This window comes from Haliotis cracherodii, unplaced genomic scaffold (genome assembly GCF_022045235.1).
Source record: "Haliotis cracherodii isolate W230 unplaced genomic scaffold, xgHalCrac1.p SCAF_26, whole genome shotgun sequence".
Classification (NCBI taxonomy): Eukaryota; Metazoa; Mollusca; class Gastropoda; order Lepetellida; family Haliotidae; genus Haliotis; species Haliotis cracherodii.
Window position 1 is genome coordinate 4849971 of NW_027266282.1, and position 110719 is coordinate 4960689.

A 110719-nucleotide genomic window follows, 5' to 3' on the forward strand; every position below is an offset into this window, starting at 1 on the left:
ACAGACGAAATATGACCCTTAGTCACCTGGTTCTCTGTGGGCGATTGGTTCGGGTGATTGAACTGGATTGAAAAGCCCACCAGTTGATGAAGATTACTAAGCAGCATACGCAAGGTATCCATACCATAAATTACAAACGTGAGTGAGTTGGGTTTAAAGTCGCTTTTAACAGTATTCCAGTCATATCACGGAGTGTCAGCTTAATGTGGGAGGAAAGCCCGAAGTGATGCAGGTCTTAGACGTTTACCACTTCGGTGAAACCCACGAGTACGGGTATGGTGCTGACAAACCTAGAAACAAAATCGGGGCGAACCGGGATTCGAACCCACAATCATAGGTTTCTGGCGTGTCCAAGAGACGCAACTCTGCACAGCGAATCGTGGCGCCTTAGACGACTGGGCCACCCGTGCCCCCAAATTACAAACGATGTTAACTTGCAGTAGGTTTATAGTCGAAACAAATTTAAGCTCATATTTCGAGGGGTTAGTGCCAGAACACATTATCTTGTAAAATACTAAAATTGACTTTCAAAACATTGTATGACCATAATATTCCTTCACCAAAATGTCAGTGTAATACATTGTATATTTTAAAAGATATTCAACAAGACATAAACATCTTAACACCTAACTCTGTTCTCGTGTTGCGCAAGGATGTTCTGTTCTAAAATACTACATGCTGGTATACACAACATTAAAGTTTTCACTCAATTCTATTAAGCCAGAAAAATGTATCGAGAATTGACACATTCTAGCGCTCTAATATAGGCTTCAGACTCCTTGGCTTACTGTAAAACCTGGGTTGGGTGTGGTCTGGGGTTTTGGGGTGGGGTCTTGGGTCTTGGGTCTTGGGTCTTGGTTTGGGGTCTAGGGTCTGGAGCCTGGGGTCTTTTGCTGGGGTCTCACAGGGGATAAATATTATCATTCATCTTCTTTAAAGGATCTTTTTAATAATGTCAGTACTCCTTTAATTCTTGTTTTTTAAGAGAAGTAGACCTAATAGATAAATTATGAATAGATGATATTCATTTTAAATAAGTTAAATACTAACATCAACTGAGATTATTGATGGTGGTGCCACTCGGGTGGTTAAAGTAGCGTAAAAATATTGTCCTCCCGCTATCGACGCGTAAATCCATTCTCGATCAAGGTAAGTAATATTGACTTATGTTTGAGAACTTAGATTGTGTTGTCTTTTTTAATATTGGCTAGCATACGGTACAGCCACTGGTAGCCAAAGTGATGGCATAAATCCTGCTAGGGAGTCATGCAGGAAGCATAGGTACTGTAAGTCCCCATGATCTCCAGTAAGGTGGTCTAACTTTGGTTATTAGTGGTCTATAGCCTTGTTTTAATTGATAAGACTTAATCTATTTTAGCTATATGGTTTTTCAAAAAAATATGATCTGGTTTGTTTTATTAAAAAATGTGATATACCTTACTATTTTACTGTCCTTTGTCGACAGATATTTTAAATCTAATACCTAGTTCCCATCGCTATATGGCTGAAATATTTAACTCACTCACTCATTTTGTCAGGTGAACTATTGACTTGCCTTTGCATGTGTGTGTGATGGGTACAACGCATGCTTGTCGTAATAGGCGATTAAAGTGATCAGGTTGTCAGGCTTCCTGACTTGGTTGATACATACCATCTAATAACAATTGCGTGGACCGATGCTCATGGTATCAATCACTGGATGGTGTGGTCCAGAGTAGATTGTTTTACAGACCGCCGTCATATAGCTTGAATACTGCTGAGTGTGGCGTTAAACAAACAAACAGACATTTTATTGTAGTATATTAATGAATGAAAAGTATATTGATCCTTTAGACAATGTAAAAAGTCATTTTTAGAATATTTTTTGTTAATTTTCAACATGTTTTAAGACATATTATTCTATTAAATCATAATGTTATAAAGTAATAAGTAAACATGCTTACTCACTTCCAAAAGAAACGCACACCCTAAAGTCCGAAATGTCCGAAAAAGGAAAGGGTAATATTATACCTTTTCGATTTCGAACGTTTGACATTTTAGTGTGCGCATTTCTTTTAGAAGTGAGTATGACTTGGTTGATACATGTCATCTTATCACAACAGCGTGGACCGATGCTCATGGTATCAATACAACAAAATTACGCAATTATTCAACATTACGAAATGCCACGCTTGTCCGAAAATGAGCGTCTACGAGCCATTGGTATGCTTGAAGCAGGATCGAGTGAACGTGATGTTGCAAGACAATTTAACGTCCACAGAAACACCATTTGGTGTTTATGGCAACGTTGGCAACAGACGAATGCAGTCAGAGATCATCCTCGGTGTGGCAGGCCACGCTTAACCAATAATCGACAAGACAACTGGATTCGAACAACACACCTACGAAATCGATTACAGCCAGCAACAGTGACTGCAAGTAGCATCCCTGGCCTTCGACGAATATCTTCAAAAACCGTACGTCGTCGCCTCAGATGTGCAGGGATTGTCGCCAGAAGACCCGCCAGATGTCCCATTTTGACAGGAAACCACCGTCAAGCACGTCTACAGTGGTGCAGACAGCGTCTTCGCTGAACGTCCATGCAGTGGGGACAAGTTCTATTCACTGACGAGTCTCGTTTTTACCTCAGCTACAGTGATGGACGGATTCGAGTGTACCGACGTCGAGGTGATCGTGACGTCAATCATTGTGTCATGGAGGAAGATCGGTTCGGGGTCGGCAGTGTTATGGTATGGGGTGGGATTACATCAAGACAGAGGACCCGTTTGATAGTGGTAGAGGGAAATCTCAATGGACAGCGCTACCGCGACGAGATCATCGGCCCTGTCATCCCCTGGCCGGCTCACTCCCCTAATCTCTCACCAATCGAGCACATCTGGGATGAGATTGATCGGCGCCTTCGACGTCAACCACGTGTTCCACAGACACTCCGGGAACTTCGAAACATGCTCCAGCAGATATGGACAGATATCCCATGGGACTTTGTGCGACGCCTGGTCCATTCCATGAGACGAAGATGTGTTGCTTGCATCGCAACAAGAGGTGGACACACACGCTATTGATTTGTAAATTGGCATTTTGGCATGTTCATGTTTTTTATGAAATCACGCATTTTCTGATGACAGTATGTCAACTTAAACCATTTGAACACTTACAGGAGTCTTTTATCTGTTGCAAACCGAAATTGTTTCAGATTTGGTAAAAAACATAACTTTGCATTAAATCTTATTCAATGTCACTGGAACTTTTATTGTTAAGTATATCCAGCTGTATCCTACACAGCTATGTTTATATGTGCGTCACTAAGTCACGTCTTCATTCTCAGCTTCAGACAGTAAACATATGATGTGAACCCAAACAAGTTCAAGACCCCAGCCCATCACCCCAGCCCAAGACCCCAACCCAAGACCCAAGACCCCAGACCCCAGACCCCAGACCCCAGACCCAACCCCAGGTTTTACAGTATGTCCCTGTGTTTGGGGTTATTTGACGCAGGCAGAAATGTTATCATTTATCAGGGCCACAATGTATAACTTCTATTTACAAGGATCTGGGCCTCACATTTCCGCTTTCCTGTATAATGTTTATGCTGCCAGATGGAGTTGCCTTTATTTACTTCGCTTTGGCTGAAAGTCTAGCTGAATTTCTTTTGGGAACAGATGTGCCAGAACATTGCATATATTTCAGGTTGTCTTTATTACATGTTAATATCTATGTTATGTTGAAAACCAATCCACATACTTAATGACAATGGATGGAAACAATATTGCTATTAAAACTTCAAGTGGTGCTTTTTATCACCATTTCAAACTTTTGAAGTGGAATTTCTCACATCTAGGGAAAATGGAGATAAGTGGTTCTGACACTAACCCCTCGATTTGTCATCAGTAGATGGAGCCATATTTTGGTGAAATCAATTTTTAAGGACAGTTAATGTGCTTGATTTGATAACAAAAGGCGAGACAGGCCCGGGTATTCATCTGAGCAGGTTAATTCTTGGTAGAGCTAACCCGTGAGTTTCATCACCTCAGCTTGAGGTTATTTCCTGAAAGACGCTACTTGCAAAAAGTTATGGTTAAGATCTTAGGACTTACGATCATATGGTTGTTTGATGAAACAGGAACAACTTCAAAGTTTTTGTTTCTTAGCTGTGAGAATCCACATAGAACTACGTTGTCCTACTGAAAATAACTGATAGCTTTATATTTTACGATGCCAGTAAATATTATTTGTTTTCAGATTTGCCGTTGGAAATGAAAGTTACAGGCCTCAAACGTCCATCAATACATAATGTTTTTCTCCAAAAGGAAGGAATTAAGATACAAAGAAGAAGTGCGTCAAACAGCACACTGTTTATGACACATACAAGACATATATGACACATGTTGTGCTCACGGCAGACGGCATGCACGTCATCGACACACGTCATAGATGACGAAAGTAAAAGACAGATAAAAAGTCAGATAAATAATACTATCAACTCATTTCTATCGGTGACTCACAGTAGAAAAGAAGATTCGTTTCTTGGGAAACGGAGATATTCATCACAAAGGTATACCCTTCATTACTTAAGTTATGTTAAACCGTTACTGTGTGTCGGTTGAGGAGGATGTTTCGAAGCTGTTGTATACATGTTTGAATATTATTTTGGACGAATGGTAGAACTACTTTTGTCAAGGTCAGAAAAGGATTATCAAAGCAATAGAAAAATGGGGATCGATAGCTTATCAAATCATCCCTTACTTGAGTTGGTTAGTTGTGTAACATCTGCACTATATTATGTAACTGCAATCTGGCAATCCGATACAAAAAATACCGGATATAATCCTTCAAGTCAAAGTCATGTTTATGTTAATTGCTTGTGATGGCTAACTACCTCTTGCTGACTAAATGGTTGCGTACTTGTATATATGAAGAGTGCATCCAGCATGTCACAGACAGTCTTAATGGAATAACATTATCCCAATACAACGTGCCGACACCGAGGAAGAAACAAAGCGCTTGAATGCATTCCAATTCATTGATTATTTTTATTATTAATGTTATTGCTATTATTGTCATTATTATTTCCAATCACCATTATCATTTTTTTCACCAGGGTCTCCATCAGTTGACATCCAAGAAATGTGTGCCGTGACTTCATCCACTCTCATTCTTCTACTTGGATCTCTTCTGACTTCCGCCAATGATATAGGTATTATTCTATATGCTTTGTGTTTCACAACCCCTTTTAGCATAATTGGTTGGTTGGTTGGGTTTTTTACGCCGCACTCAGCAATATACCAGCTATATGACGGCGGTCTGTAAATAATCGAGTCTGGACCAGACAATCCAGTGATTGATATCATGAGCATGGATTCATGCGACTGGGATCGATGACATGTTTCAAGCAAGTCAGTGAGCCTGACCACCCGATCCCGTTAGTCGCCTCTTGCAAGCATAGTCGCCTTTAACGGCAAGCAAGGTTGCTGAAAACCTATTCTACCCCGGATCTTCACAGGTCTTGAGCATGGAAAATACTCTTACAACACATGCATTTCCACGTGATATCGGAAGTGTAGTTGGATTCTAAAACTCACTCACTCACTCACTAAATATGTCTCCTTAAGCTCGAATTCTGGTTCGTGTTCATGACTAAAACATACATTTTCACAGAAGAAAGAAAAAACAACACATGTTCTATTTGAATACCGACACCTTTAACTCTCAAACGCACGTTTCATGTTTTGTTGTTCCATTAAGTGTTCTGACTCTTCTGACTTTTACCTTGCAGGTGCTGACTCGCCGACTTTGAATGATTTATCCCCGTGGCCGCTGTTGTCTCAATATGCTGTGCTGCAACAAGGAGACGCATCCTCCTCTCACACCAACGGGCAAGTGCGAGGTGATTACATGTTGTCAGATGACCACCGTCTCAAGCGACTGTTCGGCAGTGACTCCCTCAGTGCAGACTCCAGCCAGCCTGATACACAGAATACAGTTGTAAATCTACTGCAGAAAATTCAACAACTGGTTCGACGGGAACAGAAAGGACTATCGTGGAACAGGGAATCACATGCCCCTTTGATTGGTCACACATTATCCGCGCCTTTATTTGTAGGAAAGAAATCAGCTCCTACGTATGTTGGCAAAGTGGCTGCTCCGGTGTTCGTTGACAATCGGGTTGAACGGTCACTCCAGGTGACTTGGAACATACTGGAATTGTGGTTGAAAAGTTTGCGTGGCGTATTTCACCACCACGAAGCTCCTAGGCAGTATCGCCGAATAGTTCAAAGAGAAAAGCATTTTGAAGCCCCTTCTTTTGTGGGTCGGAAACGTTCCCAAATGTGAGTGGTCCTATTTTGATTGGGAGGCTCTCCGCTTTACCAATGATGTTTTAATCTGTTCTTACTATCGAAACAAAACAAATAACAGAGTATGCTGCAATGCAATCAAGGGAGGATGCACTATAATGTTTTATATGTTATATGAAGAATACGATATATAGTAACGTAGTATAAAACAGCAATGTTCGCAAACAAACGGTTTGAACGGTCACTCCAGGTGACTGGGAACATACTGGATTGGTTGTTGAAAGGTTTGCATGGGGCATTTCACCATTACCAAGCTCCTTCGTGTAATCCTTTGGGAGATTTTTTTATGACTTTGATCATAAAGCAGTGAGCAAAAGATATTTTCTTTTTCTAACAAAAGTTGGTAAACATTTGTTTGGAAAATGGCCATTATCATACCTCGTCATTCCCCCAGTATATTGGAATTGGGTCATGCTCTCATCCATCTTCCTTGAGTTCATTGGAAGTGCACAACTGGTCTTATCAAAGTGTTACTTCCTATATTACCAATGAGTGTATGGGAAAAGGTAACGAGGTCAATAGAAAGCCTCTTTTATATGATTTGTCAGTGATAGTCAAATAAGACAAAACATTTTTATTGTGTATTTATAGATACCATTGTGAAATAAATAAAGACAAAAAAACAATTTAGTTGTTTGTATTTCGTCTCTTCTCATTAACTGCAGCTGATGACCCTCGTGCATGACATAATGATTCTCAACACGGAACCACTTTGGCCGCTGGGACCTTAATAACGATGAGGAAATATACTTGGGTGCTATAAATTATAATTGACAGTGTGTGTGATGGAATAAGTCGGTTTGTTTTGTAAATTATCAAAAATGGATATGAGCAATATCATTTCCATGATTCTAACAAATACAATTTCTGGCGTGCCTAAGGGATTGAAGTCACTAGGTGACAGGTGTTGTCAAGAGAAACTGACAAGGCGAGCATTGAGTCAATCCTGCATGGGATTTCTTCAGATTTCTTCAACACTAAATATAACGGGGCTATGCGCCATCTCTGGTGCTCGATCAATGCAAACTTCTGAAACTTAAGTACACAAATGACATCTCCTTTTCTGATGCCCAAAAATTGGTTGATCAATTCTGCAGTCTCCTCTTCTCCACTCAAAGTTGATGCAAAACGGCTATCTCTAATGAGCAGACCATATTTTATGAAATTCATACTAACAAATCCAACACTTCATCAGCAGCTTCACAAACTGAACTGTTCAATGAACCTCTGCCAGAATCTATTCCTGAACCTGAAATTCATTGTGAACCTGTCTCCGAAATGAAAACAACAAAAGAAAAAAGGAATCGAAAGCCATGAAACATATTAAGGTGTCTTTCCCTAGCTCACGATTTCCAATTGAAGCCCCATGAGTTGCTCTCCCACTTTAATCCAATATAATTGTAGAGGACTTTGGAACAATTTCAATGATCTTCAGCTATTATTTCAAGATTTCAAACCATCGACATTTTGTTTACAAGAAATTTTCCTTAAAACTACTGACAAATTGTATTTGAGACAGTACAATTCTTACCATTGCTTTTCCCCTCCAGGGGATAAAGCAACTCGAGGATCTTCTGTTATGGTGGGGCAGGGTGTCATTCACAGTCCTGTTCCTCTCAATACCCCTCTTCAGGCTGTTGCAGTACATGTAACATTAAATATTGTTTCTACTTTATGTTCTTTGCATGTACCACCATCGTACTCTCTCCAACAATCTGATCTTAAGGCACTATATGACCAAAGCCCTAAACTCTGAGTTATCAGGGGATATTTGAATGGCCACAACCTACTGTTGAGTTGTAGTGTCACCAATTACAAAGGGTTTGGTTTTGTTTGTTTCGTTGTTTAACCCCGCACTCAGCAATATTCAAGCTATATGACGGCGGTCTGTAAATAGTCGAGTCTGGACCAGATAATCCAGTGATTAATATCATGAGCATCGATCCACGCAATTAGTGAATGAGTGAGTTGGGTTTAACGCCGCTTTAAACAGTATTCCAATTATATCGCGGCGTGTCAGCTTAATGTTGGAGGAAAGCCCGAAGTGATGCAGGTCTCAGACGTTTACAACTTCGGTGAAACCCACGAGTATCGCGGGTATGGCGCTGACAAACCTAGAAACATAATCGGGGCGAACCGGGATTCGAACCCACAATCATAGGTTTCTGGCGTGCCCAAGGGACGCAACTTTGCACAGCGAATCGCGGCGCCTTAGACGACTGGGCCACCCGTGCCCCCTTCCACGCATTTAGGATCGATGACACGCATCAACTAAGTCAGCGAGCCTGACCACCCGATCCCGTTTGTCGCCTTTTACGACAAGCATAGTCACCTTTTACGGCAAGCATGGGTCGCTGAAGACCTATTCTACCCCGGAATCTTCACGGGTCCAATTACAAAGGGAATTGCTGAACACCATTTCCGTCGCCATTCAACAATGGTCAACGATTTGAATAAATTTAGAATATTAAACGCTAAAGCATGGCATACATTTAAACAAAATAAACGTCATTCTTGGCAAAATTATGTCTCCTATGTCTCTAAGATAGCCTTTGTCTAAGGTATGGGACATGATACAGAAAATTAAAGATAAGGGTTCTAAATCTCTAGTATCCACCAACTTAAGAATGGGAATGAGTTATTTACCGATACTTCTGATATTGCTAATAAACTTGGTGAATGCTGCTCTTGGGCAAGCTCGTGATACTGCTCTTGGGCAAGCTCGTGATACTGCTATAAAACATTTACTGCAATCCTATTCAGAAACCCTTTTGATAATATGTGATAAAATCTGGACGTTAGCTATTATTGTTCCCATACCTAAACCTGGACGTGATCATTCTGATCCTTTCAATTATCTACCGATTTCATTGACCAGCTGTGTTTGCCAAACCATGGAACGCATGGTCAAAAATAGATTAACGTAGTACTTCGAATCAGATTATTTAATAACCAATATACAATGTTTTTTTCTTACAAATCGCAGTACCATTGACCATTTAATTCGATTGGAGTCATTCGTAAAGAATGCCATTATAAACAAACAATACGCAGTGTCTATATTTTTCGATTAAGAAAAAGCATGTGACACTATATGGAAACTGATCTTTTACTTTTGGTTTGACCTGAAAAGGCAGTATTTTGTCTGTCACTTTGTTTAGCATCACCATTGATAGTTTATCAAAGGTTTTCAAATGATTCAGTTGATGGGTCGTTGTTTGTGGATGACTTTAATGTCTTTTGTCGTGGTAAAAACATGCACACGATTGAGTGGCAACTGCGATTGTGTTTAAATAAAATCCATAAATGGTGTCTTGAAAATGGCTTTAAATTTTCAAAATCGAAAACAAACTGAATTAATTTTTTAGAAAATACAAACCTCACAATGACCCAGAACTAATATTAGATAACACCCCTATTGACGTTGTAAAGGAAGCCAAATTGGTAGATATAATTTTCGACCATCATTTAACCTCTTTACCCCACATTAAATACTTTAAGAATAAAGGCCCTAGATTTATTAAAAGTTGTCTCTTATTCTAAATGGGGAGGGGATCAGTAAACCCTCCTCCAACTATACAGATCTCCTGTCCGTTCTAAACTTGATTACGAATCCATCATTTATGGTGGAGCTTGTGAAAGCAATGTTAAAATACTAGATTCTATTCATCGTCAAGGACGACTGATGCTTTGCCTTGGAACCTTCCGAACTTCTCCGATACCAAGTCTGTGTGTGGAGGCTGATAAGCCGTCCCTTAAACAACGTCTCATTAAATTATCTTTGCAATATATTTTTAAATTTCGTTCTTTTAAATCTAATACAGTCTAAGATAGTGTTTTTTTAGTCCTCTTTTTGAAGACCTCTACAACAAAAAATCATCACTTAGTCCGCCGCTTGGCATAAGACTACAATCTTCTATTTCTGAAGCTAACATTAATCTTGAAAATATAGCCCCCACCCAACTTTTGACTTCCCTTGACTGTTAGTACAGGTGAATCTTAGGTGGATCTAATCTTAACGAAATTAAAGAATTCTGAAACCAATAAACTTATTTATCAATAGGATTATAATCAATTACGAAACAAATTTGATACTTACAAATCTACATTTAAAGATGGATCCAAGGATGGTGATGCAAGTGCCGCCATCACTGGATCCAGGACTACATCATCCAGAATACCAGATAACTGTTCCATTTTTACAGCAAAGGCCATATTAACAGCACTAGAATACATTAGTAAACAATCAAAGCAAAAACAATTTATTATCTTTTCCGACTATCTTTCCTGTCTTCGGGCAATTATAAATCAGTCCACCCAACATCCACTTTTAATCAAAATTCTTGAAATATATAATGAACTTGCTACTGGTCAATACGACACCGTTTTCTGTCGGTTACCCAGCCCTGGTGGAATCACAATGGAATACAATGGCTGATGCTGCTACTAAAACAGCACTCAACAAATCTTTGACACCACTTCGGATTCCATACACCGATTATAAACAATGATTGTATCATATATCCGAAATCTGATGCAAAAGACGTCGGACACCCAAGTAGGGTATGTTAATAAACATGAAATTAAACAAAATATCGGTTACACCTACTTTGGTTGTTAGTCAAGATTTGAAGAGTTCATAATAATACGTGTATTCGCCACAGCAGGTACACACAATGCGTCATGAATATTTATTGGACGGTGACGACCCCCCGATGTGTATTCCTTGTGATGAAAAAATCACAGTCAAGCATGTCCCACTTGACTGTATTGATTTTTCCATCGCAAGGGATAAATATTTCAAAGCATCAAGTATGAAGGACCATTTTAATAGTGGAAGTTCTCATTTAATATTTTGCTTTTTAAATGAAATATCTTTGTTACAACATTTTTGAAGATCATGTTTTGTAATTAATTACGTCTTATTTTAAAATTGGTATGAGTAAATTTGATATCTGCGATTGTAAGTGGCTGTACTCTCAAGGGGGTTGAAGTAGCATGAAGTTATTGTCCCCCTGTGGGAGTATGTAAGACCTCACCCTTCAAAGTACGTTTATTTCTACCATAGTTTTGATTTAAGAATACTTGTACATTTAAATTGTTGGCTTAACTTTCCAGCAATCGCCAGTAGCCAGAAGCATGGTGTTAATCTTGCGGGGGGTACCATGTAGGTAGCAGAAGTCCCCATGGTCCCTAGTATGGTGGGCTAACTTTGGTTGCTTGTAATCTCTAGTATTGTTATCAATACATGTAGTTCAATTTTTATGGCGACATGGTAGTTTTAATTCTACGTCTGTGATAATCTAGTTCTTATCCTGTCCGACGACATGTTTGGTAGTACAGTTGTGTGTATCATTATTATATGACTTGATTTATAATTAATAACGATATGGCTGAAATATTGCCAATGTGACTTTAAACCTTAACTTACTCAGTCACTCACTAACTCATATAAATATATTGACATCATCGAGTGAGTGCGTTAGTGTGGTTTAATGCTGCTTTTAGCAATATTCCAGAAATATCAGGGCGAGGAACAACAGAAATGGGTTTTTCACATTGTACGCATGTGGGTAATAGAACTTGGCTTCACAATGTTCAGCAAAAGTTTTAACCACAAGGCTACCCCACAGCTCCATTTGCCAGAAACCAACCAACACGTTTCAAGTGTAAAATGTGACAGATATAAGTTTTGTCGCCCCTTGTGGCTCTAATTGCCTCCTCAAACAGGACCTGCTGAAACAACCATGGCATGAAGTTTGACCCTTGATTGACTGAACTACATCATGTAAGCCAACCATGGTGATTAACTTGATCGAAGTAAGAACGCAATCTCATTAAAATCAGATCTATGTTCTCGCTGCCGCTAAACAAAGATCTGAGGACATCCCATTTTGGGTCAAGTCAGGATGACCGTTCGCCAACTTTTACCGACGACTGAAATGACACCAGCCAAGTTGGCATCAGCCAATTAGAAAGCAGCACTAGTTTCAACCTAGCAAATTCCATTTCTGTCTAGGCTTAAAAAGTATATTGACACAGTTCTCGATCAATAGTTTGAAAACTAAACAAACGAACATTCCGGAATGTCTAATATATGGCTGAGAGTGTATGGCAGGGCTCCCTACAAACTGTGCAACGCGTCCTCCGTTCAAAACTTTATCCCACGGAACCGAGAGATAGACGATAATTTTGACGGAATCAGTCGTACGGGCCGTAACTGTCGTTCGGGATACCCCATGTTAACGTTTTCGAGGTTGAATGTTTCGAAAATACATTCCGACTGTCACTTTCATGATCTGGTAAGCGACGCTTTGATTGGTCGGATGAAAGGTTTTCTGACATGACCTGTAATGGCATGTCCTCAGATCTTTGTTCAGCGATAGCGAGAACCAAGATCTGATTTTAATGAGATAGAGTAAGAACGATAACTGACACAGTAATTATTCTCAATCGAATGGCTTTTGGGAAGCACACATAATTTTCAACAATCCATTTCCTCACCCAAACACCATCTTTGTAATAGAAGTAATCAGGTACCCTTGATGAGGTATTCTATCCCAGATTGGACATGGGTCCATTTGTACAACAATGTGCGTCAACACCATCGTCAGTTATAACTGAAATATGTCACACAGAAAATACTCTTTATATTTATAAAAAGGTCTCTTAGCAACATAATTGACTCATCCCTTATGGAAAAAGTGACTAAATGCAACCCCAGCTCCGATCCCTAGCTTCATTATACATTTCTTTTCTATCAGGGAGAAGCGATACTCACAAAGGTATGCTCTTTATTCTCTTCATCAACTGCTACATGTAGAGGTTTTGTAATTAGGCAATAAACGTCATGTGCTTACAGATTTGCATGTGTACATACGTATTTGATGCCCAACAATTTCAAATGTGAACATATTTGCGAATGTCACATTTTCTAAAATTTGGGATATAGACAATGAAGACACTTATCAAGAAATGTTTTCATACCAGTCAAGGTAAGTCAAGAAGATTCCAGGGTTAAACCTATAAAAATTATTGCTTCATGCAAGCATTACTCCTTTCATTTTCAGTGATCCGTATTCATCATGTTACTTAGCAAAGTTGCTCTGTTTCTTTGTTTGTTTGTTGTTTAATGCCGCACTCGGCAATATCCCAGCTGTATGAAGACAGTCTGAAAATGATCGAGTCTGGACCAGACAATCCAGGGATTGACATCATGAACATCGATCTATACAATGGGCTACGGTTACCTGCATCATCCACCCGATCCATAAAGTCGCATCTTACGGCAAGAATGGGTTGCTGGGGACCTATATTCTATCACGTAATCCCAGTCGAGAAACACACATGAATTGCTGGGGATCTATATTCTATCATGGAATCCCAATGTGGAGACACGCATGGGCTGCTGGAGACCTATGTTCTATACCCGTTAGTGTACTGTGATTGTTTTGAAGCTGTGGTTTCATGGTGGAATAAAAGTAAAATACCGAATATTTTAAAAATCAAGACAAAGTCATGTTCACGTGCAAAATTAGAAGTGGATAATTAACTCTGCTCAAAATGGTTTAAAATGTCTCTCAAGTTATTTTAATACAATACGATGTGGCCACACTGAGAAATAGACGTATGGTTTTTGCATGATATTATTATCATCATTTTCATCATCATCATTTTTTTCCAGGGTCTCCATCACCTGCCTTGAAACGCATCTTTGCCATGATATCATTCCATCTCATTCTTTTGCTTGGATCTCTTCGGACTTTCGCCAATGATATAGGTATTATTCTACATGCTTTGTTTTTCACAACCCTTTTCAGCATGTAAAGCACTCTTACAACACATGCATTTCCACGTGATATCGATTTTAAAGGTGTACTTGGATTCTAAAACACACTACAAATCACACTAAATATGTCTCCTTAAGCTCGAATACTGGTTTGTGTTCATGACTTAAAATACATTTTCACAGAGTAAAGAAAAAACACATGTTCTATTTGAATACCGACACCTTTAACTCTCAAACGCACATTTCATGTTTTTTTGTTCCATTAAGTGTTCTGACTTTTCTGACTTTTTACCTTGCAGGTGCTGACTCGCCGACTGTGAATGATTTATCCCCGCGGCCGCTGTTGTCTCAATATGCTGTGCTGCAACAAGGGGACGCATCCGTCTCTCAAACCAACGGGCAAGTGCGAGGTGATTACATGTTGTCAGATGACCACCGTCTCAAGCGACTGTTCGGCAGTGACTCCTCCAGTGCAGACTCCAGCCGGCCCGATACACAGAATACAGTTGTAAATCTACTGCAGAGAATTCAACAACTGGTTCGACGGGAACAGAAAGGACTAACGTGGAACAGAGAATCTCGTGCCCCTTTGATTGGTCACACATTATCCGCGCCTTTATTTGTAGGAAAGAAATCAGCTCCTATGTATGTTGGCAAAGTGGCTGCTCCGGTGTTCGAAAACAAACTGTTTGAACGGTCACTCCAGGTGACTTGGAACATACTGGAATTGTGGTTGATAGGTTTGCGTGTCGCATTTCACCATCACGAAGCTCCTAGACAGTATCGCCGAATAGTTCAGACAGAAAAGCATTTTGAAGCCCCTTTTTTTGTGGGTCGGAAACGTTCCCAAATGTGAGTGGGAAAGAGGGGTCCTATTTTGACTGGGGGGCTCTGCGCTTTACCAGTGATGTTTTAATGTGTTCTTACTATCGAAACAAATAACATAGAGTATGCTGCAACGCAATCAAGGGAGGATGCACTATAATGCTTGTTTTATATGTTATATGAAGAATAAGATATATAGTAACGTAGTATAAAACAGCAATGTTCGCAAACAAACGGTTTGAACGGTCACTCCAGGTGACTGGGAACATACTGGAATGGTTGTTGAAAGGTTTGCATGGCGTATTTCACCATTACCAAGCTCCTTCGTGTATGCTTTTGGAGATTTTTTTATGACTTTGATCATGAAGCAGTGAGCAAAAGATATTTTCTTTTTCTAACAAAAGTTGGTAAACATTCGTTTGGAAAATGGCCATTATCATACCTCGTCATTTCCCCAGTATATTGGAATTGGGTCATGCTCTCATCCATCTGTCTTCCTTGAGTTCATTGGATGTACACAACTGGTCTTATCAAAGTGTTACTTCCTATATTACCAATGAGTGTATGGGAAAAGGTAACGAGGTCAATAGAAAGCCTGTTTTATATGATTTGTCAATAATAGTCAAATAAGACAAAACATTTTTATTTTGTATTTATAGATACCTTTGTGAAATAAATAAAGACAAAAAAACCAATTTAGTTGTTCGTATTTCGTCTCTTCTCATTAACTGCAGCTGATGACCCTCATGCATGACATAATGATTCTCAACACGGGACAACTTTGGCCGCTGGGACCTTAATAACAATGAGGAAATATACTTGGGTGCTATAAATTATAATTGACAGTGTGTGTGATGAAATAAGTCTGTTTGTGTTGTAAATTATCAAAAATGGATATGAGCAATATCATCTCCATGATTCTAACAAATACAATTTCTGGCGTGCCTAAGGGATTGAAGTCACTAGGTGACAGGTGTTGTCAAGAGAAACTGACAAGGCGCCCATCGAGTCAATCCTGCATGGGAAACAAATAGGTGAAAACCCAACTTGTGTATGCAGCTCATGCATTGTATTCAGGTAACAGCTTTTCATTTTCGAAAATGTGTACATAGATATTCATCTTTTTTAAGTATTTAAAAATGCCTAAATTGAATAAAACAATTCCTAGATAACAGGATTCAGCGAGATTTGCGAGAGATTTTTTAGCACTTGATGTCCAGAAATTTTATTTCGAATTTGTAATACAAGTGTAAAGATCAATTGTTTCAGTAATTCATTATCAGTTTTCTTCAGCACTAAATTTATTAATACAACAGGGCAACGCACCATCTCTGGTGCTCGGTCAATGAGTGAAAACCAGAACCTCTATTTCCAGAAAGCAGTTTTAGCGCTGTGACATACTTTAACATAGAACCAAACAATTTTTGAAATGGGGCACAGGAATCAAACCCATTGTCCTACGTTAATTTGAAACGTTCAAGCCAGAACATAATCTCAATTATCTCCTGAAACAGAAACCATAGGGCTTAAAAGGCAAAATAATGATGGAAATAAAATGAATCGATGACTGAAAATCAGTTATGATATCAAGTGCAAGAACAGACAACTGATGACAGAGACTTCCAACTTTAAAGGAATAAAAGAACAAGAGGACCTGTCACTTGCGACAAAATATGTTGTGCAGTCACCTCTTTAAAGTATGCATTATTTCAAAACAGCCAGTATCTTTTGTGGACGATTTAGTTAAATCTCATTAAAATCATATCTTAGTTCTCACCACCGCTTAACAATGATGTGAGGACATCCCATTACGGGTCACGTCAGAACGAGACTATTATCAACAGAGGGTATTCCGAACGACAATTACGGGTTTTATGATTATATCCATACAATCTAGACCATCTATAAGCCATTCCAGAATGATCTTTCGATAAATTTAAAAAGAAATAATCGAGGTTACGTCAAAATATGTTTCAAAGCATAGTGGCCAGTTTTTTAACTAGTGTCGTAAAGCACGAGAAAGCTGCCTTCTGATTGACTTATGTTGATTTCTTGTCAGTCATTTCATTGATCGGTCAAAGTTCGCGAAAGGTCTTTCCGACGTGACCTGTAAAGGAATATCCTCAGATTTTTGTTTAGCGGTAGCGAAAAGTAAGATCTGATTTTAATTAGATTGGATTTAGTCTTTTTTGTAAATCTGACATTTCTTTGTTTAAAGCATTTACATTTTACGAGCTTCCATTATGATACCCATTATACAGGGGTTGAATTACTACTTTCTGAGAGCGCTCTTCCTGTATTGTTTATTTGACCTCAAGTACCAATTCCAATCATCAACAGATTAGATGAACAGTTTCTGTCACGTCAAAGATCAGAGTGTAGAGATCAATTTCTTAATCCCATATGTTCTCAAACATACACATTGTCATCCTATCCTCTTAAGCTGACACAAGCTCGCCACCCTATCCTATTGTCAACCCGAATGACACACTCGCCCTTACAACCCTGCAATGGATTGAAATAATAATCTCTTTTAGCCAATGACATATAATAATATAGTAACTTTTTATTGAGTATTACGATTATGGTCGACACAGGTGGTTTTGTTGTCATAGGCGCCGCAATTTCCTCTGCAGAGATTCGTCCCTGGGGCACACCGTGATATAACCGGAATGTGGTTAAAAGCAGCGTTAAACCCAAATCACTCACTTTAATAATAATAACCTGAGAGCCCTTTGCTACATGTTTGATTTAATTCAAAATATTAATTTAAAGGGCTAAAATATCTTACCTTAATTATGCTCCAGGATCTCGGGTGAAATCACATTTCCACTGTCCAGCTAGAAAATGGTAGTTTGACATCCTTCGTATAAATATTCTTCAGTGGGGACTCGGGGTAGATAAGAATGTGTCGTCACCACCCCATTGCCGGTCGTAAAAGGTGACCAAATTGGGCAACCCTTTTGTCGTGGGTTGTACCCGTGTCTCGGTGGAGGAGTTGATGGAGAGCCTCTCAAAATCAACCCTTTCATTGTTTCAAAGTCAATTTAAGGTATATGTGGAGCGGTTAAAAATGTTACTCCTCTCCAATCCGCTTCCCTGCTTGTGGAATGTGCTAAGAGACAACAATCCCAAAATCTTCTCAAAGCACATCATTTTGCAAATACTGAGATTCTCCCAGTGCACAAAAAACTAAATTCATGTAGAGGCATTGTATGAGATTGTACAAAGTGCGTCTCTGATATGTCTGAAGATTGTAGCAGAAATACAGCACCTAGGTGTATCATCTGTCAAACGGTTTACCAGGAAAGACGGCGATGCCATCATCAAAATCCACATGTACTTATTTACATTTGCCCTTACTAAGAATTTCTCACATCTAGGGAAAATGGAGATAAGTGGTTTTGGCACTAACCCCTCGATTTGTCATCAATAGATTGGAGCCATATTTAGGTGAAATCAATTTTTGAGGACATTTAATGTGCCTGACTTTGATACCAACAGTCGAGACAGGCCCTGGATAATTCAACCAAAAAGTTATAGTTAAGATCTTAGGACTTACGATCACCTCAGTCATATGGTTGTTTTTGGAAGGGGAACAACTTGAAAGTTTGTGTTTCTAAGCTGTGAGAATACACATAGATCTACGTTGTCCTACGGAAAATAACTGATAGCTTTTTATTTTACAATGCCAGTAAATATTTATTTGTTTTCAGATATGCCGTCGGAAATGAAAGTTACAGGCCTAAAACGTCCATCAATACATGATGTTTTTCTCCAAAAGAAAGGAATTAAGATACAAAGAAGAAGTGCGTCAAACAGCACACTGTTTATGACACATACAAGACATATATAACACATGTTGTGCTCATGGCAGACGGCAGACGGCAGGCACGTTGATAGGCATCGACACACGTCATAGGTGACGACAGTAAAAGACAGATAAAGAGTCAGATGAATAATACTATCAACTCATTTCTATCGGTGACTCTTGGAAACACACAGCAGAAAAGAAGATTCCTTTCTTGGGAAACGGAGATATTCATCACAAAGGTATACTCTTCATTACTTAAGTTATGTTAAACCTTTAATGTGTGTCGGTTGAGGCGGTTGTTTCGAAGCTGTTGTATACGTGTTTGAATATAATTTTGGACGAATCTGACAAATACTTTTGTCAAGGTCAGAAAAGAATTATCAAAGCAATAGAACAATGGAGATCGATGGCTTATCAAATCATCCCTTGCTTGAGTTGGTCATTTGTGTAACATCTGCACTATATTATGTAACTGCAATCTGGCCATCCGATACAAAAAAAACCGGATATAATCCTTCAAGTCAAAGTCATGTTTATGTTAATTGCTTGTGATGGCTAACTACCTCTTGCTGACTAAATGGTTGCGTACTTGTATATATGAAGAGTGCATCCAGCATGTCACAGACAGTCTTAATGTAATAACATTATCCCAATACAACGTGCCGACACCGAGGAAGAAACAAAGCGCTTGAATGCATTCCAGTTTATTGATTATTTTTATAATTAATGTTATTGCTATTGTCATTATTATTTCCAATAACCATTATCATTTTTTTCCCAGGGTCTCCATCAGTTGACATCCAAGAAATGTGTGCCGTGATTTTATCCACTCTCATTCTTCTACTTGGATCTCTTCTGACTTCCGCCAATGATATAGGTATTATTCTATATGCTGTGTATTTCACAACCCTTTTGATCATAGGTTGTTTGTTTGTTTGTTTGTTGTTTTACCCCGCACTCAGCAACATTCCAGCTATATGACGACGGTCTGTAAATAATCGAGTCTGGACCAGACAATCCAGTGATTGATATCATGAGCATGGATCCACGCAATTGGGATCGATGACATGTTTCAAGCAAGTCAGCGAGCCTGACCGCCCGATCCAGTAAGTCGCGTCTTACGACAAGCATAGTCGCCTTTAACGGCAAGCAAGGGTTGCTGAAGACCTATTCTACCCCGGATCTTCACAGGTCTTGAACATGGAAAATACTCTTACAACACATGCATTTCCACGTGATATCGGTTTTAAAAAAGTACTTGGATTCTAAAACACACTACACATCTCACTAAATATGTCTCCTTAAGCTAGAATTCTGGTTTGTGTTCATGACTAAAAATACATTTTCACTGAAGAAAGAAAAAACAACACATGTTCCATTTGGATACCGACACCTTTAACTCTCAAACGCACGTTTCATGTTTTGTTGTTCCATTAAGTGTTCTGACTCTTCTGACTTTTACCTTGCAGGTGCTGACTCGCCGACTTTGAATGATTTATCCCCGTGGCCGCTGTTGTCTCAATATGCTGTGCTGCAACAAGGGGACGCATCCGCCTCTCAAACCGACGGGCAAGTGCGAGGTGATTACATGTTGTCAGATGACCACCGTCTCAAGCGACTGTTCGGCAGTGACTCCTCCAGTGCAGACTCCAGCCAGCCTGATACACAGAATACAGTTGTAAATCTACTGCAGAGAATTCAAGAACTGGTTCGACGGGAACAGGAAGGACAATCTGGGAACAGGGAATCTCATGCCCCTTTGATTCGTCGCACATTATCCGCGCCTTTATTTGTAGGAAAGAAATCAGCTCCTATGTATGTTGGCAAAGTGGCTGCTCCGGTGTTCGTTGACAAACGGTTTGAACGGTCACTCCAGGTGACTGGGAACATACTGGAATTGTGGTTGAAAGGTTTGCGTGGCCATCACGAAACTCCTAGGCAGTATCGCCAAATAGTTCAAACAGAAAAGCATTTTGAAGCCCCTTTTTTTGTGGGTCGGAAACGTTCCCAAATGTGAGTGGGAAAGAGGGGTCCTATTTTGACTGGAGGGCTCTGCGCTTTACCAATGATGTTTAAATGTGTTCTTACTATCGGAACAAATAATGTAGAGTATGCTGCAACGCAATCAAGGGAGGATGCATTATAATGCTTGTTTTATATGTTATATGAAGAATACGACATATATTGACGAAGTATAAACCAGCAATCTAGATGTTTAGATGTTCCTGACTCAATTACCACTGTCTCAGACTTCCTCCTGAACAGACTTACCAAATATATATTTGTGTCATTTCATGCCAGCAGGTGTTTGAAGAATGTTTAGTTTCTTTAGAAGAAGGTGTAAAGCTCTGTCATAGATGTCAAATTCACTGTTATATAATGTCATATAATGGTTTCACTGTTAAATGATGTTATATAATGGTAAAGCAACTCGATATAATCGGTAGGAGCACTGGGTGTCTGCAGTTAGGAATTTTCATTTAATGTGTGGATATTCTTACGTGTTAATTTGAGAGACTGGTAATGAAACGTTTATATTCTTAATGACATGTATTGCCAAAATTGGCATCAGCAGGTAGCGTCTTCATATCTCTGTTTTAATCATGCTTGTATCGAATATTATCTTCAAACTGGAAAAAAATTAATTATTTTACAACGTAACGCATAAAAGGAGATCTATTGAATCAAAACATTTTTAACATGTTTAAAAGTCTTACAAAGTATATATTTACACATACAAAAAGTCATATATGATTTTATTTTTATGCACATATTCAGTTCATGGTCTTGCATACATGAGACTCTTATTCTGCGAGAGGCCTCTCTTATTCTATTCACCAAACATGCGGGAGCACGGGGGGGGGGGGCAGTTGTCTAAGGTGCCGCAATTTGCTGTGCAGAGGTGGGTCCCTTGGGCGCGCCAGAAACCTCTGATTGTGGTTTCGAATCCCGGTTTGCCCCTATTATGTTTCTAGATTTGTCAGCACCATACCCGCGCTCTGGGGTTTCACCGAAGTGGTAAACGTCTGAGACCTGCATCTCTTTTGGCTTTCCTCCCACATTAAGCTGACACGCCGTGATGTAACTGGCCTACTTTTAAAAGCGGCGTTAAACCCAACTCACTCACCCACTCACTCACTCTCAAAACATGCAGGATGAACCCTTCTACATTTTAGGACGTCTTTGGTAGACAAAGATTTTTCACAAGAAGTTGAGAATCTTCTGTATGCATAATATCTGTAAGCCGTAAAATTAATTGAGTTTTCATTTTAAAACTACTATAAAACAGGCTAATATCCACCATCACGTACTTTATGCACATCTTTTTTATCTAAAAACTGTCACAAATGGTGATGTGTTAGCCATTGATTTAAAAATATATATCACGGAATGATTGTCCAATAAACGTTAATGTGAAAAAAAGAGTTTGATAGAACAATGTTTTGTCATGAAATATAAGATAGCTACGCGATAAAATGCAAAGAACAACAAAGAACGAAGTGTGGTTTATGTCACGATAAAATATTTATGAGATTGTGTTTGTAAATTTGTTGTAGTCCCACTGTTAAGTTAATGCGAGGTTTCAAATGTATAAATAAGAGGTATAGGAGGTGTGAAAGCAATGTGACAGTTGTAGCCTAGAAATAGAGGTTCGTGTATGATTTTCTTGATTGTGTGTGTTCTGAAACGAATTTCATCAAGTTTGATAAGCTGTTATTTCAGTGATGTCCGGACATTGTTTTCGTGGCCTTTCGAAAGAACGAGTGTTTTCTGATGGTTTTTCAAACCCCCTCCTGCCAAATCATGACGGTGGTGGTCGCCGATGGCAATGAATATCGAATACAAAAATGTTTGTAAACAACATGTTGTCATGAATAAAGTTTCTTCAAACACATTTTATAATGTTTTACTTTCATTGTCGGTTGTTTTTTAATGACGACATTGCCTGTTCCGAGTCCATTTGCTTCGAAATGTCCCTATCAGTTTCATAACCATGATAAACATTTCATTTTTATGCAGGAAATATGCCTTCGTAAAAACATGTAATCTCATCATGGAAGCAGTCAGGGTTACAGCCTAGAACTTCATATCATCGCCAAAAACATCCGATAGAGAGAGAGAGAGCTCTATTTCAGTAAAGGGGCCACCGGCCCATTATACAATATATGATATCAGAATTAGACAATTTCAGTGCCAATAAGAAAATTATTATGCTTTTTAAAAGCAAGAAATAAAAATTTAGCTAAAACATTAATTATGCATTGGGTTTTAGATGTACAGAGTGTTACACATTTAGCGAAAGTTTGTGTAAAAATAATAAGGTAGAACATTACGTCTCAAACTGTCATAATATGGACATTGTAAACAAAAATGATATTCAGATTCCACTTCAGGTCTTACACAAAATGGACATAGTCTCTTAGCTCTAGGTATATTGTACTTCCTTCCATTTTTAATTTAGCAAAGTATGACCAGAATATCTTAATTTACTCAAAGCCATATGATAGGCACTACTTGAAATACAATCTAGATAATTTTAAATACATTAATTTACGATAATTTACAAAATACATTATATTGTTAAATACAAGAATAAAAAGAAAGTTTTGAGTAAGTTCTTAAACTACTAGACCACTGTTTGTTATCTTTATCAATACATCTGATTATCAATAAAACCAATATGATTTACTCCTTGACTATCCCAAACATGGCCAAAACCATATGAATAAAGGAGTTGGTTTACTTTTGGTGCCCAGAAATTTATTTAGGAGATAAATCAATTCTACCATGACGTCAACAACGCTTTGAAAACGGCGCTCTCTTGCAACGCGTACGTCACAGGCACACAGGTCCGCAATCTTGGAACATTCCTAAAAGTGATCACAGGTAGTTATAAATGTAACAATTATTACTAAAGTTCAAGATTAAAAACACCATAGTCGTGAGTAGTTCAAAATAAGTGTTCAAAACACATAGTATTGCAAAAGGAGTTGACAAAAAACACTCCAAACTTAGTCCAAAGACGGATGTTTTAATTTCTACCAACTTGTTGTACACTGTGGACTGACTGTCAATTTTTGGAAGTTGCGAGAAAGGTTATTTCTTGGAAATCGAACAAGCCATCATTCCTATTGTAGGGGTGACAGGTTGTAGAAAAAGGTTTTGAAATGCTAAACGAATATATTTCTACGACAAACATTTTTAATAACGTTCTACTATACATTTAATATGTGTAAGTGTTTTTAGTTAGTTAGCAATTACCCCCAGTAAACAATAATAACATCAAAATAAATGGCTCTCCACCCCGAACTTGGCTGTGGCAGAACTTGTAGTGCTAGTGTCTTTTGTGTTGAGTACCAACTACCGGATGATGAAAGATAAGCACCTAAATATTTAGGAACAATTTATCTAATGTCTGTGCCAAACCAAAACTTTTCATATCTTCGAAGACGAGCACTACGTCTAAATACAATAACTTTACTTTTGCTTATATTAATAGACAATTTCCATTAATGACAGTAAATCTTTATTTTGTCAAGGCGTCTATGCAACCCCACTACTGTACTGTCAAAATAGACCATATCATCTGCAAACATTAAAATAAAAAGTTCAATCATTCCTAATTGGATATTACGTTGCCCGTCTGAATTAAGAAAATCAACAATATCATTTACAAAGAATGAAAACAGAAAGTGAGATAAGCCTCATCCCTGTCGTACACCTGACTGGCAATGGAAAAAGTCTGTATAGCCACCGTTAACAAATATACAAGATTTAACATATTCATACATATCTTTAAGTATTCTAAATATTTTACCATTAACATTACCTATCCAGAGTTTGTAAACTAAACTTGTCCTACGCGCTGAATCGAACGCTGACTTAAGATCTATGAATGAACAATAGAATCTACTTTTATTATCAACAAGTATTTTTCAATCAAAGCATTGATAACATACACAGATGCTCTAAATCCTTTTCTAAACCCAGCCTGCTCAGGTACGAAAAAACTATCTTGATCTGCCCAATCGTTTAAATGTTTACACATTATCTTAGCAAATATTTTGTAAAGAGAAGGGTCTATAATCAGAAGTGTTGTTTCTACTGCCTTGTTTGATTAGAGGCATAATTACACCTTGTGACCAGGCTTTAGGGTAAACACCAGTATTTAAAATGAGATTAAATAGTGAAAGTAACATTTCAATACATATGGTAGGGGCGTTTATGAAAAATTCTATCGGTAATCTACTATAACCAGGTGATTAACCATTTTTCTTATCATTTATAACATCAATCTCATTAAAATCAGATCTTAGTTCTCGCTATCGCTAAACAAAGATCTGAGGACATCCCATTACGGGTCATGTCAGAACGACCTTTCATCCGACCAATCAAAGCGTCGCTTACCAGATCATGAAAGTGACAGTCGGAATGAGTTTTTTAATAATGCAACCTCGAAAACGTTAACACGGGGTATTCCTAACGACAGTTACGGCCCGTTCGGCTGATTCCGTCAACATTATCGTCTATCTCTCACTTCCGTAGGATAAACATTTGAACGGAGGAGGCGTTGAACAGTACGTGGGAAGCACTGACATACCTTCTCAACCATAAATTAGACATTCCGGAATGTTCGTTTGTTCAGTTTTCCAAATTTTAATCGAGAACTGTATCAACATAAGTTTCAAGCGCTGTCTAAAATGGAAGTCGCCAGCTTGAAACGAGTGCCGTAAAGCTCGAGAAAGCTGCTTTCTAATTGGCTGATGTCGACTTCTTGTTAGACATTGTTGTCAGTCATTTGATTGGTCGGTCAAAGTTCGCGAAAGGTCGTCCTGACGTGACCCGTAATGGGATGTCCTCAGATCTTTATGTAGCGGCAGCGAGAACTAAGATCTGATTTTGATGAGATTGTTATAGCATCAACTATTTCACTGTGAGTTATATCCATATCAAGTTCACTGTTTGTATCGATATTATCTTCAATAATAGAATCAGACAAGGATAACACAAAACGGTTCATGTAATTATAAAATTCTTGCTGTTCTTCGTATAGGAAGTTGTTATGAAACACAGTCTTAAAATGATTCACAAAGTCAGATGGTTTTATGTTATCAAAACAAAGGGTTTTTCGTCGTTTCAATAATTTCCTAAAGTCCGCATTTTTAGTTTTTAATGCTGTTTTTAAACTGTCACAATATGTATTAAAATCGTGTTTTGACTTCTGGTTGCAGAGGTGTTTACAATAGTTCCATGACTCGATGTATTCATGCCGTGCACGAGCGTTGTTGGCAGCATGAAATGCACACAGCTTGTATCTTGCATGTGACCAAGCGTCTCGGCATTTGTCGTCATAACAGTTGCTTCCCTTTGCAGAATTTGATGTTTTCGATGTTTTCTTACAGTCATTTGCACAAGTTAATAACTTATTTTGAAATTCTTCATATACACTGTCTACATCACCAGAAAGTTCAGTTTAGTTGTTTCCAGCATTCCAGCATTTTTCATTAAAGTTCTGTGGCCAGGTATATGTAACTCTTGGTAATACATTTTCGGGTCCATCAGCGGGATGGTTATCTGATGTAAATAATGAAAAACAAAGCGGCATATGGTGAGATCCTACTTCTGTCATTACCTTAAAGTCACTTATAATATATCTTTTGGGTTATCATCATATATCAAATAGTTAATAGTCAAAAACATCCGATATCAAACTACCGTATTTCCTCTATTAGACGCCAGGGCGTCTATGAATTTCGCAAGAGCTGTTGACCCAGCATGTATCAGAGACCAATCGTCTATTGGAAGAAATATCGATATGTTTTACAGTTCCTATGGGTTATCGATCGGCAGCCATTTTTTATGAATCGATAGGTAGGCTATCGATGTACTAGTATTCATGCGCACGTTTTTTGTCTCCAAAATCGGGAGAGATATGACAATCGGTATTGGGAGAAAAGGTACAGATAATCGGCGTGAGGATTGTGAGAATATGAGGTTATTATCCACCGGTGCATGAAATAGACTTGTCCGTCATTGTTATTAAAAATACGGGTAAATATGTTTAAAGCTTGTACATTTTATCATTATCCTTGAAGTGGCTGTAAATAATGTTGATATCTCATATAAGAAATAAACTAAACATCGTTCTCCATTTTCTTTGCGATATATCCCGTAGCTATCTTATATACAAATATATGCTGCACGTGTTTTTTTCTCTCTTCACTTTGATCGCATTCCTTTTATACCGCGACATCCGGCAGCGGTTCACTATAAGATATCTCGATATCCCAATTGCGTGGATCGATACTCATGATGTCAATCACTGGATTGTCTGGTCCAGATTCGATTATTTTACAGACCGCCATCATATAGCTGGCATATTGCTGAGTGCGCCGTTAAACAACAAACAAACAAACATAACGCCGTGATATAACTGAAACACTCTTTAAAGCCGAGTGAACCTCACACGCCATGCGGGCTTCGGTTCGATGATGTATGGTTAAATGCCAGCTGTTTTATATAACTACAATACAACCCACAAGTTGTTTCACGCGTCTACGGATTTGATCAATGCAACCCAATCAATGTACAGTTCTATTGTCGTACAATCCAGGTTGTTTTGGGTGAGGCTGTAAGCATGACGCTACAACGTCGCTATCGTTGCCTACTTCGGGTTACGCGGGGTAAGTCTTCAGATTATTATTAATAATGTTGTTGTTGTTGTCGTCGTCGAAATGCAAAGAAGCATTTTTCACCCCAAAAGATGGATTGTCTGATTGACGAATACTCTGGAATAGATGTACAGTCGTTGCATAGTAATCTTGTTCTTACTGGCACTAAACTCCGACATGCATTGGGAGTTGGAATATCTACTGGCAGTGTAAACCGGGATTTAATGAAAAACATTATCTGGATTCGCCTTCCCAAGATACCAGGATGTGCATGAGTGTAACGCCGCACTCAGCAATATTCCAGCTATATGACTTCGGTCTGTAAATAACCGTCTCTGAACCAGGCAATCCAGTGATTGACATCATGAGCAATGATCAGCGCCGTCTGCATGGGTCACGGGGACTGACCATCCAACCCTTCTGGCGATTTGTGGCGAAAACAGGATTTCCTGCATTTGAACCAGGATTCGAAATAAACATGTTGAGATTTATACCAAGCCTACCAATACCTGGGTGTGTATAAAATATGTCAATACTCTACCAACCATACCGGGTTTCGTACCGAGCCTACCGGGTTTCATACTGAGCATAGTGGGTTTCGTACCGAGCCTACCGGGTTTCGTACCGAGCATAGTTTATTTCGTACCGAGCCTACCGGGTTTCATACCGAGCATAGTGGGTTTCGTACCGAGCCTACCGGGTTTCATACCGAGCATAATGGGTTTCATACCGAGCATAGTGATTTCGTACCGAGAATACCATGATTTCATTCTGAGCATAGTTGGTTTCGTACCGAGAATACCATGATTTCATACTGAGCATAGTGGGTTTCGTACCGAGCCTACCGGGTTTCATACTGAGCATAGTGGGTTTCGTACCGAGCATAGCCGGTTTCGTACCGAGCATACCGGGTTTCATACTGAGCATAGATGGTTTTTTACCGAGAATACCGTGATTTCATACTGAGCTTAGTGGGTTTCGAACCGAGCCTACCGGGTTTCATACTGAGCATAGTGGGTTTCGTACCGAGCCTACCGGGTTTCATACCTAGCTTAGTTTGTTTCGTACCGAGCCTACAGGGTTTCATACCGAGCAAAGTGGGTTTCGTACCGAGCATAGTGGGTTTCGTACCGAGCCTACCGGGTTTCATACCAAGCATAATGGGTTTCATACCGAGCATAGTGGGTTTCGTACCGAGCCTACCGGGTTTCATACCGAGCATAGTGGGATCCGTACCGAGCCTACCGGGTTTCGTACCGAGAATACCATGATTTCATGCTGAGCTTCGCGTCGAGCATACCAGGATACGTACCAAGTATAACAGGATTCATGACAATCATACCGGGGCACACCGGAATTCGTACCAAACATACCAGGATTCGAAACGAGCATACCAGGATTCGAACCGAGCATACCGGGATTCGTACCGACCAGACCAAGATTCGTACCGCGCATACCAGGATTCGTACCGAGCATACTAAGAATCGTTACGAGCATACTACGTGTCGTATCAGTTGGAGTCGATCTATTTTCATTTTTGACTCAATGTAACCAATGTTAAGCGCGCTATTTCGAACGTGCTACTTAATTTCACAAATGAATTCATTTTTCTAGCCGTGCACCCATGGGTTTTTAAATGTACACTCTTCAAAAAAAGAAACGCACAGGTAGAATTTTAGTAAATCTATTGTAAATAATAAAGTCGATATATTTAATTTAATATCATAGATAGATAGATAGATAGATAGATAAATAGATAGGCGTTGGCCATTTGTGGGAGTGTCTGCGGCGTCTTCTGACGTTGACGTACACGTCGATCGAGTTCATCCAAGAGGTGTTCGATTGGGTTGAGACCTGGAGATCCCGACGGCCAGGGCAAATCGTTGATGTTGGCATTATGAAGGTAGTCTACCGTGACACGATGTCTACCGCGGTCAATGATTGGAAGAAGGTGAGGTTAAATAATTTGATTCATGTAGCGATTTGCAGTCAAATGTCCCTGAACCACGACCATGTCAGATCTCGTGGTGAAGGATTTGGCCCCCACACCATGACACTACCGCCACCGAATTTGTCGAATTCACGTACACAATGTGGGGTAAAACGCTTATTTTGACGACGATAAACACGTTGTCTTCCATCTCGCCGGTGAAGAAAAAATCGTGGTTCATCGTACGCTTCTCCAGTTTCACTAATTCCAAGGCTGTAAGATATGGCACCAACGCAAGCGTCGCTGTCGATGGATCTGTTGCAAAACAGGGACGATAACTGGTCTTCTGGGTCGGGTTCCAGGCTCGCGAAGATGGTTCCTGACAGTCTGGTCCGATATCCTCCTCAAACCAGGGTGGCGTCCTGTAGTCTCCATAGCTGTGGCATTGCGATGACGTAGGTGGAACAGTCGAATGTAGCGATCCTGTGAAGGAGTAGTAACTCTTGGTCGGTCGGTTCTCGGTCGGTCTGCAGTGGAATTGAACTGTGTGTATCGGTCCCAAAGGCGGCAAAAGGCTCTGTTGTTGGCGTTGAAGTGGCGTGCAACAGAAGACTGCGATTCCCCTCTTTGGATACGTCCTATTGCGATGTTCCGATCGGCAGCGCTGAGTCTCGGCATTTTCGATCTTGAAAAATGTTGACAATTGAATGACAAATTATTGGCTTATGGTGGCCTTTTTATAGCCACTACCACGAGTTACGAATGCCATAACTTGTACTTGCATTTTGCTTTACTGTTTTCCTCCATGCAATTTTTGAGCAAGTGTGAAAACAATGCCGTTCAAGACATTGCAAATCGACAATGGATGCGTTTTGACGCACTGTTTGTCGAATATCAGGCCACCAACATTTTCCAATAACATATATCCAATTTATAATACCGAACTTTTTGTGTTGTCAGGTCACATACTACCTGTGCGGTCTTTTTTTAAAGAGTGTATGTCTTTTTTGGAGGGGGGTTTAAATTTTATTTTTAAGTTTGCAATCACTACGTATTGCAACTGTTGTTTATTTTTAAGACATTTCTTGTTTTTAACATTTTGATTTCGAAATTTAGTTTGTTCAGAATTCAGAAGTTGTATCCGTTTTGACTGTGTATGTACCTTTCACGAAGAGTCATGCGCCAGCATACACAGTGGTAGACCAATATGTTACAGTTTATATGGTCAATAGGTCCATTGTCCCTATCAGGGCGACCGTGGCCGCTGGTCGATGTACAATAACAAAGTCGCCTTTCCCTGTGCAGAGTTGCGTCTCTTAGGCGTGTCAGAAACCTACGAATCGTGGGTTCGAATCCAGGTTTGCCATGGTTATGTTTCTGGATTTGTCAGCACCATGTCCTTCCTCGTTGGTTTCACCTAAGTGGTATTACCTGCATTACTTCGGGTTTTCCTCCCACATAAAGCTGACACGCCCTGATAACGCAAATTTGGTAGGGGCATACTGTTACGTGTTGATTCCCAAATTGAAACAATATGTTATCCCAGAAATCTGTACGTAAAAGAATTTAGCGTGAAACCAACAAACAAACAACAATTGTATCACAAAATTAACTATAATCAATTAAATTAATCAATACAAATTACTACACGGCAATTACAGTGGCAGTATTCGTACACAATAGAATGGTAGTACAATATTCAATGGCAGTATAAAAGATGAGAGCAGTGGAAATGACAATGACAAGAATTTTAATCCCCTCGCCGCAACAGTGGTCAAGCTTCCGAGATAGTGATAAGTGATCTTCACACGAAAGTGGGGATTGATGTAATGTCAGATGAAATGTGAGACGACAGGCACGCGATCGCTCCACTATAATAGTCTAACTAGTATACTAGCTTCCAGCACTTTCCACAGAGTGTTTGACCAGTATAGAATCACTCGAACATCACAGAATATTCCATATGTTTCTATAACGCCTGTCATCCTTCCATGCTATTCCGGAAGTGCACAGATAATTCGAGCATCTAAATATAACTTCCTCCCCGCTGCTAACATTAAATAGTACTACGTTCCTGACAATATATTGTCAAAATACAATCCAATGAACTTCTACTGAATCTCAACAGAAATATTGTAAATGTTCACAGAGATCTCTGACGGCCGACAGGGTATCGCTTTATCGGGGAGTTGTGCACTTCACCGGGCGCACTTTTTCAGATCCAATTAGCGCTATGGGGGCTCGAACGCGCTTCGCCGGCACACCGGCTCTGCTAATTGATGTGTTAATTAGCCGACGCTCTACCACTGGACCACAGGCGCTGTCACATGTCAGTGCTCGTTTAACAGGTCATTAGAATCCCCATTGACATGCATGCGTAATTCAGTAAACAATGAATTGCGCATGCGGGTGACGTCACTGCCCACTCTCCCATTCATCTTTTCTTGAAACCACACCCGCAATTGTTTATGTCAACATGACCGACCAATGGGATTAACTGGATTAACGCTTGAAAAGGTAAGAATTTATGGCTAACCCTTGCCCAAAGCCAGCTGACCCTAATGACCGAAAAGGGGTGTTGGATCGTAAAGATGTGTAAGTTTCCCTAAGACCGAGAATGGGTGTTTGATTGTAAAGATGTGTAAGTTTGCCTAAGACCGAGAACGGGTGTTTGATTGTAAAGATGTGTAAGTTTCCCTAAGACCGAAAACTGGTGTTGGATCGTGAAGCGAGAGTCACCAGAGCGTGAGGCACGGTAACCGTTTAACGAGACAGCGGTGGCACTATAGCGCGGTAATTGAGCGAATGGTAGAGCTCGGTCTGCGCCCGGTAAACTGCATTGTTGCCCTTTATCGCCCAAACTGACTACGCGAGATGAAGCGCCTTATGTCACTGGACTTGCGTCATTCCGGGACAAGCCGATTGTTCTTGAGGCATTCGTCACCACTCGCCCCTTTCTGTAACCCACAAGAAGACTCGTCCCCCTATCGACGAATGTTATGTTCGAAAATACGACAAACCAATCAGACTGCGCGTATGATTTCAAGTACTTCAGTCAAAGAATCCCTCAGGAATAATTTTTAAATTTGCATATGTCTTGCATCTAAAAATATACCCAACAAACAGTTATATGTGTTCAAACATGGTGTATAATACTTTAAGTCAAGATGTGTCTTAAATAGCATCTGGAAAATATATACATGGGGAAAATATTCGCGAATCCTTACGCAACGAGTTGACAATTCTTTTAGCTATGCTCGTTTGCGCGTAGACGGAACCCAGTTGCAAAAAATGACCATGGGAGTGTCGCTATTAAGCTTATCCCGGAATAACAAGAGTTGGTCAGGAATGGGTTACGGAAAGGGGCGAGTGGGGTCCCCTATGCGAAGTTACTACTTATTTCTTTTTCCTTTTTTCAGCCAGGAAAACACTGTTTGTGTCATTTGTGTTGTGCCAGGTGTTTGTAATGTACATGTTTTGGAAATGGTACGACGTCATGTTGGCGCACCGTCGACTAGGCGCTGTCTCACAAGCGTACGTATTGATCAGGTTCCCGACGAATTAACACAATAGATCCCAAAACGCCATCAAACAATACTGTAAACACCTGTTACTTAGTAACTAACTATTCGGAACATTATTCTTGATCGGGTTTATTATTATGTGGTTTCAGATACCAAAATCAGTTTGAAATAAAATCTAACTGCATACTATACTCAATAATAAACGGATAAAAGGGTACCGTTATATTCCGAGTTGTCGTTCCGTATACATTTAGTTATTCTTTAAATCGCTTACTGTGCATTTACATTGCTAAAGAAGATCATTTTACTTATGTCTCTTTTTTAGACAATCAAGTGATAAATGGATAATTACGTCATCCTACACAGGAAATGACGTCATTGGCATCGCTGGATGGACGGTATTGTCTCTTGGTCATACCGACACAAGGATATTCTGCAGGTAATTTGTTCCGTAAAGAAATGTTTCGTGGGTTTTATTTTAAACATTTTGGGTACATTAAGGAATGACTGGAAGTGTGTTTGTCACCTTTTAAACTTCCCTATTTCACCATGCATTTTGTTTTTTCTTATAGATTTTTCATAAAGTTAAGCATCTGTTCACTTCACTCATGCTTGTCGTAAAAGACGACTAACGGGATCGGGTGGTCAGGCTCGCTGACTTGGTTGATGCAGGTCATCGATCCCAATTGCGTGGATCGATGCTCATGATACCAATCACTGGACTGTCTGGTCCAGACGCGATTATTTACAGACCGCCGTCATATAGCTGGAATATTGCTGAGTGCGGCGTAAAACAACAAACCAACCAACAAACCATTTCACTCATGCACTCAAAACCCATGCACTCACTCACTCACTCACTCACGCACTCACTCACTCACTCACTCACTCACTCACTCACTCACTCACTCACTCACTCACTCACTCACTCACTCACTCACTCACTCACTCACTCAATCAATCAATCAATCAATCACTCACGCACTCACTAACACTCCACCAACTCACTCACTCCCTTTTCTTCGAACAGACTTTCTGGTTGCGCCGTTTTGAATTCAACCGAAGATGAAACAACCACACAATATGAAAATGACAAGTGGCTGTCCAAGAGAATAGACGCTTATCTTCACGCCATATCTCGCGGGGCAAAGGTGATATGTGTGGCCCGTCATCTAGATGCAGGTACCATGAAGCTGATAAAGAGAATGGCCGACAATATGCCTGAATCGGGAATAATGCTGATGTCAAATAAAACTTTTATTGGCCCGCATGAAGTATTTAACAACGAGATAGGAAAACTAACGAAATCCTATAACGATTTCTACATAGAGAAAAATGTAAGGGCATTAATTATGTCTTCGGTCAGTCCAACACAGGGGGAGACAACTCAGGAAAAACTGTCGTCAAACTGTGATTCGTATCCCCCAGTGTTTCTTCCGATCAACACGTACACTTCCCTAAGTACCCACATCGACGTCTTCCGGTATGATGCATTCTGGGCACTCCTTTTGAGAGACATCGGAAATGGAGACATGATAATACAACGCTTACTGTGGGAAATCCCAGGTCATATTGGAATATATCCAGCTTGCACGTCAGGACGGACAGGCACGTCTAACAACAAGCGCGATGTGAATGTTCCATCTGCATTGTTGTCATGGAAATGCGTACATGGTTTGGATATCTTAAAATGTTTGGAAAATGCCATGACTATAATGGCAGGAGAGCTACTAGTCACAATGCGGGATCTCCATATGATCAACAAATGGGTTTCAGAACTGACGTCAATTAAATACCAGACACCACAGAGAGACGGACAACCAATACAACCACGGGAGAACCCAACACTCGGCGTCGCCGGTACTGTACTTAAAAGGACATCAGTGAACAGCGAATCCCATGAACAGCTGAAGCTATTGTGTCCCACGTCTGTTAGAAGGTTTCCAAATAAGGTAATAGATGACATAGCCCTGATAATAACTTTCAATGTGGGTAAACTGTATTCCAATATCAACATCCTCGAAGCAATGTATCGCCCGTACTTTTCTGTCATAATCTACTGCGGACCAAACTTGACGAAGTTCAAGAAGTATATGAGGGTTCTTGCACTTCCATACTTCATTTTCATAGAGCGCTTCAAAAGAGGTTGGTACTTTATGTATGAATGCACCGTTGAGGCCATGAAGCTCAATGTCGATGTGAAAGGATTCTTACAGATTGGAGATGACACTCTGATTAACCCTTGGAACATTGACACACTGCCACGTGATAAGATCTGGCTGCACACTGGTTTCAATATGGCGAATGCTTCTCTTGAAGAACTAGTGCCGAGGTGGGTTTTTTGGAAATACAAACCAAATATGCTGGCTGTCATAGACGAAATTAGGAACATATCGCAATTGAAGCCAAAAACATCATTTGAATCACAGTTTCTGTTGAATTATCAAAATAATTCACAAAATTTTACATATTTCTTTATTCAGAGTGCTGACTTTATGTATATCCCAATGTCGTTCGAGCATAACTACACAATTATGGCCAATGTGTTGTTAAAATATAACGTTATGGTAGAAATCGGGTTTGTCAATGTAGCTTTTGGGCTTCAAATGTGGGAAAATATACATTTCGTGAAAAAAGGTAACTTATATGGTCTCCGGGGTCAGTATAGATCTTTTTATACCACTGATGATGTTTACCTCCATCCCTTTAAACTGCAGCGCCACCTGTCCAGGGAGTCTGGCAGACACTTCTTTTGTCAAGTATACCTCAATGACACAGCGAGAATATAGTCAACGTTACCGTGAAAATAACGTCCATTTACTGACGGATGATAAAGACTACTGCATCCTTTGTCTATATGTTTGACTTAAGAGACGACTATGACTTATGAGAAAGGTATTTCTCCCTGTTGGGAAACTAGGGTTGTATATGCACAGGTTGTGTTCACACAATGCGACCTTAGTGTGTCGGTGACTGTTATTTAACACCATAGTTAGCAATATGCCAGGCATAAATAGTCGAGACTGGGTATGCCAAACCAGTGGTTGATATTATGAGCAACGCTCCACGCTGTTCGGGTACGATGACACAAATTCAACCAAGTCACCGAACCTGATAAACATACGTTACCTTGGATCTATTCTACCCCGGAATCACCTCTGGACAACGCGTGTTGATGTTAACGTATATTGAAGTTATACAATATTTCGGCGTACCCGATTGCGTGAAACGGTGCTCATTGTATCAGACACAGGTTTGACCAGTGCAGTCTGAAATACTCGATCTATTGTTGCATAGTTTATAAATATTTAAAGATTTTTTTTCACTTTTCACCCATCGTTAAAGTATTTCAAAATTACATCGTCCTCCATATCCTAAAAGATAACCTTGGGACGCATAATAATTATTAAGCCGTGAAGAACTGGTCTCCGGCAACCCATGCTTGTCGGAATATGCGACTAACGGTATCGGGTGGTCATGCTCGCTGACGTGATAGATGCATGTCATCGTATCCGGGACGGTCGGGTAGCCTTGTGGTTAATGCGTTCGTCCGTCACGCTAAAGACCCGGGTTCGATTCCCAGACATGTGAAGCCCCCTGGTGATGTTTCTGGAATATTGCTAAAAGCGGCGTAAAACCAAACTCACTCACTCACTCATCGTATACCAATTGCGTAGATCGATGCTCATGATGTCAATCACTGGATTGACTCGATTATTTACAGACCGCCGCCATATGGAATATTGCTGAGTTCGGCGTTAAACAACAAACAAATATAATAATAGTTAATAGTTGTGACCTTATTTGTGTTGTATCTGTATTGAATTCTAATACTAATCAAATGCATTCCGGATTAATGTTTAAAAGCCGGGATAAACCGAACCAATTCCGTCATGATATTTCATAAACGTCCAGTGTTTCCTTCATTCAATCGACTGAGTGCGTCCAGATTTGTGCAAGCTCCTTCCCAGCGCGTGACACCTTCGTTACACTCTCGGTAACAGCGCGATGGTGTAGAGAGCTGCGCAAATGGACTATCGCTGTGGGGAGCTTGTGTTAACAAGGGAGATTATTCTGGTTCTGGACACGGAAGGGAAAATTTTTGCCACAGTAGAAAACAAGAACACTAGCTTTGAAGCGAGGAATCAACACGACGGCAAACTCTTTTATCGTTAAAATAAACTTACAACATTTAAATTTTCCCAAACTGTTTAAACAGCAAATATGTGTTTTCAATAATACGAAAAATATTGGTTTCAATTCATTCCTTGTTTTACATCTGTTTTACTACAATGCGATTACCTCCCTTACATGCTGAATTTTTATAAGCAATGTCTCTTCAAGGTAAATAAACACAGTAGCCTATTCAGGACAGAACTCGGTCCAGCTTGTAATTAATAGGCTTGTTGGCATTGTCTCCCAATCACTATTGCGGTAAACTTTCCCACAACTGTCATGCAGTGTCAGGGCGTAAATGAAATAAAACTGGACAACTAACAAAATACTGGCAATGTTAAGAACTAGCAGACCAAATATGGCATGTTACATCAATTGTTTACAACAATCACCCATATTCAATTGCCCACTAGTCCCAAAGACTTTTCAGGAAACTATTACAAATAGACCACCTCGGCAGTGGAATGCATGACTTTTTGTCGTAAATCTTTGCGATGTAATCTTGCACCAGGGTATTGTGTGTAACATATGCAACACAGTCGTCGTTCTGTCATCTACGACAATTTAAATTGTTTCCGTGTGAGTGATCTATGTGCATTTACATCCGTGCGATATATAAGAATCAAAGTTTTCACCTGACAATTTATTTACATATTAATATAGAGATCAAAATGTGTGAAAAACTGACAATCAGGAATGATTTAATTCCAAGAAATATGAAAATACAGTGAGGCGAGTTTAAATGGGTTTTCACGTCGCGTCCGGGGACGCCCGAGAACATCCGGGGGCGTTCGGAAACGTCCGGGAGGTTTCATCAGACGTCCGGAAACGTCCGGGAGGTTTCATCAGACGTCCGGGAGTTTGAAAATACAATGCAGTCAATAAAACATGTCTTTCTCAGTTTGGTAAGATCGTGAGAATATCCGGGGGCGTCCGGAAACGTCCGGGAGGTTTCATCAGACGTCCGGAAACGTCCGGGAGGTTTCATCAGACGTCCGGGGGGTTAAAAATACAGTGCAGTCAATAAAACATGTCTTTCTCAGTTTGGTAAGATCGTGAGAATATCAACTGGCGTACAAATAAATAGAACACACAGCAAATAAAAACAAAAATGAGTACAAAATAAACAGGGTAAAAAATATTTAATATGCCGTAAAGGTTTCGTTCTTTATCCAACAAGGCGGGAGTGAAAGTAATTACAGACAATGTAAAAAATGTTTGTTTGTTTGTTGTTTAACGCCACAGTCAGTAATATTCAAGCTTTATGACGGCGGTCTGTAAATAATCGAGTCTGGACCAGACAATCCTGTGATTGTCATAATGAGCATCGATCCACGCAATTGGGATACGATGACATGCATCAACCAAGTCAGCGAGCCTGACCACCCGATCCTGTTAGTCGCCTCTTACCACAAGCATAGTCGCCTCTTACGGCAAACATGGGTTGCTAAAGACCAATTCTAACCCGCGTACTTATTTACAATACATAAGATGTTTTATAAATAATAATCAATGTTCATCATATCTATCTGACTTACTTCCTACAGTCCATGAATTATTTTGTTGAAAATACTACTTTCTTAGAGAATGAACGTCTTTGCTGTTTTAATCCTCTGTCGTTGTTCTGGTTTTCGGGCTGTCTGTGGTGTCTTGGGGATGTTGAGGCGACCATCCGACGAAACAGTATTGCCTTGTTGACATCTGGGGCCACGCGGGAACTTCCGAAAATGTCTGTCTTTCTCCTGTTGGCTTTTTTATGTCCAGCAGGCATTAGACAATTTAAAGCCTGCCATCCACGGTGTCAGTTGGTAGTTGCCTTGGCCGTAGAGGGCACGGCGCATGTCAGCATACTGGATTTTAAAATTGTGTGAAGTTTGTCAGTTAAATCCGGGATTTTCAATGATTTCCAATTGGTACTTAATTTGATGATGTTGTTCATGCTCTCACGGGCATTATTAGTCCAGTGTAACGAAACAGCTTTTGGTCTTTCTTTTGAAGGCAGGAAAATGTCAGTTTTTATAGTTCTAATGACTTTAGAAAAAGGTAAGAATAGGAATCGGGAACAGTTGTTGAAACAAGGTCTTCTAGTTCCATTTGATTTAGTTCGAACTGATAGGAGTCATTGCTATTCACCAGTCCGGAGGGTCCAAAATGTGTTTTAGTATGACGCAGCTGGGGATCGAACCAAGACATTCCGATGCCACTAGACCACAGGCGGTCGATTCTTACACAAACACAGATACAATAAACACTCAATAGAAAAAAAGGGTACAAACTGATAAACGAATTTGGAATTTTACGCCCGTTTCTTTTTGGGTTAAGGGACACAACTCTGTCACCCTCTGACGACATGTTAAAAGCTATTTACCCACTGACAGGTTCAAACACGAGTGTCGCGTCAAGTGTCAACAGCTCAATGTAAACAAGCCTTCTCGTCATGCGCAGACGGTCACTACCGTTGCTAACTCCTTGAGCCAAACACTGGCAGTTGTGACAGCCACGAGGGACAGACGAGGTTAGTCTTTAGTCTTTGTTTCGGGGAGAAACGCTACACTTTCATACGACACGGAATTGTCGTTTAAGTACCGAGAAAAGAATGACACATTTGATTTAAACTGCCATCTCAAGAGTTTCCGAGTAACTTAGAGAGCTATAGAGCGTTAGAGCTTATCTCAACTTTTTATCGTCAATATTTGTGTATTTATAGCGAATCAGAATCACGCGTTCCAACTGTTTATTTATTTTTATTTTGTCACACGACAGTTCGCGCAGATACAAGATATCGGCATATGGTCTCTTGTTGGTGGCACACATGAAATGTCATTCCGTTGATAGGAGATATTTTGCGGTCAGTTTCACAACATTTTTAAAAAAAAAAGTTAATATTTTAATTTGATGTATGTCATTGTACGACGTTGACTGAAAGAATAATGACCTTTTGAATGGAAGCATTCCTGGACGCTGGATTGAATAGTCGAAATAACAAAGTAATTTAAGAGTGTTGTTTTTATAACTAGAGAGAATAGGATATCAAAAGTTCGTATATTTCGAGTGCTGTTTCATTGCTTGTTTGAAATGCATCTACATGCCCGACCTCAAGCTGGTGCCTAAATATATATAAGTTACAGTTTGAATACTGCTGATTACGGCGAAAATGCATTCCGAAACTCACTGTTATTCAAATATCTCAATGAAAATAGGCAATACTGAAAAGATTTAATTATATATATCTTTCTTTATAAAATTACAACTCAGCCGTCCCAATATGCATGAGGTCCAAGCAGCTACGTGCGTTGTGTTATCTTAACTCAATCAGTATAATTTAATTCGCCCGCTCGCTCAATATTGTGAATTGTCCCCCGCGGTGGATCTTATTACATTGATAACAATATCGACAATGTTTATGTTTGATATAGTCTCATGTGGATAAATCCATATTCCCTGTTGACCTTGAACCACGGGGTAAGCTGTTACAGTACTACATCCTCAATCAATCGGACATTGATGTACCTGATAGTGTGTGTGTGTGTGCGTGTGCGCGCGCGCGTGTGCGTGCGTTCGTATGTGCGTGCGTGTGTATATGTGTGTGTTTGTGTGTAGAGGGGTCGGCGGGGTCTGCTTGTATCAGTCCGGACTAGTGTCGGTTTTATGGAGCTAGCCCACTGAGATACCATGCCGCAGTTTACCATGAATACCCCACTCAGACATAATATGACTCCGAATCAATCAGTCCTTGTGTTATCCCTTACTGCCGAGCAAGCAGGGTAACAACAAGTATCATCGTTTAACGTCATTTCGGAATGACGCGGCCGGGAATCGAACCCCCAAACCTTCCACCCTCTGGGCCTACGCTGCCCTCTAGACCGCGGAGGCGGTCCAACTAGACATGTGAGTGCGCGCGTGAGAGAGAGAGAGTTGGGTTTAACGTCGATATCTATAGTATTTCAGTTACATCTCGGCGCCTTTGATGCCAAATTAATGTTAGAAGAAAGGATGATGCAGAAGTTAGATTTTTACCACTTTAGGGAAACCCACGTGTATGGTGCAGGTCATTATCAGGGCGAATCGTGGATTCGAACCCACATAGATAATCGGATACTGTCAAGCCTAAGGGACGCAACCCTGCAAATCAAATCCATGCATCTTAGCCGACTTGGTGATCCATGTCTCCCTATACTATACTAGTACTAGTGTACGACTGACCCTAAAATTAAGATTGTGTGAAGTGCTAAGGGCACGGGAGGACACGTAATCTAAGGTGCCGCAACTCCAGCAAAACTTTATTGATAATCTAAATCAGGATCCGCTGACTGCGGGTTCGAACCCCATTATAACTATGTTATAAACGTTTACAACATGCTTCTCTCCCTAAGGCCATCCATTGATTTTCTGTTATTCACATCTTCAACTTCAAACAGAAAGAAGCGAATGTTTCATAAATATAGCTGAAGAAAGATCAAGCTGGACTGCCTTTGTAGTGCAATTTTAGGGGTATTGTTTGTAACACATCGGGGCATAAATATTCACATCTTCACGAGGCTAGAGAGATAACTGACTTTAAAAGTCCAGTTTCCACCCTTGATGAACTAGGCTGGAATTCCTGGGCTCAATCGTCGCGCCAAATCTTGCAAACGACCGTTAACGAACCGGATTTCGTTTTCGTTGCGCGATTTTGATTGGACAATGCATAGACTGGTTAATCCATAATACCAGCCTAGTTCGGCAAGGGTGGAAACTGGACTTGTCAGTCAACTTCCTTGCCTCGGGAAGATGAAATATCGGCGGGGGAAATTGAGATAATAAAAAGAATGTTTTACTTCATGTCAGAATTAATACCGACAGCCCAATACACTAAACAAATCAACACAGTTGAATTATGCTCAAAGTGACGTCACACCCAACCTCGCTTTTATGAACAAGAGACCGAGTTTAACAAACCAGTCAGTTACGGAAAATCCAACATTGAAAAATTATAGTAGCACGATTGAGTGAGGTGAGTGAGGCGAGTGAGTGAGTGAGCATTTTTGTTTGTTTGTTGTTTAACGTCGCACTTAGCAATATTCGACCTAGATGACGGCCGTCTGTAAATAATCGAATCTGGACCAGACAATCCAGACACTGACATCATCAACATCGATCCACGCAACTGGGATACGAAGGCATTCATCAGCTAAGTCTGACTACCCGATCCAGTGAGTCGCCTTTTACGACAAGCATAGTCGTCTTTTACGACAAGCATAGTCGCGTTTTATGGCAAGCATGGGTTGGAGAAGATCTATTCTACCCCGGATCTTCACGGGTCTAGTGAGTTTGGTAAAACGCGGCTGTGAACAGTATTTCATGGCGTGTTAGCTTACTGTGGAAGGAAAGACCTACGTGATGCAGGTCTTAGGCGTTTACCACTTTGGTCAAACCCTCGAGCCGGGCTCCGTAGCTACTGACAAACCTAGAAACATAACCAGGGCGAATCTAAGATTCCGACCCGCGACCATAGGTTTCTGACACGCTTAGGGAGGCTACACTACACAGCAAATTACGGCATAATGACGACAGAGTTACCCGCCCCGAAATCCTGTACAACAGAACTTAACACCAAGTAGATGTCAGACACCGCAATATGTGTTAATATCAGTATTGACTGTTATAGTGACAGGTTGGTATAGCTGTCAATCTCGACACACAGCGTGTTTTACAGCAACAACTCCTTGCTATATAGCTCCTTTATCAGCTTACGGCACAAGTTGATTTCAATCAATGGTTTTCAATTGCGGGTCGAATGCTGTTTCAAGTACGACATAAAAGGGGCGCTCAGACAGGGATTATCCCGGTGTATAGATTGTCCCGTGCGACAGACGGGTCGCGAATATTGATTACAGTCCGTATATAACAGCTAACGTGTATTGACGAGGTGGTAAGTGTAATGTATATTACCAGCTGACTCTATTATTTCAACCACATTGTGAGGAGGCACATTAACTCTAAACAAATCATCATTCAGATTGCTACATCTATGTCGAAGTCTTGTATGTAATATTTTATTAACATGTTTTCCATAACTGAAACATTTTTGATACATTCTTGTATTTAATTCAATTATAAAAACAATATTTTTATTTTGTGATTTCCAATTGTTATAATTGACTTTTAAAAACGTGGTTGTTTTTGGCAAAAGGAAAAGTAATATTTTGTATGTTATGTAAACATATTTTGCAGTAACAAATGATTTAGGTATGATGGAGACTTATTCTTTATTTTTTATGTACAAAGTTTTTAATTTTTTCACAATACCAATTCTGAACCTGTTAACACGTTTTTGCACAAAACACTTTAACATTCAGCAAAAAAACAAAACTCTTGGATTCGATACCATACTCACGAAGTAAATAATGCAAGGGTATAAGGATCACGTCACCAAATTCTTGTCAAGCTGTCATCTCTTTGTACACCAGTGAACTATGTAAACTGTGTTAAATGCAACAGAACAGATAATATAATCCCGGCATTATCAATTTCATTCAGAACCGACCGATTAGTTTCGTTTTCGAGATACAGGTCTCATATGTGCTGGTTTGAAAGCTTCGCTCAATCTTACCGAGAATTTTAAGGCCTCGACGCCTTTTGGCTGATTAGAAAGTTCAGCTGACGCGACCTTCTATGTAGGTGTCCTGAAATCTTCACACAGAGAGGTATCCAATCGGAGTAAAAGATCTGATTTTAATTAGACTGACGACGGTCTTGGCCTGACATACCAGGGGTTGATAGCATGTGCAACGATGCGTACCGACGGTGCGATATAATCAAGTCAAAACTAATTAAGGGAAATTTGGTTTTAAAAATGCCGTAATCTGATTTGAATAATGTTCAACACTAGCATCCCACTATGAAAAGCATTTATACACTAAGGAATAAAAGTGTGTACATTTGTATAATTCGTGTTTTGCATTCTCCAGATAAACGATGGCGCAGCCACTTATCATCACGGTATTTGGAGCAACCGGATCGCAAGGTGGCGCTGTTGCACGTACCCTTGCACGTGATCCCAAAATCCGGGTACGAGCGGTGACCAGTACGCATGACTCGAACAGGCCTCAACAATTAGTTCAGAATGAGGGAGTTGACGTTCGCCAGTGTAATTTGGATGATGTTTACAGCATCAAAATGGCTCTTGACGGCACCGACGCATGTTTCCTTGTCACCTACACCGACTTTAAAGACCCATCGTGCAAAGAAAATGAAATTCGCCAAGGTCGTCTTATAGCAGACGCATGCGCAATGGCTGGTGTGAAACATGTAGTTTTCAGTACACAGTTGCACGCGAAACGCATGCTGGGAATTGAAGTGCGTCACCTCGACGCCAAGGCGGAGATCGAGGATTACTTATATGAGAAGAAACTCCCTCTAACGTGTATCATGGTGCCGTGCTATTATGAAGAGTTCATGGGCCTTTTCAGACCAGATCAGGTTGACCAACACGAATATAGACTATGTAAGTTTTAAAAAGATTTTAAGGTATAAAATAATTATTGATATATATATATATCATTTATTGATGTCACAGATTCGATACTTATATACCAATCAATGAAGTTATGATATTTTAAACTGTATTTGTGATATTCTAAAATGTAGTTTATGATATAACACTAATAACTACACAGCCTGCTTATTTACATCTTCCCGAGGCAAGAGAGTTAACTGACTTTAAAAGTCCAATTTCCACCCTTGCCGAACTAGGCTGGAATTACTGGGCTCTATCGTAGCGACATCAGCATCTTCCCGAGGCAAGAGAGTTAACTGACTTTAAAAGTCCAGTTTCCACCCTTGCCGAACTAGGCTGGAATTACTGGGCTCTATCGTAGCGACATCAGCATCTTCCCGAGGCAAGAGAGTTAACTGACTTTAAAAGTCCAGTTTCCACCCTTGCCGAACTAGGCTGGAATTACTGGGCTCGATCGTAGCGCCACCAGTGGCGATTACCAGTTATGTCCCTTCTAAACCTCTCCTACGGACCAATCACATTCCACCTCTCGCATCATTTGCGTTTGTTTCACACAAAAATGGTGGCGCCGAGTCAGGGCGTCCGATCGATAATCAAGATCTATATTGTGATAAAACGGGTCTTACATCGCGAAATACATCAAATCAGGTGAGCACCTTGATGAAAAACATGGAAAGATTTGAAAAATATCTACTGACAACGAGTTGGCTTTTTGCACATGCTTTGCAAATCCTGCAATCGACCGAAATATGCACGACAGTTTACGAACCGGATTTCGATTTCAGTGCGCGATTTTGATTGGACTATGCATAGACTCATTAGTCCAGCCAAAATATAACTCCATAATACCAGCCTAGTTCGGCAAGGGTGGAAACTGGACTTGCCTCGGGAAGATGGCTTATTTAATGATAAGCACAAACAGAATTTTTTTATTTACTGTGGACAGTATGAAGTCAGTGACATCGTTCAGCTCAATAATGCAGCAGAAGCCCCGCCTTTTCTGTTATCATCCAACCAGGTAGAGAAATCCGTTAGTGGGCGTGGCCTGATATTGTTTTCGGTTTATGGAATATTTCTTAGCCAATTGCAATTCATTCATTTATTGACATCTACAGATACATTCGTATTATTCGTATCTAAAAAAATAATTTGTGATATCGATACATGAATTATTGATTTAATAGATTAGGGATTAAAAAATAAAATGGTGGCTCAATAAATCTTTACTGAATGATTCCCAGATACTTGCCATCTTCCCGAGGCAAGGGAGTTAAATGACTGTAAAAGTCTAGTTTCCATCCTTGCCCAACTGGGCTGGAATTTCTTGGATCGATCGTAGCGCCGCCAGTGGCTTTTACAAGTTATATCCCTTCTATGTCCCTCCTATTGACCAATCAAATTCCACCTGTCAAGACAATCTGATTGACAATCAAAATATTAAGGGTCTTATTTCGCGAAGTGCATCCAATCACATGAGCATCTTGATTAAAAAACATGAAAAGATTTGCAAAATACCTGTCGACGCCGAGGTTGCCGTACACATGCTTTGCAAAATATAACTCCATAATTCCAATCTAGTAGTGCAAGGGTGAATCAGGACTTTTATAGTCAGTTAACTCAATTGTCTCGGGAAGATGAGTGTTCTCCGTTTTGACTGTGGACATAATTGACATCTGTTTCTATTGCCTGTCATACTATGACACTAAAAGGTCTGGAATGTTTTCTCCAGTCAAATGACAGGTGGTTGTGGAAAAACACGTATACCCCTCAGGGATTCCGCAGCAGGATATTTGTCATGTAGCCCACGCTAGTCGTATAGCCGACTGAAGGGGAGCGCAGTGTGGGGCCTCGATACCGGGATGGCTGTGTGTCATCAATAAACCGTTACTCATGCTGTCAACCACTGGTTTGTCTGGTCAAGACACGGTTGTTTGCAGGTTGCCCTAATACAGCTGTTCCAGGAATATTGCTGACGATGGCGTTAAACAACATTCATTCACTCACCAGGTCCACGTTTGTGAAAATAGAAAATGTTTGTTTGTTGTTTAAAGCCGCACTCAGCAATATTCCAGCTATATGACGGCGGTCTGTAAATAATCGAATCTGGACCAGACAATCCAGTGACTGACATCATGAGCATCGATCCACGCGATAGGGATAAGATAACATGCATCAACCAAGTCAGCGAGTCTGACCACCTGATCCCGTTAGTCGCCTCTTACGACAAGCACAGTTCACGGCAAGCATGGGTTGCTGAAGACCTCTTCTAACCCGGTTCTTCACGGGTGTGGAAATACAAGCTGTCGCCATCTGATACTATTGTTACAGTGCAAACCATTTCAATTTTTAATTAAACCTTCAGCACACATTGAACAAGATATTGCAAATTATCACCGATGAGTAAACATCTTTTTAACGATCTGCAAGTACCATGAATCCATAGATTCCTCCAAATTGGTAACAGTTAGAAGGTTCTTTCTTTGGCCTGACCGCGTCATACCAAAAGACGTTGAAAGATGGTACTTGTTGTTACCCTGGCTGGCGCTCGGCATTAAGGGGCTAAAACAAGGACTGGTCGGCTCGGAGTCAGTATACTGTGTCTGAGTGGGGTATTCATGTTAAACTGCGGCATGGTATCTCAGTGGGCTAGCACTATAAATCGGCATCAGTCCGGACTAGTACAAGCAGACACACGTGCATGCACGTCGCTATATAAGTGCAATAATCTTGGACGCGACGTTAAACCCAATTTCACCTCACCTCACCTTTCTTTGACCTCGCCCGCTCCTAAGGAAATCTGACATGTCTGTTTACAGCATTGCCCATAGGCCAAGCCCCGCTAGACATGATCTGCATCGACAACATCGGGGACGTCGTGCGGAAGATCTTCCTCTGCCGCGACATGTACCTCAACAAGACGGTCAGCGTGTGCGGCGACAAGCTCACGATCAGGGAGATTGCCCAGATCCTCACCACACACCTCAAACCCAAAACGTTTAAAGAGAAACAGGTAACCATGACAGTGTTTCATGTTACGACAGTCTTGCAATTGCAGTAAGTGGGTGAGTGAGTATAGCAATATTCCAGCAATATCACGACTGGGGACATTAGAAATGGGCTTCACACATGGTTGAATCAAGCATTTCAAAAAGGAAGGGGGCCAAAATATCAAAATCCTCTCACTCAATTTTGCTGCCTACAACATAACTACATTAGGTTTTGAAGTTGGGTTGGTATTCATGTTGGTATTTATTCATTATCTCACAACCCAGTAATCCACGGTACTAAAGGTTCCCAGTCACTCATGCTTGTCTGTAACCCATGAAGATCCAGGGTATATTGGATCTTCAGCAACCTATGCTTGCCGTAAATAGCGAGTATGCTTGTCGTATGAGGCGAATAACGGGATCGGGTGGTCAGGCTCGCTATTTTTGATGCATTAAACGTTGCAGCAGTTGGTCAAAAGTTGTGTGATCAGGGTTACAACTCTCAAGACCTCAGTGTAGGGAACTTCCAAATTTGACGCATTATATTCGATTTAATTCCGTATTTTCTATACGTCTACTATATGTTACGTTGTTTTTTTCAGGTGAACAATTGACTTGCATTTGCATGTGTTTGAGGCGGATGCCAACGGTGGGGCAGAATACGCTCACCTTTTCGCAAACACCTGGTATCATAACTAATTGATAGTGATTCTTTAACACGTGTTATGACATTGTACGGTGAACTTTAAGTATAACTTTTGTCATCTTCCCAAGGCAAGGGAGTTAACTGACAATAAAAGTCCAGTTTTCACCCTTGCCTCAAGAGGATGAAATTATGTATCATGGAAATGTTTCTGTCGCTTTTATTTGACAACCTTATTCCCTGTGTTTCAGATTAGCGTGAACGACTACAAGATGCTTGACTTCCCTGGGGTCCGCGACTGGGCCAACATGTTTTACTTTTTCTGCCGAGTTGACCAGAGATACAACGTGGCGTCCACCAGGCAGATGAACCCTAACCTGCTCTCGTTCGAGGACTGGGTCCGACAAAACGTGGACGTCCTCCACAAGGCGCTGTGACTGAGCTGGTGATGGGCTGGGCTACGTCGTCAGGACTTCACAGGCTTGTGTACAATTAGTTCCGTCACCCATGGATACATCCAATGAGAGGATGACGTGGGCGTGATGTATGATGACGTATGAATGACATGTCATAGCCTTGTGGCTTCTATTGTTGGGCAGAGCATATATGGCCCTGCGTTAATTAGAGGTTCGCGAAAATTGGATTCTAATAAAGGAAATATGGTATATACAGCCTCATTTATTCATGGGGGGGAACGAAGTATGTACAATCCCGTGAAGTGTTGACGAAGTTCATGACGGATAACCAAGGATCGTCCAACTTTCAACATGAGGATCATTGAAGTACCAAAATTTTTGTGCTACTTAAGGATCGTGTTAAGGATTGCACGGCCATCCAAGCGGAGGCAAGATATCAGTAATATGGGAGTCTCACTATTGAAAGAGACAGAAGCTTGGTATATCTTATAAATTGGATGGATATAACTGAAGGTGTTTGTGAGGGGAGGGTAAACTTCCACCTTTGCTTTGAGAACCCAGACATCAGTTTCATTGGGTTCTGACCATGGAAAGTTAACTGTCAGATGTGTGAATGGCGAGCGTTAATACACATCTGAGACACAGATCCACCTTTGGGTGGATGATTATATAAAATACATTATCAAATTACAGGAATGCTTCAAAATCAAAACTAAATTACAGTTGAACCTGACAATCATCCCATCAATCATCCGACATCCAACCAAGTCTGTAGCGTGTGTGGTATTATTGTCGAAACAACAGATTCCATTAATTGCTGCAGGATGTTTTGTGTGAGGTCCTTCATCGCAGTCACAGAAACGTGTTTATTGCGCAGGTTCCTGCAAAATGGAATTGGAAATATACCTGAGATTTGATCACAGCTGTTTCTTTTATGATTTGAACGATTGGCGGGGTCCATCTTCATTATGTACAAAGCCTTTCTGCCCTGGCGTTACAGAGAAAGACATTGGTGTTTTACATGAAGTACAAAGGCCACATTGTGCATATGTACTTTTAGTTTTCACATTCATAATTATATATTGTCACCGGCCAGTATTACAGCTTTTTTTTAGTTTTTGTAATATATTTATGCGAATAAAATGTTTATGCTTTTCGTTTCATTGTTCATGTGATTACACGGGGAACAACACAACATGATTATAAACTTTCAAATCGTTGGTTATCACTGGGTTTAAGGGTAAGTCGGAATTCAAAGGCCAAAATACCCTCTCCTTGACCCTTGGGAATATATTAAACTCCAACTCAAGTCTAGAATGCCTCAGCTCTAGGGTCTCTGAAAGTAAGCATTGTTTTGGGCTCCAGCTGGATCATTTTTAGTTTGTACTTTGTAGATATATATTTTAAAATAGTATAACTTTCTTTCTGGGAGTAAATGTCGGTCTGAGGTCAAAACGAGTGGGATCAATAATCAACATACGGAGCTATACGTCAGATGGATGTTCAGGCGCCTTATTTAATTACTACAGCAAAGCTGCAAATACATGGAGCCCATCTGATCCTTTTCAGTCATTGAAAACACCTGATCCTCTCAGTCATTGAAAACACCTGATCCTCTCAGTCATTGGAAACATCTGATCCTCTCAGTCATTGACAACATCTGATCCTCTCAGTCATTGGAAACATCTGATCCTGATCCTCTCAGTCATTGAGAACACCTGACCCCCCAACCACTATTCCAGCTATATTGACGGCGGTCTGTAAATAATGGAGTCTGGACCAGACAAGCCAGTGATTGACAACATGAGCATCTATTTATGCAATTGGGATACGATGACATGCCAAGTCAGTTGGCCTGACCACACGATTCCGTTAGTCGCCTCTTACATCTTCACGGGTCCCCTTGCCTACAAGGGTTGGCGTGAACGTTACGTTACGCCATGTGTTTGGGGATGGTGGTGTTATGGTATGGGCTGGAATAACGGCTACAGGAAGGACTCAAACGATTGTGATTGACAGAAATTTGAATGCTGTGAGATACTGGGATGAGATTTTACAAACGGCAGTTTTACCCTTTTTTTCAACAGAACAGCCCTTGAGTGACACTCTAACACAATAACGCCAGACCACCTTGCTAGAGTTGAGCATCAATAACTTATTTACATAAATATCATATCAAACAATCTAACATGACAGGGATGAAATGAAACGTCTGCGACATACTGACCTTATTCTATACTTATTGTAAAAGTATTACTCGGAGTATATGTGATTTATCTGTTTTAAGTTTTATACCACGAGCTATGTGTGGAGCTGAGCAGTATAAATCGTAAAGTGACGCATAAAATCACATATACCCCGAGTGATACTTCAACAACAAGAATGTAATCGAATTGAAAATTGATTAAATGGAATAAAACACACAAAAAACACGTGCTCGACTGAGCTTAGAAGCGGGGTATAAGGGATTTATTGTCCCGCTCAGAAATCTAAGTGCAGCCGGTATTCGCGGTGTGGTATTAGAGATTTATTCTCCTACTCACAAAACAGCGTGCAGCCTGTTTTCTTCGTGGTGGGGTATGAGATTTATTTTCCAGCTCAGTAATCCACGTGCAGCCTGTTTTCTTCGTGGCGGAGTATGAGTTATTCTCCCTCTCAGAAATCCTCATGCAGCCTGTATTCTTTGTGGTGTGGAATATTAATGAGATTTATTCTCGCGCTCAGAAATCCACAGTCAGCCTGTTTTCTTCATGGCAGGGAACCAATCATTTATTCTACCGCTCAGAAATGTACTTCCCTCCGATGCGGATACTTTGTTTTGGCGGGAACACTCTTCATACTTGTTCCGTACTGTGCTTTCAGTGTTCTTTCCATGGGATATGAAAATATATAATTCCTTCCAAGATAGTAAATTATTTGGACCGATCCTCCTTGTTTTCTGTTTGTTTGTTGTTTAACCTGGACGAAATAATCCAGTGATTGACATCATGAGCATCAATCTACGCAGTTGGGTTACAATGACATGCATCAACCAAGTCAGTGAGCCTGACCACCCGATCCATTAGTCGCCTCTTACAAGCATAGTCGTTTTTTACAGCAAGCATGAGTTGGTATCTTTGTTATCTGTATGTCACCATTACTTTGGAGTTTATGTGTAATCAGGACAATTTTACTGCTCATAATGTTCTTGTGTGGTTGTTTGTTGCTTAATGCTGCACACAGTAATATTCAAACAATATGACTCTGGACCAGACAATCCAGTGATCGATATTGTGAACACGGATCCACGGTTGGATACAATGACATGGCATCAATCAAGTCAAGGAGCATCTGATCTATTTGGTCGCCTCATACAACCAGCATAGGTTGCTAGGGAATCCCAACATGGTGCAATGTTTTTTGTTTCAGCCAATTTGTAAAGATAATTCAACATCAATGTGTTGAAGAATGATATCATTTGACCTCCCTCCTCACTTATAACAGAAGCATGGCAGTGGGGTAGCCTAGTGGTTGCAGCATTCACTCCTCATGCCGATTACCCAGGTTCGATTCCCCACATGGGCAGTGGTGTCCCCTGCCATGATATTGCTGGAATATTGCTAAAAGCGGAATAAAACCATACTCACTCACTCACTCACTCACTCACTCAAACAGATGCACAGAAAAATGATGAAAAAATAAATATTTTATTGCCTGAAATATCCAGGTCATATCAGATCTGGTTCCAAGTACCTTTTGTCCACACAAACCCATCTTCCTGATGCAATGGCGTTAACTGACTAAAAGTCCAGTTTCAACCCTTGCCAAACTGGGCTGGAATTTCTGTACTCGACCATAGCACCACCAGTGGCTATTACGAGTTTTGTCCCCTCTCTTCCCCTCCTACTGACCAATTAAATTCCACCTCTAATGTCACTTGCATTTCCTTCAAACAAAATGGTGGCGCCGAGTCAAGACGATCTGATCAATGATCAAAATATAGATTGTAATAAAACGGGTCTTACTTCACGAAGTGCATCAAATTGAGAACATTGATAAAAAACATGAAAAGATTTGGAAAATATCTGTGGACGCCAAGTTGACGGTACACTTGTTTTGCAAATCCTGCAGTCAACCGAAATATGTACATTGAAATCCATGTTGTTTACAAACCGGATGTTGATTTTGTTACGCGATTTTGATTGGACTATGTATAGACTCATTAGTCGAGACGAAATATATCTCAATAATTGCAGCCTAGTTCTGCAAGGGTGGAAACTGGACTTTAATAGTCAGTTTACTCCCTTGCCTCGGGGAGATGCACAAACAATGTAAACAGTTTCACCCTCTTGATAAAAAACACCCTCCACACAACATCTCTAGAGATTCATTCTTTCTGCAACACTGTTTTACCCCAACTGTTGCAGGCCAAAGTCTGAGTAACACATGGTACTTATTCTTGACAGGAGCCATCTTCCCGAGGCAAGAGAGTTAACTGACTATAAAAGTCTAGTTTCCACCCTTGCCAAACTAGGCTGGTATTATGGAGTTAGATTTTGGCTGGACTAACGAGTCTATGCATAGTCCAATCACAATCGCGCATCAAAATTGAAATCTGGTTCGTAAACTGTCATGCAGATTTCGATCAATTGCAGGATTTGCAAATCATGTGCACCGCCAACTCGTTGTCAACAGATATTTTCCAAATCTTTTCATGTTTTTAATCAAGGTGCTCACGTGATTTGATGCACTTGGCGATGTAAGACCCGTTTTATCACAAAATAGATGTTGATTATCGATCAGATTGTCTTGACTGGGCGCCGCCATTTTGTTTGAAGCAAATGCAAGTGATATGAGAGGTGGAATCAGATTGGTCCATAGGAGAGGCATAGAAGGGACATAACTCGTAATTGCCACTGGTGGCGCTATGACGGAGCCCAGGAATTCCAGCCAAGTTCGGCAAGGGTGGAAACTGGGCCCAGTTCCACAAAGTGATATTAGCGCTAAGATGATCATAACTCCCATACTTTAACATAGGCTTACAATGATCCTAGCGCTAAGATCGCTTTGAGGAACCGGGCCCTGGACTTTTAACGTCAGTTAACTCTCTTGCCTCGGGAAGATTGACAGGAACAGACATCCATAATTCAATACTAATAAATAACAACAATCACACACTGACCACCATTCAACCTTTCTCTCACTCGCATGTCTATATAACACCACTGTCATCGTCACAGTCGTGTTATGATGGATCAGGTTTAATCACAGCTTCATCCCATGGACCGTAGATGTTACTGAAAAAAAGAAATACCTTCATTTCCATGTTCAAAAGAAATAGGATTTTATATTGTCAGAAAACATTTGTCTCTCAAAAGTTTATTATGGTTCAATTAAAAAGCTTATTAATGCATACTCACTTTTTATAAAGCTGTAGTCTGGTGAGCCAGTAGGGGCAGATGAATGTGATGAACAGATGGAAGACAGCAAACAACACAGCGCCTGCTGTTGTGACGGACAACAGCAGCATGAGTGCCCCGCCCCCCAGGAGGACAGTCAGTGGAAGCTGGCTGCTGGGTGCATGAGTCTGGAAGAATTATATGGAACTTGTTATTTTCTCATTCATGCCATAAACATAAAGGATGTTTTCCTTAATTCAAACTAAAACTTTAACACAATTTGTTTTAGTAAGGAATACTTAAAAATTGTTTGATTTTGTTTGTTAGTTTGCTTGTTGTTTAACACCGCACTCAGAAATATTCCAGCTATATGACGGCGGTCTGTAAATGATCGAGTCGGGACCAGACAATCCAGTGACTGACATCATGAGCATCGATCCACGAAATTGGGATACAATGACATGCATCAACCAAGTCAGCGAGCCTGACCACCCGATCCTGTTAGTCGCCTCTTCGACAAGCACGACACCTTAAAATTGTTTGAAGACAATTCAGCCACTATAGTGGAGACAACTTTAAACAAATATGTGGGAGACTTGGAGGCCACTTGAATTATCTTGTGCGTTTTGCAAACAGCTGTCCTCCAAAAGAAAACAAAATAGCGCCACAAGGCTGTGATGCTCCGCTCTTTTGAAGTAATAACTTGATGACACTTTTACTTTATTTTGGTACAAATATTTATAGTCAGTTAAAGGAAGATTGGTAAAAAGGATTCTTGGGAAATGGAAAAAAACTGACACCAATGAGTGCAAATAGTGACGCCATGAATAAACCTGGATGTTCTACGGTCATCACATGCACAAAAAGTTTAAGCCTGTTAAAAAATCCCGAATAGCAAAACACAACAGTTCAATGCATGCATGAAATGTATATAACGTTTCATGGAGATATATTAAATGGTTTCTGAGTTATGCTCTGGAAACAAAACATGACGGACGGACAGATGGAACCCATTTCGATATCCGCCGCAAAACACTTTTTTGGTGGAGGATAATCATGATGATAATCTAGTTCTGCAAACTAGAACGGGGAATGACCATCAAACACATACCTTCAGTTTCCGCCTCAGGACAGGCCACAGAGCGAACAGCTCAAAGGAAAACACAATGGTTGTGAAGGCATGCCAGGTGGTGTTCAGACGGGACGCCAGGCACACTGACGCGAAGGTTGCCGCGCTTAGAGACAGGGTGCCACACACACTGGAACATCAACAGAGTTCATGACTGGAGGCTGGGACAAGATGTGATGCCATGCATCTAATCCAGTCACCTTCATGTAGAACAAGCTGGATAAACAGTTATATGCAGCTTTAATTACACTTTCAAGAAGGAATTTCTCCAAGTTTCCACAATCATTGAATAATTCAGGGATTGATTACATGGATTTTGTTTTTCTATAACACCTCACACAGAAAGAACGTAGTCTGGACCAGACAAACCCATGATTGATATAATCATGATTAATGATAATCATGATAATGAACAATGTCCAATGCCACCTGGGTACAATCCACCCAGTCACCGAACATGAATACTGATTCAAGTGGACGTCTGCTACGACAAACATGGGATACTGGGGTCCTTTTCCAGAGTATTCTAACCTAGAATCCTCACAGGGAAACAGCAGCTGATGAAAGTGAAAGTCCAAATGTGTTTTCTATTCATACAATCTCGAAAAATTTAATACAAGGCTTTCCGAACGACGATTATGGGCTGTACAACTGATACTGTCATATCATCATCTATCTATCTCTCTGTCCAATAGAATGGTTTGTTGTTTAACATCGCACTCAGCAATATTCCAGCTATATGATGTCAGTCTGTAAATAATCGATATACGCAATTGGGATATGAATCAACCAAGTCAGCGAGCCTGACCATCCGATCCAATCATATAGGACTGAATTAATCTCACGAAGAGCATGAGAATGAAGCATGTATTTTGATGTTCCTTGAAATGTGGCAATTAAACAGATTCTGAGAATTGTTGTAATGTGATGTTTATTGTTTAACGCCGCACTCAGCAATATTCCAGCTATATGATGGCAGTCTGTAAATAATCGAGTCTGGACCAGCCAATCCAGTGATTGGCATCATGAGCAACTATCGATGAACTTGGGATACGATGACATGCATCAACAAAGTCAGCGAGCCTGACCACCCGATCCCATCAGTCGACTCTTACAACAAGCATAGTCGCCTTTTACAGCAAGCAAGGGTTGCTGAAGACCTGTTCTACCCCGGATCTTCCTGGGTCCTGTCAAATAGGATGAACATTTGAAACAGAAGATAATTTCCATAGCCCATGGGAAGTACTACCATACAATAACGGGCCAACTGTAAGACATTCCAGAAAGCCATTTTTTCAGTTTTCAATTTTCAACCTTAAGGAACCTAATGATCATTGTCTGGAATAGAAGTTTAATTTCCAACACTGCGTCACCAGTGGTAAACATGGTAAACTCTACAATCTGCATCATTCGCCTCCTGTATCAGTCTGACACGCTGATATAATCCATCACTCAACATGCACAGTATTTCAGTGAATATATTAACACTTACATCGCAGCACTTGCACCGTAGTCATGGAACAGCACGTTGGCCAGCAGCATGATAGTTGTCATGGCATAGATTGTGTCAGTGCTGACCGTCTCCGTCAGGGACACTAAGATCGGTGACAGACCGAAACTGAAGCCGGAAAACAGAACCGCCGTCTTCAGATCGTCCATCACTGGAAAAGAAATGAAGCAAAGCATTTACTTTTTCAATTTCGAAAATATCTGTTAAAAATGTATTCCTTTTTTGGGCCATGCTACAAACAAATATGATTTCACAGAAGCATGACACGAACAAATGTTGTTTTAACACGTTATTGCTACATCCTATTAATATTCCAGCTGTATCACGATTGCAAAAATTTGGAGTAAACAAGTGGTTAAACTTTGTTGTATGATTGCACACTATCCCTCGATCAACATTTTTCAGTCAACTCTTACAACAAGCAACGGGTATCACAGACTTATTCTGCACGGAATACTCATTAAGTGAATGCCTTTAAATCAACTAAGCAAACCTTCTCTGTCAAGTATTTATCAAATTGAATATATTATGAATATAACATGCATGCAGAGTTTTACTGGGTGCAAATTAGTGCATCAGCATAAAACTAGTCTAGTGCCACGGCACCCCAGCTGTAGTCAACAGTCTAAAATGTCAACAAAGAAAATGCTGCTGCCAGTTTGTTTCTTGTTTAACGCCGCACTCAGCAATATTCCAGCTATATACAGCGGTGTGTAAATAATCGAGTCTGGACCCGACAATCCAGTGATTGATATCATGAGCATCAATCTACGGATCAACCAAGTCAGCGAGTCTGACCATCCAATCTCGATAGTCACCTCCGACAACAAGTATAGTTGCCTTTTACAGCAAGCTTGGGTTGCTGAAGACCTATTCTAACCCCCATCTTCACGGGTCAGTTGTTTTTAGTATTGATATTCAAATATTCAAACACTCACTTTTAATCATACAACGATCAAGACATAAATAGCTTTTTCAATATGGCTGCCACAGATGTAAAGTTTCAGCTTTATTGGTCCAGTAGTTTCTGAGAAGATGGTGTTTACAGGGTTTGTATATCTGACACACGACTACAAAGACGGCAAACTTACTTGTCCTCTTGGACTGGGACCGACTCTGTCCACCATCGATGACTTCATTGAGGAGGTACGCCACGACAGTTACCCCAGTGGACACGGCACACAGACTCTCCGCCGACAACCATTTCTCATCCATGTACACAAACACTATCACAAACAAGCAGACGCTGGAACAACAGGAGATGAAACCATGTAAAATAGCCCTATAACATGTAAATATTACACGATACACATTCAATCATGACTGAGGAAAACCTTGGACTACATCAGCCACAGGACTCTCCTAAAAACATTCTGGTGTGCTTTTGGGATTAAAGTGTGCTAACAAGAAGAAAAGCTTTCTCTAAAAAAAGATAAATAGGTGTGATTGTTCAGTCTATTTATCACTCTGGCTTCACATAATATACATCATCACAAGGTATCTTAGTGTTTGTTTGTTTGTTTGTTCGTTGTTTAATGCCGCACTCAGCAATAGTCCAGCTATATGACGGCAGTCTGTAAATAATCTGGTCTGGACCAGACAATCCAGTGACTGATGTCATGAGCATCGATCCAAGCATTTTGACTTATGCTCAGTGAGACTTGGTGTTGCTTTTGTAAGTATTTCAGTTCTATCACAGCATGTCAGCTTAATGTGTGAGGAACCAAGGAACACCAAGAACAATAATTAGGACAATTATAGAATTTAAACCCATGATAAAAAATGCTGCTGCTCTGCAAACTAATTGCAATAATTAATACCTCTGTAATAAGAGAGCTGGCAGTTTATGCTACTGGTACCTGCTAAGATGCTGAGTAATCACTCCTGACTCGTAAACCAGCGGCAGATATTCATATTTCCGGGTGTACACTGGCAAATAAAAAGATGTAAACATTTCAACTAATACAGGAATATATCTATTTATTGATTTATGTAAATTTCCATTTGTAAGAATAGAACAAACAGTACAAATGGTGCTTTTCAGACTCTCAACTAGATTTTTAACCATTGTTGAGTGCTGGTGGATTCGTAAACCAATAAAAATTCATGCATACATGTTTCACTGACATATTTGACATTGTCGTAGTGTTTTATATCCCATTTGAATTGGCTACTTATGTACACAAATTCACAATCAATGACAGGCCAAACGATCTACCATGACAGGTGACAATCTATATCGTATTACACACACATCAACCATATGCACAGTTGTGCTTGAGTATTTTTCAGTTTTTGAGTTATTACTAAATTGAAATTATTTGGGGCCATAATGACAATAATGATCAGTTACGTAATTTAGATTAAATTCGAACTAAAATCCATTTATAAACAGAGCCACTGCAATCATAGGCGCCTTTGGAGATCATTGAAACTACTAGACTTATCACCACAGTCAACCAAACATGGGAACATGAGGCGAGAATGAACACCGTCTGGAACATATGGCAATCCGCATCATACAATCCAGTTACGTATCGTATGATACTATCGCGACACAGTCCATGAGACATGACATTTATTTCTCATTTCGTGTTTCTTATTCATAACTTATCCTCAGAATCAAATCAGGACCAAACGCTTCCAACAAAGGTCTTTCGAATTAGACCAGGAAGATTTACGTTAGATGAAATATACAAGCATACAATTCTTCTTTAATTCATCCAAGAAACTGGCGTCGACGTAGTTATCAGGAACACCTTGGTCCTCGTAGAGGATCTTTCGCCACTTTGGTTTGGCAGCCATTTTGACGATCACGTGATGTGGTGTACAAAAGTTCTCGATGCGTTTAGTATTTAAGTATAGTTTTATTATTAAGGAGTATTTCATGTTAGATATTATCTGAATACACTGTATGAATATATGTCTGTTAAAAAGTATATAACAATTTACTCGTTTCTATGGACGTGACGTCACGGGTTATGACAACAAATATGGCGGACGGCTGAAGAATTTATGTGGATGTGTAAACATTGAAACGTCCATCCTAAGTGGTAGATGTCAGCAATTATATACTGATAGTTTTCGTTGATGGTTTGACAATTTAATATTTCCATTGTCACGCATAAGTAAACAGTCATGCCGCCCAAGAAGAAGAAGAGCGGAAAGAAGAAGGGGAAAAAGAGTGGAAAGAAGTCCGGACGTGGATCTCCAACCAAAGTTTCCACCGAACAGCTCAGCGAATTGTCCAAAGAATTTTTCCTGATACAAATCAGAGATCTTGAGAACAGACTCGTCAGGTTTGCTATAGTTTTCATGTAATAGTAATGATGTCATTGTAGAATTCTGTAAATGATTTGACAAAATGCATAGAGAGTTTCAGAGCATTGCCTGAATTTGACATTTATGTTATAGTATTGATTTATTTGACAAATATTTTGAATACAAAATAACAGCTTTTACCAAGACACATTAATATATATTCCCAACTAAAGGTCCAAATACATGAACAGTGTCATGCATCAGTTGACTAGCAGTAGAAGTGTACAGTCATATTTATGAATATTGATTGACTGAACACCGTTATTATGCAAATAATTAAATTGTAACATGTTGAACACATGTTGAAAGAAATATTTTAAAGAACATTGAATAATGCTTTGAAAGGCCATGTTTTCTTACAGTTGTTGAGGGTTTATTTTGCCACATTAGCTTTCGCTCGGTCAGATACCATAGAAAGTTCACGAGTTTCGTAAAAATGTTATCTCACGAGAATGAGTGTGGTATTTTATTTATTACCCACGTTAAATATATATTTAAGTGTAAAAACATAACAATTTTCGTTCGTTGACAGACCAAACTGAAACTGGTTGCAAAATCTGGTTGAGCATGAATATTGATATATGCCCAAATATGGGCATTGTTGACATTTCTATGCATACGCATTAACAACATACGCCTGCAGTTGTGTTTGCAAACAATGCAGCACCGACGCTCAAGATCCTTTCGAAAGAAATTCTTTAACTTATGGTAATTCAAGCGCCATGTTAGTACCATGGACACCTATATGAAAATTTGAAAAGTCACATTGTGAATCGATTTATAGATCTAGCTCGATGATATATGTCTGTAGAGGCTCTGTGCATAACTTATATTGAATGCAAACCGAAATTGATGCGTTCTTTTTGGTTTAATAAAGTGTTTGTAAATATCTCTCGTTCTCATTAATTCTTTCAGTTCTGCCTTGTAGTTGCAAAATGAATGACGTCTCGTGATTTTTAATGAATGAAAAAAGTAGTCCCGGTGTGACAGAGGTCACGGTTATCCAATCAAAACGAATAAAACAAGGTCAACCTCGTACGATACACGTGTAACGTACAGATTTAGTATCTTACCACCTGTATCTTCACCACGTGGGTAATAAATCATCCTAATACTTCTACCAATCTCTATTACGAGTGAAGATCCAGGGTAGAATTAGTCTTCAGCAACACATGCTTGCCATCAAAGGCAACTATGCTTGTCATAAAAGCGACTAACGGGATCGAGATCAGGTTTGCTGACTTGGTCGGTGCATGTCATCGTATCCCAATTGCGTGGATTGATGCTCATGATGTCAATCACTGGATTGTCTGGCCCAGACTTGATTATTTACACACCGCCATCATGTAGCTTGAATATTGATGAGTGTGGCATTAAACAACAAACAAACAATGACTAATCTGTCTTTTTAATCCCTGCAGGTATCAGAAAAAGTGTGATGAGCTTGAAGTTGGAAATGCCCAGTTCCATGCCAAGTTTGACCAGATGGACACGGATAAGAGGGAGATCGTGTCCTTCTGGAAACAACAAGTGGAGAAAAAGTGTAAGCTTCTGCATCTTATAACAAGCTGTACAACAATAAACAGTAGCAATGATGCATACACCCCAAGAAATTAATTATCACAATTTCATTCAATGGTACATTGAAGTATATAGCATTGACTAGTGTTTTAATTCCTTGATTGTAGTTTGTTTTTTAATATTGGTTAGCATTGCATACAGCCACTGGTAACCAGAGTGATGGCATAAATCCTGCTGGGGATCATGCAGGAAGCAAAAGCACTGTAAGTCGCCATGATCCCCAGTTAGGTGGTTGCTAGTAGTCTATAGCCTAGTCTTGATTGATACTAAATAATCTAGAGTAAAATTATGTGTTTTAATATTGATCTGGTTTGTTTTATACTTTAACTGTGATACTTACCTTACTGTTTTACTATCCTTTGTCGACATATTTAATGATAAATAACTTATTCTCATCGCAATATGGCTGCAGTATTGCCATGTATTGTGATGTAAAATTTTAACTCAATCTAAATGTGAAGTTGGAGGCAATTTATTTTTTATATTCATTTTTTTAAACTATTTTCAAGGGCGTTATTGTCACCTGAACCATTGTTTTTCAGCTGATGAACTGGCAGACTTGAACGATCGTTTCATTGGTTTGCAACAAGCCAAAGATGCAGAGAAGGAAACCTACGAAAATCAGCTGCAGTCCTTAAGGAATGAGTACCAGGAGATGAAGGATCAGCTGACATCAGAGAACATGATCTTAGGTAAGGGATAAGTGATGCTGGCGATAGTGAAAGCATGTAGGAATCAGATCTATTTCAGGGCCCTGTTGCACAAAGTGATCTTAACGCTAAGATTATCATAAGTCTATGTTATAATATCGGAGTTAGGATTGTCTTAGCGCTAAGATTGCTTTGTGGAACGGGGCCAAGGGCTGTAATCTGTGGCATTAATGTCGATCCCATTGTTAAAATCCATTATGCCCAAAGTAATGTCATGACTTTTTTTGTCATTACTTAAAGACAATGTCATTTCTTGTATGATGTCATGTTGATGCATTTTCATCAAGGGATGTCGTCATCTGTATTACTTTTGTAATTCTATAAATGCATACTCACTCACACCCTTGTCGGGGTCATGGGTAGCCACAATCATGTAAGGTGCCTCATTTCGCTGTTCTGAGTTGTATCATTTGGACGCACCAGAATTGATGATCGTGAGTTCGAATCCCGGTTTGCCCTGATTATGTTTCTAGGTTTACAGCACAATACCCATGCTTGTGGTTTCACCAAAGTGGTAAACGTCTGAGACCTGCATCAGTTAGGCTTTCCTTGCCATCAAACTGACACGCTGATATATCTGGAATACTGTTCAAAGCGGCATTAAACCCAACTCACTCACTCCCCCTGTTGTAGGTGGCAAGCTAGCTTCTCTGGAGGAGTTCAAGGTACAGAAGGAGGACTTGATGGCCAAGTTTGCCATGATGGAAGAAGAGCTGGCCAAGAAGGATCAGGATCACAAGGAGGCCATCTATGCCCTGGAGAAGAAGGCTGTCATTGATAAAGACAGGTCAGTGATCAGTAGCTAGGGGAGGTTGGTAGATGGTTGTACCTGGAAATGGGTGGCCCTGTCAATTTGCTCTGCAGATTTCATCACTTTGGGGTGCAAAGAACTGTTGATCGTGGGTTTGAATCCCAGATTTGGGCCTTGATATGTTTCTAGGTTTCTCAGTTCAAAGACCGCCTCTGTGGTCTTGTGGTAGAGTGTCCACCTGGAGAGCAGAAGGTCCGGCGTTCGATCCCTGACTGTGTCATACAAAAAGACGTTAAAAGATGGTACTTGTTGTTACCCTGTCTGGCGCTCGACATTAAGGGACTAAAACAAGGACAGGTCGGCTGGGAGTTGTATACTGTGGCTGAGTGGGGTATTCACGTTAAACTGCGCCATGGTATCTCATTTTGCTGGCACTATAAATCGGCATCAGTCCGGACTAGCACAAAGCGGTCTAGTTAAAGCGGTCACACCAAAGACATGGGTTCAATTACCCACATGGGTACAGTGTGTGAAACCCATTTCTGGTGTCCCCGTCCTTGATATTGCTGGTATATTGCCAAAAGCAATTTATCATCCAAAACTGGCTCCCACAGGGATATCGCTGCAATGAAATTACATCACAATGCTTTGCAGACTGGTTACCATGACATCACAATCAAATGACATCACTAATGGCTCTGCTACTGAAGCTGTTTTCAGTACTTTTTACACTGAAGACACTGCTAATTACTGTCTACAAATTGAGAAAGTTGAAAGAATGATGCTGGATGATAAATAAAATCTCACCCTCGTGTCTTTTGATATCAAATATATCAACACTCGTTGATAAAAGTGGCAAAAATCCTCGGCAGGCCTCGGAATTTTTCCACTTTTATCAACTTGTGTTGATATATTTGATAAGAAAAGACACTCGGGTGAGATTCTCTATGTAACACCATACTCACACACTTACTTATGCTGACTTAAGGCCTTTAAAATTGCATTTTGGGTAATATTATCATCAACAAAAGAACATGTATGGGAGCATTTAGGTCAGTTTTAAGAAAGGGAATATCAGGGATAATTCTGGGGTGGGGCCTTGTGCTTTTAGCCCCTAAATTTGAAAAAAGGCCCACATTTTCAAATACAATGGTGCATTTTAACATTGTGCTGTATGGGCGTACCTCTGGAATATTTGAAATTTTCACATATAGAAAATTCCTAGAGTGAACCCTGAAATATGAAAATACCTAGATACAAGCCCTTTCTATAGCGTACTCTTTTAACACAAAAAATATAAGCTGCCATCCCACACCCCTTTCTTTGAGTGAGAGCCACATTGTATTTTTTCAAATTTTGCATATTATGGATTTGGAGGTTTGCAAAAATATATTTGAGAGAAAGCTGAAAAAAATCATTGTAATGGGTAAACATGGATTTTACATTGATAAGTTGATGTCGTTGAAATAAGTGTTTCTTTTATTTTATGATGAACTTTGACAGGTTGAAGAAAGAGATGATTTTGAGAGTGAACCAAGTTGCTGCCGAGTTTAGAAAAGTTTCCAACAAGCAAATGGCAGAGACAACTAAAAGGACAATACGGGAAAATGTGTCAATCAACGCACAGTTAGCGAAAATGTCAGACAAAACCATGGAACTGATTCAGGAGAACGATGAACTCCGTCAGCGGGAGAAGAAACAGAAACAGCAGATTGAGATGCTGGAGACAAATGAGAAGGAATTACTGAAGAAAAATCATAGCGGTCAAAAGGTACATGGTTTGAATCTTTTGTGGGACAGGTTCAGCAATAAATTTTTGTTTAGTTGATTTACACAATTTTTATTTTTTTTCTTGCAGTGTTGGTGTTAAGAAATAATAAGATCTCAACTGCGCTCGTGAGGCACATAAGGTGGCCATTTTCCCACCTTAATGACTGCGCAACCAGATATGTCATGTTGAAAGATTACATAGCTTTAAAGTTTGCATTAAACACTTCACTATTGCATTAGTATTTTGCATGTCACAATGAATATTCTTTTCAACACAAATTAATGTGAGTGATGTTGCATATTATTTTATTTTTTTAAATTAATATTAAATTTGTTCTTGGTATATTAAACAATGTTATTTTTAGAAGAATAAATCATGTAAATAGATGTGTGAAATATTCAAGTCATAACTTTGTTTGTGTTCAGATGATCAAGATGTTCACGGAGAAGTGTCGGAACCAGGAAGCTATGATAGCAGAGTACGAGCTAAGAGAGGAGGAGTATAGAGAGCGTGATGCCGAGGCAGATCTCCTCCGTCAACAGGTGGAGTCAACTCGCGAGGAGAACCAGCAGCTGTATGGGGAGAAGGATCAACAGGAAGAGCAGCTTCGAGATGTCACATACCATCTGGAAAAGGAGAGGAAAGAAAAGGCCAAGATTGACCGAGTTCTGGCAGACACTGCCTATGCTCTCAAGATGGTTCTCAGGGTATGTTGTAATATTGTGTTCAGCCCTCAAGATGGCTCTCAGGGTATGTTGTAATATTGTGTTCAGCTCTCAAGATGGCTCTCAGGGTATGTTGTAATATTGTGTTCAGCTCTCAAAATGGCTCTCAGGGTATGTTGTAATATTGTGTTCAGCTCTCAAAATGGCTCTCAGGGTATGTTGTAATATTGTGTTCAGCTCTCAAAATGGCTCTCAGGGTATGTTGTAATATTGTGTTCAGCTCTCAAAATGGCTCTCAGGGTATGTTGTAATATTGTGTTCAGCTCTCAAAATGGCTCTCAGGGTATGTTGTAATATTGTGTTCAGCTCTCAAAATGGCTGTCAGGGTATGTTGTAATATTGTGTTCAGCTCTCAAGATGGTTGTCAGGGTATGTTGTGATATTGTGTTGAGCTCTCAAGATGGCTCTCAGGGTATGTTGTAATATTGTGTTCAGCTCTCAAGATGGCTCTCAGGGTATGTTGTAATATTGTGTTCAGCTCTCAAGATGGCTCTCAGGGTATGTTGTAATATTGTGTTCAGCTCTCAAAATGGCTGTCATAGTATGTTGTAATATTGTGTTCAGCTCTCAAAATGGCTCTCAGGGTATGTTGTAATATTGTGTTCAGATCTCAAGATGGCTGTCATGGTATGTTGTAATATTGTGTTCAGCTCTCAAGATGGCTCTCAGGGTATGTTTTAATATTGTGTTCAGCTCTCAAGATGGCTGTCATGGTATGTTGTAGTATTGTGTTCAGCTCTCAAGATGGTTGTCAGGGTATGTTGTAATATTGTGTTCAGCCCTCAAAATGGCTTTTTTGTTTATACAATGTCCTGGTATAGATATGTGTTTACAGATTTGAAGGTGCTACTGAGTAAACCTCTGCATCTACAATTCTTTCAGTTCTAAATAAAATTTCAAATGTAAGGCTAAAAAAAAATAGTCTTGGTTCTAAGGCACTGCCTGCATCATCATAAAGTCTGCCACACGTTTCGTTTTGATTTCCATTTTTAAAAAAATTAAAAAATCCTAATACTTAAGAACAATGCGACCCAATATTGCGCACAGTTACTTCCCTTTACATGTGCTCTGATTCACGGCAAACTTTTTTTATTGTCATGGCAGCAATTAGGAGTTTGTATGCTTGTTAATGTAGAGGGGCCGTTTCCCAGATACACAACTGTTTATTTGGTTACATACTAGTTTGAACAAGCAAAAAAAAATGGCCACCTGTGCTATATTTTCAAAAGTCATTGTCTAATACTCATAAACACCCATAAATCTGACAATCTACATTTTTTTCTCTTGATTCAAAATCCCTCCCTTACCATGGTCACATCAAATTGTTTTAGCTATGATTGTAGTTTGAAATGTGGGACATGGTACAAGGATATCTTTGTATTGTTGTGTTTGTTTGTTTGCTGTTTAACGCATCACTCGGCAATATTCTAGCTATATGAGGGCAGTCTGTAAATAATCAAGTCTGGACCAGACAATCCAGTGATTGATATCATTAAATTGGTTTGCTTCCCTTGTTAATACGATACGTTTCAATTTGCCAGTTGTATCAAAATTATTACATTAAATCTGATTTCCCTCCCTGATGTCCTAGAAAACTGATGCAGAAGAGGACCTAGATGAAGAAGATGCTCTGAATGAGATGGAGAGCCGGGACCGGATGCTGGAGCAGCTGCTCATCCTCCTCAACAGTGCTGCAGCTGTGGGCGTCGGCCCACCCCCCGGGGAACTGGGCAAGCAGTACGAGGAGATGGAGAGGAGTGCAAGTAAAATTCCTGGCAGTGGCAAGGGCATTAGGAGAGGGTGAGTTCTGGTATATAATAATAATTTGTCATATGAGGGGCGTTCAATAAGTTTTGCAACTTCGATATAAGACCAAGTCGCAGAATATCTTTTGCACTTTTATTTTTCAATATAATGTCCATTTACCTCAATACACTTATTCCATTTGTCCTTCAAGCTTTTGATACCACTTTTATAGACATCCACAGATTGGCCCTCTAACCATGCCTCTGTGGCAGCCTATACACTACTGCCTAGAAGTTCATTCCCCTTACACGCATGGGCAACGCGTTACGCAACCAGTGTGTGCACCCCGTCCGCCACTCGTGTGCAACGCGTGACACACTCATTAGAGGGGGAACAAACTTTTGACCAAAGGAGGACCCGTCTTAGCTTAACCTGGAGGCGGTAACAAGGAGAGAAAATTTTGTTATCCTGACGAAAAATGATAATACACATGTATTTGCTAATGTCTCCTTTCTTTATGTGATTTTGTGGGAATAACATGAATACTGTTGTGTTTGAATAGATCTGTCTTGTTTTATACGACCATTGCTTCTAAATCCGATGGTGTTAAGAGAATACATGGTCCTGGAACATGTTATTGCAATTGAAATGCTTTTATTGTGATTTGACATTAACCGTCTGTAGTACGACTTTCAGTGATAATATGTATGAGGTTTGGCGGCGCATTGTTTTTATTGGACCCTAATTACTTTATGATGACTTGGACTCTTTATCTCAGCTCCATAGCCGTGAAGCTGGAAAAGAGCAGCATGTAATTAATGATGGTGGGTTATATAATTGAGGATACACTTGAGGGAGAGAATACTAATTACCGTACTACAGGAAGAGACCTGTAGACGTAAGCGCAGGGTTGTGTTTTAGCTGGCCATTCGATAATGGCCGCCAGGAGAAGTGAGCTTTGACTGCGTCATCTAAAATAAATAATAAGATACAGCAGTGTTATTTTCACGGGTCTGTTGAATAAACTCCCAGCTCTGCGGTCAATGTATCTTCTACTTGATCCTTGATACATCATTTTGGCATTCACAATATATAGTATTTCAACGTACAAAAGAGCACTGTTCTAAAGCAATTCCGCGGGAGTAGTTGTTACCTGTGCATTACTGTATTTTCCCAGAGAGTACCCGGATGATATAGCAGAAATCTAGACTTGTTCGCGACCTGTGCTCGCCTTTCGTAAGCGCATTTTTATTGAAAGTAGAAGGACGTATGGTCACATTGATCAACAAAAATGAAATACAGTTTTGGAAATGTAGGTATATTTGTGGGGAGCATCGGTAATGGTGATGCAGTTTTGGTAAGTCACTTGCATGGTAATTGTGCGATCTTTGTGTACACTATTTTGACTTGCAACACAAAGTAAATATTTCATCTGAACATTGCTTATTTTACCGTGTGTATATGTTTACATTCAAAATGTAAACAGATTTCACTAAGGAAATTTATTAAACGCCTAAATATTCAGTTTATTTTACAAATTAACTGAAAAATATGTCCATCTTTATTAATATGATAACGAATTCCAAATATTTGTTTATGTTTAATATCATCACCAAGTACAGTTTTGTATTGTTTGGCTTCTTTTCTTAGCATAATTAATATATTGTGATATGTATAAGATCTTTTTGCTCGTCTTTATCATTTTTCGTCAGTCGGTTAAATAAATGAATGGACTATTCAGTCAATTTGTAAAATGACTGAAATATTTAGATATTTAATAAATTGCCTGAGTGAATCTTATTTTACACATTGACTGTAACATATACACGCTTACAAAAGAAAATACTTGTGAAAACAACGTCTGTCGCGCATCGAAAAGCTTCCCAACCAAACGGAAAGGAACAAGAATGATTCTGTTCAAAGCTGCAGCGAATGAATGAAAACAAAATGCAAATATCATTATTACAACCTACCAAAGTTATAATGTATCCGGGAATATCAACATAAAGGAACAATATCCATTGCGTCTGCAGCTGTACAAAAATACTTATTCGATGTCAAATGTCTATGTAAGAATCAAATACTTTAATAATAATCATTTGGAAACAATATTTGGAATATATATGAAATATATTAAAATATTTAAATATACCGGGTATCCTTTTTAAACGTTATTTAAATGTATCGAATATTATAACCCGTGTTTTTTTCTTAACTGATCACTTAGTTTGTTTCAATTGTTTCACATAGGTGCCACGTTAGCTGAGAAAGCCCACGTGACAGCTATTTTTATAATGTCCACGGTTCTTTAAAACATACATTGAGTTAGATAACAATGAACAACCAGTCAGAGTATTATCGGTTACCCTTTGAACAAAGTATGTTGTTTTTACATCTGTACTTCACGCCATGATATGAGTGTATTGCCTAGGTTTAGTAAACCTACCTTCACATGTAAACACTTACTTTTGACATATCCACTCTGTAAGATAACAGTAATTAATCAATCAACGTATTTCCTGTTGATCCTTTGATGTCTGGGAATGATCAGTTGATTTACAAAAAAAGTAAAGCAACTGACCATACATCTCTTGCTAGGCTGCCGAGTGCATATCACATAACTCACATTCCACCTCACTTCAAACCTGGATTTAGATTGAATAATTACCCCAGGTACAAGAAAGACCAAATTTGAACCTTTATAATCTGAGTGGTGCTACAACTAAGTATACATGTTATAAATTCATTAACTGAGCAGCAAGTGAATTACGACAAATACACAAGTGTAGGGTTGTACCAGAAAATGTGGATGACAACAAGGGAGTAGTAATTGTATCATCCACGCAATCTGAAATCCGCAAATGCTTTCACTCATGGATACTTTTTTATTATTAAACTGTAACCATCAGGGGTATTTCAAAATAACGACATCCGATGAGCTTTCGCCGTTATTTGTCTGTTTGTTTAGGCTGAAGAAATTAATTACCATGCGCCCTTTGTTGAAATCTTCATAGATCACGGGTAACCAATCAGTTTTCAAAAATGCGTAAGCTTATTTAGCTGTCCTTGCAGACTGGTAGCCCAGTCTCTTGTCACGCTCGGTTGCGTTAACGAGCAAATTGACTCACGGCAGCTAGAAAGCCCAAGCGGAAATCCAAAGGTCGTATTACCTGAAGAATCAACCTTCATTTGCGAAATATCTACTGCTCTCAAAATTAAAGTCATAACTTTCTAACCAAGGATTACCAGTTGAAACAGGTCGGTGGCTGAACATTCCCAGGGAAGACAGCCAGTGTCCACTCTGTGAATCTATCGCTGTGGGAGATGAATTGCATTATTTATTTCAATGTGAAGCTTTTCACCAATGGCAATATGAACTCTTAAATAAGCAATATCTTAAGTTTCCAAACATTTAAGAAAATTATGAACACTAACAGTGTAAGAAATCTAAAAGGCCTATCTAAATTCCTTAACAATGTGTACAATTGGTAAATTGTATTAGTATCCACGTATCCTATTTTTATTATTTTTGTTAAATTGTACATAATAAAAATTGTCGATAATTGTATGTCATGTTATTCTAAGAATAAATGAGTTTGAGTTTGAGTCCGACACCCGAGAAGAAGCCAGAGATTAGTGCCCCTTTTTGAATAGTTTACAATCATGTGTTTTAGGGTTAGCTGTGCTGCCTTAAACGTATTTATATTTCAAAAGAAATCTGGCAAAACTTGCTTATGTAATACCTCTCCAGGTAACAACTTAACAACAGCTGGATATATATAAGAGAGTGATGAACATAAACATACAAAATGCACAAATGAAATACACGAAGCCAATACACAGAAGCAAGTGGTGTCTGTGAAATAAGGTAATGCAGTTTTCCTTTTCCACATGCATAAAATTAAGCTACTCAAACCTTTTGCTTTTCGTGAACTGATTTAAGAAGAGTCATGTTTGTAGAACTGATTAACTACTGCCACGTAATATCATTTTTAGACCATACTCATGTGTGTAGAAATACACAGTGTTTCTGATATTATCGTATTTTTTGACAGTTATAGAAAAAATGAATTGCATCTTCAAGGTGATATCAACGAGTGCAGTCTGTTATGTCTGATACATGTCGTCTACACTTATCAGCGTTTAAGTCACTGCATCCGAGCCTAAGGCGACAGTGGACAATTTGGCATGATCTATGAAAATATTTGAAGTCAAAATTTTTATTAGTAATTGCATCAGAACGATTAATTAATGATTTGATTTCTTTTAATGAGCGAGCATTAGTTTCTTCATCGGATAGAGGGTCCCGCAGGTTGATCATATCAAGAAGAAATTATTATTAAGAGTTTATTTTTAAACTGTCAAAAGCGATTGTCCCTTCAATACTAGTATATGTCTCGAAGCTGTTTCTCGGACTGTTATGAGTTATGATGTATTTTATGATATTACTGGGGAATGTTCAAATTAGTTACTGTCATTTAATCCAACGTTCTAACTGTCAACTGTCTCAACAGGACCATAGGTTTGGTTATATATCTCCTCCCTGTCTCTGTGTCTTAAGTTGTTAATCGGTAACTGCGGTCCAAATGTATCAACTTATTCATCTATTGTTGCATACTTGACTGATTTAAACATATCTGATTGATCATGAACTACTCAGTCAGTCAAGCACCTGTATCGGAAATGTAAAACTAGCCATGTTTCATGTAGTCCCAATATCACTGAAATATGCCGATGAAACGTGACATATAAATTTACTCCAAGACAATATATTTTTCGTGAGAGTGAAGCACAATTTTATTAAAGTTTTATTAACAATTTCATAAACTATAATAATATTAATATTAAAATTCATCATCACTTGCCAAGTTTATGAACATGTCCCCATTTGGGAGATGTCACATATAAACAAGGATTCGAACTAAGTTTGGTCGTCTTTGACACTGAGGTTTATCCCCACTTTGCCAGCAAACTGCAGAAGATTAACAGTGAGTGAGTGAGCATCGTTTCTTTGTTTATACAAGAAAAGATGTTATGCCAAAAACGCTCACAGTAGTTAGTGAGTAAACTCACGACCTATCATGACCTGGTTGAGTGACTTCCTCCAATCAACGTGAAAGGATTACCCACAGAGAAAGAAAGGGTTAAAGTCACCCATAAATCTTATCCTAACGTAGTACTCCAACTTCTAAATGCCTCTCAAAGAAGGATTAAAATCCTAAATATATCCTATCTACGTGGTATAGGTACTCACTCACAACCTCTAATAATAAACTGTTACGTTTGGTATCCCCAGCAATATTCACTATGGTCATTGGGCAAATATAAAAATCACAAACCCTAACGAGATTCTGTCTACATGGTCACACCCGGTGATTGTGAAGATCTCAAATTCTATCAACAGTCAGACAGCATGGTTGTTCATATTCATTTACAACATCCTCTTATAATTAGTATAAAAGTGTCCCACACAAAACCTTCTTTTATTTATTCTTTCATAATACAAAACAGAAAGTGGGGTGTGGGGAAATGGGACATATTCATACGTGAAATAATGAGATATTATTAGTGGTGACGGCTATATCATAATTGTACTGTCTAAAGCATAAATTTGGCGAACGAAAAACGTTATATTTGCAATCAAATGGAATGACTCGTGTGGGCAAATGAATATGTTTGCAATCCACAAACAATCATTTTATTAATGGCGAACATTTACCAACCCGCGACAATCGTGTCAACACGGTGGTTCCCCTAGCAATAAACTCGCATCTAAATTCACTACTGTTCTACTGTCGGCTAGCCATAATGACGGGACCCTAGTGGAATGATTTCCTGCCATAAAAGTCTAACAACCGAACACTAATTGAGGCGGGCCGACCTTGTAATTACGGTCTGGTGAACACAGCTCAATGGCCGCTCATTAACTCAAATTTCACATCACACTGTTTTGTTTTATCTCACTATTCATTTGATAATTTTGTCAACTTCAACTGGAACCCGGTCCCGTGTTACACGCGTGGCACACCCGTGTGCAACGGGTGCTCACCCCGTGTGCAACCCGTTGAGCACCCGTGTCACATGCGTGTTACACGCGTTCTCAACGCGTGTTAGGGGAATGAACTTTTAGGCAGTAGTGTATGTCCTCATCATCCTTGAAGCATCTTCCAAGTAGGGCAGATTTCATTTGCCGGAACAGGAAATAGTCACTGGGGGCTAAGTCTGGGCTGTACGGTGGGTGATTTAACTGTGCAGCCCAGACTTAGCCCCCAGTGACTATTTCCTTGTATTGTTGGTTGGTTTTTTTCCTCGTTTGTCCCCGTATTCAAACAAGAGCATAAACATGTCAAATCCCAGTCATCCACAGTGATCCAGTCCCTCTACAGCTTTGTGGCATCTACAGAGAATGTTTGTATTCCCTTACAGTCAGTTACCACTGTCCCCGATCTCAAACACCGGAGGTACACTGCCACACTACAGCCTGGGTGACCTCGGGCTCATCCCCCGCCCCAAGCAGCTCATCCCTACCAACCTGGACAAGATGAGGGTGTTGTCAGCCACCACCAGACTCGGCACCCTCAGGAAGGTCCTCACTCGCTCTGTGGGCATCCAGACGGTCAGCGCCCCCAAGGTGAGAACAGGAATCATGACAGTATTGAAATAATGAAAATATCATGTTGGATAGAAAAATAAATCTATTTTGAGACATCCCACATACCCCCTTTGACTTAATTAACCTATCGCCAGAGTGGAGTTAACCTCTACCCAAACAATAGGAAACACAAATTAGTCATCAACATGTAGAAGTCTTCATACTTCTACCAATGAATCATGTTACATTTCTGAAGATACTGATCTGAGTGACATTGTCAAATATATTTTAAAAGAATCTGTCACTTTGATATAAGTCGTACAGGTTTAAAATTGTCAGACAAAATGGCGTTTTCTGTATTGCTTCAGACTTTCTGATTGGTCAATCATGTTGTTTGATTGACAGGTGGTAAACAATTTTACCACAGAGTCATCTGTTCATTTTCTAGGACATTGACTGATTGTCATCCAAATTGTCCTAAAGATATTTATCAAATTTGGTAATCTTGCAGATAATGTCTCATTAAATGTTCACTTCAGACTTTCTGATTGGTCAATCATGTTGTTTGACTGACAAGTGGTTAACAATTTTACCACAGAGTCATCTGTTCATTTTCTAGGACATTGACTGATTGTCATCCAAATTGTCCTAGAGATATTTTTTCAAATTTGGTAATCATATAGATGTGTGAAGCTCATTTCCGGTGTCCCCCGCTGCGATATTGCTGGAATATTGCAAAAAGCAGAGTAAAACCATACTCATTCTCTCACTTATCAAACTGTTTGACTGGTATTCTAGAAGTTGGTGAGTAAAGATGTAGATCAACCTGGAGTGTAAGAATCTACATCGAAATGTTTTAGATTCAATAAACCAGAAGTTGTTATCAATAAACTTGTATGTTTTCATATTTACCTTTATGAAGCAAGTGATCAAAAACTGGATAGGACATCTAAACACTCGCTTGGTAATAGTACCAGCATCTGTACCATAATGTCAAATTGAGGGAAGATGAAGATGAAGACCATGTCAACTCTATCTCAATTGGGAAATTAGACTCGTTTGTACGCTGCATCAAACAGAAAATTGTGTGAATTTAATCAAAGTCATTGGGGGTCATTTTCTTTTTATGTTGGCCCACTTGTGGGTGAACTGACCCTCTTCCAGGACTGTATAAAAGAGGGCACAGGTGATCCATTCGTCTAAGGTGTTGCAATTCGTTGTGCAGAGTTGCATCCCTTGGGCAGACCAGGAACCTAGGATCGTGGGTTTGATTCTCAGTTCGCCCCGATTTTGTTTCTAGGTTTGTCAGCACCATACCTGTGCTCATGGGTTTTGTCCAAGTGGTAAACATCTGAGACCTATGTCACTTTCAGCTTTCCTCCCACATTAAGCTGACACCGTGATATAACTGGAATACTGTTCAAAGTGGCGTTAAACCCAAGACTCACTCACTGTATAAAGGTGTAAGTTACAGTTGAAACTCTATTTTTCAGGCCATGTTTTATGCTGACCAGCTGCTCACTCGGGTACCAGTGTCCACACAACATGTAGTCATGCAAGAGCTTCATTCATTGGATAAACCCAAGACACCAATCGCTCTTGGACCAATCGCAACATCCAAGAGACTTTCCAGTAAAGTATACTAAAGCTGTGTATATGACACTGAGCACATTGCATGCCTTGCCAATCAGTGACATGTGTGATGAAATATACATCATTCTGATCATGCAGCTCACTGTAAACACAGTCTTCACTTCTGATATTGACATGCTATTAACAACATTGTGTCAATCACATTTCACATTCACTTCCTATGTTGATGTCCAATTATCAAATAATTCCAATAACAATATAGCCTGAAATTAAGTGAATTCAATGAATTGTCACATGATTTTGTTGATTATCTTAAGGGTTTCTATGTGATATGTTTTTTACATTTATTGAATCAAAAATTGAATTAGTTTTATGTTATTAGCCATGTAAATTTGTGATATAGGTTTTTGTATCTGTCAGTATGACAATTAAATCTGAAGTCAAAATCATGAACTTAAAACCTTTGAAATTTAACATTTACATTTTGCGCAACTAAATATAATTCCGTCCAGTTAATTGGCAAATATATTTATGTACATAACAATTAAGTATCTTATTTGTTTACAGATTTAACATATCTGTACATTTGTTGATTTGATTTAAGCAGTGTAAAAAGAAATATTGATCATTGTCCAAATTTAGGATCAAAGTGATTTTAAACTTGGATAGATTTTGTTAATAGTAAATTCCTCTTTAGTATTATTGTTGTGTGTATATGTAAATTCTATTTATCGTGTGATATTGAAAGTATATTTTATTAATGCACAGGTGTTTTTCTTTCTTTTTTTGAGAAATAAAAAACCTGCATCTTAGTCACAGCATCTTTCTTATCTTTTCACTGTCTTGAATATGTCACATATCTTGTCACTCATCTGAATGTGATGCATCATCAATGTGTCAAGGGTTTGTATACAATGCGTTATGCCATCACCATTGATACAGCCTACAAGAAATGACATGAGGCCGTATATAACTGAAGGAAGTCAAGTGAACCTAATCCTGTGCAGGAATCTTTTGTTACCTGATATTGAAGCAGTATGTGGAGTCGATGTCTGCAAATCTGTGATGTGTTGCAGAAGATATATTACTGTTTCTGCAATGTAAAGACTTATCTATGTACGTTTTCGTGCAATGTAATCTGAGCGTTTGAGCTCATTAGTCGGATCACTTTTCATCTCCCCTTAGTCCACCATCTCCCCATGCTCCACCATCTCCCCTTGCTCCACCATCTCCCCTTGCTCCACCATCTGCCCTTGCTCCACCATCTGCCCTTACTCCAACATCTCCCCTTGCTCCACCATCACCCCTTGCTCCACCATCTACTCCACCATCTCCCCTTGCTCCACCATCTGCCCTTACTCCACCATCTCCCCTTGCTCCACCATTTGCCCTTACTCCACCATCTCCCCTTGCTCCACCATCTCCCCTTGCTCCACCATCTGCCCTTACTCCACCATCTCCCCTTGCTCCACCATCTCCCCTTGCTCCACCATCTGCCCTTACTCCACCATCTCCCCTTGCTCCACCATCTGCCCTTACTCCACCATCTCCCCTTGCTCCACCATCTCCCCTTGCTCCACCATCTGCCCTTACTCCACCATCTCCCCTTGCTCCACCATTTGCCCTTACTCCACCATCTCCCCTTGCTCCACCATCTCCCCTTGCTCCACCATCTGCCCTTACTCCACCATCTCCCCTTGCTCCACCATTTGCCCTTACTCCACCATCTCCCCTTGCTCCACCATCTCCCCTTGCTCCACCATCTCCCCTTGCTCCACCATCTCCCCTTGCTCCACCATCTCCCCTTACTCCACCATCTCCCCTTGCTCCACCATCTCCCCTTGCTCCACCATCTCCCCTTACTCCACCATCTCCCCTTGCTCCACCATCTCCCCTTGCTCCACCATCTCCCCTTGCTCCACCATCTCCCCTTACTCCACCATCTGCCCTTGCTCCACCATCTACTCCACCATCTCCCCTTGCTCCACCATCTTCCCTTACTCCACCATCTCCCCTTGCTCCACCATCACCCCTTGCTCCACCATCACCCCTTGCTCCACCATCTCCCCTTGCTCCACCATCTGCCCTTACTCCACCATCTCCCCTTGCTCCACCATTTGCCCTTACTCCACCATCTCCCCTTGCTCCACCATCTCCCCTTGCTCCACCATCTGCCCTTACTCCACCATCTCCCCTTGCTCCACCATCTCCCCTTGCTCCACCATCTGCCCTTACTCCACCATCTCCCCTTGCTCCACCATCTGCCCTTACTCCACCATCTGCCCTTACTCCACCATCTCCCCTTGCTCCACCATCTCCCCTTGCTCCACCATCTCCCCTTGCTCCACCATCTGCCCTTGCTCCACCATCTGCCCTTGCTCCACCATCATCTCCCCTTGCTCCACCATCATCTCCCCTTGCTCCACCATCTCCCCTTGCTCCACCATCTCCCCTTGCTCCACCATCTGCCCTTACTCCACCATCTCCCCTTGCTCCACCATCTCCCCTTGCTCCACCATCTGCCCTTACTCCACCATCTGCCCTTACTCCACCATCTCCCCTTGCTCCACCATCTCCCCTTGCTCCACCATCTCCCCTTGCTCCACCATCTGCCCTTGCTCCACCATCTGCCCTTGCTCCACCATCATCTGCCCTTGCTCCACCATCATCTCCCCTTGCTCCACCATCTCCCCTTGCTCCACCATCATCTCCCCTTGCTCCACATCTGCCCTTGCTCCACCATCTCCCCTTGCTCCACCATCTCCCCTTGCTCCACATCTGCCCTTGCTCCATCATCTCCCCTTGCTCCACCATCATCTCCCCTTGCTCCACCATCATCTCCCCTTACTCCACCATATCCCCTTGCTCCACCATCTGCCCTTACTCCACCATCTGCCCTTACTCCACCATCTCCCCTTGCTCCACCATCTCCCCTTGCTCCACCATCTCCCCTTGCTCCACCATCTGCCCTTGCTCCACCATCTGCCCTTGCTCCACCATCATCTCCCCTTGCTCCACCATCATCTCCCCTTGCTCCACATCTGCCCTTGCTCCACCATCTCCCCTTGCTCCACCATCTCCCCTTGCTCCACATCTGCCCTTGCTCCATCATCTCCCCTTGCTCCACCATCATCTCCCCTTGCTCCACCATCATCTCCCCTTACTCCACCATCTCCCCTTGCTCCACCATCTGCCCTTACTCCACCATCTGCCCTTGCTCCACCATCATCTCCCCTTGCTCCACCATCTGCCCTTGCTCCACCATCTGCCCTTACTCCACCATCTGCCCTTGCTCCACCATCTGCCCTTACTCCACCATCTCCCCTTGCTCCACCATCTCCCCTTGCTCCACCATCTGCCCTTGCTCCACCATCTGCCCTTGCTCCACCATCTGCCCTTGCTCCACCATCTGCCCTTACTCCACCATCTGCCCTTACTCCACCATCTGCCCTTGCTCCACCATCTGCCCTTGCTCCACCATCTCCCCTTGCTCCACCATCTGCCCTTGCTCCACCATCTGCCCTTGCTCCACCATCTGCCCTTGCTCCACCATCTCCCCTTGCTCCACCATCTCCCCTTGCTCCACCATCTGCCCTTGCTCCACCATCTCCCCTTGCTCCACCATCTGCCCTTGCTCCACCATCTGCCCTTGCTCCACCATCTGCCCTTGCTCCACCATCTGCCCTTGCTCCACCATCTGCCCTTACTCCACCATCTCCCCTTGCTCCACCATCTCCCCTTGCTCCACCATCTCCCCTTGCTCCACCATCTCCCCTTGCTCCACCATCTGCCCTTGCTCCACCATCTGCCCTTGCTCCACCATCATCTCCCCTTGCTCCACCATCTGCCCTTGCTCCACCATCTGCCCTTACTCCACCATCTGCCCTTACTCCACCATCTCCCTTGCTCCACCATCTCCCCTTGCTCCACCATCTCCCCTTGCTCCACCATCTCCCCTTGCTCCACCATCTCCCCTTGCTCCACCATCTGCCCTTGCTCCACCATCTCCCCTTGCTCCACCATCTGCCCTTGCTCCACCATCTGCCCTTGCTCCACCATCTGCCCTTGCTCCACCATCTCCCCTTGCTCCACCATCTGCCCTTACTCCACCATCTCCCCTTACTCCACCATCTCCCCTTGCTCCACCATCTTCCCTTACTCCACCATCTGTCGTTGTCCCCTTGCTCCACCATCTGCCCTTACTCCACCATCATCTCCCCTTGCTCCACCATCTGCCCTTGCTCCACCATCTGCCCTTGCTCCACCATCTCCCCTTGCTCCACCATCTGCCCTTGCTCCACCATCATCTCCCCTTGCTCCACCATCATCTCCCCTTGCTCCACCATCATCTACCCTTGCTCCACCATCTCCCCTTGCTCCACCATCATCTCCCCTTGCTCCACCATCATCTCCCCTTGCTCCACCATCTGCCCTTGCTCCACCATCTCCCCTTGCTCCACCATCTCCCCTTGCTCCACCAACTGCCCTTGCTCCACCATCTCCCCTTACTCCACCATCTCCCCTTACTCCACCATCTCCCCTTGCTCCACCATCTCCCCTTGCTCCACCATCTGACCCTGCTCCACCATCTCCCCTTGCTCCACCATCTGTCGTTGTCCCCTTGCTCCACCATCTGCCCTTACTCCACCATCTCCCCTTACTCCACCATCTGTCCTTGCTCCACCATCTCCCCTTACTCCACCATCTCCCCTTGCTCCACCATCTCCCCTTGCTCCACCATCTGCCCTTCCTCCACCATCTCCCCTTGCTCCACCCAAATGTATTTTAGGACAATTCCCTCTTCAATATTAACCCTTGATGCAGTGAAACAATGATCCATCTGTTGGTTATGTATAGTCTCACAAGACATCCATCGATGGTAGTTGCTGTTGTGAAGTGATCACATGGTACAAAAAATGAAGCGATACTGGTCAACAGACACTGGTGGTGGTGTATTCCACCCAGAAGCTGTGGGTCGCCCTGGACACATTCATGCGACTAGCAACATGCTGCTGGGTTACTGTCTCCAGCCATCGGATAACTTTGTGAAGTGGATCTTGTGTCAGTCTCTGCAATAAATAAATACCTGTCCGCTGTAGGATATTTTGAGTGTTGGGATGGAGATCCTGTCATTTGTATAGCCCATCCCCAGCAGCCGATGCACATGGAGAAAACATCTCATGATGCATATGAATGTCTACAGAGTGGGATGTCTTTTAACTTCAGGTTTCTCCAGTTGTGTTCAGGCGGTTTCTGTCTGCGAGTTTCTGTCCATTCTAGTGTTCAAAAGAGGCCCACTGTCAGTTTTACACTTATGTCAGAGAGATATGCCCCCCATATTTCCCACATATTTCTGGTGTAATGGTATATTTCAAAGAGTACACCTCACCTCACCTCACCTCACCTCACCTCACCAAAAACCTTGTATCCACATGAATCCACATGTCAGTAGTTGCATCAAACCTGTTCCAGGGGTGATCGATATGATCTCAGCCTCACACAGAATGATTTGCAAAATAGTGAAAGCTTTTGTTGTGGACATTACATGATGTCCTAGAGGTATATCAAGGAAAACTTAAGGAACTTGTAGTGATCAATAACTTACAGAAAAAAGCCATGTGAAGACATGTGTACAGCATCAGAGTGGGCAGCAGAGTTTAAGCATGGAAGTGTCCAGTGACCCCTGTCCTGGAAGGCCTGTCATGTCAGCACCACCGGAAATGATCCACAGAGTCCACGATACAGTGACAACTGACCAGCGAATGACTTAGTGTCATATTGCCAGTTCAAAGGCATTTCCCAGAAGATAGTACATTCCATTATTACAGAAACTGGAGGTGATAGTATCACCTTGTTGAATGCTATAACCTTCGACCTCTGATCCAAAACCCACCAAGCATGTCTCCTGATAATCTAGCTCTGTTTGAAGCTGATCCAGAAAGGTTTTTGCAATGATTTTTAACGATGGATGAAACCTGAGTCCAAACAACAATTTCAAACGTTCGGAAGCATTTGGCATCACCACTACCAAAGAGGACGAAGGCTGTTGCATCAGATGGAAAGTTATGGCCTTTGTGTTGTCATCATGGTGTCATGGTTCGAGAGTGTCATCATGGTGTACTATCTTCTAAAAGGCCACACAATAAACGGAGCACATAATGTTGCACCTTTGAGGCAACTGCAGGAAACTAAGAGGTGTACTCTTCCGCCAGGACAATATGCCAGTGCACAAATTAGTCATTCCCATGGCTACTATTCACGAGTGGCTTTGAACTCCTTCAGCGCCAACCTTATTCTCCTATCTGGCTCTGTCAGACTTCCACCTGTTCCCAAACATGACATAGCAGCTGTGGAAAACGTTTTGGATAGCCAAGAGGACAAGCCAAGAGAAATCCCTCCAACACTGTCCCAAAGTGTCTCAATGTAGAAGAGTATAATGTTGAAAAATATATCATTTTAATGTCTTAAAGTCAAGTCTTCCTATGTCAGGCTTGGAACCTATCAATCTCTCCTCATATGATGATGTATAGATGAACTGTTACGACCTTACTACTTGAAATTCTACTCTTCCAGAATTTGGTTATTATATCAGGCCTTGAACTTTTATGACAAAATTGGTGAACATCATTCCTTTTTTCACTAAATACTGAGCTGAGAAAATTATGATAAATGAAAACAGCACATTTTTTTATACAATGTAATTGTATAAGACAGATAATTTAGAATAAAATCTATTTTGTTACAGGTAGCAGCTATTTATGAAGCACTGAAGATCATCCCACCTGAACACCAGGAATCCTTTACTACAGATACAAATAGCCGAAATAGATGTCATTGTAAAAGGGTACCAGTCAGGGGACTGTGCTCAGTTGGTATATTTCATTTTTCAATGTAGCCATTTTCACCATAATGTAAGTGTTAATAAATAATCCTAGGTAATCCTCCCAATGTAAGCCATGCTTAAGATCCAGTTGTCCATGTTTCTCTTCTCATTTTCACAAATATTTCTTCCCAAAAAAAGTAACTGAATGTGAAACTTGAAATAGTCAGTCAACACCTTTCAAAGGAAGCTGATATTGACAAGAAGTACACATCCAATGATAGTTTAGCAGGTTTTACAATAGGTGAACAAAAACTTGAGTGAAAATAATCACTTTGTTACTCTTCAGGGAAAGACATGTATTCCATTTCGAGTGTGCCCCAGGGCGCTTACAAAGATGTTTAGGTGAGCCATTTGGAACTAAGTGTGTCTTTTGAATACTTTGATCCATCTTCACCATCAACTCATGAACTAGATATTAATAAAATTTCAATTAAAGCCTCCTTCCTTTTCGTTTGTTTGTTGTTTAATGACGCACTCAGCATAATTCCAACTATATGACAGCAGTCTGTAAATAATCGAGTCTGGACCAGACAATCCAATGATTGATATCATGCAATTGAGATTCGATGATATGCATCAATCAAGTCAGCGAGTCTGACCACTTGATCCCGTTATTCGCCTCTTGTGACAAGCAAAGTCTTCTCTTAAGCAAGCATTGGTTGCTGAAGATCCATTCTGCCCCGATCTTCACGGGTCTTCTTCCTTTTCATTGAGATTGGTAACTGATGACATTGGAATTCATGTCCTGAATCACTTCATTAATTTAATTGATATTATATGTTGCATTAGGTACATGTTACATAAAAGAACATCTGTCACTGGCTTCGAAAATGTACATTATCTGAAGGCATTTTGAAAAAACTAGAAACAAATTTTAAGTGTCCCCTTAAGGCGACAGGATTTTATTTTAATCATGACATTGGCACTCTAATACAAAGAATTCAAAACCCTGGTTTTCCACTTAAAACAAAGCCATTGGTGATGCAACATCTGTCATCATTCAAAGTTTGTTACCCGTGAAGATCCGGGGTAGAATAGGTGTTCAGCAACCCATGCTTGCAGTAAAAGGTGACTATGCTTGTCGTAAGAGGCGACGAACGGGATCGGGTGGTCAGGCTCGCTGACTTGGTTGATGTATGTCATCGATTCCAGTGTCAATCACTGGATTGTCTGGTCCAGACTCGATTATTTACAGACCGCCGTCATATAGCTGGAATATTGTTGAGTGCAAACAACAAACAAACAAAACAAAATCAAAGTTTGTTAACCAGACCCATACTGGGGATAGCTCGGAGTATTTCACAAGCTCACCAATAGATTCACACCTCTGCTGGTCTATGTAAGGTATTGAAGTCTTTCTATGATAGGTATTTAAAAATCTAATTTAATTATTAGAATAAAAAGAAAAGCTGGGCATTGTGCATTTATAACACTAATCCACCAGATTAATACTTAACTGTAGATGCATGTAGGAAATCATTATTTTTCATAAAAATACCACAAATAGTAATTAATGTTTTTAAATATGTTTACCACATATTGATAACATCTTATTCTTTAAGAAAATAATTTGCACAATTCCTGTATATTAGTGAAAAAACATATTAACAAATGGATTAATAGTTCCCTCAATCTTTAACATACAGTGATTTTCTATTGATGATATCATTACAGTGCAAGGGGGCACAGGTTGCCCAGTCGTCAAAGGCGCCGCAAATCGCTGTGCAGAGTTGCGCCCCTTGGACACGCCAGAAACCTATGATTGTGGGTTCAAATCCCGGTTCTCCCCAATTATGTTTCTAGGTTTGTCAGCACCATACCTGTGCTTGTGGGTTGCACCAAAGTGGTAAACATCTGAGACCTGCATCACTTTAGGCTTTCCTCTCACATTGAGCTGACACGCTGTGATATAACTGGAATACTGTTAAAAGCGGCATTAAACCCAACTCACTCACTCACTCATTACAGTGCTGTGACCATGGTGAGTTCTGCTAACAGTTTACACTGAAGTAACTTCACCGCCCAATTCCATGTGTGTTTTGGTTTCTTGTTTGTTAACACGACACTCAGCAATATTCTAGGTATGTGACAGAATGATTCACACTGCCCCGGTACAATGACACAAAATCAACCAAGTCACCAGGCCTTACCACCTAATTCATCTGGTCACCTCTATGACCAGCATAGGTTGCTGGGGACCAAGTCTGAACCAGAATCCTCATCAGCTGAGCACTGATGGCCAGTAGATTCTTCTTAAATCCTCCCTTATTTGAGAAGCATGTGTTTGACATGTGTTTGACCATCGTCCATGTTGTCTAGTCAATAAACCAGAAGTATTTATTTATATTACACAGATGTATTTCTAGTGTAAACTATGGAATCACATACGATGTAATAAACACAGAAATAAAAGTCTGAAGATCAAGTTTGGTTTGTAATTTATTGATGAAAAAATGTTCTACATATTGATATCACAATAAATCATTTCTGTTCCGCTTGTCCCAGAAGATGGTTTGTTTCTAAGAAAGAGCTGAGCATGTCAAATATACCCTTCATCAATAACACTATCAAACTACACACTTCCTATGTACAAGGCATTGTCTCAAGACAACTAAACAAAATGTACCAGGATCTGTCCTGACACTTTGGCAGCCATTGATAAAGTGTGAGTGAGTGAGTTGGGTTTAACGCCGCTTATAACAGTATTCCAGTTATATTATGGCGTGTCTGCTGATTGTGGGAGGAAAGCCCCAAGTTATGCAGGTCTTAGACGTTTACCACTTCGGTGAAACCCATGAGCACGGGTATGGTGCTGACAAACCTAGAAACATAATCAGGGCGAACCGGGATTGAAACCCACAATCATAGGTTTCTGGCGTGCCCAAGGGACGCAACTCTGCACAGCGAATCGCGGCACCTTAGACGACTGGGCCAACCGTGTCCCCGCTTGATTAGTGACCAGAGAACCCCATAACGAGTGCCTCAAATTATGTTCATGATTACACCTGTTGGAGCATTCTGCAATAATCAGGTTTAGGTTATTTAGGACAGACACAAAACACAAATTTGTATTTGCAAAAACACCCAGACCTGAATCTATAATACTAATACACTGTAATGTCTGTTTAATCAAAATTGGATGTTGCTTAACTTTTGATGCGGGGCATATTTCAAGTTTTGACTAGGTTGTCTAAAACTGAACATGATAAAATATAACTAGATTCATATACTAACTAATTTTGTCATAATATTTAATACCCGTTTCAACATATAAAAGAATAGGAAGTACATACAAGACACTGCTCTTAACAATCTTTCAAACAGCGTGTCAGCCATCTTCCCAAGGCAAGGTTAAAGTGATTATAAAAGTCCAGTTTCCACCCTTGCTGAACTGGTCTGGAATTACTGGCAAGGGGGAAAGTGGACTTTCATAGCCACTGAACGTCCTTGCCTTGGGAAGATGAGTGTAAGCTTGCTGTGGTGAAAACCCAAGCAATGCAGATTTTAGACGCTTACCTCTCATGGGTACGGCGCTGACAAACCTAGGAACATAAACAATGCAAATCTGGGATTTAAACCAACGATGATAGGTTCCTGGCATACCAAAGGGAAGTAACTCTGGGCCACCTATGCCCCTTTGTAATCTTACAGATAATGAACACATTTTGTCAACTGTAAGCAAAAATCTGGCATCCCCAAAGCCTCCTCCCTTCTCTCCAATATACGCACACAATACCTATCACAGCATTAAGTGTTCAAAGATTATTATTGTTATGGAAAATAATGTGATAATATAACTCACTCACAATCCTACATGAAGTTTTCTCAGTTAATAGATTGATAAAAGCAAAATATTTATCGAAGACATTTTTACACATCATATCAAGATACAATATCTTAATAAACTGGCATCAAATTTTACGGCAGCCAACTTATCAAGAATGACTTATCTCAACATACCGGTACCCTTCCAGTTTAAAATTTCTTCAAATGTAACAAGAATGCTATTATTTGGCTACAAAAAACTGGAAACAAGTCTTAGGTCATTTCGGTTGAAGAATTGTTTTCAGAGCAATCAAAACATTTTGGTTTTGTTAAATAAGAAATATGGTTTTTGTAGTAGTTTTTATAATAATAATTTTCTTTTTTATGGAAGAGTTCTCTTTGTGTCTAATTCTGTCATCATGGATGCCGATGTATTTTCTTCCCATCAGAAAATGAAAGGAAAACACAAACTTCTGATGAGAAAGCTTAGTTTGTTTGTATTATAGTTTGCTACCGCAGCACCAAAGATCTGAGAACATCCACTTACAGGTCACGTCAGAAAGACCTTTCACAAACTTTGATCAACCAGTCACATGACTAACAGGAAGTCAACATTAGCCAATCAGAAAGCAGCTTTCTTGGGTTTTACAACACTAGTTCTAAAATGGTGACTTTCTTTCCAGACTAGGCTTTGTGAAACATATTCTCAAAGTTCTCGATTCAAAATTTGAAAACTGAATATAAGAAAATTCTGGAAAGTCTAATAGAAGACCGAGATTGTATGGCAGTACTTGCCATGGGCTATGGATGTTTATTGGGAGATTGACGATTATTTTGACGGAATGAGTCGTACATCCAATAACTGTCATTCGGAATACCCTGTATTAACCTTTTCATGGCCGCATGATTAGAATCCACAATCAGATTTTCTCTCTTGCAATGCCATTAGGGATGCACTGATTGGCCAGATGAAAGGCCTTTGGTAGTTCTGACATGACCTGTAATGGGATGCAGCGATAGCTAATGAGAAAAGCTGACAACAGATGCACCACACCAATCTCATTAAAGTCACATCTTTTACTCCAAATTAATCCAACACAATACCTCTCTGAGTGATGATCAGACGAAGTTTCCATTAGAGGTTGTCCCAGGTCAACTTTCTAATCAGCTGATCAGTGTCAAGAAGTCTAATTTCTCTGTACGAGCGAACAAATCATTCAGAACAGCATTTCTGATATCGAAAATGAACATGAACAGCCAATTCTGAATGGAAAATAATAAAGACAGTACTACATATGATGAGGTTATTTCATACACCCTGTCGTTTCTAAGCGCCATGACATTTAACCTGAAAAGGGTGTAGTATCGAAAAGGAATATTTGTGCTCCGTGTGGATTTTTAGTTAGATAGAAATTTCCGAATAGTGTTGTCAAAGGCAGATCAGAGGAAAAGTGCAGACTGTAATGGTTGCACAGCCAATAATGATACAACTGAGAACAAATTCAATTTTGTGGCACTGGCAATAAAGGTCTGAGTAACCATGGTAACAGAATAACCACTAAGTTAACAATTGTATCCAGAACAAATGTGCTGCATACAGAGGCTTGTCTGAAGCACAATCCATCACAATCACAGCCATTATTTACATGATTAATAGTATCGTCGAGAATCTTTCTCATTCCAAGAATCTTTCTCATTCCAAGAATCTCTCTCATTCCGAGGATCTCTCTCATTCCAAGAATATCTCTCATTCCGGGAATCTCTCTCATACCGAGAATCTCTCTCATTCCGATGACCTCTCCGGTAATCCTTGGAATATTTCGTCTTTGACAGTTTCTTCATTTTTGTCATGTATTTGGAAAGGCCTTCGTCTTTGACATGCAGGGGCCGAGATATCCTAATGTCAAGCTCAATGTCATGTTTGTCTTCAATGTGTGTTATCAGCTTTTCCATGGCATCCTTGATGGCGTCGTCAATGTTGCCATATTCATCATTTGTGAAATCATCCCACACATAGTCAGCCGGTTCCTCATCTTCTGCTGGACCATCTATTCCGATCGCAAGACTCGTCATTTCCTGAAAGATTATTGCACTTATATAGCGACGTGCATGTACGTGTGTGTGTGTGTCTGCTTGTACTAGTCCGGACTGATGCGGATTTATAGTGCTAGCCCACTGAGATACCATGCCGCAGTTTAAAATGAATACCCCACTCAGACACAGTATACTGAATCCGAGCCGACCAGTCCTTGTTTTAGCCCCTTAATACCGAGCGCCAGCCAGGGTAACAACAAGTACCATCTTTAAACGTCTTTTGGTATGACGCAATCGGGGATTGAATCCCGGACCTTCCGCTCTCCAGGCAGATGCTCTACCTTTAGACCACGGATATGGTAAATAAAGGACAGAGTGAGTGAGGTAATTTCATGCTGCACCTCCTCTAGGACTACAATGTATACCGGCTTTTCAAACGATATGTATTGTCATTTCTTTTCTGTGTTCCTTAATAATAAGTATAACTAGGTTCGTTATTATTTGTATCATTTGAACTAAAATCTACACAGAAATTCCTTAATTACGCTTCCCTTCAAAATTGATTGACAAAACAGCCGAAACATAGAAGGGATTTTTCTCTGGTGTAGTTATCTCCCTTGTACTACAAAATAGCAGCAACTGACCATGCTGACATCATAATATTTACCTTAGTCATCGATAATAACTTACATAAACTATTGTGATGAAATCAATTTGAGATTTACCGAAACAGTCATGTTAATTTCGATAATGTCAATTGTCAAAGACACAAAACAACTGTTTTTGTTATATCTGCATATTTGCTTAAAGTTACTTCTCCGATATTTGTCGATAACTGATTGATATTTAGTAAGCGATTATCGATCTCCATAATCTATATCGATAGCCTACCCGAATGATTATCACTATTTATTACTTTTTTAACATCCTGACACATGTGTTACATGATCAAAATAATTCCTGATTAAAAAAACTTCAATACAATACTTACATCTGAATTGAGGGTCTCCACCGTGGACGCCACACCACTGTAGCTGAAACATCAACACATTCCACTATACCAACAACTGACTGACTCAACCGGTTCTCCTGACGAACCGTGGGACCAAGGTATGAGTGAGTTAGCTCCCCTGTGTACAGTATTTCAGTTATATCCCAGTCTGCCATCTAAACAATCAACTGTGGAACCTCACAAGGTTGTGCTTGAATTGCGACATGCTGTCTTCCAGATGTTTTGTTTGTTTGTTTGTTGTTTAATGATGCACTCAGCAATATTCCAGCTATATGACAGCTGTCTGTAAATAAATGAGTCTGGGCCAGACAACCCAGTGATTGACATGATGAACATCAATCCACGCAATTGGGATACAATGACATGCATCAACCAAGTCAGCGAGCCTGACCACCCGATCTCGTTAGTCACCTCTTACGACAAGCATAGTCACCCTTTATGGCAAGCATGGGTTGCTGAAAACCTATTTTACCCCAGGTCTTCACGGGTCTGTAAACACTCAGACTTGTTGAGCACGTTGAGGAAGTAATGTTTTGGATATGAGCGAGCGAGTGAGTGAGTGAGTGAGTGAGTGAGTGAGTGAGTGAGTGAGTGAGTGAGTGAGTGAGTGAGTGAGTGCAAACACATGCACACACACATGCATACACACACACACCACTAATACTATAATGGCTCTTCAAAATTACTGACAAATAATACTAGTCATCAAATTGTGTAATGTGTCTCCTGACCCTTGTGTTATATGATTGTGTTGACCATCTCCCTCCAACTGACCGCTCTCTTACCTGGTGCTGTCCACTTTGGAGATTTCGAACTCCCCTTGGGCTAAATCGGGCAGTGCGTGTACCAAATACACATTCTCCGCTTTCACATCAAAGAAACGAGCTGGAAGAACAAATAGTTCCTACACTGTGAAAGTTGATCATACACACATCAGCAAGTGTTTAACATCTTCCTGAGGCAAGGGAGTTAACTGACTGTAAAAGTCCAGTTTCCACCCTTGACGAACTAGGCTGGAATTCCTGGACTTGATCGTTGCCCGACCAGTGTCTATTCCAAGTTAAGAAACTCCTAAGTCATTCCTTTTGATCAATCAGATTCCACCTCTCATATCACTTGCATTTTCTTAATATAAAATGTTCATCGCCCAGTGAAGAGGATCTGATCGATAATAAAGATCTATATTCTAATAAAATGGGTTCTAATTCACGAAGTGCATCAAAACATGTGATCACCTTGATTAAAATCATGACAAGATTTGGAAAATATCTGTCGGTACACATGCTTTGCAAATCCTGAATTGACCACAATCTGCACGGCAGTTTACGAACTGAATGTCGATTTCGCTACAAGATTTTGATTGGACTATGAGTAGACTATGCGTCCAGATAAAGCATAACTCCATAATTCCAGCCTAGTTCGGCAAGAGTGGGAACAGGACTTTTATGGTCAGTTAACTCCTTGCTTCAGGAGAATGGCACTAATTTCCAATCTCTGATGCCAAATATTCCCTGGACCATAGGTTCATTTGGGAGTGATGTCGACGTATCCATCCTCGTTATCACTAACCTAGCACAGAAGTCCTCACATTCATGTGCCAGAGATCAAACATACCACAAACATTCCTTGATGATTCTCCTGTTTGGATGGAGGGGCCATGGCGCTCAGAAATGACAGGGAGTAAATATATCCACAACAAATAATGGCAGGGCCTTAATTATCTACATTAGGAAATGGTTGTTTTAGATTTTTTCAAGGCACAGAAATCAAATATGCTAATCCAAACACGTTGCTCATTTGTTCTGAGAATTTAGAGTCTTGACACTGATTACTTCATTATAAACGCTACCTGACTCCATCTCATATGGGTCGAGTAGAAAATGGAGTCTTCAATGACCCAAAACTCCATTTGAAACCAACAACATGATTACCCTGAGGTCTCAAATTTTAATTTTTTAATGGCTATTAACATGGTTACAGAATTAAAAATGACTTTCAACAAAACTAAGTTTCCGATGTGTGACAGGACCACAAATAATGAACGGCGGCAAAAACTTGCATAACAACCAAACCACCCAGCTGGAAAGAATGCATATTAAAAACATAGCAACCTATTCACTAGTAACCATGGTAACTTGAGTCTTCTGTAGTCGTGAACTCACTTGATTTGATGACGCTTGCCCCATTGATATTCACAGGTAACCGTGGTTTGAGAAGGTGTAACTCGGTGTAGTTGCCGATGTGCGCCGACGCAGTGAATCCACCCGTCTTGTTGAACATGTGTGCGGTCCATCTCAGTCGCATCTTTTTGGCCAGAAGGTCCACAAACTGCATCCCCACACTGTAGCGACTTGACTGCATCTCTGGGTTGCCGAGACCTACAATCTGAAAACAATGATACAGTGAGGATAAGAATTTATGGATGGACAACTTCTTTATTACAATTAAGAGCGACGTTTCGGTGTAGGTTCTAACACCGTTATCAAGCAAGTGTTAGAACCTACACCAAAACGTCGCTCTTAATTGTAATAAAGAAGTTGTCCATCCATAAATTCTTCTCCTTACTTAGTACCCCAACTTCTAAATGCCTATCAAAGAAATGATACAGTGGCAAGTGGTCTTTTGATCATGACCATCTTCCCGATCCAAGGACATTAACTGACTATAAAAGTCCAGTTTCCACCCTGGACCCTTGAACCGGGAAGATGGATCAAGACTTAATCGCAAGACCTTCAAGATTGATTCAATGAGCAGATTTCCAAACAACAATTTGTTTGTTGCCACATTCAGCAATATTCCAGTCCTGTGAGTGAGTGAGTTGCATTTAACACCGCTTTTAACAGTATTCCAGTTGTATTACGTTATGTCAGCTTAATGTGGGAGGAAAGCCCAAAGTTATGCAGGTCTTAGACGTTTACCACTTCGGTGAAACCCACGAGCACGGGTATGGTGCTGACAAACCTAGAAACATAATCTGGGTCCAGTACTGGGACGGCAGCCGGTAAATAATCATTCTGGTTAGGGATGTCACAATTTGAACAATCTTAAACTGTTTACTTGCCTCACTGAACATGCTGAAACTGTTTCGTGTCAATTAACGATTTTCATGATATCAAAATATTTTATACATCTACAGAGCAAGGTACAACTGTCCACACTGAATTGGAATGTCATGCCACAGCATTTCCTGAAGACATTCATTGCATTATTTCCTGTCTTTCATGGATATATTTTTATGAGATTGACACATATGAACATGATGAAAAATGTGTGCAAACATAAACAATGTAAACAGTGTATTTTTTACATATTTAATAGTGAATACATAACATTGTGAAAATATTAAAATAAACTGTACCCAAACATAATGGCACATGATTATTAATACAAATATAATATTTTGATAACAGCTATAAGTTTGCACAACAACCATGACAACTGTTAGCAGTTCTAATCAGACCATAACAGGTTATTCAAGCAATCATGACGGGCCAAATTTTGGACCAGACAAACGAGTGACCTCCAATACCATCAGCGTAAAATAACATGCAATCATCCCGTTGCCATTGTCACCAAGCATATGGCCACATGATCCATTTAGCTTATAAAACTTACAGTTTACAAGCACATGTTCAGGGTACTTATTCTAACTTTGAATGCAAACAGGGCCAATTTCTGATTAAACAGATGCAGGTTCTATAAACACAAGTTTTACAAAATCTGTGATTCGATCTACATTTATTTCTTATAAATGAAATCAGAATTTTGAACTTTGACCTTCAGTTTCCTGGCCTTTTGTAGCAAAGCCAACTGTTCAGATCATCTACAGAATATTGTGTGTTACAGTGTAGATATTTTGTATTTCACTAAACAAGAACTGACGTGAAGATAGAAATACAAGCATAAAAATACGACATTATACCGACATTGGTGCATGTTTGTCAATGTCATTCATGAGATCGTCTGGCTAGCCTGAGAGTACCGGTGCATGCGTGTCTGCTCAGTCGTGCCCAAAGTGAACCGCTCCAGACACACTTTCCGTGGTTTATACATCTATACATTGTTGTAATTGAGAATACTTCAAAAGAAAGAGTTACCAAAAATTTATTTGTGAGCGATCTTGTCTCTCCAACTTCATTCTCCGAGTCGGATTCGGAATCGTCATCTTTGGATGTCAACTGCGGATAACCGCTACTGGTGCAGAATCTAGCGGTTACAACCTTGTTCAGACTTTTTCGGATGCACGATCTCTTCGTTAAAATACGGGCATCAACTGTGAAGGATTTGAGAACACCAGCAACACAAGAACTCAGAACAACTGTAAAATTCATAATGAAACGATCACCATGTGCAATTCATGACCAAACACTAATGCAACAGAAATTCTTATAGGACCGCACGGGATTCTTTATCTGTAACACGTTTCCTGATTGGTCAATATTATTATAGAAATAGAAAAGATCGAAATCCCCAAATCTAAAAATAAGTTGCGTACGTGAACTTCCTGTGGCTATAAATAACAAGCAGCATGGCGTCGGGAGTACTTGCAGGAAGATTAGCTATCGTGACGGGTATTGTGAAATTTTAGGACATTTCAGTTATATATTTATTCTAAACTTGTTTACCTCATACCTATTAAAGATTATGCATTATAAGCGATGTAAACTTCCAACATTATTGTCTATTTGTCGGTGAAAACTTGTGCTGTGTTGTCGGCAATGGGTGTCACCTGTATGTCGTGTCAAATGACATTGGCTGTCATTGACCTCAACCTGATTCGATCGAATTGGGAATGATACTCATTGTCAAGTAGCGTCGGATCTCAGGTCTTTCCGTCAAGATAATGTTATCAAACTGTGTTGCAAACCTGAAACCGAAAACAGTTAAATGTCACTGTGCACTTTGAAAACTTATTTCAGTGTAAAAAAACCTACAAAAAACAGGAAGTGATAGTGATGGGTAGTTCTTGACCAGGGTACACTCATTATATCTTTCGACCTTACATAAATTTACATCAGGCAATGTTAAATGTACTACGGTGTAAGTTTTGCATTTTACCGCTCTAGTTTTTCACAGGATCTGAGTGAAGGACATGTTTTATGATAGTTTTCGTCTGTCTTGCAAAAAACAAACTTGTCAATCTTTTGCGTCACAATGAGTGATATGATGTCATAATGGTGACGTTCGGTGTAGAACGAAAACCGTGCTTATATGCTTTCAGTGCCTGTGATATGTTCGGGAGAAGTATTACGGTGTAGACAAACTTGAGCATATACAGCCCTATATTTTGTTTACAGGCTGTTGTTTTTGATTCCGTAATTTAGATTGACAACTCACTCAAAACACTGGACTCATCCCATGCCGTTTCACTCCATATATTTGCTAACACCAAAGAGTTCGCGTTATGTTTAGTCATGGTAGAATGCAGAAAAACATACTGTGTTTTCAATGTAGAGCTAGGTTACCTGTATATTTAACTATGCTAAATTAAACATTTGAAACCTCATGCTGGGTGTTCGGTTCCAAATTCAATTTAGCGCGGTTAAATCTACGGGTAAAATAGCTCTACATTTAAAAAACAGCATGTTAATCTCCTAACTGAAAGCACCGTGGTCGAGAACAACCCTAGGAGCATGCAACAGAAATTACTCTTATAATAGAATTGTTTGTTTTGTTATTTCGCAGTTTCCCCTTTTGCGCTATAATGTTCTCTAGTTGCTATGGGTTACATCAATTTCCGTCTGTCAAAAAATTCAACTGTTTCAGTTTACTAAATCAATATAGGGTTGTTTACATCATATTTAGTCAGATGTTTCTTTGTTACCATGGTTACAGGAGGAGGCAGTGGCATAGGTAAAACAATATGTCAGGTGTTTGCTCGAGAGGGCGCTATACTCGCTGTGGTGGACATCGACAAGTCCAATGCTGAGGCAACAGTGTCAGGACTCCCACAAGGCAGTAAGTATTCTAGCCTGATGGTCAAAGTAGTTGAAATTTGAAGTTTGGTTTTCAGCCATTGGTAATAAACGCTCATCAGTAAAACATTTTGTCAGAATGACACCTTATCAGTAAAACATTTTGTCAGAATGACACCTTATCAGTAAAACATTTTGTCAGAATGACACCTTATCATTAAAACATTTTGTCAGAATGACACCTTATCAGTAAAACATTCTATCAGCAACAAATACCCATCTGTAAAACACCCCAATCTGCAAGTGATTCTGTGACATTTGATACAAAACCAATTCATAATTCTGTAATGTTTCAAAACCCCAAAAAATGGCCACACCCACTAACAGACCACTGATTCCTGATTGGCTGATAATGGAATGGGTGGGATTAGTGTTTAGACTGATTATTAGACTGGACGATGTCACTGATTCTGTATTGTTTTGTACAGTTGTTTGAGTGTTAATGATTAAATAAGGAGTCTGTGAAATTATTATTGTTGATGTATATGCAGATTTAGTGTGTGCACACCTTTTTTCACTTTTAAACCTCCATAAACGCAAAAATATATTGATGTCAGTTCTTTATTAAAATTGGTCTGGCCTTTTACAAGTTCCTTGTCTCTGCCAGGCCAGAAGCACCAGGCATACACGGCCGACATCGCCTCCTCCACCGATATTAACGCCATGATGGCACAAATTAAAAGCCAATTTTCGGTGCTGCCATCTGTGGCTGTAAACTCTGCAGGAATAACACGAGACAACTTCCTCATGAAAATGGATGAGAAAAATTTCGACAAGGTCATTGATGTCAATTTGAAGGTTTGTGGATGTGATTTTATTCGAAATATTATTATATTCATATAAAAAGCTCAAAATGATTCTGAAATATGATGAGTGAAAAATTAAGAAATCTTTCATTTTGAGTAGTGATTTAAATGACACAATGCTAAAACTGACAAATTTGTGTTTGTGGATAGAAGTACGAATGAAATACTTAGTCATTGATGTGTTAGGTATGCCATGTGTTAAACAATTACAATTATTGTCACCCGCTTGGATCAGGTGGTCAGGTTGTGTTAACGCCCACCCACCCCTCCCCCTGTAGCTGTCATGTTTCCCACCCCTCCCCCTGTAGCTGTCATGTTAAACACACCCACCCACCCACCCCTCCCACTGTAGCTGTCAGGTTAAACACACCCACCTACTCCTCCCTGTAGCTGTCATGTTAAACACACCCACCCACCCACCCCTCCCCCTGTAGCTGTCAGGTTAAACACACCCACCCCTCCCTCTGTAGCTGTCATGTTAAACACACCCACCCACCCACCCCTCCCCCTGTAGCTGTCAGGTTAAACACACCCACCCCTCCCTCTGTAGCTGTCATGTTAAACACACCCACCCACCCACTCCTCCCTGTAGCTGTCAGGTTAAAACCCACCCACCCACTCCTCCCTGTAGCTGTCAGGTTAAACACACCCACCCACCCCTCCCCTTGTAGCTGTCATGTTAAAACCCACCCACCCCTCCCCCTGTAGCTGTCAGGTTAAACACACCCAACCACCCCTCCCCCTGTAGCTGTCAGGTTAAACACACCCACCCACCCCTCCCCCTGAAGCTGTCATGTTAAAACCCACCCACCCACCCCTCCCCCTGTAGCTGTCAGGTTAAACACACCCACCCCTCCCCCTGTAGCTGTCAGGTTAAACACACCCACCCCTCCCTCTGTAGCTGTCATGTTAAACACACCCACCCACCCACTCCTCCCTGTAGCTGTCAGGTTAAAACCCACCCACCCACTCCTCCCTGTAGCTGTCAGGTTAAAACCCACCCACCCACCCACTCCTCCCCCTGTAGCTGTCAGGTTAAACACACCCACCCACCCCTCCCCCTGAAGCTGTCATGTTAAAACCCACCCACCCACCCCTCCCCCTGTAGCTGTCAGGTTAAACACACCCACCCCTCCCCCTGTAGCTGTCAGGTTAAACACACCCACCCCTCCCTCTGTAGCTGTCATGTTAAACACACCCACCCACCCACTCCTCCCTGTAGCTGTCAGGTTAAAACCCACCCACCCACTCCTCCCTGTAGCTGTCAGGTTAAAACCCACCCACCCACTTCTCCCTGTAGCTGTCAGGTTAAACACACCCACCCACCCCTCCCCCCGTAGCTGTCATGTTAAACACACCCAGCCACCCCTCCCCCTGTAGCTGTCAGGCTAAACACACCCACCCACCCACACACACCCCCCCCCCCCCCCCCCCCCCCTCTAGCTGTCAGGTTAAACTCACCCACCCACCCCTCCCCCTGTAGCTGTCAGGTTAAAACCCACCCACCCCTCCCCCTGTAGCTGTCAGGTTAAACACACCCACCCACCCCTCCCCCTGTAGCTGTCAGGTTAAAACCCACCCACCCCTCCCCCTGTAGCTGTCAGGTTAAACACACCCACCCACCCCTCCCCCTGTAACTGTCAGGTTAAACGCACCCACCCACCCCTCCCCCTGTAGCTGTCATGTTTTGCCACCCCTCTCCCTGTAGCCTCCCTGGATTGTCCCTGGGAACAGGTTGTGATGCAGTATTTCTCCCCTCGCCAGGGCACGTTCCTTGTGAACCAGGCAGTCGGCAAATGTATGATGGACGGCAAGGTGGAGAATGGATCTATCATCAATATATCCAGTATCGTCGGCAAGGTAACCATGGCATGCTTGTATTTCAGTTGGGTAATATTGGGTTAAGCCAAGATGTATACTCACACGCAAAAGAAACACAAGTCGAGTATGCAGAATACATGCCTAGATGTATATCCTATGCTTGTGTTTTAGATGGGTAATATTGTATGAAGCCTAGATGTATATCCTATGCTTGTGTTTTAGATGGGTAATAATGTGTGAAGCCTAGATGTATATCCTATGCTTGTGTTTTAGAGGTGTAATATTGTGTGAAGCCTAGATCTATATCCTATGCTTGTGTTTTAGATGGGTAATAATGTATGAAGCTTAGATGTATATCTTATGCTTGTGTTTTAGATGGGTAATATTGTGTGAAGCCTAGATCTATACCCTATGCTTGTGTTTTAGAGGTGTAATATTGTGTGAAGTCTAGATGTATATCCTATGCTTGTGTTTTAGATGGGTAATAATGTGTGAAGCTTAGATGTATATCCTATGCTTGTGTTTTAGATGTGTAATATTGTGTGAAGTCTAGATGTATATCCTATGCTTGTGTTTTAGATGGGTAATAATGTGTGAACCCTAGATCTATACCCTATGCTTGTGCTTTAGATGGGTAATATTGTGTGAAGTCTAGATGTATATCCTATGCTTGTGTTTTAGATGGGTAATAATGTATGAAGCTTAGATGTATACCCTATGCTTGTGTTTTAGATGGGTAATAATGTATGAAGCCTAGATCTATATCCTATGCTTGTGTTTTAGATGGGTAATATTGTGTGAAGTCAAGATCTATATCCTATGCTTGTGTTTTAGATGGGTAATAATGTATGAAGCCTAGATCTATATCCTATGCTTGTGTTTTAGATGGGTAATAATGTATGAAGCCTAGATCTATATCCTATGCTTGTGTTTTAGATGGGTAATATTGTGTGAAGCCTAGATCTATATCTTATGCTTGTGTTTTAGATGGGTAATAATGTGTGAAGCTTAGATGTATATCCTATGCCTGTGTTTTAGATGGGTAAATTTTGTGTGAAGCCTAGATGTATATCCTATGCTTGTGTTTTAGATGGGTAATAATGTGTGAAGCTTAGATGTATATCTTATGCTTGTGTTTTAGATGGGTAATATTGTGTGAAGCCTAGATGTATATCCTATGCTTGTGTTTTAGATGGGTAATATTGTGTGAAGCCTAGATGTATATCCTATGCTTGTGTTTTAGATGGGTAATATTGTGTGAAGCCTAGATGTATATCTTATGCCTGTGTTTTAGATGGGTAATATTGGGTGAAGCTTAGATGTATACCCTATGCCTGTGTGTTCAGAAGGGTAATATTGTATGAAGCCGTGATATTTATACAATGTTTCTGTTTCAGATGGGTAATATTGGGCAGGGCAACTATGCAGCATCCAAGGCAGGTGTTATTGGACTGACGAAAACAGCGGCAAGAGAATTTGCAAGGTTTGGTCTTAACTGAACTGAAACTATCTATAGCTGGTGTAACATTTTCTAACCATTGAGCACCGTAGTCATTCATCTTGATTCAGTCCAACTTCTGAATCATTAATCACTCCTCATAAATCAAACATGAGATCATGAATCACACACAGCTCATGAAGAACCCACAAGTTATGATTCACATACCTGTATAACTGGGGCCAGTAAATAATCTTCAGTGATTGATATAATGAGCAATGCCTCACTCAACCCATCTTCCTGACGCAAGGGTGTTAACTGACTGTAAAATTCCAGTTTTCACCCTTGCCGAACTAGGCTGGAAATCTAGAGTTATATTTTTGGCATGTTACTTGGGACCTAGTCTAACTCAAATATGCCATTGTGTAGACCCTCATGAATCATACCAGCATGTTACTTGGGTCTAACCCTTACTCCCAACAGTGTAGACCCCCATGAATCATACCATCATGTTACTTGTGTCTAACCCGGACCTCCCACAGTGTAGACCCTCATGAATCATACCAGCATGTTACTTGGGTCTAACCCGGACTCCCAACAGTGTAGACCCTCATGAATCATACCAGCATGTTACTTGGGTCTAACCCGGACCTCCCACAGTGTAGACCCTCATGAATCATACCAGCATGTTACTTGGGTCTAACCCGGACCTCCCACAGTGTAGACCCTCATGAATCATACCAGCATGTTACTTGGGTCTAACCCGGACCTCCCAACAGTGTAGACCCTCATGAATCATACCAACATGTTACTTGGCTCTAACCCAGACTCCCAACAGTGTAGACCCCCATGAATCATACCAGCATGTTACTCGGGTCTTACCCGGACTCCCCACAGTGTAGAACCTCATGAATCATACCCGCATAATGCTCGGATCTTGTGTCGATGCCGCCTATGTTCCTGAAAGTCACAAAGATCTTACGTTATTTTGGGCCAAGGGTTGCTATGGGCATCCCCTAAACCTATGACCATGGGTTCGAATCCAGGTTCATCCCATTTATGTTTCTAGGTCTGTCAGCACTATACCTGGGCTCATGCTTATTTTATCTGGAAGTTAACAGTAATTGGCGCTTTTTCCTTTTTCCAGGAGTATGATTAATGTCTTTGGGTGGCCTAGGGGTCAAAGGTGCCACAATTTGATGTGCAGTTGTCTCCCTTGGACACGCCAGAAACCTATGATCATGGTTTCTAAGTTTGTCAAAACTACACCCGTGGGTTTCACCGAAGTGGTAAACGTCTGAAACCTACATCACTTCTGCTTTCCTCCCACATCAAGCCTACACGCCGCAATATAACTGGAATACTGTTCAAAGCGGTGTTAAACCCAACTTACTCACGTGCTCACTCTCTCTAATGTAATGTCAGTGTCCAGTCAGCTTCAGGAGGTGTGGAGGACTTCTCTGTCTGTGTGTAGAACCTAGAATGGCGTGACATGAAACTGTAAGATGTTAAAGAAGAGACGTTTGTTGATTTTGCTCTCAGATAGATATTTCCTTCCTTAGGCAAGTTTCGCGGAAGTCATGAATGAGGAATAAGAGGATAATTCTCTCTTCCTGCTTTCACCTGTTTACTGGTTAATTTGAGTCAGGAAACTTGGAAGTAGGTCGTCAGGGGAAGTAACTCATTCAGAACAGTGAGTGAGGGGAGTTTGTGCCATGGCTTGCTTGTCCAGCGTACAGAAGAGTGCAAATATCTCCTCGGATACCCCTAGGACCATCAGAGTGCAAATATCTCCTCAGATACCCCTTGGACCAGCCGAGTGCAAATATCTCTTCAGATACCCCTAGGACCAGCAGAGTGCAAATATCTCCTCAGATACCCCTAGGACCAGCAGAGTGCAAATAAGTCCTCAGATATCCCTGGGACCAGCCGAGTGCAAATATCTCCTCAGATACCCCTAGGACCAGCAGAGTGCAAATATCTCTTCAGATACCCCTTGGCCTAGCCGAGTGCAAATATCTCCTCAGATACCCCTAGGACCAGCAGAGTGCTAATAAGTCCTTAGATATGCCTAGGACCAGCGGAATGCAAATATCTCCTCAGATACCCCTAGTACCATCAGAGTGCAAATATCTCCTCAGACACCCCTAGGACCAGCCGAGTGCAAATATGTCCTCAGATATCCCTAGGAACAGCCGAGTGCAAATATCTCCTCAGATACCCCTAGGAACAGCAGAGTGCAAATATCTCCTCAGACACCCCTAGGACCATCAGAGTGCAAATATCTCTTCAGATACCCCTAGGACCAGAAGAGTGCCAATATCTCCTCAGATATCCCTAGGAGCAGCAGAGTGCAAATATCTCCTAGGACAAATGAAACTGATACTTGGCATGCTTGCAGAAAACATCATCCTGAGGCAAGGGAGTTAACTGACTTTAAAAGTACAGTTTGCACCCTTGCCGAACAAGGCTGGAATTGTGGAGAATTGACTTGACTAACGAGTCCATGCATAAGTCCAATCAAAATTGGGTCATGAAATCGACGTCTGGAACATAAACTGTTGTGCAGATTTCGGTCGATTGCAGGATTTGCAAAGTATGTGTTCCGCCTAATCGGTTTCAACACATATTTTCCAAATCTTTTCATGTTTTTAATCCAGGTGCTCTTGTGAACTGATGCATTCGTGAAATAAGACGAAAAAAAATAATTTGATTATCTGATCGTCTTGACTGGGCGCCACCGTTTTCTTTGAAGCAAATGCAAGTGAAATGAGAGGTGGAATCTGATTGGTGAATAAGAGGGACATAGAAGGAACTCGTAATAGCCACTGGTGGTGCTACGATTGAGCCCAGGAATTCCAGCCTAGTTCGGCAAGGTTGGAAACTGGACTTTTATTTCGGGAAGGTGGTAGAAAAGATGTCCATGGGGATTCCGGGTTAGAATAGATCCTGAAGGTGTTGGACATTGCTCACAATATCAATCACTGGTTTGTCAGGTCCAGAATCCATTATTTACCAGCCATTGCCATGTAGCTGCTTCAGGAAGTTCAAATTGAGTCGTGTCACCAAATTATGTATACAAATAGGGGATCATCATATTTGGGTAAAAAATTACTAATATTGAATTATCGAACAAATAATGCTGTTATGTTTGAATAGGTTACACATAAATGTAATCATGGCTGTCACAGGTTCAACATTCGAGTGAATGCCGTCCTCCCTGGCTTCATCGATACTCCCATGACAGCAGCGGTCCCAGAACACCTGCTACAGAGGGCGATGTTCCTCGTTCCCATGATGAAGATAGGGAAGTCAGAGGGTGAGATAGCATTGTATTTTATGTGTCAATCAGCAGTGTTCCAGACACATCACACAACCTTGGAAAAAAACCAGTGCGACCAACAAATGGTCGATAGTATGATCACCGATTCATGCCACGATGACATACAATCCGCCAGGTCACACGCTGTACGAGCCCAGTCTCCATGACAGTTGCCTCTGATGACCAGGGTGAAGTTTGTTGTCTGTCTTGAAAATTCCTTTAAATTAGATTTAGCTAGGTATATGGATATCGTGTTTTGACAAGGCCTTGAATTTACCTTAGCAATCTCCATCTCACAAGCAGCTTTGGTTGTATGATCCTCAGGGAGCTGAGAATGACAACCGAGTGCACACTGATCCAGAGACTGGGTTAATAATGGAGCACTTTGAGCATGCTTTAGGGTGTGGATTTAGCGCATTATAAAAATCCTCCTCCTCCTCATCATCATCTTCACTATTATTTCCCTTCCAATGACAACTGCTGTTCCGTACTGGGAATTGTCTATTCTGCCCTAGAATCGATTCCCCACATGGGTCCAATGTGTGAAGCCCATTTCTGGTGTCCCCCGCCGTGATATTGCAGGAATATTGCTAAAAGCAGGGTAAAACCGTACTCACTCACTCACTTATCATCATGATCAGCATTATTATTTCCCTTCCAATGACAACTGCTGTTCCGTACTGGGAATTGTCTATCCTGCCCGAGATTCCTTCTAGGACTGATCAGAGAAGAAAGTCCACCACAGTATTCTCATCAGTACTTCAGAGTTTGTATTCACAAATCAAGCAGAGGATAGCTAGATTCTATGACTAGTATTGCTGAAGGTTTTTTCGTGCAGTGAAGAGATTTGTTTACATTTTGCATTGTTACCGTGGTTACAGACGTAGCTGATGCGTGCGTGTTCCTGGCCAGTGACAGAAGCAAGTACATCACTGGTACCAGTCTCGAGGTTGCAGGTACGTTGTCCATAAGGGGCATTTCAGCTGAACTGATTAGGAACCATTAACTTTTTGCAGATCTGTATTATTTGCACATTCATAATTTCAGTTAAATTATTTAAAATGTTTTACCCAGGTAAAAGCACATGTACCACATGTGGTGTCTCCTTCGGCAAGTGACTTTGTTTGAAATATGCCCCGCTTCACCCAGCAGCGAATGGGTACCCGGTAGAATGAGATGGTAATGTGACTTAGCTTTCTAGAGCCTCACAGGTAACTTGGGTTGTGTACTCCCCAAGGAGCTGAGAAAGAAAATCGAGTGCACACTAATGACTGGGGGTGCGGGGTTAGTGCTTTGAGCATGCTTCAGGATGGACTATAGCGCCTTACCAATATCCATTTATTGTTGTCTAAGGCGCCACATTCCACCATGCAGAGGTTCATTCCTTTGGCATGCAAAAAACATTTAGTCATGGGTTTGAATCCCAAATTTGTCCTTATTATGTTTCAAGGTTTGTCAGCACCAAACCTATGATTTGATTTCACGAGATTGGTAAACATCCAAGACCTGCATCACTTCAGGCTTTCCTCCCACATCAAAGTGGCACACCATGACCGGGGTAGAATAGGTCTTCAGCAACCCATGCTTGTCGTAAGAGGTTACTAACGGGATCAAGTGGTCAGATTCACTGACTTGTTGCTGTATTTCATTGATCCCAATTGTATAGATGGATGCTCATGATGTCAATTGCAGGATTGTCTGGTCCAGACTCAATTATTTACAGATTGCTGTCACATGGCTGGAATATTGCTGAGTGCAGCATTAAACAACAACTAAAAAAAACAAAATGTCCAAAGCATGTCAAACACTCATTCACTGTTCCAGGTGGCCTCGGCATATAACAGATGAGGGAGCCAGCATCATAGCAAGGACCATGTCCTATTCTGTGATACGGATAGTTCCTTCCCTAGCTGCAGTACATTGTTTTGATTGACTAAATAAAAGCTTTTCTACGATGCCAACCGTTCAGTATGCCTGAGCTGATTTCACAGACAGGTTCCATTTGTGATCAATGTACAGTAAAAATAGGGGATGTTCAACTCTATCTGAAAGAAGACTGTTATAAAATATAGGATAAATAGGTTATACAGAGTTTCAACACAAATTATTTTTATGTGGGGGAAATAGACGGTTGCTTTCATACAGATCTGTTTTCGGAGGCTGATGCTTTGTGAATACAGTTCTTTGGATTGGCTCAATATTCAAGACCCACCATTATCTTTTTTGTATTGGACTTGGATGTCTCCTACTTTTTATATTTATGTGTACATGTATATGTCTCATTGGGCTATGTGTGTGACTGATGGCTGTCGCCTGTGTCGCTGTGCCACAAAGCAATCTTGATACCACAAAGCAAACTTGATGTCACAAAGCAATCTTGATGCTACAAAGCAAACTTGATGCCACAAAGCAAACTCTATCCCACAAAGCAATCTTGATACCACAAAGCAAACTTTATCCCACCAAGCAATCTTGATACCACAAAGCAAACTTTATTCCACAAGGCAATCTTGATACCACAAAGAAAACTTTATCCTACAAATCAATCTTGACATCACAAAGCAAACTTTATGCCTCAAAGCAATTGTGACATCACAAAGCAAACTTGATGCCACAAAGCAAACTTGACATCATAAAGCAAACTTGATGCCACAAAGCAAACTTGATGCCACAAAGCAAACTTCATGCCACAAAGCAATCTTGATGCCACAAAGCAATCTTGATGCCACAAAGCAAACTTGACATCATAAAGCATACTTGATGCCACAAAGCAATCTTGATGCCACAAAGCAAACTTCATGCCACAAAGCAATCTTGATGCCACAAAGCAATCTTGATGCTTCAAAGCAAATTTCATGCCACAAAGCATACTTGATGCCACAAAGCAAACTTCATGCCACAAAGCAATCTTGATGACACAAAGCATACTTGATGCCACAAAGCAATCTTGATGCCACAAAGCATTCTTGATGCCACAACAATGCACAAAGCAAACTTGAAACCATAATTATAACACAGATCATGATATTCATTTACCATGTGATACATCACTGCTTGACAAGTGTCTAAACAAAGATAGTCAGTGGCAATAGAAGAATAAAATTCCTGTTTAAATTTATTCACCTGTTATGATGTCAAATTGTATTTTATTAATATTTTTTCCACTGAATTTTATCAGTCACTTGTTTACTTTATTGATATGGAATTGTTCTGGTTGGTCGTCACATGAATTAATACATACAAGTCACAAACACATAGCTCAGGAAATAGTGGCACTAAGATTGCATTTTGGAACTGCGACCTATAATCGTTGTTACCATTTACTGGTATATTATTGTCAAATGTTTTACATTGAACAATGTATATTATTTATGAATTAATTAATAAGTGGGATGGATGTGTGACTAACAAAATTGCTCACAACAGCAGAGAAGTGTTCAAATTTCTTGAAGCTACCATTAGTAATTACTATTCAGGATTGTCTAGTTGTCATTGGTGAGTTGATTGTGTGTCATCATACAGCGACAGTGAGTTGGACTTTGTTCATAATATCGACCGCTGGCTTGTCTGGTCCAGGCTAAGTTTTCTACAGGTTCTGATTCCTCTGTGACATTGCTGAGCCTGGCTTTGACAACATTTATCCATTCACTTAAGATGTTTTCAGTTTGAATTTACTGGGTAGATACTATTCATTGTTTAATTTATCCAGCCTGACAGGAATAACATTGTGATATATCACATCTTTCTGATGTGAAAGATTTGAAACTTTTCACATTCACTATGAGCATGTTACTGACCATCTTCCTGAGGCAAGGGAGTTAACTGACTGTAAAAGTCCAGTTTCCACCCTTGACGAACTAGGCTGGAATTCCGGAGCTACATTTTGGCTGGACTAACAAGTCTATGCATAGTCCAATCAAAATCCTGCATGAACTAGACATCTGGTTCGTTAACAACATGGATTTTAACATGCAGATTTCCATCGACTGCAGGATTTGCAAAGCATGTGTACTTTTAGATATGAACCATGTTTACTTGGCAAATGGCTATAAAAGGAGACAGATACATTAGAGGAAGAGCCAGTACTGGTGGATAGGTTAGAGGAAGAGCCAGTACTGGTGGATAGGTTAGAGGAAGAGCCAGTACTGGTGGATAGGTTAGAGGAAGAGCTAGTACTGGTGGATAGGTTAGAGGAAGAGCCAGTACTGGTGGATAGGTTAGAGGAAGAGCCAGTACTGGTGGATAGGTTAGAGGAAGAGCCATTACTGGCGGATAGGTTAGAGGAAGAGTCAGTACTGGTGGATAGGTTAGAGGAAGAGCCAGCACTGGTGGATAGAATAAACACACAACAGCAGTAACAGGCCCACTGAAGAAAATCACATTATGTAAACGGCAGCCATTTAATATTGTAACCATGGTTACAATCATGAACCTTTTGAAGTTGTCTCAAGCAATGTTCATATGGCTGATGCAAGGATGCAAGTTTGTGTTATATACTTGCATCAGCAAATGCCCAAGGATTGCTTTCAGTGTTGGGCTGTGGGTAATTCAAACCTTTCAACACAGACATAAGTCTTTCTAAAGTGTGGTCAATGTAGATTCTCTTCTGAAATCTATTTAGCTTTCAAAATAATCAGACACCCATGTAAAAGATGTCAATTTGGCGATGTTGGTACTGCTTTTACTGTTTTGAACTGTAGAGCAAGGTGAGACGTTATCCTTGTTAGAGACAATATATTGGCATCTATGCTTTCTATTCCTCGCTTGTCTAAAGCTGCTCAACCTTTGGTAAGGATAGAGGATCAAGAAAATTACATGTTAACATTTATCTATTTTGTGTTATTAAATATTGAGTAAGGATCAATTTCATATTTTCATCGTTTTGCTCTCTATCAGGACTGCACATCTTTAGCCCCCTCGTTATTTAGCACATGGGCTTATAAACGGGAAAAAATAAACTGCTTTTTAGCCCATTGGCTTAAATTTAATTGGAAAAATTATTGATCTCCCGTACTGGATATTCTTCAACATGTGTTGTAGCAGGCTTCTGACCCTTCCTCTAGGTGGTATTCCGGATACTCAATGTGGGACATTACAGACACGCGACAAACACGCATAACTGTGATATTGGTTTGTACTGACATTTTTGACAGTTTCAGTTTCAGTTTTGAATGTGTTCTTGACTCATAATTTTCTAGTAGCAAAAAGTTGAATCATGTCTCTTGTGAGTGTCACTCTCCATCGATTTGTGAGTACCGTGTTTGACGTAATAAGCGCCCATGGCGATAATTCTGGAACAATATATCTGTCTTGTATAATACACACAAACTTTTCTTTTGTATCATTTCAGGCTGTTAGCATAAACCACAAAATTTATGATCTTTCAACTCTGTCTTTTTTCACCAATATTTTATTCTAGGGCGCCCTGAGCGCTTATGTCGAATACGGTAATGTTCCATTGCACAGGGGATGTTCATTCTTCCTATCATAGTTTCGTTCTTTTCGTTTTCAAGCCCTGGGCTTGAATTTGGATGAAGTATTACTAAAATAGGAAAAATCTGTAATTATTCCAGGGCTTAAAAACATGCAGCCCCGATTCATTTGTAACTGAAAAATTGATACTTTTCTATATTGAAGAATAATCAAGAATAAGACCTTATTAAATATCAGTAATCATATTTCTGATATGCTTGTAACCTCCACTGTGACCATTTTATTTTTTATTGCGAAATGAGGATATTTCATAAATTTGAATTGTTGAAATTTTGAGGAATTAGATAAGTGTTAAAAGCCTCAAAGCAATTACATTTTTGCCCTATTAAGACAATTTCTTTTAGGGTCTGACAATGTTATATTTTCAGGGCCTGGAATTTTTTTTCTATACAAACTACTTTTTCAGTTAGCATCTAAGACATACCATATTTTTTCGGAAAGGAACATCCAGCATGTGTGTTTCCTTATGAAAAATCTGAGAAATTATTTTTATCCAGCATTTTTTAGAACAGTCGTCACTGGTTGGCACATTGGATGTATTGATGGCCTACAACGAAAACTGAGCAATGCTTAGCCATGACCTAGCAAGAATGTTAATAATACAGCTCACTAATTTATGAAATGTGTGCAATTTTAGCAGGCTGAAGTATTCAAATATGTATGTAAATATGTTGGATTATTCAAATATTTTCTTTTTGTACTGGACTTACTGATAATAAACTGTTGATATAATTATTGTTTGTATTGAATAGTAGTTGAAGATGTCAAGTGAGTTTGGTTTAACGTTGTTTAGTACAGTATTCGAGTTATGTCACGCCGTGTCCGCTTCATGTGGGAGGAAAGGCCCAAGTGATACAGGCTTTAGACGTTTACCACTTAAGTAAACCAACAGGTGCAGGTATGATACTGTCAGACTTTGAAACAGAATTGGGCATTCGAACCCACGATGATAGGTTTCTGGCATGCCCAAGGGACGCAACTCTGCACATCGAATCGTGGCACCTTTGACCATGTTGACCCCTTGGCCACCCGAGTCAGCGAGGATGTTAATCATACACCTCGAAAAAGGATAAAGCAGCAATTAATACTTATTTCCAGATAAAATAAGCATTTTAAAATTTTTATCGGGTATTATTTTTCTGATGAAATGCATTTGTGACCCACTCCTATTGAAATACAGAAACCAGAATTGATATCTAATAACATGTTCAGGAACTGTTCCATCGTCATAGTTACTGGACTACCCTTTTATACGCTCTCCCTGCCTCTTTGCATCACATATGACGTATGACTTATGACCATCTGGCGAAACTGTTCTTGTACATGTTTCAGCAGGTATAGACCGCCTCCGTGGTCTGGTGGTAGAGCACCTGTCCGGAAGAGCGGAAGTTAGGGGATTCGACCCCCGGCCACATCATACTGAAAGATGTTAAAAGTGGTACTTGTTGTTACCCTGCCTGGAGGTCAGCGTTAAGGCTTGGAGTCAGTATACTGTGTCTGAGTGAGGTATTCATGTTAAACTGTGGCATGGAAAAGCCACACATGCACGCACACACATATGTGAATGATTGTCACTATATAAAGTACAATAACCTTGAACGCGATGTTAAACCCCATTTCACCTCACCTTGCATAATGGAACCTTTATGAAAATGAGATCAATGTCTTATGCACAGGGGTAGATTTAACAACAAATTTGTATTCAGCCAGCAGGCGTGCTCATTTCAAAAGTTAAAAGCCCTTTTCCAAACTAACTGGGCCACAACTAATGATGGAAGGACGCGACTCCTCACCCGAAAACATCTTTTCCTGCACTGAGGTTAGTTCTCGTCTTCCATTTGCCTTTTTCTATGGCAACAACATGAGCAAATATGGATGTTGTTGTACACAACATTAAGGAATGACTGCCGGTTGTGTCATTCTAACCAGAAGATCGGGATATATCTTTCTTTGAGTTACCCATTCACACGACCTCCTCAGCCCCAAATATTTTCTCATTAAAATTACATGATTCACAAGCAGTGTCCAATTTAAAAAATTAAACACACATGGAGAAGGGGTAAAATTTTGACTAGCAAGACGTTCCGTCTACTTTACATTTCAGCAAGCCTTTCGTAATTTTAACTGGCCACAGGCCAGCAGTTAAATAAATCAAGGTATCCAGGTACTAAAGTACTCACGGAAAGGAAAAAAACCTGTTTTTTCGACCTCAGATCTTAAATAAATGCAGTTAATATACAAAATATGTAAATATTCAAACAACTAAATTAGTACTAATTGGGCCGTGGCACAAACACAGCGTATCAAATGTTTTTATGCCTTTTTACACGTAAAAGTGTGTAAAAATGTGAGTAAAACAGACTATTGTGAAACAGGGCATAACCAGGTGTAAGTAGATCAAGGTGACCTATGACACCTCGACGACAGGTGAGAACAGGGGCATAATGCCTATAGTCTGTTTCTGCTATGTCAATTTGGACTTAGTTTTATTTTTGAATGTTGAAAGTGCCGACAAATTACCTCCTGTAAAGTACATTTTGTATTGTTCACTGAGATCAAACTAGCAAATCCAGACTAGAACTTTTCGAGTTGTTTTGTTATTTCGTATTTACAGCTACGTAACACTTTGTGTCGATTTTTAAATTGAGAAAAACAGGTTTTTTTCATTTCCGTGAGTACTTTAGTATCTGCTCAAATGCGGTTTATTTGTTCACCAAGCAGCTGGAGTGTTTTTAC

General features: G+C 40.5%; 5 protein-coding genes across 5 annotated transcripts; 3 read left to right on the top strand and 2 right to left on the bottom strand.

Moving 5' to 3' along the window:
• The first annotated feature begins 39559 nt into the window (after positions 1–39559).
• Positions 39560–48722, top strand: LOC139473045 (nmrA-like family domain-containing protein 1). Its single transcript, XM_071255558.1, has 4 exons — positions 39560–39598; positions 44034–44569; positions 47398–47591; positions 48463–48722. Exons 2-4 carry the CDS (start codon positions 44041–44043, stop codon positions 48646–48648), a joined length of 909 nt encoding a protein of 302 aa, XP_071111659.1. The 5' UTR covers positions 39560–39598; positions 44034–44040; the 3' UTR covers positions 48649–48722.
• Positions 48723–53694: 4972 nt separating this feature from the next.
• On the bottom strand, positions 53695–59455 carry LOC139473077 (phosphatidylinositol N-acetylglucosaminyltransferase subunit C-like). The gene is made up of 7 exons (XM_071255590.1): positions 59350–59455; positions 58504–58573; positions 57736–57890; positions 56627–56795; positions 55117–55264; positions 54027–54193; positions 53695–53903 (listed from the first exon to the last, which is right to left on the bottom strand). The coding sequence occupies exons 1-7, from the start codon at positions 59447–59449 to the stop codon at positions 53852–53854; spliced, it is 861 nt and encodes a 286-aa protein (XP_071111691.1). The 5' UTR covers positions 59450–59455; the 3' UTR covers positions 53695–53851.
• Positions 59456–59635: 180 nt separating this feature from the next.
• On the top strand, positions 59636–82243 carry LOC139472997 (cilia- and flagella-associated protein 157-like). The gene is made up of 10 exons (XM_071255494.1): positions 59636–59943; positions 61387–61508; positions 62089–62238; positions 62890–63043; positions 64511–64778; positions 65204–65485; positions 67095–67303; positions 73676–73880; positions 75335–75473; positions 82180–82243. Exons 1-10 carry the CDS (start codon positions 59783–59785, stop codon positions 82194–82196), a joined length of 1707 nt encoding a protein of 568 aa, XP_071111595.1. The 5' UTR covers positions 59636–59782; the 3' UTR covers positions 82197–82243.
• Positions 82244–84757: 2514 nt separating this feature from the next.
• LOC139473068 (peptidyl-tRNA hydrolase-like) lies at positions 84758–93489 on the bottom strand. The gene is made up of 5 exons (XM_071255582.1): positions 93226–93489; positions 91291–91513; positions 89914–90013; positions 89108–89150; positions 84758–88158 (listed from the first exon to the last, which is right to left on the bottom strand). The coding sequence occupies exons 1-5, from the start codon at positions 93457–93459 to the stop codon at positions 87733–87735; spliced, it is 1026 nt and encodes a 341-aa protein (XP_071111683.1). The 5' UTR covers positions 93460–93489; the 3' UTR covers positions 84758–87732.
• Positions 93490–93656: 167 nt separating this feature from the next.
• On the top strand, positions 93657–108718 carry LOC139473013 ((3R)-3-hydroxyacyl-CoA dehydrogenase-like). Its single transcript, XM_071255516.1, has 8 exons — positions 93657–93699; positions 94964–95086; positions 95711–95901; positions 97674–97769; positions 99128–99213; positions 102360–102487; positions 103372–103446; positions 104315–108718. The coding sequence occupies exons 1-8, from the start codon at positions 93657–93659 to the stop codon at positions 104329–104331; spliced, it is 759 nt and encodes a 252-aa protein (XP_071111617.1). The 3' UTR covers positions 104332–108718.
• Positions 108719–110719: the final 2001 nt, after the last annotated feature.

What these genes read in the sequence shown, in the direction of transcription:
- LOC139473045 (XM_071255558.1), top strand. Translation starts at nt 44,041, where the DNA reads ATGGCGCAGCCACTTATCATCACGGTATTTGGAGCAACCGGATCGCAA. An exon ending in CCAACACGAATATAGACTAT is followed by an intron (nt 44,570 to 47,397) that starts GTAAGTTTTAAA and finishes GTCTGTTTACAG; the next exon opens with CATTGCCCATAGGCCAAGCC. An exon ending in AAACGTTTAAAGAGAAACAG is followed by an intron (nt 47,592 to 48,462) that starts GTAACCATGACA and finishes CCTGTGTTTCAG; the next exon opens with ATTAGCGTGAACGACTACAA.
- LOC139473077 (XM_071255590.1), bottom strand. Translation starts at nt 59,449, where the DNA reads ATGGCTGCCAAACCAAAGTGGCGAAAGATCCTCTACGAGGACCAAGGT. An exon ending in GGATGAATTAAAGAAGAATT is followed by an intron (nt 58,574 to 59,349) that starts GTATGCTTGTAT and finishes TTTATTTGCCAG; the next exon opens with TGTACACCCGGAAATATGAA. An exon ending in ATTACTCAGCATCTTAGCAG is followed by an intron (nt 57,891 to 58,503) that starts GTACCAGTAGCA and finishes CTGTTGTTCCAG; the next exon opens with CGTCTGCTTGTTTGTGATAG.
- LOC139472997 (XM_071255494.1), top strand. Translation starts at nt 59,783, where the DNA reads ATGCCGCCCAAGAAGAAGAAGAGCGGAAAGAAGAAGGGGAAAAAGAGT. An exon ending in AAAATCATAGCGGTCAAAAG is followed by an intron (nt 64,779 to 65,203) that starts GTACATGGTTTG and finishes GTTTGTGTTCAG; the next exon opens with ATGATCAAGATGTTCACGGA. An exon ending in GGCAAGGGCATTAGGAGAGG is followed by an intron (nt 67,304 to 73,675) that starts GTGAGTTCTGGT and finishes ATTCCCTTACAG; the next exon opens with TCAGTTACCACTGTCCCCGA.
- LOC139473068 (XM_071255582.1), bottom strand. Translation starts at nt 93,459, where the DNA reads ATGAATTTTACAGTTGTTCTGAGTTCTTGTGTTGCTGGTGTTCTCAAA. An exon ending in TCCAAAGTGGACAGCACCAG is followed by an intron (nt 89,151 to 89,913) that starts GTAAGAGAGCGG and finishes TTGATGTTTCAG; the next exon opens with CTACAGTGGTGTGGCGTCCA. An exon ending in TGGAGACCCTCAATTCAGAT is followed by an intron (nt 88,159 to 89,107) that starts GTAAGTATTGTA and finishes ATAATCTTTCAG; the next exon opens with GAAATGACGAGTCTTGCGAT.
- LOC139473013 (XM_071255516.1), top strand. Translation starts at nt 93,657, where the DNA reads ATGGCGTCGGGAGTACTTGCAGGAAGATTAGCTATCGTGACGG. An exon ending in AAGATTAGCTATCGTGACGG is followed by an intron (nt 93,700 to 94,963) that starts GTATTGTGAAAT and finishes CCATGGTTACAG; the next exon opens with GAGGAGGCAGTGGCATAGGT. An exon ending in GCGGCAAGAGAATTTGCAAG is followed by an intron (nt 99,214 to 102,359) that starts GTTTGGTCTTAA and finishes TGGCTGTCACAG; the next exon opens with GTTCAACATTCGAGTGAATG.